The following is a 144,179-nucleotide window of genomic DNA, read 5'->3' as shown; positions in this document are numbered from 1 at the left end:
CTTTGTGTTGGAGGAGGTAAGCATGCACGAAAAAATGCAGACAGAGAACTAAACTAACTTTAAACTCCAGGAAACTCATTAGAATATGCTGGACACATGCAGATGTATTTCATCTTTACCTTTTTCATTTAACAGTTAAAACAAGAAACAAACATGTTTACTAGTCATTTTGCCCAGTGCTGAGTTCTACATCTTGAAAGTAGCTTGCTGCAAGAATTTTCTAGAATGTAGTGCCATTTGTTTTGTGTGTAGTGCATGTGTGCATCAAGGGCGAGGGTTTCATCAATGGGGAGACACATATGAAACGGAAGGTTTGGGGGTCCTTCTGTATTCTAGTGAATTTTTATGCACCAATTTTTACCTTTTCTGCATCCCTTTATGGTGTACTTAGTTTTCATTTTGTCAAAATAAAAGTACTCCTCTACTTCCAAGTTTTATTGGAGAGGACAACTGCACATATTCTAAATATTGATGGGGGATATGATCCCTGCATTCCCCTATATCTTCACCTTCAACTGCCTCATTCTGCTTCATTCCAAAGCACTGACGCAATGTCATCATGAGTTTTGACAAAATAAGATATTTTAGAATTAAGTAACAGACTCAAAGACTTGTTTGAGATTTTATTGCAATGTGACCTCTACAATACTAATAATGTTCTGCTATTCCTCTTCATGCCTTTCTTGGTCTGGTCACTCCCAATCCTTGTACCAGTGTCTTGATACTACAGTGACGCTGGACAGGTTTGGGGGCGGCCGTGCTGAGGACATCAATAAATGATGGCGGGATAGAATATGTGGCCCATACCGAACATTAATGCTCTCTCACTAAGCATTCAATCGTCATTCAAAAAGTTTAAGTACAACAGTCACATTTACAGTTAGGAAAGAAAGGTCTTATAATTAGAGAGTTAAACATCAAACAGTTAATCTGCTTCATCAGGGCTGATCAGATTTGATCAACTGTGGTGGGCAACATCAGCAAATAACGATGTAACTGTCATCAGATTCTGATATAAATGTTTCATACTGTTTGGTACAGGGTCAAATGTGACATCATGGTTTACTAACTGAGCTCCACCACTTTCAAAACAACGACACTATGTTTTTGTATTTAATTCTGATGTTATCCTTTATGTATTTCCTGTGTCGTGATGCCTGCTGCAGATTGTATTTCCCTGGGGATAATAATAAAGTTGAAGTTGAAGCTGAACACAAGTACAGAATTTTCTCTGGTGCAATATACAAAACTGTTCTACCTTTAGCAAAAAAATAGTGTGTTTATGTCAGACATCATTCATCATCATTCATAAATGAAAAGGGGTTTTGCAGCCTTAAAATTTTGAATGATATTCAATATTTATCTCATTAAATTCAACAAATCAACGAAAAGACCCAAACTATTGACAAATTGGTCCTACTATCAGGTACTGTCACTGTATAAACATTGTCTTTTCTTTAAGAGTAAGGCAAATATGAAAATTTTTTATCCCAATTTCTTTTTGTAAACAATTTAGAAATCATTTAATATAAAGTCAATAAACAGATAAGATATCCATTATTTAAAAACTACCTGATTTATATGGATGGATTACTGATTGTGCCTGCTGGACACAGGCCCAGGGGCCCAAAGTGCAACGGGGCCTGCCTACACTTCCAGTGTAACTAAAATAAACACATACTGACCAGGAAGACACTCGAAATGACCACAAAGGGACACAAAAGACTATCAAAAAAGGGATACAGAAACTGCAAAGAGACACACAGCAACTACAGAAACCAGCAAAACAATTACAAACAGACACAAAATGACTACAAAGAGATTTAAAACCACTACAAATCTGTGTGCCTTGCTTCTTATGGGGAGATGGTGGGGTCCTCTGTGCCCCAGTATCCACTGTCTTATTATCTGCCCATGCTGATTTCACAGGGTCACAATGTCAGTCATAACAATTTCAGTCAAAGCTCTAGCTAAGCATACAAAGCTAAGTTTGTATGGTTTATGGTTTATAGTCTTACACATTTTAAGACTTGAGTCACAAAACCTATACTAGATGTACTGCTTCGTTTGAGTCTTGCAAATAAAAACTGTCTGCAGCTTCAGGATATTAACGCTCATTTGTTTCTTTACAGTCCTGATTACGCCCTCCATAAAGAATCTGACCAGCTCCCTTCAGGATGCCGCTAACAGACACTCTCTCATTTGTGCACCAGCTGACAGGCTTTAATCTTATACACAAACATAAGCAAGTGCATTTTGATTTACTCTGTATTACCATTCATCTGGCTTTTTTTTTTTTTTTTTTAATATTTAGTGTGGGTCTATGAAATTGTGTGTTAATGTTGATTGTTAACTTTGTGATCTGGTTGCAAACCTTCATCATCATAAAAAGTTTGAAGTCTTTTGTTTTTCTGGTGCCATTTTTTATGCATCTGTCATCAGAACCCTAATGTATTACACACTAAGTGGGTTTAGGATGCAAAAGCTCTGTATTTGCAATATGGCAGAAACATGCAGTTTTTGAGTCATATAGCAGTTCTTGCACATGCTTGTTTTTAGGATCTCAGTCATAGCCAGTTATACATTAATAAATAGTATATGACAATCCATTTGCATCTGTTCTGGTGGATTATTGTTCTATGATTTAAACAAACACTGAGATGCTTAAGTGTAATTAACCCCAACCAATCCAACCAACAAAGGCAATGAGTACTTCCAATCATAGGGAGTGTAGGGCGGGTCATTCCTTCACTATCATTGCATCCAGCTGGATTTCCCCGTTAAAGGTTTTTTTTGGGGTTGGAGTTTTTCCTTATCCGCTGTGAGGGTCCAAAGGACAGAGGGATGTTGTATGCTGTAAAGCCCTGTGAGGCAAATTGTGATTTGTGATATTGGGCTTTATGAATAAAATTGATTTATTGATTGATTGATTGATTAGGATTACCTCAGTTTTTCACATCAAGGAAAATTTTAACCTATAAACAAAACTCTAAGATCTTTTCAGTTAAAAAAATAAACCTTAATGTGGAATCAGAATCTCATTTCACCATTTCAAGAAAACAAGTCCACAGACTGAATATCTCAGATAAGTTTATATAAACCTCCATAAGAAGAGCCTGTGTATAGCATTATGAAACTGCACCGTGCTTCACGCTTCATTTACCTGGTAATGACAGGAAGCCAACAGAAAAGACAAATGACCCTAGCGGGACATCTAGTGGAAAATACAATAAACTACACCAGAAAATTCACAAATCCCACAGTAGCACTTTCACAGCAGCAATGTGTACAAGTTTGTCTCTAAGAATTTACTGATTTGGTTTGTTGATTATGAATATTATACCATATTCATAAAAAATAGAATCAAAAGCCTTTATTGTCATTGTACAAACAGTATACATTGAGATTAGGAGTGCTACATCTGATCAGGTGCCACCTATAGTCATTAAAACAAGCAAGTAAAACATCATCATCATTGTCATCATCATCGTCAATCATTCATTAAATCATAAATAAAACACAAACAAATAAATAAAATAATGAAAAAATAAATAAATAATGGATTACACTTTATAGAGTGTTGCACTTACGTGGTGGATTGCACTATCTAATGAATAGCACTAAAAAGTTTGGTAAATGTTTCTTTTTCAAATTAAAAGGCGAACACCACCTAAATGAGGAATTCCAACAGATTATGTCCATGGTCCTAGGAAAGTTCAATCAGTATTAGTGAACATTAGCTGCTCTCTGTCAAAGCCAGAAATCAGAGAAGGAAGTCTCAAACTTGTGATTTCATATAGTACGAAGTCTGTAAGAAGAGCTGCTTTATAGACAATGAATGGGAGACTGATTTTATTGACCCACAGAATGTTAGTTTTCTTTTTTATATATAACTAAATGAGCTTTATTTTGTTGTAGTGTTGTACAACAGTGTTGTACTGTCATCTAGAACATCTTTCACCATTCATTGTCAGACTTTGTACCCTATGACATCACATATTTCAGTTTTAGTGCTCTAGTTTCTGGATTTGGGAGAGTTGTTCATGTTTATTAATATTTTTGGACTGTCTTAGACAAAAGGAATAACATGAATGAATTTTGAAAATGGCTGTCTCCTTTAGATTTGCCTGCTTTTATCCGTGTGATGGTTTGCTGCACCCAATAAAGTAATACAATTTGAACTTATCTTGACTGAAAATGTGATAAAACTGAATAATGTAATAATTTGACCAATAATATAAAAAAATGTTCTGACCTACATTGTTGCAACATTTTTATCCATAATGTATTATTAATACCTAATACCTTTTAGGTTGGTCTTTTTTTTAATAAAAAAAAAAACCAAAACTGGTGATGTAATGTAACAAAATATTTTTTTTAAAAAAGTCTGCTTTTTTTCTCAGAACTGTAACGTGCGCAAAAAATCCAAAATGTATATTAATGTTAGTGTCATATTAGCCTACTGAAAACATTAACATTTGACACACATTTCATGTTTTGGAAATGTTAACTCAAGGCTTCCTGTAGTATTTGAAATTTACAACCATTGGCAAGTGGCACGTTGTTATCAGGCAAAAATGTATCAAACTGAAATCCCTATCAAACAGAAATGAACCCAGCCATACCTATGCGGACTGGTCATTGTGGAGCATACATTAGACACAATCAGTTTAAAGGAGGGCCCTAGAACCACTGCTTTAACTCTTTTTAACACTTCAACACTTTTAGTCTGACTACTTTTTACAACCCTGATGATTTATTTCATGATAAGGCAAAGTTTGATTCAGTTTGTGTTGTGTAAATTCCCAAAAATGTAATTGGATATTAGCCTACTGTAAAAATGTCAACATCAGTCAGGACATTTTATGACATTATTGGTAGAGTTATTGTATCACTGGGTTTTGTAACATTTTCAATCAAGTTAAGTGCAAATTTTATTGCAGTTTACATTAAAAAATGATTACATTATTGGGCGCTACCTGGCTGATAACCTTTTTTTTCTTTTTTCATTTTTTTTTTTTAACACAATGCATTCAGTGGTCAGTATGTTGAGTTTGTATATAAAGTGGTAAATGATGACCAAAAATTACAAATTAAAATAATGAGACAAATGAGTACATACAAACTTAGGGTACAGCAATGCAATTGTAAAAAACCAGACAGATATAAATGAATAAAACAGAAGCATGAACACACACATGAACACACACAGAGGTTTACCTAATTAGTTATAAAGATGCAAGATTTATATAGATTAACGATTTTGCTTAGTATTCTTATTTCATAGTTTTAAGTTTGATATTGTTTTAAGATATGTATCTGTATGTGTTGTTTTTTAAACGGGATATGAAGGCAATTTCGTTATTTTATGAATATAAAATCTAGCTAAAATGATGAGCAAATTAATTACATATTGTTCATTCTTGGAGAAATTTAGATTTTTGAATATTAGTAACAAATCAGGTTTGTTGAGTGAAATGTCCTTGCTAAAATGTCCGTGGAGATCCAACTGAAAATCAGTCCTGAAGATAGTCACACAGTGGTGTAAGGTAATTAACAAAAGCCCCACACGTTATTGTGACGGACTTAATGCACACTAGTTACTAGTTACGCACACACACACACACACCACTGGCAACTGTTTATCAAAAAAGTAACCTAATTCATAGAGCTTTTTCTACTTTTCCTCCTGTTTGTTTCTCTCATGTCCTTTCTTACTGCCACTGTAATGTTTAAAAGGCATCTCTGCTTGCTGGACTTGTAGATGTGCTAAATTTGTCAGTCTTGACAGATTTTGGGCCTAAATTAGCCACCATATTGTATTGTCTTGTCACATATCAAATAGCAATTTAACATTATGCAACATCCCTATCACTGACAAACATGTTACCCAACAATCATTGTCCCATACCTGTATATGACAAAAATATCAAACAAAGAACTGATTCAATTAATTGAATAGTTTATTTATATAAAGTTAACATATAGTTATAGTTTACTCATGGTTGCTCTAGTTCAGCTCTGGAATAAGCATATTATTTTGTATGGATTATTACTGAATACTGAAAGAAAAGAAAAGAAAAGAAAAGAAAAGAAAAAATCATGATGGTGATGGGTTTGCATATTTGAGGTCGTATAGCCTATAACAAATGGAAACACTTTTAAGGACCAAGGTGCCTTTTAACCGTTTGTTTTCTGGGAATAACTGACACAATCAGAACCCAGAAACAAGTCGTTTTTTCGTTTTTTGCCAAAAAACAAAAAAATGAAAAAACAAGTCATTTGGGCTGTGCCCTTCAAAATAAGGTTACCTCTTGGCCTTTACGCCAGCAGGATGTCTCTGCAGACCCGGAGGCTGCAGACACACAGACAGGCAATGAAGTAATGCAACAGCGTTTTATTGTATTGCCTGTTAATATGCAGCTGATAGACCATGAAAATGAAAGCTCTATAGTACGTTTTCTTCAGGATGTACCATGAACAGTGAAGTCTGTTCTTGGTAAAACTATCAACATGACAGCAAGCACGCCAAAAGTAGTTATTAAAAATGACCAGCAGGTGTCGCACTGCATCAAAATACAAATATGAATGAATAGGCCTATGTTGACAGCCAGATGGGAAAAACTAATGTACATCTATGGAAAGGCATTTACTATAGGCTACTATCAGTTAGAGTTAAGCTGTCACTGGACTTTCCCCTCAGTTGTGGTCACATGGAGATGCTTGATAATAATAATAATTGTGCAGACAGTTTAGAGATTCACACTACCTGCTATGGTGGAGTAAGAAGAACCATCTAGTTTTTATTTTATTTTATATAGCCTAAGTCTGTGCCTCTGTGCACATGGATCAGACAGCTATCAGTCTGTCAGAGCAGCTCCTGCACTGAAATGTTTATTGCAAATGTGTAATCTCAGTTAAAATTATAAAAATCTGTGTGAAGCTTTAGACACGTAGGATCAATGAATAATGATCTCTATCGATGTGATTGATCGCACTGATGGAACATAATTCATATAGTCTAATATTGGAGATTATTAATATTTGTGAGTGAGCAGGATCATGGTGCAGCTGCAGAATGTAGCTTGAAAGTGAGTTTCTTTAATAGTCTGAACGTGTTTAAACAGCATTGGACAGTTTATCAGATTCCAAGAAACACTGTGTTGTATATAACATGCAGCGTTTTGTACATGTAGCATTGTGCTGCACTGTATATAGCATGTATCATAGGCTACATACTATCCCCTGTTCATTTGTACATACTTTCCATTTTATTAATACTTTTCTCACATCATGTGTATATTTTTACTCAAATTGTTTTGATTGTATTCTTCTCTTATTTTTATATTTGCAATATGTGTCAATGCCTGGGTTCAATAAAGGACATCTTAATCTTACCACTTAGCACAATTTTGTCTGTAGCTGCTATTCACCCATACCCTACCTGATGTGTGTCTGTTAAATTAAGAATGACAGGTTGGCTCAAAAATTAAGACAACAGCAGAGCTCAGTTCAAACGGTTGATTCACAATCAAGTGAGAAATACTTCAACGGCTCACGTTGGATTCGACCCCCGTTCCTTTGATTGAAAGGCGGTGATGCTATTGTTGGACCACATGGGCAGAGAGATGATAAGTAGCAGGTGCAAGTTATAAGGAGGACTGGGGAGAGGAAGCTTGGTCGAGGCAGGGTGGGGGAAATCTAGGAGTGGACATCGGCAGAGGAGCGGAGCAGACAGCGGAGAATAGAAGAAGACTCGAGTTTCCTTGCTGTTTTTATGTTTTAAGCTAAGCAGGGTCAGGCCTGGAGTTTCCTGTCAGCTAGTTCAAAGGTTATGGCAGCAGATTTAACACTTCAACCAAAATCGTGCTGTTATTTGAATTTGGTTTTGTCATATTTCGTTATTTAATTCTGACAACAAAAACGGAAAAACGGCTCCATTTTCTCGTTTTTTCGTTTTAAACCAAAAAAGAAAAAACTGGAAAACCATGGTATTTCCGTTTTTTTGTTTTTGATTTAAAACGAAAAAACGAACTGCCTGAAGGTACCCTGACCTTTTAATTTGATGTTAATTTTTTTTTTCATAAAACGTGTAGTTCCAAGGTGCGAATCTGAATCATTTGCAGGCCCCCAACTCCACGGGCCCCAGTGCAACTACACTGTCTGTACCTACTGTCTATACGAACTTGTTGTCAAATGTACACACTTTCACAATTTCTACCATAATGATACAGAAGTTGCATTTGTAAATTTTTTTTTTTTTTTATCAGGAATGTATCTATAAATAATACAAATGAGTGGCTGAGATTTGTGTGTAATTACATGGCTGATAACATGCAGGCTGGAGTCCAGCAGGGACCTTCCTGCTCCTCCCCCGCTCCTCCGTGCCGACTGCTGTTACCGAGCAGTGAAGTGTAGCTGCGCACACAGACGGGGAGGAGGAGGAGGAGACAACATAAATGTAATTGAAACTCGCCGAAACACAGGGAAAGAGGTACGAAGATAAGTTTATTTGGAGTTTACCTCCGCCTGTCCTTTATTTACATCTCATAAAAGTGAGTGAAATGTTTTTGTGAACTCAGTATTAACTCCCTCCGTGAAGGTTGGAAAGTTTTCTTTTACATAAAACACTCTGGAATTTCACTGTAGCCTTCGATTACATTTTCACGCGGCTACAATTAAACCCAGTATTATTTTGTACAGTGCAGGCCTACAGTTGTGTTTCAGATGCGTTTTGCTGTTACCGGCTGGGGTGTGCTTTGAAAAAAGAGCGTAGTCATGTTAGCATTTCCTGGTGGTTGAGTGGAGTTTCCCTCCCGTCCTGTCCGTCCGGCCGGTGTGGATTCATCCGCTTACGTCCCGGCCAGGTTACTCCTCCTCCCGCCGGATGCTTCCCTATGATATAAAGTGTGTTATTCAGATTAGTGTGTCCTTTCATAGTCACTTTGACCTCCACTCTTTGATTTACTCCCCTATTTCTCACACTCTATCTGGAACTGAATGGAAATACCCTCCCCTTGTGTCCTGATCTCAGAGCTGCTCCCAATCATTTTCTTCCATACTATGTCCCCTCCTTCTGCCTTTCGAAGTTTGAAGTTGTTTATGTTTTCTTTTTAAACAGCTGGTTTGGCAGGTTAGTTCACTCTTTAAGTATCAAGAATACTCATATGAGCAGAAGCTGAAGCCCAAATAAATGTGACGTCAGTGCCTTGGTTATTACTGTTGAGGGTATTGCCATGAGCTCAAATGGGCAATCCTGATGGTTACTGGATGCACTTGACATGTGACTGGACAATTAAACCATATCACAGTTGTAAAACAAAAACAACAACAACAACAACAACAACAAAAAAAAGTTTTTCATGTACTCTCAGATCTCTTGCTGCTGCATCTTGTCTCAAGACATTTATCAGAAAACTGTTGGTATTTCTGCAAACCACAGATATAGTGTTGCTTGAAAGTTTGTGAACCCCTTGAGTAGGTTAGATGTTTCTGTTGTTTTACCATGATTTTCTTATTTTATCATCATCAGTTTTCATATATGAAATGTCAGGTTTATGTGTCATTTTTGGTTTCCGGTGTCACGGCGGCAGCATAGATCGTTTTGGCGTCCACCCTCCTCCAGACTTTTCCAAACCTACGGCCGTGTGGGCAGCCATTCAAGAAAGGCAACCTTCGTTAAATGCCAACTACAAGAAAAACTACTGCCGCTAAACAAATGTGGATGGCTTCTCTACAGAATGAGCTAGGCGAGGATGCGGCTCTCGCAAAAGTAATCGAAGAGACAATGGCGAAACATTTCAAAGACGCCGAGGAGAAGTCCGAGGCTTGGATGAACAGACTGGAAAAACGAATTGAAAGCATGCATTCTATTCTGTCTCGTCACACTGAAGAGATAAAATCTATTCGCTCAGAAACTGTCAATATGAAGGAGCACGTCGCTATGGCAGAAAAATCTACGTCTGAATGCCTGAATAAGTAACAAACTTTTGAAACCAAACTCACTGAAATGGAGGACTGGGCGTGCAGGGAAAATCTCCTCATCTTCAATCTAAAAGAGGGAACAGAAGGCCAAAATGTTCTCACCTATCTTATGAAGAATATTCCATTCTGGTTCCCTGCCTTAGCGTCTGCACCGCTGGAGCTGATGACTGGCCACCGTCTGGGACAGCCACCTGCTAGCGGCAAAACACAGCGCTCACACCCGCTGATAATCAAGTGCCTTCGTTACACCGACAGAGACAGATTGCTAAACAAAGCAAGGAAAAATCCTCCGGAGGTGGACAATATCCAACTGAGGTTCACCGCAGAAGTGATGTTACAGCCAAACGTCAGAAGCCATGCTATAAACTCATGCACGAGGCGAGGGTCAAGGGCTCCCAAGCTTTCCTTCTCTACCCAGCCACCATCAAGCTATCCCGGGGAAATGACGTGCGTATTTTCCAGGAGCCAAGCGAGGCCAAGCGGTTTCTTGCAACACTGGAGGAATAGAGGTGGCAATGAAATTTTCCCCGGAGTTGGTAAGACTGATTCTGGACTGATCTTAAAAGATTCAACTTGAAATAAGACTGAATTCAGTCTCCTCCTCTAACGTCACTTGGTTACTTGAAATTGTATATTCATGGTAAGAATTTTGTGTGTTAAATTGACAACGTGAACTCTTTTTTTTCCCTGCTCTCCTTTTTTTTTCTTATGGCAGCTATTTTTACGTGGGCTACATTAATTAAGCGGCTTTAAATATATATATATATATATATGTGTGTGTGTGTGTGTGTGTGTGTGTGTGTGTATATATATATATATATTTGTTAATAAAGGTAGCTCATGGAAATCTGATTCCCCTCTTCCTATCAGTAGGTGATCTTTGGAGATTAACAATTGCATTCCCCTGGAGAAAATTACATACAGTATAAGAAAACAATGTGACACCTTTTTGAAAGTTTGGCAGCCTTACTTGGATTGCTTGGCTGCATCTCTTGTGCCAAGTCCTTGATGTGATCTTTTGGGTTGACTTTATGCACTGACCTTTTTTTTTCTTTTCTTTTTTGTTTGCTGAAGGTTTTGGGGCTTTTTTGTGGGGTGGGGACTTGGGTTTTGTGTGTGTGTGTGTGTGTGTGTGTGTGTGTGTGTGTGTGCCTTGTTTTGTGTTCTGTTGATATGTTCTTTGTGTAATTACATAAAACTGAATATAAAATATTCCAAAAAAAAAAAAAAAAAAATAAAGGTAGCTCCCAAAAATAGATTATGGGAGAGTAAGCTGCCCACAATAAGCCGCTCACTGCCCTGTGGTTTAAAGGCAATTTATTTTGATTGAAGGGTGGAGGGACTATGTCTGATTTCCTCATGGACACTGGTACACTTTTTATGATAGGGTTGTTGTTTTTTCTTTTTTCGTTTTTTGTTCTTTTTTGTTGTTTTTTGGAGGTGTGCGAGCGTGTGTGTGTGTGTGTGTGTGTGTGTATGGTGGGGGGCGGGATGGGGACTCAGACCAGATCTCACTTGTATTTCAATCTACCAAACTGTGTTTGTTTACCTGTTCATGCCATATATAAATCTTAAAGCTTATGAATAAAATTACTGTCTTATCATGGAATTCACGGGGCCTTAATTCCCCTCAGAAAGGAACAAGTACATTAGAGCAACTGTCCAGAAAAGATATTCACTTCGCATTTATACAGGAGACACATTTTCTGAAGACTGATGTACATAGATTTCAGAATAAATATTATCATGTTATTGCCTCCTCTTGTTTTGATAAAAAAAAAAAAAAGCAAAGGCGTCCTTATAGCTGCCAAACGTAATTTAAATTAAAGTATCCTGGGAACAGGGGGTAGTGACGATGGGCGAATCACTTTCTGTAAAATTATTTATGACGGCGTGAAAATTGCTCTGATTTGTGCCTATGCTCTGTTTTGACCAACATTTTTATGATTCATTAACCTCCATATTATTAGACCTCCCTGAGTTTGAGCTTTTGATAGGAGCCGATTTTAATGCGGTGTGGCTGCATGAAATAGACCGAACAGGGGTAACAGAGAGCAGAGATCAACAGCTGTCCTCTAGAGCATTACAAAAATTGGCTGCTGATTATGGACTAGTGGACATTTGGTGTGTGATGACCCCTCCGTTCGTGACTTCTCCTTTTACTCTGCTTGCCACAAAACTTTCTCAAGAATCGCTTATATTTTTGCCTCAAAAACTCTTTTTAGTAATATTGACAGTACTACTTTGTGTCCAACACCATTATCTGACCATAGAATTGTATTATGTACTTTTTGATAAGAGCTGGCCAACCTAGAGCTCCTCGCTGGCATTTTAATGCTAGTTTGCTTCAAAATGATGTGTTTATAAGAGAACTTGAGGCTGAAATAAAAGACTTTATACATATAAACAGTGCATCTGTCGACGACCCATGAGTGCTATGGGATGCAATCAAAGGTTGCATCAGAAATTAAACCTTGTCATTTGCATCTAATCTTAATAAAAACAGAAAGCGCCGTATTGATTTTCTAGAGACTGAAATTGTAGCAATAGAACAAAGTATGCTGAATAATATGTCACCTGGAAACATTAACAAGCGCCAGAACTTACTGAATGAACTTAGTAGCCTACTGAGACAAAAAACAGAATTTATCATGCATTGCACGAGACAAAATCATTATATGAATAATGCTCGACCTAGCCGTCTTGTTGCTTTTAAGCTAAGAGCAAATAACCAATGAGCAAATATTGCAGCAATTAGAACTGAAGAAGGAATTTTAACCTCTGATCCTGTAAAGATCAGTCACACCTTTAAAGTATTTTTTCAAAAATTATATACATCGGACGTGGGTTATGATAGAAAAACTTGTAATGAATTTTTTAATTCCCTATCTTTATCAAAATTGCCCCTGGACGCTGTACACTCATTAGAGGCACCAATCACTTTAGAGGAGCTAGGCCAAGCTATCAAATCAATGAATAAAGACCGATCACTAGGCATTGATGGCTTACCTCCGGAGTTATATGTGGCTTTTTGGCCCCAGCTCGGCCCTCATTTGTAGTATATGATAAATGCTTCTATCTGTAGAGTATCTTTTTCCACAGGCTCCAATATTGCTATGATTTCTCTTCTGTTAAAGAAGGATAAGTCTCCTGACAATTGCTCATCTTACAGGCCTCTAAGTCTCCTTAACTGTGAAATCAAATTATATGCAAAGGTTTTGGCATTCAGGTTAGAGGGCTATATGCCCCTTCTTGTTCACCATGATCAGACTGGGTTCATTAAATCAAGATTAGCTTCGGATAATGTCTGCCGCCTACTCCATATCATAAACTCAGTCTTCAGGTCCGAAAATAACAGCTCTATTCTCTCATTGGATGCAGAGAAAACTTTTGACCGGTTGGAGTGGTGCTACTTGTGGTCTGTGCTCCGACATAATGGGCTTTAGCGATAATTTTATTCTTGTGATCAGACTGTTGTATGTTAATCCTTCTGCTGTAGTGATAACTGGTAATATCTGTTCTTCTAGGTTCCCAGTTTCTAGATCTTCAAGCCAGGGGTGTCCTTTGTCCCCTCTTTTATTTTTCGCTGTCGTTAGAGCCTGTAGCTCAGGCAATAAGGCAGTCAGAGGTTATAGAGCACACCACATTTCATTTCTCTATTTGCAGATGATAATTTGATCTTCATAAAGAATCTGTCGAAATCACTTCCACATCTGATGAAAATATTTGAGACCTTTAGTAATATTTCTGGATATAAAATCAACTGGAGCAAATCAGCATTAATGCCACTGGGTGAGCAAAGCGGTCAGACTCTCACTTTAAATTTTCCTATACCTGTTGTTACTAATTTTAAATATTTAGGTGTTTCTATTTTTCCTTTTTTGGATGCGCTAACCATAAACAATTATAACAAGGCTTTGAAGGACATAGAGGAAGCTTTAACGAAATGGGGTAAACTCCCGACCTCCTTTCAGTCTAAATTATCGGTTATTAAGATGAAAGTCTTGCCACGTGTAAATTTTGCAAGTTCAATGGTACCTCTCACCCCTCCAAACAGTTATTGGAAAAAGTTGCACTCCGCTATAAACCAATTTATCTGGAACAAGAAAAAACCCAGAATTAAAACCTCTACATTGCAATGGCACAAATCAGCAGGAGGTGTGAATTTGCCCAATTTTGAGTGGTACTCGTGGTGCTTTGTTCTACGTCCACTTGTTGTCTGGCTAAATCCAAATATTCAGGTATCATGGTGCCCCATTAAGGGGAAATTAGCATGTCCATATAACCTACATAATCTGATATACTCTAATATATCACATAAGCTAGTGAAACGTGATTTTGGACCAATCATTTCACATCTTTTCTCTGTGTGGCGTTAAGTCCAACAGTTTGCAAAAATACATTCTAAATTTTTCCGTCAGTCTCCAATTTTCCATAATTATAGCCTTCTAATAGATAGGAAACCAATCTCCTTTCCCCAGTGGAGTGATAAGGGAGTAAACACTCTTCAAGACGTTATAGGGAAACAAGGTCTCCTTGAATTCCGGGAATTATGAAGAAGTTTTGACCTTCCGGGCACTTTCTTTCTCTTTTATTTACAGGTGCGTGCAGCAATGCACGGTCAAGGTGTTCCGTGGGACTCTGAATTAGAAGATCATCCTCTTCATATAAAATTGTGTACTAAGGGTAAAAACAAGGGTGTTGCCTCTGAGCTGTACAAATTGATATCTGAGGCTTCATATAAACATTTGCCTTTAAATAGACTCTGGAAAAGTGACATCGATGCTTCCTCAGAATTCAACTGACAGTCTATTTGGTCAAATATTAATAGTTCATCTAGAAATCCAAATCATCAGGTGATTCACTGTAAATTTGTTCATCGGTCCTATTTTACACCTCAAAGAATTCATCAAATGAAACTCAGAACTAACCCATTTTGTGATTTCTGTCCAGGCAATACCATTGCTACATTTCTCATTTAGTTTGGCAGTGCCCGGAGGTTAATAGATTTTGGAAAAATATTTGAAGTATATTGTCTGGTATAATGGAGAAAGCTGTTCCTTGTTCACAGTCTCTATTATTACTTAACAATACTTCTTTGAACTTAACAATAAATAACAGGCGTCTTCTGTTGGCTGGGCTTACAGCAGCCAAGAGGATGATAGCCTGCCGCTGGAAACCCCCACATATACTGTCGACCAAGGAATGGCTCTCTTCTTACAAAGACGTTGCGCCGTTAGAGCTTACCACAGCACGATTACATTCAGCTAAAACGCAAAATATCAATTGACAGTTTATTGTAACAACTGTATTTCAATTCTCATTTCTGGTTGTACAGTCAATTATATGCTTATTTCTGGTGCACTTTGTTTCCTGTCCATCTGGTTAAAATGTATAAAATGTTGTGCAGATGTGCTTACATGAACTGATATACTGCTATGTACACAGTGGTCATGAGATTTCTGGGCTAGGGTAGAATGAGTGAGTGAATGAATGATGTATGAATGAGTTTTTTGTTGTTGTTGTTGTTTTGTTCTTGTTTTCTTCTTTCTTCTTCTTCTCTTCTCTTCTTTCTTTCTTTCTTTTTCTTTCTTTTTTTTGTCATGTTTGAACAATATTATGATTTCAATATGCTAACCGGGTGGGGGTGGGGGAAAGGGGGTTAATGGGGTGAAAACAAAGATAACAAAGGCAGTAATTTCTTATGCTACCCCAACCAATACCACCAATACTTCCCATTGATCACAAAAAAGTAACCAACTAAGCAGACCAATCATATGAGACAAGACATCCTAAGGAAAGGTTTTGAGCAGCCCTGATTGAAAGAGAGAGGAAACCAACCAAACCAATGTCGTGCCAAGACGTAAAGCACAGATCAACAATGCTGAGAGGAGAGGAGACAGCCGAGGTCAGGAAGAAGGTAGTGACAGCCCATCAGTCTGGGGAAAGCTACAAGACCATCTCCAAAAGATTCCAGCTCCATCCATCCACTGTAAGACAAATCATTTACAAATGGAGAGCACTCAGCATGACTGCAACTCTGTCCAGAAGTGGACAGCCATCAAAACTTTCACCAAGAAGCACCAAAAAAATAATACTTCAGGTAAAGGCCAACCCACACATCGCCTCCAGAGAGTTTCAGACCTCTCTGGCAGCATCTGAGATAAATGTCCATGCATCAACAAACAGGTGAAAGATGAATAGACAGTGGGAGAGTTGCTAGAGGGAAGCCTCTGCTCTCAAGAAAGAATAAGGTTTTAAACTTTGCCAGAGAGCACTTGGACAAACCAGAGGCCTTCTGGAAGTCCATTCTTTGGACAGATGAGTCCAATATTGAATTATTTGGCCACAATCACAGGCGCCATGTTTGGAGAAAAGTCAACACTGCATATCAACAATAGAACTTCCTCCCAGCAGTGAAGCATGGTGGTGGAAATGTGAAGGTCTTGGTCTGCTTTTCTGCCTCCAGACCTGGACGACTCCATATTATCCAGGGAACCATGATTTCCCAGGCCTATTAAGAAATTCTCGACCAGAATCTCCGTCAGTCAGGGAGTTGAAGCTGGGACAGAAATGGATTATGCAACAAGACAATGACCCAAAGCATTCCAGCAAAGCTACCAAAGAATGGCTTAAGAGAAAGAAGATTAGCACTCTGGATAGGCCTAGTCAAAAGTGCAACACACACCGCCGCCATACGCCACGCGTCAAAACGCCACGCGTCAAAACGCCTGCCTCCATTATATTCTATGAACAAACCCACACCGGCGCCGGCCGATGTGCCGCGCCGCTCTGCTTCAGCCCACTGTTCTATTTCCAGCGCGGCCAGCGCTGCGAGAAAAGCCTTATATGTACGTTTCGGCCGCCGTAGTATCAACTTTTTCATATTTTTGATAAGACGATTTTGATAAGAAACTGACCCATGAAAACCAAGTTGTTGTTGCCTCAAAGTTTTTCCTCTTCTTCTTCCGTTACTAGCAGTTGGCAACCATTGGCAACTAGTGTAGGTACAGCCACCTAGCGGGCTGGGGTGGGAAATACACTTTAGTTTTGATGGTGCCGCGATGTGTGTTGGGGGGTGGCACTTGATGGCCACAGCGCCGCGCTGGCGGCAGTGTGTGTTGCACTAAGGTCTGGACCTCAATCCCATAGAAATGTTGTGGCAAGATCTGAAGTAGGGGTGAGTCTGTGTACATGTTTGAGATCATAAACGGTTATGAAAAATTAGTACACAAATTTTTTTTTTTTTAGGGGGGAGGGGGGTGATACTAATTGTTGACTAACTGTGATAGACTGTGAATATGACAAGAAATGGTGTGAGACCGGGTTTGGCAACAGGTCAGTAGCCTACGTGCTCCGTTCTATTAAAACGGCGCGTTCGTTAAGGGCGTTGTTCGCCAGTGGGCTACAATGAGTACTGGGCCATCAAATCACAGTATCTGCGGTGAGAGGACATGGAATTGTTTGCGCTTTTACACACGGGTCAGTGGTGAAGCGGCGCACATGACTTGTACTACGGACGGACGGACGAGCCATGTATCTCAGTGCCGCTTAAAAACAGGTAATACATCTGGCTACATCTTTCCCACATGAAATATCTGTGATCACCTAGACCCACGTGCGTAAAAGCGCACATGAACTCACCCTAATCTGAAGTGGGTGGTACATTCCAGATGTCCCTACAACCTCTCTCAACTGGCTGAGTTCTGTAAATTATGTAATGGACATAAATTACAGAAAGCCTGTTAAGCATTTTAATAAATTATATTCAAATATATATATATTTTTTTAAAGATTATTTTTCTGGGCTTTTTGCCTTTAATTGACAGGACAGTGTGTGAAATGGGGAGACAGAGAGAGAATGGGGACTGACACGCTGCAGCAAAGGGTCACAGGCCGAACTCGAACCCACGACTGCTGCAGCGAGGCAGTGCCTCTGTACGTGGGGCGCTGGCACCATCCACTACGCTACCGACGCCCCATATTCAAATAGTTTTATTGATTTTCATAGCAAATACTCACAGTGGTACTCAATACCCCAAAATAAGATACACCAGAAAAATAAAATAAGACAGAAAAATAAAATAACTGTATACATGAAATAAATATACAAACACATACACGTAGCACACACACATATATATATACCTGCATATACAGAGATTCACATATACACAAAGGGGGTGGGGGGGTTACACTTAGGCTACACTATATTGAGGGAAGGGAATTCTTCCTTGAAATAGGATAGAAATGGTTGCCAGACTTTATAATATTTATGGGTAGTGCCTCGGGCAGTATATTTAAGCTGTTAAAGTTTAAGATGGGACATCACCTCCTCCACCCAATGCCTATGAGAAGGAGGTGTAACCTTCTTCCAACTAAAACCTAGTTCACATTACACAATTTTCACTGCGATTTTGACGTCGCTGAGGATCTTGAGAGCCACCTTGGGTCAGAGGTGAGTCAGCAGATAGTCTGCCACGACAAGTCCTCATGTGTGAACAAGCCTACGAGCAAGTCGCCCCCTCGTCTGAGACTGGGACTGGCTATCTGGCATGCTAGAAAACTGGAGAGGTGTGACGCGACTGACAAAGAGCATCAGCCAATGAGAGGCGGGATACGTCCCACATCAGCGCACAGGAGGATGGAATAAATGTGAGGAGGACAAGCCGGCAAGCAACAACAACAACGATGGCAGCGTCCACAGGAGCAGGTAGAGTGTGTAGTGTTTGGACCCAGGCCCTGGAGACACATCTAATTCAACTCTGGGAGGAATATCCATGCCTTTACAACGTGTCGTCTCCAAGTTACCACGACCGTCTGGAGAAAGAAAAGGCATGGAGGGCGATTGCAGACTGGCTGCAGGTACCAGGTGAGCATAGCGCTTTTGGTTACTACAAGCTTTTGCAACAGTGGATAGGTACTAGCTATGCAAAATAAAAACATGACACTATAAATGCCAACAATTCCGATCAGTTTTAGAAGTTAACAATGAACACACTGTTTTATGGCTTTTGGTGCTTTGACTCGTGGAAATTTTGTGTAATATCACCTGTCTAAACACATCTTTTGATAAATGAGGATACCTTCAGTGATTACAGTTTGTTTTGTTCAACGTTGCTGTTGTATTACATTGCGTCGTCAGGTATGGTATGCATTCACGTTCCTCTCTGAATTTTGGTTCACAGTTGAAGAAGTAAAGACAAGGGTGGCAAGCCCGCGCACACAGTTCTACCGGCTTATCAAGCCAAGACCAACTGGGAGTGGGACCAAGCCCTTAACTTCAAGGCAGAGGTGGCTTCTGGCGGCTCTGGGTTTTATTAAAAAAGCACATTGTCCATTGTGCTTGTGAGACGACTGTGAGTATGCTTTCTTTCCTGATGTTACAGTTCTACTCAGCAAATTGTACTGTGTAGTTGCATCAAGTGTACATAGACCACATGTTTGCATTTTACATTTGGGATGTCTACTGAACTATTTCACTTTTGCATCCAGTTGAATTTACCATGTGATGAGGCGTCTTCGAACCTGGACCTGACAGAAACCCCAAATTCATCTCCACCGGCACTGTCTGCGTGTACTACATTCTCATCCCCATCTCGCCCCGCTACACCAGATGAAGGCGCTCCTCTTGCAGCTCCCTCAAGAGGAAGGAAACGCAGGAGGGTGGATGACATTGAGACTCAAAAACTTGACGTCCTGAAGCAAATGGCGACTCTATACACAGGAAGATCCAGCCACTTTGCATCATTTGGGAACCAAGTGGCTGTGGAACTGGAACTGATCAATGACCCAGCAACAGTTTCCAGGTTAAAAAAGACATAGGCTGTGTCCGAAATCATTCACTACTCCCTAAATAGTGCACTAAATAGTGTGTTCGCCATTTTGTAGTGCTGTCCGAATGTTGAGTGTAAATTAATATACCCTATATGGTGGACTCATAGTATCCCACAATGCAGCGCAAAAAGTAGTGTACAACCAATGGTCACTAACCAAACAATATGTACCATGATGCATTGCGGTGGCGCCAGTAGCAGATGGCAGACATGGCGGACAGTGAGGAGGAGCACCCAGTGCAGCAGGGAAATACATACAAATGTAAGTAAATTTCCACTGACTTTAAATGATATGTTGAATTTTAATTGTTTTTGTTTAATTGTTGTGTCTGAAATCACTCAACACTGTATATGCTGCATCATTATGGCAGAAATCATGGCTACCGATCATGGACGTATTAACGTTACATGTACGTTAACTGTTACATCCATGCTAGTGATCCAGTTTGTTTTCCTTTGTACAGTAATTTTTATTGGCAAGGCTATAACATTAGCTATAACTAGATGATCATCAATTTCTTTTTAAAATGACAAGTAACAAAATTACATTGGAGTTAGGGCTGCAAAGATTAATCGTTTGACTACTGAATTAATCGCAAACTATTTTGATAATTGACGAGTCTTTTTTTTAAAAAAAAAAAAGAAGAAGAAAAAGTCCAAATTCTCTGATTCCAGCTTCTTATATTTTCTGGTTTCTCCAGTCAATGACAGTAAAGTGAAGATCTTTGGGTTGTGGACTGTTGGTTTGAGGACGTCTTCTTGGGCTTTGGGGAACAGTGATCAACATTTTTCACCATTTTAGAGACCAAAAGCCGAACACATTAATTGTTTTTATTTACTTTTTGTAGCAGCCAAATATCAGCAGCAAAGTTGATTTAAAAATGTAATTTTCAATGAATTATCATCTTTCTTGTGTTTATTATTATTGTGCACATAATTAACGCAAACTCGTACTAAATTTAAAAGCTAAAGTAATATAATAATTATGCAATACATAATCAGATTACTCAACTAATCAATTCAATGGTCAGTGAGTAGTTGTATCAAAATAGTCGTTAGTTTAATCAATCAATCAATTTTATTTATAAAGCCCAATATCACAAATCACAATTTGCCTCACAGGGCTTTACAGCATATGACATCCCTCTGTCCTTATGACCCTCGCAGCGGACAAGGAAAAACTCCCCAAAAAAAACCCTTTAATGGGGGAAAAAAAAATGGTAGAAACCTCAGGAAGAGCAACTGAGGAAGGATCCCTCTTCCAGGACGGACAGACGTGCAATAGATGTCGTACAGAACAGATCAGCATAATAAATTAATAGGAATCCGTATGACACAATGAGACAGAGAGAGAGAGAGAGAGAGAGAGAGAGAGAGAGAGAGAGAGAGAGAGAGATGCAGGTAATGACAGTAGCTTACAACAACATTGTTGAAAGTAATAATATTATAGTTATAGTTCTGGCTACTGTGTTACAATATGTTGAAAGTATGTATTAATATCTGGCAGTATACATGTGTGACAATAGTCATATGTGTATAATAACAGTAGAAGTATGACTGATGACTATGATGGCAGCAGCAGCAGGAGGCATCTGGCAGGACCACGGCAGCAGCACAACCACACACGTCACACTGTCCAGGCACCGCTGCGATATGAGATAATCTGAGAGACAGTGGAGCACAAAGGCTCCGGAGAAGAAGCCGAGTTAGTGACATCCAGAATGGCCGAGTTAGCAAGCTGCAGTAACAGAATACGGGAGAGAGAGAGAGAGAGGGAGAGAGAGAAAGAGAGAGGGAGAGAAGGTGCCTGGTGTATTATAGGGGCGTCCTCCGGCAGAGTAGGCCTAAATCAGCCTAACTAGGGGCTGGTACAGGGCAAGCCTGAGCCAGCCCTAACTATAAGCTTTATCAAAGAGGAAAGTCTTAAGTCTAGTCTTAAATGTGGAGACGGTCTCTGCCTCCCGGACCGTAACAGGAAGATGATTCCACAGGAGAGGAGCCTGATAGCTGAAGGCTCTGGCTCCTGATGGAGCTTGACCATTTAGAGCTTTATAAGTTAACAGTGGGATTTTAAATTCAATTCTGGATTTTACAGGGAGCCAGTGCAGAGAAGCTAAAACAGGAGAAATATGATCTTGTTTCTTAGTTCCTGTTAGTACACGTGCTGCTGCATTCTGAATTAGCTGGAGAGTTTTTAAGGACTTACTAGAGCTACCTGATAATAGAGAGTTACAGTAATCCAGCCTAGAGGTAACAAAAGCATGGACCAATTTTTCTGCATCTTTTCCGGTCAGGGTAGGCCTAATTTTACGCAGATGAAAAAATGCAGTCCGTGAGGTTTGTTTTAAATGAGAATTAAAAGACAAATCTTGATCAAATATTACTCCGAGGTTTCTTACGGTAGTGCTAGAGGCCAGAGCAATGCCATCTAGAGAAACTATGTCATCAGATAAAGAGTCTCTGAGTTGTTTGGGGCCAAGAACAATAACTTCAGTTTTGTCTGAATTTAACATCAGGAAATTGGTGCTCATCCAAGTTTTTATGTCTTGAAGGCAGTTATGGAGTTTAGTTAATTGATGAGTTTCTTCTGGCTTCATCGATAAATACAACTGTGTATCATCCGCATAACAATGGAAATTTATAGAGTGATTTCTAATGATGTTACCTAAAGGAAACATATATAAAGTAAATAGGATTGGTCCGAGCACAGAACCTTGCGGAACTCCAAAACAAACTTTAGTACGTAAGGATGATTCATTATGAAAGACAACAAACTGAAAACGATCAGATAAATAAGATTTAAACCAGCTTAGTGCAGAATCTTTTAGGCCAATTAAGTGATCCAGTCTCTGCAGTAGAATTTGATGGTCAAGCGCACTAAAATCTAATAAAACAAGTACAGAGACGAGTCCTTTGTCTGAAGCAATCAGAAGGTCATTTGTAATTTTAACTAGTGCTGTCTCAGTGCTATGATGCACTCTAAATCCTGACTGAAATTCCTCAAATAAATTATTATCATGGAGAAAATCACACAGCTGGTCTGCGATTACTTTCTCAAGGATCTTTGACATAAAGGAAAGATTAGATATTGGTCTATAGTTGGCTAACACCTCTGGATCCAGGGTGGGCTTTTTTAGTAGAGGTTTAATTACAGCTACCTTAAAAGACTGTGGTACATAGCCTGTTAATAAGGATAGATTGATCATATCGAATATATGAGTGTTAACTAAAGGAAAGACCTCCCTAAGTAGCCTAGTTGGGATGGGGTCTAAGAGACACATTGATGATTTAGATGAAGAAATTACTGCGGTCAATTCTTGAAGAGAAATTGGGGAGAAGCAATCTAAATATATATTAGGTCTTACAGCTGTGTTTGAGGTTAGATAGGTACTATCTGAGGACAGGAGGTCATGAATTTTGCCTCTAATAGTTAGAATTTTGTCATTAAAAAAGCTCATAAAATCATTACTGCTAAGGGCTAAAGGAATACAGGGCTCAATAGAGCTTTGACTCTCAGTCAGCCTGGCTACAGTGCTGAAAAGAAACCTGGGGTTGTTCTTATTGTCTTCTATTAATGCTGAGTAATAGTTTGCTCTGGCATTGTGGAGGCCCCTCTTATAAGTTTTGAAACTGTCTGTCCAGATTAAACAAGATTCTTCCAGTTTGGTTAATCGCCAATTCCTTTCAAATTTTCGCGATATTTGTTTTAACTTACGGGTTTGAGAGTTATACCAAGGAGCGAACTTTCTTTGCTTTTTTAACTTCTTTTTAAGAGGAGCTACAGAGTCAAGTGTTGTTCGCAGCGAGCCTACGGCGCTATCGACAAAATGATCAATTCGGGAGAGGTTAAAGTCGGTACAGGAAACCTCTGTTACTGAGGGACTTGGTATTGAATTTAACGATGGAGTAATCTTTTCCTTAAATTTTGCGACAGCACTATCTGATAAACATTTAGTATAGTAACTGTTGCTGAGTGGCGTGTAATCGAGTAAAAAGAAATCAAAAGTAATCAGATAATGATCCGATAGTGAGGGATTCTGTGGAAAGACTTTTAGGTTATCAATTTCAATTCCATACGTCAGAACTAGATCGAGGGTATGGTTAAAACAATGAGTGGGTTCATGTACACCCTGACTGAAGCCAATGGAGTCTAATAATGAGATAAACGCGATAGCCAGGGAGTCAACACCTACAATAATAACTTTATCTGATTTAAGAACTAAACTGGATAAAAACTCTGAGAATTCAGATACAAATTCAGAATACGGGCCAGGAGCACGATACACTATAACAAATAAAAGTGGCTGCGAGGTTTTCCAGGTCGGATGTAAAAGACTAAGAACGAGGCTTTCAAATGAATTATAATCTAGTTTAGGTTTAGGGCTGATTAACAGACTAGAGTTAAAAATGGCTGCAACTCCCTCTCCTCGGCCGCTGCCTCGAGGAATGTGGGTATTATTATGATTGGGAGGAGTGGACTCATTAAGACTAACATATTCATCTTAACACAGCCAGGTTTCAGTGAGACTGAGTAAATCAATATGATTATCTGATATTAATTCGTTTACTAACACTGCTTTAGACGATAGAGACGTGATATTTAACAGTCCGCATTTAATTCTCCTGTTTTGTCTTTCTGTCACAGAAGAGGTTTTAATTTTTATGAGGTTGTTACGCACAACTCCTCTTTGTTTAATTTTAGATTTAAATAATTTAGGTGGTCGGGGGACAGACATCGTTTGTATAAGTCTAAGTCTACGTTTGTATGAGTCCTGATCTCAACTCTGGGTTGTCAGGGATTTAAATTACTAATAAAATTTGCCAGGTTCCTAGAAATGAGAGCAGCTCCATCCAAAGTGAGATGAATGCCGTCTCTCCTAATAAGACCAGATTTTCCCCAGAAAGTTTGCCAATTATTAACGAACCCCACATCGTTTGCTGGACACCACCTGGACAGCCAGCGATTAAATGATGACATGTGGCTAAACATGTCATCACTGGTCAGATTTGGGAGGGGTCCAGAGAAAACTACAGAGTCCGACATCGTTTTTACATATTCACACACCAAGGCAATATTAATTTTAGTGACCTCCGATTGGCGTAACCGGGTGTCATTGCCACCGACGTGAATAACAGTCTTACTGAATCTATGTTTAGCTTTAGCCAGCAGTTTTAAATTTGATTCAGTGTCGCCCGCTCTGGCCCCAGGGATACATTTGACTATGGCCGCTGGTGTTGCTAACTTCACGTTTCTCAGAATAGAGCTGCCAATAACCAGAGTTTTATCGTCAGCGGGTGTGTCGCTGAGTGGGGAAAAGCGGTTGGAAACGTGAACAGGCTGGTGGTGAGCTGTGGGCTTCGGCTTGGAGCTGTGCTTCTGGCGAACTGTAACCCAACCTCCCGGCTGAATGGGAGTTACCGGAGGACAGTTAGCAGAGGCTAAGGCTATGCTATGTGGCTCCGCACCGGCTACAGGGGGCTGGCTAACTACCACAGCTACTGAATGGTTTTCCATGGTGCGGAGCCGCGCTTCTAATTCACTAAGCCTCGCCTCCAGCGCAGCAAATAAGCTACATTTATTACAATTACCACTGTCGCTAAAGGAGGCAGAGTGCGTAACTAAACATTTGGCACACCGAGCAAGAAAGAGCAGAGGGAGAAGCCATCACTAATTGTAAAGCTAATGTAGCTACCAAGGCTAGTAACATGCAAACAACAGCTAAGAGATTAGCGAGAAAGTCGTAGAAAGGAGGAGAGCTGTAAGTGCTTAAACAGAACCAGTGTGGGTTAAGACTTAAAGTAGAAGTTAAAGCAACGTTAAAGCAACTGAAGTGAGAAAACAGGCTACTAGAATCCACCAGAGCAGTACAGAGACGCTGTCACAGAAACACCGGAAATGACACAACTCGCTTACTGCAATACGTCAGCCCTAATTGGAGTGTCACATAAGCACTACAGATAAATTAATTTTCAATAAATGTAATCTCTTCAGGGACTGATGATGTGACCAAATTAATTCGCCTGAGGAGAGAGAGGGACCACCTCTTCTCAGGCAAAAGGTTTGCCGAGGCAGCCGGATCGAAGTGAGTTATGTCAAATTCTTTTGAAGGAGTATCCTATTTTAATGTGAATTCATAACAAAAGTAAAATTACTCTTAATCCTTTCATTATATTCCCATATATCAACATTGTTGATGATACTGATAGATTAATTTCTTGTTTTTCAATTCACTTGTTACGTTTTGTATTGTTGTAGAGCTGTACTGAAAGAGATGGGCTTGGCTGGGATGGTGAGCCCTGCCCGAGCAGCAAAGAAGTGGGAGAATCTCGAGAAGACGTACAAGGTTTGTATTCATTGTTTTTACCAATAGTCCTAAATAGTGAAAGCATAGATGAAAGATCAGGTACTGTTCTCCTTGAGTAATTCCTTTGCTGTTTTAAATTGCAATGTGTCCAGGAGGTCAGGAAGCCACCATCAGGGAGTGGCACTGAATCAGGGGAGGCCATGACTGAGAATTGGAAGTGGTTCTCCCTCATGGATGAGGCAATAGGTGGGAGGCCATCCATCCAGCCTCCATGCCTCATTTCCTCAGCCTGGGGGGAGAACACCTTAATGTTGGCATCAGCCTCCCCCGATTCCAAATCAGTGCCATCAGAGCCAGGGAGTCAGACTCCAGAGCCTGAAGAGCCAGGGCCATCAAAAAGGCAGAAGAGGGACCCGATACTGGAGCTGCTGGAGCGGGAAGAGAAGAGGGCAGAGGATAGGGCTAAGAGAGTGGAGGCAAGGGAGGAAAGACTTGTGAATTTATTCGAAAAAATTGTTGAAAAAATGTAAATGGAAACAAATTCGTAAACAAATTCTGAAATAAAGTATTTTCCAAACGGCACTGGGAGCACTTTGCAGGTTGTCACAGGTATAACAAGGGAGAATTGAGCTATATTGTTAATAACTATTTACACTATTAGCAAAAGCCATGGAAACTATTTACATTATATGAACCTTACACCAAAAAACTTATATATTAATGATTGATCTGATTGAAGATGATTGATGATTGAAGGTTTTTCACTTGCACGTGCCTCAATAGTCATGATCCTGAAGAGCTAGAGGAGGGTTATTTGGTGCTGAGAGAGCAGCAGCAATGCGACCACGCAGCCGTTCCCCACACTGCAAGTCTGGCTGAAGCTGACCGCCTCCATCATCTGGCCCCAGTGCCTCTTCAACAGGGTCAAGAATGTCGCCATTCTTGAGGCAGACATTATGCAAAATGGCACAGCATGCGATGACCTTTGCAGCAAAAACATGGTGCACTTCCAGGGCTTTGAAAAAGACTGAGCGCCACCTCGTCTTCATGATGCCAAACGCCCGTTCAATGACAGAACGGGCCTTTGCGTGGTGCCAGTTAAACCTGGCCTGAACTGCACCTCTCACTGGCTTCCTGTATGGTGTGATGACGGCGATGGGCTCGGACATACAGGGATATCCTCCATCCCCTAAAATACAGTTTTTGAGAACCCTGGCATCATGCACTGAGCCAGGGTAACCTACAAATATATCAATGAACTGACACTGCGGGTCACACACTGCCTGGAGCTGAACAGAATAAAACAATTTACGGTTGAAATAACACTGGGGATCTGCACTTGGTGATTTTATCCTAATGTGGCAGCCATCAGTGCTGCCCACAACCCTCGCAAATGCTGCAGAACCAGCAAGACGGTGAAAGCCTGCACCAACTATCTCAAGCTCCTCAGGTGGTGGAAAGCAGATGACCCTGTTTTTCAGGCTGATGATCTTGTCTGCTACTCTGTGGATGATATCATTGACCGTGGACCAAGGGATGCCAAACGCTCGTGAGACAACATGGTAGGATGTTGCACTGGCCAGCCAAAATAGGAAGACCAGGATTTACAGGTCATGACCCCAGCCATGATCAACTGGAGAGCGGAGGGACTGAATGAGATTGGCGACTGTGGGCCTGGAGAGATGGAAGTCGGGTCTCAGATCACTTTGGCCATCAAAGAATATGGCCAAGACTGGCAGTTGGCAGTTCAGGACAAAATACTGAGATGGTGGGCCATGCTGTAAAAAATAAATATGAGGTGCGTCAGAAAAGAAACAGGACTGGGGTCACAAAAAATTATTTCAAATCTAAACTACAAATTACAAGTTTTCCCCTTCAGAATAATCCCCCTTGAGTCTACACACTTTTCCAAAGGTGATTTTTAGTTTTTTTTTTGGCTCCATGTGATTTTTTTCCGCAAGAGAAAAATCACCTGGAGCCAAAAAAAATCACCTGGAGCCAGGTCATGTGAGTAGGGAGGTGTTTGTTTATTTAATCCTGGGAGAATCCTTCCAGGAGTGCTTGGAGGAGGAGAAGGATGGAAAAGTGCGTTGGACTCGAGGGGGAATATTCTGAAGGGGAAAACCTGTATTTTGTAGTTTAGATTTGAAATAATTTTTTTGTGACCCCAGTCCTGTTTCTTTTCTGACGCACCTCGTAAATACTAATAACAAATAAAGATATTAAAACTGATAACTTGTCAAAAAGGGGAATAATTTATTTTCACTGTAATTCCATCCAAGTAACACAATGACAGATATTCTGGCCATGGGTTTCAATATACTTCTTTATGTAATAATTATAAGATAAAAAATCTTATCAGATGGACATCCTTGGGACAAAAATCTTATCAAATAGGGGTCTGTGGTCTAATTTATATCTTAACGGTAAAAAAAATAAATAAATAAATTAAAAAAAAAATTGAAAAACAAAACAAAATTGTCATGTTTAACTTTCCCCAGGAGGGGGTGTCATTTGACCACTGGTCTGCCACTGAAAATTTACACTGACAATTCAGAAATGATGGTTTGTGTATCTGTTTTAAATATAAATGTACAGGCCTAGCACAATCTTTTCACTTACGATTCTCCGTCTTGCTAGTCTAGCAAGAGCAGCACATCTCAGCCTTCTCTCTCTGGTTATGTGTTTTCTTCTTATCAAAATTATTGGATAACTGTAAGGAAGAACAAAACTATGGTACCATTTGCTGGCATTTCTGCAACGTTTTGCTGTTTGTAAAATGACCGAAAAGGACAGGAAAGAATACCGGTTTTGGCAGTTTGTTTTTTATGGCGAGTGCGAGACATTTATGAAGGTGATAAAATGACAGTTGGGGGTGGATTTACAGAGGAAAAAACGTTATTATAAACGGAGATACAAGTACAATTGAAAAGTTAAATAGAATAAAGCTTCCTCACAGTGCGAGGAATTAATCAAAAGCCTCTAATATGATTTAATAAAAGGCAATGGCAAGGAGAAAAGGTGTTCAGTCTTGATTTAAAAGAACTGAAAGTGTATTTATTTTTGTATTTATTCATGGCTCGTTTTAATTGTGCGACAGTAATGACAGAAATGACGTACTTAACTACGCGACGGAGTAGTGTCCGAAAGTGTTTTAATGAGCTCCCTATATAGTCCTCTATATAGGGAATTCCCTATATAGTGAGTAGGGAGTAGGTAGTAGTGAATGATTTCGGACACAGCCATACTGTGCCTTATTTATGATGCCCAGAAATTGTGCCTGACCTCCCCAGCAACACCATACCGCGCCAGTGCACCAACCACAAGAACATGAACAAGGACAATGGCTTTTATTTTTATTAACCGAAGTCCCTCACACAATAACTGACATTTGCATAGCATAACTTGCATTGGCTGTAAAGCTGTGGATGATGGTCACGGAGATGAACCAGCAGATTTGTAGTGTCGCTACCCTTTGCAGCAACTTTGTTTCTGCATGCTCTGCACACAGGATAGTTGTCCTCCACCAGCTGTCCCTCTGCATTCTCCAGAAACCCAAAGTACGCCCAGACCTCAGATTTTGTGCGCTTAGTTGGGGGGAAAATGTCCTGAGTGCCGCTGTCACCACCTTCCACCATGTTTTCATTCTTTGTGTTTACACAAGCTACGCTTTCACGCAGCGCCTGCGTCGCGAGACTTGGATGAGGCTGTTATTACATATCCTAATAATCCACTGTGATAATGCAATTATTTTAAACATAAACAGTAATTCTTACCATGTAAAAATTAACCGAGATTTACCGTAATATCAGTAATCGTTACATCCCTAACCCCTGCCATAGTCCATCTGTCAGTAAGGGTAGGGCTTCATGAGGTCATTCCGCAAAGGGTATGCCTCGTCACCCATGAACATGTAGGGCATCAGGATGTCAGAGTTGGGCAATGGTTGAGGAGAGGGGTATTCAACAGGCCCTGGTCCATTGCTCTGTGCATTGCCCTGGGTCCCCACACTAGCGTAGATGAATCTGTACCGTGCATCCACAACAGCCATCAGCACCACAGAGAACCTGCCCTTGGAGTTCAGGTATGTGCTGCCACTTTTTGCTGGAGGCTGTATCTGGATAAGCTTACTATCTAAAGCCCCAAGGCAATGTGGAAACTGCCATTGGTGGGAAAAGCTGTGGGTTATTGCCTGACGTTCTGCCTCTGTTGAAGGTGTCTGATGGAAAAGAAGAGATAGTGTACAATTACTTTCTGTTGCTGCAGTAAATTCTGTTTGTATATGATCTCACTTGGTTTTAAACAGCAGAAATTAAAACTAGGCCTAGTTTAGTGTGTAGATGTCTAATACCTTTAAATGTTAACTGCTGTTGAATAACCTTTAAATGCTAGCGATAATAGTAAACTCACCTTCAAGAAATAATTCTTCATGGTATCGTACAAAGCTGCACGTTGCCATGACGATAGCGGATATTGTGCTGGTCCCAATCCTGTACTGGAAGCGGAGGGACGTTTCTCCTGAATCAAAAAACAAACGAAAAGGACTATTACACTATGGGGTGCCGTTTGTAAAGTGGCTCACGATGAAAATAATATTAACATTTTGCAACATTTAGCTTCAAACAATGTCTAAAAAAGTGTTGTGAATTTTTTAACGTCACCTTTTACCACATTTACAGCAATATTTGTTAACTTAGAAATATATTAAATAGTTAAATCTAAATATTAAATGTGGCACCTAAATGTTAAATGTTAAATCTAAATATTAAATCTAAATCTAAATGTTAAATCTAAATGCTAAATCTAAATCTAAATATTAAATTTAAATGCTAAATATAAATATAAATGTTAAATCTAAATATTAAATATAAATATAAATATAAATATTAAATATAAATATAAATGTTAAATCTAAATGCTAAATATAAATCTAAATGTTAAATGTTAAATCTAAATGTTCTGGGTGAAACTAAATATTTAGCTAATATGCAAATTCACACTGCCGGTCACCGGAAGTACCAAAATAAAAGCTTGAGATGGTCAGACTGTGTTTATAGAATCAAATAACGATTAAAACCAACTTATCGGGGGAAATGGACACTTGAACATACATTAGCGTGATAATAACTACCTAAAATAACAAGAAACGTGTTTGGAGAAATTTTATTTGACTTTGAGTTGTTAGTGTCCCTTTGGAGGGAATCACCTTGTTGTTTACAAATACTTCCGGGTAGAAAACCAGCGGAGTTTAACTACATATATATATGCATATGTTACAGGTACCGGGTTGCAGCACCAGTATACAGTTGTATGAATAACTGAAACAAAAGAAAACAGAGGATGACACGGGAGACGTGGCTTGTCTTTGCTGAATCTTCCTCAGTTATATTTATTTACATCACGTCATTCACTGTACTGTTAACACTGTCCATTTTAATATTCACTCAGCATCATACTATATATGTACTGTCTTTCCAGACATATTTCAGTGTTCATAAAACACACATTTTCTGCAAAACACACTATCAAACTAGAAATAACCACCTTTCGTCACAATATCATCTTCATGTCACCTTTCCATGTCCCAGCTCAACACTGGTCATAATTGCACTTTAAATGTACTTTAAAGAGAATACTGTAGTATTTCCTGGACTTACATGTTACACAATAGCATGTAAATAGACATGAGCTTTTAACTTTTTTTTTAACTAACTACTATATCAATCCATACATATTAACTTTTTAACAAACATATTTCTAATGAATCTGTATACTTTTTACTCAATTACTTTTGACATATGGATTTTTAATATTTCCCATCAACCAGTTCTCAAACCACTTCCACACAACATGAACCTTTAAACATAATAAAATAAATCAAGGAGTTTACCATGGTATGTATTAAACCAAAAGAAATAGTTGTGCAGCCCACACTAGCCATCCACATCTAGCTATTTGCTAGCAACGACAGAACATGGCGCCACCACCACCACTTCCTTGGCGGGCGCCGAGTCCGAAAACACTCAAATACTACCTCATGGCTTACAAACAAACCCGTGCCTAATGCAAAATTATCCTCAAACATTTATCCACCAGTTACAGCTACTTTCATTACGTTTTCACATACCACATACCTGAAACAAAAGAAAACAGAGGATGACACGGGAGACGTGGCTTGTCTTTGCTGAATCTTCCTCAGTTATGAGGGAAGACAGCGGGATGCAGGCAAACCACAGGCTCACAGTGCCTCCTACTGGCAGGGATGTGGCAATTATCTATACTGCATCTGGCTTTCCTAATTTGTTACTTGTGGTATAAATAAGCATTTTTTTTTAAAAAAAAACAAACAAAACAAAACAAAACAAAATGAATTTATAATGTACAATTAATAAGTAAGGCTTGTTTTAAACAACTAATATTAAACCAATATACACAAATGTGAACACACATTAGTGGGCTTCACACATATCTCACATTTTTCACGTCACTATATCACCGTTTAGACTAATCTGGTGTTTGTAAAGTCTATAAACACAATGATTGTACAAACATTACTATCACGTTCTGAAATTAATAACATGGTTATCGTAGATTAGCGGGGCTAACCGTTAGCTGTTAGCCCCGTTAGCGGTGTCCGTAATGACTCATTAACTCTTAAACGGTCCGTGAAAAAAATATTTTTTCCAGCGGATGTCTTAGTTTGAACATGATTGAGCTAGCAAAGCAGTTTTGTGTTGCGATGTGTGGTATTTATTCAGTTTTGGGAAATCACGATGTCTAGAAAGCATCAGTGGCTGCAGCAGCAGCAAAGCTATCAGGACGTCATCTGTTAAAAGCCTCCCGTTGTCGGATACAACATGAAACTACTCCAGTTAGCTCAATCATTTTGGGCTAAGAGCTAACGGTTGTTAGCTTAGCTTAGGTTGTTAGTCCCTCCGAAGGGACATTAACAACTCAAAGTCAAATAAAATTTCTCCAAACATGTTTCTTGTTATTTTAGGTAGTTATTATCACACTAATGTATGTTCAAGTGTTCATTTCCCCCGATAAGTTGGTTTTAATTCGTTAGTTGATTCTATAAACACAGTCTGACCATCTCAAGCTTTTATTTTGGTACTTCCAGTGACCGGCAGTGTGAATTTGCACATTAGCTAAATATTTAGTTTCACCCAGAACATTTAGATTTAACATTTAACATTTAGATTTATGTCAGCCCTGCGATAGTCTGGCGACCTGTCCAGGGTGTACCCTGCCTCTTGCCCGATGTCAGCTGGGATAGGCTCCAGCCCCCCCGCGACCCTCAAGAGGATGAAGCGGTTAGAAGATGAAGATTTAACATTTAGATTTAGATTTAGATTTAATATTTAGATTTAACATTTATATTTAGATTTATATTTAGCATTTAGATTTAACATTTATATTTATATTTAGATTTAATATTTAGATTTAACTATTTAATATATTTCTAAGTTAACAAATATTGCTGTAAATGTGGTAAAAGGTGACGTTAAAAAATTCACAATACTTTTTTAAACACTGTTTGAAGCTAAATGTGGCAAAATGTTGATATTTTCAGCGTGAGGTCAGGGTACCTTCAGGCAGTTCGTTTTTTAGTTTTCAACCAAAAACGATTCTGTTTCTTCTCAGCACAGAGCAGAGCACAAACGACCTGCAGAGCTCCAAGCTGTCATACATCCATGTTGACAAGTAAAGTTTACCGCTGGGGAACTTCATCACATCCTGTTTTGTTCTCACGTGACAAAACGTACTTTGGTGATGTCACCGAGTTATCTGGGGCTCTGTCAGCGAGGGCTCGGTAGAGAAACATTCAAAAAACATTAAGTAACGTGTAACTGTAACAATTTTAAACATTACAAACACAAACACAGGAACGCTTGTCTCTCGCATGGAGACTACCTGCTCTTCCAGTCAACCTCTTTTCCTGAACTGCTTACCATGGGAGCTCCAGGAACAGATCTAGAACACAATAAATCTCTTATCTCTTACAACATATCAATTAGAGCTGAATTTGCAGACAACACAATCCACATAGCGTCATTAAATGTTATAACTATAAAGGAATAAAAATAAAAACAAAAATTATTATGGTCAAGAGAAGCAACCCTTCCTTAACATATTATTTAGTATATAAAACAAAACAAAATAAATATGACCCATTCATTCTGACACATATTGTCCATAGTGTAGCACAAGATGGCTCTTTTTCCAGTCCTCAGCAAGAATATCAAACATATTCCAAATAGGAAGTTAAACAGTCCTAACTGTAAAGTACCATGAAATAAAAATGTCCCACATACAGTAATTGCATACCCATAATATAGTCCATGGAGTAACTCTTTCACTCTTCTGTGCATACGTAACCAGCAAGGATATCAAGGTCTTTCCAGTAGGAAATTAAACAGTCCTGAACGTGGAACAATATAATGAAATAGAAGAATCCTATACAGCGCGTTGGTGGTCTAGTGGTAGAGCAGGCGCCCCACGTACAAAGCTGCTGCCGCAGCGGCCCGGGTTCAACTCTAGCCTGTTGCCCTCTGCTGCATGTCACTCCCTCTCTCTCTCCCCCTTCACGCTTGTCTGTCCTATCAATTAAAGACTAAAAATGCCCCAAAAATATCTTTGGGGAAAAAAAAGAAGAATCCCATATACTGGTGTACCCATAAAGTTGTCTTTGGTGTAGCCTTCCTGAACTGTCCTCCACTAGTCTGCGCGCACCCAAATGCTGCCAGCAGAGACACCAAGACTGCTTCAAGTGGGAAAAAACACCCCTGAACCTTTCAAAAGAAAAGAAAACTATCCTTGGTGTGTCTTGCCTCCATCTCCTGGGTTGATAAAACTGGTACCTTTGTCATCAGCTACTCACCAACACACGTCCATTATGAAGCCTTGTGCATCACCTTCTTTAAGATGAACTCCTTAGCCAGCTTTGGATCCTTGAAACTCACCTCTTGACTGTCCGCTGTGGTTATTCTCAATATTGCTGGGTATCTCAGGCCGTAGCGAACCCCCTCACAGCCCCGAAGTAGTCCTCTCACCTCAGTGAAGGCTGCCCATTGTTTACTCACGGTCTGGGTGAAATCCGGCAGGATTCGGATATGGTCGCCATCTGTGGTCGTCACTGACTTACTTCATCTTCATGGCTTTCTTCAGAAGCAACTCTTTTTCGGAGAAATAATGGCACTTCACCACAAATGCCCGAGGTGGGAGGTTGTCTTGGGTCGGTCTACTACGGAGGGTGTGGTGTGCCTGGTCTATGGTCGGAGGCTTCTCGAGACAATTGTAATGCTGCAATCTCGCCTCCAAATCCTTGCAGCGGTCTCTCAGTGTGGCCAGTTCTTTTTTCATGTCGCCGAAATCTGCTTCCATGGAGGCACCTGAGTCCGAGCGGCCGCTAACCTCCGCCTCCAGCTCGGACACCTGGCTCTCGGCTGCCTCCATTCGTTTATTAACTTCCAATGCACATCGTAGTTCTGTCTGGATCTGGCTAATCTGGCTTTGGAGTTCTGCCAACTGGGCTGTGGCCTTTTCTTCCATTTTCGCCATCAAATCTTGCTTTAAAGATTCGATGGCCAGCAGCACTGCATACTGGTTATTGTTATTTGCATCCTCTGCTGCACTAGCGTTAGCATTAGTGTTAGCTTCCGACTCTGACTTGTTGCTTCCTTGGTGACGTTTTTTGGCATTTTCCTCTCAGTAATTGAAAAATTGTCTACTTAACTTGTTTATAAAAATGCGTAGGGTTGTAGAGAGTGGTTTAAAAAGAGTAATAATATGAAATTGGTTGTCCGATGAGGAGCCCAACTAAACTCCGTCTTCACACGGCACTGCCCATCAGCATTTTAGTAAATTAATCTATCGTGATTAAAACAATTGGAGACTGAGAACAAACTGATATATGAGTCAGATAATATTTATGGATAATAATATATTTATTTCTCTCTCTATTTCTCTTTGCCGCCTAGATTTCCCTGACTGCACCCTCTCACTCCTTTTTCTCTCATGCACCCCGAACCTCTCTGCACCATATGAGTAAATTATATCTCCCATCTTTTCTAACCTTTCTATTGCATTTCCTCTAAGCCTACTTAAGATTACTGACAAATCTCTATTAACTATCTCCCATTCTTTACTGTCATTTGCCCTAGGCCATCTAACTCTAACCTTTTGCTCCATGGTTCTCTCTCTGACTGGCATACTGACCTCAGTGTCACCTGCATCCTCTCTTACTACCCCCTCCTCCTCCTCAGTGGCAGTGCATATGCAATGCATAGTTGTGTCTGTTCCAATGTCTGTTACCATGTAATCCACCTGTGAGTCATTTTCCACCCCAGCTCTCGCTGACTCTTGGGGTATTTTCCCTATGTTGGCTGTAGCTAATTTTGGTTGTAGTAAGGCTGTGTACAGTATAAAAATCATTTTTAGCCCTAGTGATGGATGGAAATATATCTCAACCATGTTTAGGAAAGTGCAACTATAACAAAGTTCACTTGCTTGGTTTAGCATGTTAGCATGCTAATATGTGTTAATTAGCACTAAACACAAAGTACAGCTGAGGCTACATGAAAAGTGAAGAGTTTACAGATGTTATTACAACTCATTTTGAGGATGATTAATATGTGGACCATGGCAATTTATTTTATAGTTGTTGAGACATTTCACTCAAAACCACAAATGTGAACCTCATGGTGGCACTAGAGTCTGAAGAATACATCCTTTGAGGATCATGTATTTCACTACTAAATTTCAAATGGCAATTGCAGCCAAAATGTATTCACATACATAGACATTTACATGCCAAACACACTGTTTTATTTATTTCAGTATCCTAAAACCTAAACCTGGGGTCATTCCCCATTTGATACATAAACCTGACTGTTCTGTCAGTTCACAACTGTTAAATATGTGGGCATTTGTGAGCATAAATGCCTGACTGAAGTGCTTTAGAATACCTGTTATCTGTTCTCTAAATTGTAAACGCTCAGAAGACAAATAACTATTAAACCATTTGGAAAAACATTTTTCTGTCTGTTTTGTAAAGTTTAAATGGCAGTGCTGCTGTTTGGTTGGTGTGTTTGGCGCAAGTCTTGTCATTGTCCTTTTTACTGTTGATAAAAAATGGCAAAATACATAGATTTCTTGTATGGTAACTAAAAACTTAGTATAGTAGTAAAAAGGGCATATAGTACATACTGCATAATGTAGTGTTTAATTGGGACACAAAACATGACTTGAACTGTTGTTGATCTTTAAACTGCAGTGAAACTAATGATGTGCAACAGACCCACCATACTTGATGTCTTTTAAGGAGGGTTCTCACTTAAATAACACAGAATACGAAAATTAACCTTTGAAAATTGTTTTTTCTGTTTTACAGTTATGACAGAGTCTATAGGCCGCTCTTCCTCCATCTCCTCCATCTCCTCCATCTCTCTGAGAGAGATCAGAGCTGAGACACATCTAGTCCTTCAAGCTTTCCTCCATCGGACTGTTTCCCTCCCCCTGACAGACAGGCCTGGGACTGTAGGAGGGGCCTACAGAGATCATAACAAGTACAGGTAACGCACCTCTCTGGGCTTCTGCTGTAAGGTTTTTGTTGATTTTTTGTTTTGTTTTGTTTTACCTTTTCTCAAAAACAAACAAATCTCCTTGTACCTCAGACTGGGTACTGGTGTCAACAAATTACCATATATAATGATTTAATTTTATTAATCTCATCTGTCTTGGTCTTACTCCACTACATGTATTTTCTTGAACCTCTAACTTTGAAGCCAGACACAAAAACAGCACATAAAGGCTCAATATTCTTACTGAGTAAGTTCATCACAGTTGTGAACTAGAAAAGTGCACTAAGTAGAGCCCACATCTTTGACAGGCATCCGCTTTCAGCTGCGGCTGCCCAATATGATCTTGGCCACTCCTGACAAATCTTGTGATACCAGCAGACGTAGCACACCGCATTTCTAAAGCATCCCAGAAATTAATACAAATCTGCATTTCTCCTTTGACAAAGCTGCAACATGTTGCACAAAACAGATTGGGGTTTTCTGCTAACAGACACTGTATGTTAAGTATTGATACAATATAATTATGGGGATGAATGTATTTTAAATGACAAAAACACAGCCACAAATCTTTGATCCATGTTGTTCATAACTGGACTTTTAATGGTATTAACTTTGTCTGTAGGCTACAGCACAACTTAGTAGGAATTAACAATAAACAGAATGAAAATAAAATAAGAAAGAAACCATTTAACTTGATAGGTTTCTTACTTGTGCCTCTGCAAAACCACAAATATCCAGGAAAATGACCAAATCAGGGCGGCACAGTGGTGTGGTGGTTAGCACTCTCGCCTCACAGCAAGAGGGTTGCCGGTTCGATCCCGGGCATGGGAGCCCTTCTGTGCGGCGTTTGCATGTTCTCCCTGTGTCAGCGTGGGTTCTCCCCAGGCACTCCGGCTTCCTCCCACAGTCCAAAGACATGCAGATTGGGGACTAGGTTAATTGGTGACTCTAAATTGTCCATAGGTGTGAATGTGAGCGTGAATGGTTGTTTGTCTCTATGTGTCAGCCCTGCGATAGTCTGGCGACCTGTCCAGGGTGTACCCTGCCTCTCGCCCAATGTCAGCTGGGATAGGCTCCAGCCCCCCCGCGACCCTCAAGAGGATGAAGCGGTTAGAAGATGAATGAATGAATGAATGACCAAATCAAAAAAATCTGCAATTCTACAAAATCAGGCAGGCAAAATGCTCTGCTTCTGAAATGCTCCCAGTGTGGTATGACACCATGTGGAGGACAAAACAAAATCTGAATTTCAGCCATGGCAGCAGGTACACAGTACAGCTGAACCCAGTGGGATTGGCCCCCCAGCTCTCTTACAATCAAGACGGTGGAGAAGATAACAAAAATGAGGACTGATCAAGCGGCAATCCCAGGGGCTGAAAAATGACGCTAACGCAGAACTGCCAAAAACTGCAGTTCCTTCATAGGCCACTTGAGGCTGGCTCCAAGAGCGCATACTCCTCTTAGATTTTACAACAAAAATAAATACAAAAAAATAGGTCTCTTTAAGTAATTTCCCCATTCACAGCAACTGTGTGTGTGTGGGTGAGGGGGGGGGGTGTTAATATTTTTCTCACCTGTTTATAAGTATTTAAGGCTGAAAGTTTGGGCTGTTTGAGTGACAGGCTGTCTTCCGATAGTGTCCTCGAGCTCCAAGTCAAATCCATCCCTTGCTCCTTCACAGCTCCACCCTCTCTTCCAAATATGGTCACTCCCCACATAATACACAGTGCAATGGTCTGAGGAGACTCTCAGATTTTACTTAAATCAGTCAGTGCAAAGTGAGGTACTATGGTGAAACTTTAAAGGTTCAGACAATTTTTCATACTTGTTCTATTGTCTGACACCGAAACATACAGTATGTAAATGAAAAAAACTATATGATGATTTGGCTGCATTAAACACAGTATAAAGCCCCTTTCCCACTGCACAAATACCCACTAACACCTGCCAACATCTGGATTTGGAAAAGGTTTTAATTGGCATTCACACCCAGGTCAAATGACTGCAGTAGTCACAGGTGTTAATCGCCTCCGGCTCTGTTATTGATGAGAAGACAACAACCGGATGAACGAGCTAATTTTAGTCCCTTTACGGCGAGATGCAATGACGTGCCACCACAAATTACCATCCCTCTCCATCCAGGCAGTGCTCCAAACATTGATCCAAACACTGAGACTAAATAAATAAGAGATATATAAAAAGAAGTAACCACTGTACATTTTCATTGGCCTCCATGCTCCTCTCTACTGTTTACTGGCCTGGCCTGTCTGTGATGTTGAATGTGACACACCAGAAAAGAACTCCTCACACAGAAAGGCATACTCACCTGCAGTAGAGCCATGAACACAGCTCTGGTCTACTGGCAGTGGGAAAAAAATCTAACGCCTATTTTTAGCAGGTTTACCTGTTTTTTAAATACATCCACTAATTTTGATGGGAAAGGGGTATGAAAGATCACAAAAAGCAGGAGCCGCAGGATGCTGTGCACATTTGACATAATGGTGTTGTTTCTGTTGCAGTATCATTTAAAGTGGCTCTGACTCATTGTTTGGAGATTTTGGCATTAAACTAAATACATTACAATGAGTTTAATCAACTGTGAGTATGATGAGTTAAGTTTGTTGGCTGTGAATGTAGAAAGCCACCATCAATGCAGTGTTGTGTCAATGAGTGCTGACAATACAGTTAGTTAATACAGTTTCATTTCAGTCATGATAGAAATTTTGATACACACGTGGATTATGAACATTTTTCTGACACTATGAAAATAAGTTCATCTGATTTTTTTTGTAATGGATTTTAATGATTGTTACTTTAAGTGTGCTAATATGGTAAGAACAGTAGATGCATGAAGGATCAACCTGAGTTGAAATAGTGCTGAATGGTGTGATACCAGCCCTGTAGTTCACCATACTTTGGTCTTTTCAGTGCTAGCTCCAAGCCACAACCCAAAGCAAAGGATGGGTGGGATTCTCAAGCTGAAGAATGCAATTCAGCAGATGAGAAGAACTCTGGATTCAAGGACTTCATAAAGCAGCTGCCTCGATACAACAGCTCACGCCGCTCACTGGACAGGGACAACAAGACAAAACCGTCACACCTCAGAGACCAAATAGAAGTAAGGTGTTGCATTTTTTAATTTAAAAAAGTACATTTTGCTTGATAAGCAGTTCCTCTTTGTCTATTTTTTTTATTTAATCTTTATTTAACCAGGAGTAAAATACTTCTTGACATTAGAAATGTCTTTTTCAAGAGTGTCCTGACAAAGACAGGCAGCAGCACAAAATCAGACATAATACAAACATATGACAATTTAAAATTAAAGCAAAGAACACAGAATTATAAGATATCAAAAAACATTCAAAACATCTACAGACAGATGAGCCTGTTTTCAAGTCATTTAGAATCACCTTAAACTGGTGTCCAATGTGTCCTCTAGTGGTGGGGCTTAGAGGACAATGACATCATTAGGCTGGTCAGTCTGTCTATCAGTCTCTGTCCAGCACTGAGGTCTATAGTGCAAGACATTTATCAACTAATGACCAGATGTCCTTTATTTCTTGGTATACTGATGGTTTTGTTGAAACACAAACTTTATCTTCAGGACATGAATTTCTACTTTACACAGAACTGCAACTGCAGTGCCACGAAATTTATCAAACACAGTTTCACTTGCCAGAGCTGGACAATCTATTTGCGTTCCTCTTTCACGACCATAAAGACCCAGTGAAGCCAGCATTTATATATTATATATTTACATTTCAGATGACAACCAATTCTTCATTTTAAGCTTCTAGTCTTGTTTGTAAAGAAAGACCACAACCTCTATTTTCTATGGTCAGTTTAGCAAAATATTATCGTTCCCAGTTTAACAGAATGTAACTTAAAACATGTAAGACCGGAGAGAAAGATCCCTCAGTACAAATGAACCACATTTGACTGTTTGGTGTGCTTTTTAGGGGTATGGGCTGTTTGTGTAATTTGTAAATTATGTCTAATTTGTGTTGAGCTGTCTGAGGACGCAAAATAAATTTCAGTGTAAATTGACAATAAATAAATCGTTTCGAAATCCTACCGTATCGAATCGTACCATATCGTATTCTATCGCATCGCATCATATCGTACAGCAATTTTTGAATGGCAATTTATCAGACGAAGTTGGACCCAGCCTGTTTGGTGCTGACAGCAGGAGATTTTCAACATGGATTTGTTGTTCACAATGAAGCATTATCAGTGAAACAATGCGTCCCTTGATGCATCAATAGTGAGTTTCCTGTGTCCTTTTGTCCCAAAGGTGTTCCAGGGAAGATCTCTTTTCATCCCAAAAACTGATTTCTACTGTCCTCGGGACAATGGGGCGCCGTTAGTCTCAAGCCCTGCTTTTTAGCCTGAGCAAAAATGTGTGACACAATGGACAAACATTAGCCACTGCCATTAGTGAATGTCATCGTATTTGCTGACAGGCCGATTGCAGTCAAGTCCAGTATTGGGTGACACAGATGTGTGGCCGATAAATTTTTTGCATCCCTACAAGAAACCTTTTCCTGGAGTGCTTATTCTTTATTATCTCAAGCTCTGTATAATATTCATACAATTTCAACTATACAGACTTTGATAGTGTATGGGTTATGGTGCCTTAACATTCAGTTTAACATACTTTACACTCTAGAACTCTGGAACACTCATGACCTTATCTGTTCAGTATATCTAATATATTATAGCTACTATAAACTGGGAGTAAAGCTATATTTCTCATGTGATAACAGTATGTTAAAAGGACTCCATTTCCAGTTAACTGGGAAGAGATTAGTTTGCCATTAGGTACATGTGGTAGTAATGCAGTAGTCAAAGCATATCAATGAAGGCAAATTATTAACACACTCACAGCAGAATCACCACAGCCTTAATATTGAGCAGAACAATCTTTTCTCATAGGATGATGTCGTATCCCCCTCCTCTACATCAGAAGACGAGGACAGCGAGAAGAAACAGCAGAAGAAGCTGAGCCGAAAGAAGTTTAAGAAAAAGCTCTCCAAGATCTTCAAGTTAAAGTTAGAGAAAGAGAAGGACAAAGAGAGGCCTGGATCTCCTCCTCAGAGACCTACCACACTGTCAATCGCCAAAGAACCAGAACCGACCCCGACCCTTGTCTCTCCCAGTGAGCTCTTTCATTACACTGTAAAACTACCCAAACCAGCTCTAACTCTAACTGTGGTTTATGAACTTGCTGCTAAGCCTGAAGTTAAAATGTGAATTTCTAAACTTTCATTGCTTAGAATCTGCATGCTTTAATATTTTGTGCCACCACCCAGTCTGTCTATCATTGTAGGGAGCATGTTGAAGTTGACTGACAAACAAACACAGAACTCTGTGTTTAGCTTTGATTGCATCTGGTTCTAACCTGTGTTTTATATGTATGTGGACATTACTGACATGACTTCAGAAGAAAGTGGTAAAAGTTTAATGTTTTAAATAAATTTAAGGTGTTGATCTGAGATCTTATGATGTTGTGGTTCATGTTGATGCAGACCATCCTCCAGAGTTCTATGATGAAGTAGCAGAGAAACTGGAAAAGATTGCCCAGAGGTCCACCAGTGTAAAGAAACTGAGCCCCACACTAGGTAATTGCACACACACACACACACACACACACACACCATGACGGTTTGGTATTTTTAAATTTTTCTGTCTGTGGTATTTTGGTGTGCACAGATGAAAGGAGAGGAACAAACAGGTGGGAGGTTCATTCAAATGAAGCAGCACAAAGAGATTTGTTGGTATTTTGGCGAAAAATGAGTCTTAGACACTGAGAATATCATCAGCCAGTCTGATGAGTTTGTCAAACAGCTAGTAGCTCTGTTTCATTAGGCATCAGTCAAGCATTTTTGCATTTGCCTCTAATTGAATATGAGTGATTCACAGTATTTGTTGTCCATAGCTGCTTTATACTGTATGAGGAGTTTCTCCTTCAGTTCATTAAATCATCTGAAGGCAGAGGGACACATATGTTGATAAATCTGCAGCCGGTGATTTGAGAAATGGGCTAAACCAAAATAGCAGGTGAGCTTGGATACGCCCACACTGTCCACTGTTCCCAACATATACAGTGAAAATAATGGACATAGATACCATGACATCACTCGTTACTTCGTGGATTCCTGTTTTGAAGTCTTGACCTCAAAACCATCTTGTTTTTTTTTTGGAGCCAGAAGTGACCATGTTTGGGCAAGACGGTGGAACTGTGAAGGAGGTGGATCTAACTGAGAAGCTGAGGACACTATGGGCAGAGGGCCTGTCACTCAAAGTGGCCCGCCCCTAATTATGCACAACTTTTAGCCTTAATAAAATGTAAATATTTAAGTTATATGAAAAAGCAGCCCCGTACAGTTGTCGTGAATGTTGATATTAGCTATAGAGACCTAAACTGTTTTTTTTCCCCAGGCTGTAAATATTCACATCACGTTACTCACGATATTTCAACTTGTGTACATGTTGACGTAATGCAGTCACGCACGGCAAGAACAAACATGGTTGAAAGTGAAATCATTACAGACTCCGTGGTGGTTCCAAAAAGAGGAGCAGCTTCAGTAGTGTGGAATAAACTGTGGCGTCCTTAATGTTTTATGAACAGTCCTGGACTTCTCAGACTCTTTTAGTGATTTACCGTTCAGAGGGAACTCATTCAGTGGCTCTTCTGGCAGCAGCACAGTGACTCTCCCTCTCCTCTCTCGCCATGCGCATTCAGGAGTCGGTGTTGTCAAGTGATTTTGTCATAAACATTTGGTAATGTAAACCTGGGTGACACTTGTGGCTTGACAAAAAACTACATATACAGTGGTGGAAAAAAGTTTTCGGACACCCCATGCATTTGTGAAATATTGCACTAAGAATCACTCTTAGGTCTTCAAGTGCAATTTCTTTTAGTACAGTCACAGCCAAAATACTAAATAAATCCTAAAAAAGCCATTCAAAACTTAAAATTGATTGGTTCCATAAAAATACATTAGAAATTTTGAGTATTGGGTCATTTTGGTACCAGTGATGAAGGTCGTTCTTTTTATTGAAAGACACAATTTTTGTTGCCAAGCTTCGTGTCTACATAAAGCCAGCACATCTGAAAGTTCTTCAGACACAAAAATGGCTAAAACAAGGAACCTAACGCAGGAAACACGCCTGAAGATAAAGATTCTCAGCCAGGAAGGGTACAGCTGCCGCCAGATAGCCAGGAAGTGCAGATGCAGTCCTTCAGCAGTTGGATACACTCTGCAGAAATACAGATGAACCAACAGCTTGGAAGACAAACCAAGATCTGGGCGTCCAAGGGTTTCTTCAGCAAGAAATGACCGCATCCTGATCCGCATGTGCAGGCAAAACCGCTGAATGACATCACAGGAGCTTCAGCAGCAGTGGTCAAACCAAACTGGTGTCCAGTGTTCCACCTGCACTGTACGTGGCCAACTTTTAGATCATGGCTTAAGGTCCTACAAGGCTATCAAGAAGCCCCTGATCAATGAGAGACAGAGGTTAGCCCGGTGTCGTTGGGCCCAGGCACACAAGAACTGGACAGCCAGGAATTGGAAGAAGATTTTGTGGTCAGATGAGTCCAGTTTCCAGCTTTATCTTCCTCCTACTAATGTGAGGGTACGCAGAAGGCCAGGCGAAGCATTATCTCCAGCATTTTCAGTACCTACTGTCAAGCATGGTGGAGGCAGTATCATGGTTTGGGGATGCATGAGTGCTGCTGGTGTTGGTCATCTCACTGTCTGTGATGACACATTGAACTCTACCAAGTATTGTACCATCCACATGCTCCCTTCTGCGCGTGCACTGTTCGGTCGAGGTAAAAACTGGATGTTTCAACAAGATAATGCCCCTTGCCACACATCCAAGGCCAGTAGAACTTGGCTGCAGGAGCACAGTATCCAGGTCTTAGAGTGGCCAGCTCAATCCCTGGACATGAGCCCCACTGAAAATCTGTGGTGGATTATCAAAAGGTCTGTTTCAAAGCATAAACCAAAGAATTTAGAAGAATTAAAAGCAGTAATTCAAGAAGAATGGGACAAGATTACCCCTCAACAGTGTGAAAGGCTCGTGGGGAACATGCCAGCCAGGATTAGAGCTCTACTACGTGCCAATGGCAGGACTACTAAATATTAATTTGATGATGTGATGGTTTATTTATTTTTTATTTTGAACTGACATATTGAAACTGTCAAGAATTTAGTTTTGTTAGTTTTTCTTGTAAACAATAAACAAAAAATATAATTTGTATTTGTTTGTATCTGTCTAATGCAGCCACACCTTTTGAAACACAAAAAAGATTTTTCCACAAATATTTCATGATAATATTTGAGACTGTGTAAAATTTTAAGGGTGTCCGAAAACTTTTTTCCACCACTGTATTTGAATATAATAGTTAAGATAATATTTTGAATATATCTTAGCTTGATATGGTTCATATTACAGGCTTAAGTGTTGTTTTGTCATACCTTGACAGTTTCGACGACTGCGTCAGTCGTCGTCATCAGAAGCGTCATGTGATGTTGTGGTGACATGTCCTGTAGATGTTTTATCCAGGTTGTCGCCATCAGATACACTACCTAATGGTGGGGGGCCCTGTCCCCTGTTGCCTGATGGACTGTGGTGGACCTGGCACCTGGCGCCAGGGGGCACCGTCATTCCACCACTCAGGTGGAATGACAACCTGGATAAAACATCTACAGGACACGTCACCACAACATCACGTGACGCTTCTGATGATGACAACTTCTGATGATGACGATTGACCCTTGATGTCAAAACTGTCAAGGTATGACAAAACAACACTTAGGCCTGTAATATGAACCATATCAAGCTAAGTGTAAAAAGTAGGCTATATGAATTTGTTTGGACTATTCTGAATATATTTGTGCAATAGTTATGGCAGCATAACAGCCTGTCACAGGTTACAGTGTGATCATTAGAGGAGAAATGGCAGAGCATAAAGGTCCAGGTGGAAAAGAAAAAAACAACTCAGTCATCAAGGATTTTGCTGAAATAGATTTTTTTCCCTATACTAAACTATATTGATTATTTTGTTGCAATTGATGCTCTTAAAGTATTATTACAATTTTTTTTTTTACTAATTTGTCATATCGTCAAGAATGGTGTTATCGCAAAAATACTCAAAGTGGTGTGGCAGTGTCCGCGGGTCTCAGTCTCAAAACAAAATGGTGACGACTGAAAACTGGAGCCTTTAGAACAGGAGTCCTCAAACCTGACGTTATGGTGGTCATGTCCATAATTTTATATATGTCTATGATTTACCTATAGAGCCTAGACAGTGAGCCTAATGCAGTCCCAGTAAGCACTTACAACAGAATCCAAGTTTGAAAGACTTTTTTGGAGACCAAGTTAAACATTACAACACATAAACAACAGTTAAAAATTACAGTATACAAAGTAAATAAAAATGTCAATGAGGAAAGTACATGAAAGCATAATGTGGTATTTGGTAAAACATTATATATATATATTCTTAAAAGCAAAAGTAACTGTCCAAAGAAATACATATTAAATAGCAGGGGTGTTTTTAGAGTTACAGATTATTCTTTGTCAAGGGTAATTACACAGTGTACAGATGTGCATACATGTGCTTCTTGCACATGGGAGAGGTTTTCCTTGTAGGCTTTCTCCAAGAAAGCTCTTTCTGAAGAAATCTCTTCATTTTAACCCAAACCAAGCTATTCATGCAGAATAAGCTTTCCTCACACACGTTCATCTGTGTAAACTGGAACTACCAATATGAAGTCTATTCATTCTTACCCAAACCAAGACTTTTTCCTAACCTTAACCAAGAGATTACTTTGTGGGAGAAAGCCCTCAAAGAAATTTCTCTCAACAGCCGTGCTCCTTGCACTACTGAGGCTTCAAACAAAATGGATACACCACAACATGTGGCGCTCATGGATCTCTTCCCCAAACTGGACTAACTGGTTTGTATTTCATCTTCTCACATCTGTGGGCACAAGCTGACACCAATGAGTGGGTTTTGTTTAGTCTGAAACTAGCCTAAAGTAAAGACACAACCTAAGAGCTGCAAGACCTTCAGTGACTCACTGACTGTAAGGTTGTTGCTTGTGATTTTTTAGCAGCGAGTGAGAAAGACGCAGTGGTGCAACAGCTTGCTCAGGTGCTGTCTTTGGAGGGAGATTCTATCAACACTAAGGTAGGCAGTGTTTCATCATAAGGTATGTAAAGCTGCTTGTCAAATACTGGCAGCTTATTGTGTTGACAGTAGGCTTTGGATCTTTGACTCAAATTCTGTGAAGTAACATCAGCAAACTGCAGTCAATCCATGCTGCCCTTTGATACTTTGTATGAAAAGATGGGACATGTGAGTCCAGCTTTCTGGACATATAGTGGTTGGTTCTGTTGCTCAGGAGCTTTGCTTTGCCAGCTATGACTCTGTAGAAACAGCAACAATAGACACAAACAGATGAATATACAACAAAGTTTTACTTGCAGAGTAAGCCTTACACACTACCTATATTGCAAAATACATGTCTGTTTACAGATCCAGTCAGACCCCTTTCTACGCTCCAGCTTGACTCGTCTTTCCTATGCATCGTTTGCCAAGCTTCTAGACACTTTCAGCAGTATTCAGGTATCTGGGGCTCCAACCCTGCCGCCAACGGCTAGTCCAACACTAAGACGCATGGCTGTCACCATGGAGGTATCACGGAGGATAGTGACAGCCACAGGCACCCAGCGCATGCAAGGCTATGCACAGTGCTACATGGAGACATTTGCTCCCTGGGTCAAGAGCCATGGAGGATGGGTGAGTGATTTAATGAATCATTTTAAAATTCCTCTAGTGCATTTAAGACATCTCTCATATAGAAGCTGGTATTCAAATAATGGCCGAATGTCAAATGCTGTAATTGCCTGCGTGAACTGTGTAAAAAAAACACTGATGGGATGGGGGCTCAGGGCTTACAGTACCTGCACCACTCAGTATAGTGCACATTACCACAGAACTAATTCTGCTGTATTAAAATCCTCTTTTTAACAGGAATACTAGTTTCATTTACTAATCAGATCATTCATTTTATTCCATTGCACCTATTTTTATGCCTCCGTGCTGGTGATAGCCATGGCTAGAGGCTTTATGTTTTCGGGTTGTCCATCCATCTGTATACCGCATCCTTGTGAACACAATATCTCAAGAGATTTTCTTAAAATTGGCACAAATGTCCACACAGACTGAAGAATAAACTGAATTATTATTATTATTATTATTATTATTATTTCTTTTTAATTTTGTGGTCAAAGGTCGAGGTGACCTCACAAATTATGTTTTTGGCCATATTCACATACTATTTATGACAAAACTTCACATAAATGTCTAAGAGGATAAAATAATTAAGTGATGACATTTTATATCCAAAAGGTCAAAGGTCAGCTTCATTGTGACATCATAATGTTTTATATAAAACACTTTTCTGGCCATTATTCAACTTCATACCTCAGGAACGGAAGGGAAAATATATATAAACTGTGCTGATTGTATAGATCTTCTGTGTTGCTGGGGGATGATATGTGTGAAGCATACATGTGTTCACAGACATGGATGTAAACTGTCAGAGAACCTTGACTGGCACGTGGAGTCATACAACCATTCATCTTCTAACCACTTCATCCTCTTGAGGGTCGCGGGGGGGGGCTGGAGCCTATCCCAGCTGACATCGGGCGAGAGGCAGGGTACACCCTAGACAGGTCACCAGACTATCGCAGGGCTGACACATAGAGACAAACAACCATTCACGCTCACATTCACACCTATGGACAATTTAGAGTTATCAATTAACCAGTAGGCAGTAATTCTAGTTTTTTATTTATGTTAAAAGGTAACTTTCAAACCCGGGTCTTATATTCCCATGTTTTTGTGACTAATGGAGACAACAATTTTTGAAAATGGTCCTTTATTGAGAGAGACTGCTGCAGCTGCAGTGGCAAAAGAGGCTGCATCGTAATCCCTACGGGCAACTGTACACTGTCAATTTACATCCACTGAAAGTGTTTGTTTTTGCCACTGATGGGCTCAGATTGTTATTTAAGGAGTCTGACATCATTATGGAAAGGACCCTATATTAAACATTTTTCCTTACCTTTTCCTGATGCTGTCTGCTTCATAGTGTGTATAACCAATTGTCTCTACAGTGTCATTATGAAATCTTGTGGACTTTTCCACATTGCTGAAATCAGCCACGAGGAAGTTTGTGACCCAGCCACCACACTGAACACAGTTAAATGGAGTACTAAGCACCACCCATCAGCCGCACCAACTTCTTTTTACAGCTAAACAGTTCACTAAAATTAGTTTCTGAAAGCATTTGAGGTGAGAAATAGGCAATGCAGTATCAAAATTCTTAATTCATTTTGTGAGCTTGTGAACTGCAGTGAAACTGTTAAACTAGGCAGTTATACTGAAAAAGTCATAAAGTCAAAAATCATAACACTCTCTCTGATGCCTTGTCTGTCAGAGCTAGATCAAATAAATGATTTATAATTGATATGTCATTTGAAGCTTAATTTTTATACAATGTACTGGTTCAAATATGTATATAAAAGAAACTGATTGTGTTTCCCAGTCTTTGCAGAGCAACAGTTTTGTGTAAAAGGAATTAAAGACCTGTCCTGTATAGACGCCTGTCCCTAATATAAAGCTGTTGACTTCAGTGATTTAAGCAAATAACAGCCTGGGACCACCCTGGGACCAGAGTTACAGATCAATTTACTGTATATTCATTTTTGCCTAAAATGCTCAAAGTATCCTGCACAATCTGTTTGGTCATTAGGGCCTCACAGACATGTGCAATTGTCAACATTTACACATGTAGACTGTTGCACCCACACTGATATTTTCCTTTGTTTCTACTTTTCATCTGACCTTTTTTTTCCTCTGTAGGAGAATGTGGTACATTTGGAGGACCCTGCAGAGTACGACTGACTTCTCACAGCTCTCAGGTGTCTTTTTATTCCAAATAATCACTGGCCAACACTGAGCTCTGGATGGTGTCATCAAAGTGAAGAGAGGCAGATGGACAAGATTTCTCACAGAGTCTCATCTGGACTGTGACAAGATTCCAAAAACTTCTTTGATTGATGTTAATCTGGGATTTAGGCATCAGAAAGTTACTGTTTTTACACGGTCAGAAGAAGGAGCTATGTATAGATACTTTTATGAAGGATTTGTCAGTCAGTTTGAAAGTGATAGCAAGCTGTAATGGTGTTTTGACTTGGTTAATGGGTGGTTTACATTTGGATCAAACAATCATTTTATTCTCTGACTTTGCTCAATGAGATAATCCCATTGTTAAAGCTGCAGTTTCCGTTATCTCAGGTCCCTCTAAAAAAACTTTTACTTATACTGTGTTCTTTTTTATTCTTTGCATTTTCATGTCAGTTCTGTTTACACTGCAGTCCTCACTGTTGCTATCTGTCATTCCTGTCCTTGGGAGGGAGCAAACAGTCATGCTCTCCCTAACACACACAGTCACAAGCTGCTTCTTTTTGCTTGCTAACAAGCAACGTTACTCAGAGTGTAACGCTCAACAATGTTTATTAATTTAAAACAGTTTAAACTATGGATTAACTGATTCATAAAATCATAGAGTTGTAAAACTATAAATCATAAAATCAAGTAAGAATTTAAAAGACTTGCAGCAGCATGAAGCGTAAATAGAAAGTAAAAGCATAAAGAGTTTCAGACCTGTATCAGGAAAGTCAAAGCTAGTTAAAAACTAAAGTGAACAGATTGTTTTTAGCTTTCTTTTAAAAATATTTCGCAAGCTAGCGTCCCAAATATCTATAGTAGTTTGTTCCAAGAATTTGGGTTGTAATGCGGCACAGATGATCACAGTGTTCTGTGATCACAGAGACAATTAGTTAACAAGGGAGTTGGCAATGTAGCTTAGTCCCGGCCCATGCAGGGCTTTGTATACAAGGAGGAGGACCTTAAAATCAATTCTAAATGTAACAGGAAGCCAGTGCAGAGCAGCTAAGACTAGCCTGATGTGCTCTCTCCTCTTGGTTGAAGTTAATAGGTGAGCTGCAGAGTTTTGAATGAGCTGAAGTCTCTAGAGCAACACACACCGCCGCCGGCGCGGCACTGTGGCCATCAAGTGCTGCCCCCCAACACACACTGGCAGCGGCGCGCAGCAGCACGCAGCGGCACTGTCGACGTGTATTTCCCACCCCAGCCCGCTAGGTGGCTGTACCTACACTAGTCGCCAACGGTTGCCGACTGCTAGTAACGGAAGCTAGAAAAGGAAAAACTTTGAGGCAACAACAACTTGGATTTCATGGGTGAGGTTCTTATCAAAGTCGTCTTATTAAAATTTTGAAACAACCGGATTTGATACTACGGCGGCCGAGACGTATTTAAAAGGCTTTTCTCGCAGCGCCGCCATGAGCGCTGGCCGCGCTGGAAATAGAGCAGTGGGCTGAAGCAGTGGGCTGAAGCAGTGCGGCGCGGCGCGTCAGCCGGCACCAGTATGGGTTGGTTCATAAAATATAATGGAGGCGGGTGTTTTGATGCGCGTCGTATGGCGGTGGTGTGTGTTGCACTTCTCAGTGGTGTTTTTTGGGAGGCCAATAAAAAATGTGTTACAGTAGTCAAGTCGGCTTTAAATCAAGGCCTGAATCAATTTCTCAGCATCTTTTTCATTTAGAAAAAAATTATGATTTTGTCACCTTGTTAAAGGGCCAGTGTGTAATGTTTGGCATGGTTTATTGTCAAATCTGAATCTGAATCTGAATATTCTACCCATTAATATGTTTATATAAGTGTATAATCGCTATAAAATAAAATTTGTTTGGTTTTCGTAGCCTTATAATTATGCTTATATATATATACAGTACAGGCCAAAAGTTTGGACACACCTTCTCATTCAATGCGTTTTCTTTATTTTCATGACTATTTACATTGTAGATTCTCACTGAAGGTATCAAAACTATGAATGAACACATGTGGAGTTATGTACTTAACAAAAAAAGGTGAAATAACTGAAAACATGTTTTATATTCTAGTTTCTTCAAAATAGCCACCCTGTGCTCTGATTACTGCTTTGCACACTCTTGGCATTCTCTCGATGAGCTTCAAGAGGTAGTCACCTGAAATGGTTTCCACTTCACAGGTGTGCCTTATCAGGGTTAATTAGTGGAATTTCTTGCTTTATCAATGGGGTTGGGACCATCAGTTGTGTTGTGCAGAAGTCAGGTTAATACACAGCCGACAGCCCTATTGGACAACTGTTAAAATTCATATTATGGCAAGAACCAATCAGCTAACTAAAGAAAACGAGTGGCCATCATTACTTTAAGAAATGAAGGTCAGTCAGTCCGGAAAATTGCAAAAACTTTAAATGTGTCCCCAAGTGGAGTCGCAAAACCATCAAGCGCTACAACGTAAACTGGCACACATGAGGACCGACCCAGGAAAGGAAGACCAAGAGTCACCTCTGCTTCTGAGGATAAGTTCATCCGAGTCACCAGCCTCAGAAATCGCAAGTTAACAGCAGCTCAGATCAGAGACCAGATGAATGCCACACAGAGTTCTAGCAGCAGACCCATCTCTAGAACAACTGTTAAGAGGAGAATCAGGCCTTCATGGTCAAATAGCTGCTAGGAAACCACTGCTAAGGAGAGGCAACAAGCAGAAGAGATTTGTTTGGGCCAAGAAACACAAGGAATGGACATTAGACCAGTGGAAATCTGTGCTTTGGTCTGATGAGTCCAAATTTGAGATCTTTGGTTCCAACCGCCGTGTCTTTGTGAGACGCAGAAAAGGTGAACGGATGGATTCCACATGCCTGGTTCCCACTGTGAAGCATGGAGGAGGAGGTGTGATGGTGTGGGGGTGTTTTGCTGGTGACACTGTTTTGGGGATTTATTCAAAATTGAAGGCACACTGAACCAGCATGGCTACCACAGCATCCTGCAGCGACATGCCATCCCATCCGGTTTGCGTTTAGTTGGACGATCATTTATTTTTCAACAGGACAATGACCCCAAACACACCTCCAGGCTGTGTAAGGGTTATTTGACCAAGAAGGGAGAGTGATGGAGTGCTGGCGGCAGAAGACCTGGCCTCCACAGTCACCGGACCTGAACCCAATCGAGATGGTTTGGGGGTGAGCTGGACCGCAGAGTGAAGGCAAAGGGGCCAACAAGTGCTAAACACCTCTGGGAACTCCTTCAAGACTGTTGGAAAACCATTTCAGGTGACTACCTCTTGAAGCTCATTGAGAGAATGCCAAGAGTGTGCAAAGCAGTAATCAGAGCAAAGGGTGGCTATTTTGAAGAAACTAGAATATAAAACATGTTTTCAGTTATTTCACCTTTTTTTGTTAAGTACATAACTCCACATGTGTTCATTCATAGTTTTGATGCCTTCAGTGAGAATCTACAATGTAAACAGTCATGAAAATAAAGAAAATGCATTGAATGAGAAGGTGTGTCCAAACTTTTGGCCTGTACTGTATGTATATATATATATATATATATATATATATATATATATATATATATATATATATAAAATTTCGAAATGACGGAAAATCTATATAACCGGAAGTTATGGGTTCTTGAGGCGGGGCATAAGATATGCCCATTCAAAGTTTGCAATTTCAATCGGTTGCTATAGCGCCCCCCTTTGGCCAATTGATGTAATATTGCTTCATTCGCATCCTCCCATGACCCTCCACCACTGTGCCAAATTTCACATGCATTGACCAAGTCAGTGAGGAGAAAAACGTGGAACAGACACACAGACACACAGACACACACAGATATAGTAAAATAAGAAGATTGCTCATCCATTTATTTATTGCCAAAAGACAGGTAGTAAAGGAGTTTATGGCTTCGGTATTGTTTGGTTCATCACAGATGTACAGTTGCGTGTCTTGCGTGTCTAACTATGGAAACACACATTGTGTTGTCTAATGATGTCACCAAGTGGCAGCATGTACGATGAGATTAAAAATGGACCCAGGTAGCTCCCCTGTGCAACCCCAAAACAGAGGTCATGTTTCTCAGACACACGATCTGCAAGACTGGCATAAACCTTCCTCTCCTAAATGAATGTTTTGAACCAGTTTAACACACAATTAGAAAGACCAACCAGGTGATTCATTAAGATGTCATTAGGTCTAAAGGGACACTCCCACAAAAATAATCCCATCCTGTCCCAATCCCATGAAAAAGAAAAAAAAATCCCGTCCCGTCCCAATCCCACGAGAATGACTCCTGTTCCATCCCGCTCCCGTGTTGTGTTTCAGTTACAGTGAAAAAAAATTTAAAAATACAGTACATGGATCACACAATGCCTACCTTAGTTGAATATAAACCCAAATATGACATCTAATGTTGTGTTTTGATGTTTATTGCCTAATTATTTTTACATTCACTCCACCTTGAAGCTGTTCAGAATGAAAAACACGTCATAAGAACCAGTTCTGAGAGATAAAAATGGCAAAGTATTGCAGTAAAAGTAGTGTTTGGTTCCTCTGACTGATGTTATATGACATCATTAGATTATTAATACTGAAGCATCAGTGTTAGAGCAGCATATTACTGTTGAAGCTGCTGGAGGTGGAGCTAGTTTCAACTACTTTATAAAGACTTGACTATTGTTATTATGATTAGGCCTGTCACGATAACAAATTTTGCTGGGCGATTAATTGCGTCAAAAATGATCACAATAAGCAATGATATTGAGTAATATTGTGCTTTTAATACCATTTTTATTATTGTTTTAATTTTGCTGTTTTTAGACCATTTTTTAAACTTATATAATGATAATAAAGGCATATTGATGCAAGTACACCCTTTTAAAGAGAAATAAACATTTATTTAACAAGAATATTTAGGAATGCAAAAAATAAAATTTAAATACCCGAAATAACATGTAAAAATATCGAAATAAATAGGCTAAATAAAGACCTTATAAATACAAAAAAAAAAAAAAAAAAGACTGTCAGTCTCTCACTCCCAGGTGTGCAGTTAAGTTGGTCATATTCGCTCTTTTTGTTGGGATGGTTTTAGAACAAACCCGGCACACCGGCTCGTCAAATTACTGGGCTCCCCTCTGTCATTTGGTTTAAATCCAGAACACTCCCACACAGGGGCCATTGCATTTGGTTTAGGAACAAGTTCCCTGTCTTTCTCTTACGCTCAACTCTCTGTTTTTTTCTCCGCCTCGTCTCCCACTCCCACTCACCCCCCCCCCCCACACACACACACACAGAGACAAAGACTCTCGATGACAAGAGCTTTCCCTCCATTCATTACGCTAATGACAACTCACCTCGCGGCCGGAAGAGTGCTCCTGCTCCCGTTGACTTTGTTTCCCATCCGGTCCCAATCACGTGATGAATAGTGAAACTGATTCCCATCCACGTGACCCGTGGGACTCCCGAAAAAAATGTCAGCCTCTAATATACACACGTCAAGTTCTGTCCACAAATGTGTGTGGGCGTGGCAAAAGGCGGGACTTTGGGTTACAATTACGAAATTTCGCATACACTGTAATGATGAAACAAGTGTGTTTGGTCCTCTTCTTTAGACAGACTTAAACCAGCTCAAATAACTTTACTGAGCATTGTGAAGCCTGAAACCTGCTCATTGCCGCTTGGACCTGTGATTTTAAGCAGTTGATCTGCCTCCTTCTGTGGATGAAGAAAGGGCTGGAACCTGGAATGGCCACTTTTGGCAAGATATTTTTTTATTGTTATTTTATTTGTTAAAGGTACAGTCTCATTTGATAAAAAGATTCTATCACTGTCATATTAATTGACAGGTCTTTTGATACACAGATGAACAGTTTAAACCAACTCAGTCTGAGGTGCTGTTGCTTTCTATTGTGACATTATTTTTGTTTGAAAATAATTAAAATATTGTGAACAAATACGCATTTTGTTTGGTTCCAAGAAATAGTGACTGTGCTTGTATACCATGTTTACAGTTTTTATATTTGTAAACATATACATGTGACACACACATACACACACACACACACACACACACATTTTGAATTTCTTTGTTTGCTTCCACACCATGCGGAATGCAATGGGTGAATGAAACATTTCCTTTACTACTTAAATATTAGATTTCATGCAGTATCACAGGGATGGAGTGCTGTACTATATATCAGCACGGCTGTGATTCAGGGGAAGGCACAAGGCTGCAGAAGGAGTGCCAAAGGTACAACAGCACTCCCTCTCGTGATATTGCTTTTAGACATAAGTTCTACAAGCTCCATTTATTAACAATAAAAAAGTGGCAACAGGTTATAATTTGTTAGTTTATCTAATGATTTATTTGACTCCACCAGCACAAATAATTTAGCAACTGGAAGGGCAGAAAGTGAAAATCAAGTGCAGGAACTTGATTCAATTTGTAGCCAAGCAGGAGTATCATGAGAAGTGGTATCAAACAGCCAATAAAGCATAGTCTTGATATTTACTGCCCAGTAATACATTTGAAAGCTCGGAAGAGCCATACCACCATGCATCTTTGGTCTTTTGGGGTATTTTTACTGCCTTTACTTCTAAGCTCATATCACAGTCATTATAAAGGCTACATACACATGCTATAAATTGTTTTTTGTTTTTTTTTTTTGTTTTTTTTCAGGACAATCTGAGCTATCCAGATTTGCCATCATTCCATGTCTTTCTATGTGCCTGTATTGTATATTAATCTTTATATCAATGGAAAAAACAAATCTGTGTGACTAAATTCTTACATTTTTACATGTATCTCACCATAGCAAGTTGGAAGTCGATATATTCTGCCATATATGAAGAGGGGAGACTCTCTGGAATCTGGCAATATAAGAACCATGATGCTGGGACATTCTGTCATTTCACAGTTGTCCAAAACATTTGGTTTGTGCCAGGTAGACATGATTGCCAGTATTTTTTCATTATTGCAAGAAATTCCATTGACTCATTCACAAGTCAAAAATGTGTTTTATCTGAAAGGAACATGCAATATTTACATCTAAGATCATAGAAAAATAGTCAACCAAGTGCAATGATGTCCTCCAAGATAATATTTGCCACTTTGTTTGCAGTAAACAAAGTTTGTTGTTGTTTCTCAGTTTCAGTTATATATTGGGGGGGGGGGAGGGGGGGGGGGGAGCATTTTGGGCATTGGGGGGAACACAGGTCCCCCTCAGTGTATATGGTGACTACGGCCCTGTCATGCATACATAATTAGGCTACAGTTGTCTGGGTGCGCAAAGGTGAAGTGGCTGGTCTTGTCATACAAAGTTTGATGGAGTGTCAACTGGACAATATGGAGATATTTGCATCTTGAAAGCCGGACTACAAATGTGGATAGACAGGGAGAAACACACGCAAGCCTAAGACGTGGTAAGATACAATATTCCTCACTATATGAAGTGACTGATAACAAGATCTGTATAATGGATTGTAAAGAAATTCGTCAGGTTTTTGTTTTGTAGACAATTAATCTGGATTCATAGCGTGATGGGATGACAGCACAATAATGTGTGTGTCATCACTGGAAAGCTCTGGTACTGAGCTTTCATGTGAGATGTGTGGCATTTCTGTGCGAGCCTGCATTCACGAGAAATCCATCCAAGAGCAATGTGTGTGCAAAGCTGTATGAAAGCTCTGTTATACATAATTTTAGTGTAACTATCATTTTTTCCTCGCTGTGAAAACACTGGACTACCGACAAGTGCTTGGCCTTGTCGGAAAGCTACAATTCCGCTGTTTCATGTGATATACGTGGCTTCTTGCTATGACGCACGGTCGCGGAGAAAATCAATGGAGAAGAACAGGTGTGAATTTGGACGCACTATGCGTCGTTCGGGCCCATAGGGTTAAAGAAAGACTGAGAAAGAGTGGAATGCATTGAAATAAATATAAAAACTTAGGGAGAATGTTTGTTTTAACTGTGTTAATTCGTCTGATTAATGATAGAGGCATATTAGACCAGCGCAGAGATCCCGCCGGGTATGATTCAGAAGTGGAGTGAAACTGGCTTTTAACAATTGAGAGTATAAGATTTTGTAAGAGATATACCAAGGTAATTTAATTTATTATTTATTATTTTAAATGGTAGGGAATTAAAAGAGATTTGACTGGTGGCAGTATTGAAAATAGGTAGTAGCTCACTTTTGTCAAGGTTGAGTTTATATCCTGAAAACTTACCGAAGTCTTCCAGAGTATTAAGAATATGCGGAATAGATAAAAGAGGATCAGATACATATAAAAGAACATCATCTGCATATAATGAAATTTTATGTTCCCGATTTGACCTAAAAATCCCTTTAATATTTATGCATTGCCAAATCGAGGCTGCCAGAGGTTCCATAACTAGTGCAAAGAGTAGAGGAGATAATGGACAACCTTGTCTTGTCCTGCGCTGCAGAGGAAAAAATGGTGAGTGTGTATTATTTGTTCTAACTGAAGCCAGGGGGGAAGTATATAACAGTCTGATCCAAGAAATAAAAGTATCGCCAAAGCCAAAACGTCGAAGAACATGAAACAGATAACCCCATTCCACACGATCAAAGGCTTTTTCCGCGTCGAGGGACAAAAGTACCTCTGGGTGCTGCGATGAAGATGAAGTGTAAAGGATATTCAATGCACGCCTAATATTAAAGAAAGAATGTCTATTCTTAATAAAGCCAGTCTGGTCTGAGGAGATGATGGTGGGCAAAACAGATTCAAGATGGAAAGCCAGCACTTTAGCTAATATTTTAAAATCAACATTAAGGAGACTTATTGGATGATATGAGGAGCAGTCTAGAGGATCCTTGCCTTTTTTCAAAAGTAGAGAAATCGAAGCTTGATGGAGTGTTGGAGGAAGACTGGATAGGTCTAAATTATGATCAAATACATTTTTCAGTAGAACACTCAATTTTGGAGAAAATGTTGGATAGAATCCGGGCCTGGACTTTTGCCACTTTGCATAGACATAATAGCACTTTTTATTTCATCTAAAGTAATGGGGCTGTCTAAAGACTCTCTAGAATCTCCGTTCATGGTAGGAATTACTAGATTTTCAAAAAATTTATCCATTAAATCCTGATCAGTTGACTATTCGGATGTATATAAATTAGAGTAGAAGTTATGAAATTGTTTGTTTATATCCGAAGGGTCCGTCAATAAACCTGTCTCTGAGTTGATTTGGTCAATAGTATGAGTAGCAAACATATGTCTCAGACTATATGTGCAAGAACTCTACTTGACTTCTCTCCCTGTTCGTAAGATATATGCTTAACCTTAAAAAGAGCACGTTCAGCTTGTCCAGTTGAAAGCATATCAAACTCTGCCTGTTACATCATCCACTCTTTATACAGTTCTGGGGATGGGGCAGTAGCATAGGTCCTGTCCGCATCTAAAATAAGCTTTGATAGTTGTGTTTGTCTGGCTGTCCGTGCTTTATGAGCAGAGGCATTGTAAGAAATAATTTGACCCCTCAGATAAGCCTTAAGGGTTTCCCAAAGTAGGGATGGAGAGGTTTCACTATTTAAATTAGTTTCCAGAAATAAATCTATGTGTCTATTAATAAATATAACAAAGGATTCATCAGATAGGAGAAGTGAATTAAATCGCCACTGAGATCTTTGGGGTCTGCAATGAGGGAGAAACAACTCCATTGTTAACGGTGCATGATCAGAAATGACTATACTATTGTAGTTACATGACTGTACTAAAGGAAGTAAGGTTTTATCCAGGAAAAAATAATCAGTGCGTGAAAAAGTATGATGAACAGGTGAAAAAAATGAACATTCTCTTTGGGTCGGATTCAAAAATCGTCATGGATCACACAATGCATAGGATTCTAGGAAGCTCTTAATACACTCTGATGTTTCTGATTTAGTTGTCATTTTGTTAGAAGATTTATCCAATAACGGATTAATCACACAATTACAATCCCCAGATAAAATCAACCGATGAGTGTCTAAATAAAGTAAAGATGAAAGAAATTTGTTCATAAATTTAGAATCATTCAAATTTGGAGCATAAACACAGGCAAGGATCACAGGTATATTATAGAGCTTTCCGACAACAATAATATAGCATCCATTTGGATCTGAGATAGTTTTAGATGCAACAAATGGTATTGACTTACGAATCAGAATCATGACTCCCCTGGCCTTGCGCTGAAAGCACGAATGGAACAGCTGTCCAACCCAGCCCCGCCTCATACTGACATGGTCTGAACTAAGCATATGTGTCTCAGTAAGGAAAGCTATGTCTGTTTTCAAATGCTTAAGGTGAGTAAGCACCCCAGTGTGTTTAATAGGATGATTTAGTCCTTTTACATTCCAGTTGGTAAAATTAGTTAGCAGCCTGCTATCATTCATATGTGTCCCTAAATCAGCCATATTTGCTTAATATAATATATTAAAGGCAAATGGGTATAACATTTTATATATCCAGTATGTTATTAAATAGACTCTGTGACTCTGGTTGACATAACAAAAAATAAAAAACAACGTAAGAACAGATAAATGAAAAGAAACACTAAACATTAAAAAGCAAAATACAGTATTTAACAAACACAAAATACTTACCCCCCACCCTACAGCACTACCCCAAATGCAGTGCATGAACCCGGGGCAATATGCCAAGCTTCACAAGCTTGGGTCTCTAGCTAAACCTTAACAAACCCAAAGCTCGGCAGACCACAGTAGTTGAAAAGCAAATAAATAAACATTGCAAAATACTCCATAAGGCAGTCAAAGGGAGAAAACCCATTAGAGGAGTGAAAAAAAGAAAAATAAATAAATGAAATTATACTAGTTTTTATGAGTGCAGTTTCAAAATATTTATTCTAGTAGCTTCACTTGCTGTTTGGACAAAATGCTGAAGTAATTTTCTGTGTGTAAAGAAACTTAAAACAAACAAAAACAGGGCAAAAGCAGCAAAAGAGGTGCCATTAATACAAAATACAAATATATGACTTAACATCCAGCTGTCACAAGCATAAACCACATAGTGAAAGTAAGGCCACTGACATGCTCGACAGATGTGAGACAGTAGTCAAATGATACTTATTTTTCGTGTATTCAAATGTCAAGTCTCAGGATTTTCCTGAGAGAGAGAGAAAAAAAAAACTGTCTTCATCATAGTTTATCAGCTATCAGCAAGATCGCAGAGCATAAGCCAGCTGATTAAACAGTTTAATTTACCGTATATCATCATCTTAACTTGAATAGCCATTACCTTAACCTGGTCATGGTGGTGGTACAATGTTCTCACGTATGTAGGACATGGCCAGCTTTGGATCTTCAAATGATTTCTCCTGTCCCTGAAACGTGATCTGAAGTTTGGCTGGGAAGCGGAGGCCAAATTTGACATCAGGAATGTCTTTCAGGAGCTGCTTCACGTCGGTAAAAGCAGCTCGTTTCCTGGCAACCTCCAGTGCATAATCGGGGAAAATATGCACGCGTTTCCCCCTGTATGCAAGTTGTGTCTTCTGGCTCGAGAGGCGAAGAATATGATCCTTGACATCTCCATGGTGCACTCGGATGATGATCAGTCTGGGCCTCGCTCCTTCATGGGGCTTTGGTGCCGATGTACAATGTGCACGATCCAGGCGTGGGATGTCATCAAGGGCCAGTATCTCCTTCAGCGCAGTCGCGCAGAACTGCCAAGGGTTTCCCCCTTCTTGGCCTTCCTCGATTCCCACCAAGCGAATATTTTGGCGGCGGCTCCGGCCCTCCAAGTCCAAGCACTTCTCCTTCAGCATACACATTTCTGACTGTAGGCGGTTCACCGTAGTTTCCAGCGCCCTGACGGATGAGCTCCACACAGTGGCGGAGTGCTCCAGGTCGTCAATCCGCTTAGTATTTTGCAAGCTAGCAGACTGTAGCTCGCTAAGAGTCGTGTGCACTTCTTGGCGGATAGAGGCTATTTCTTGATTAAGAGAGGTAGTTTGAGTCTCCACCTTTGTGCCCAACGCTTCAATTGCGGCCATAAACCTCTCCACAGCACGTGAGGGAAGTTCATTGGTTTCTGAAAGCGTCTCTTTACCGGGCCCATGTCATTGGTCTGACAGCCCATTGGTTCGACATCCCATTAGTCCGACTGTCCGCGGTGCTGAACGGCTCTGAGTCAGCTGGGAAAGGTTTGAGGCAGAGCAGGTTCACAGCTTACGTGTTTGTCCCTTTCTTTTTCATTTTAACCCACACCATGATGTTTTCCTGACCCTAACCAAGTGGTTTTTGTGCCTAAACCTAACCAGACCTTAACCACAGGGCATCATGATGATTTTGGAACGGACTTCGGAACAATGGGTTTAATATGGTCGGAACAATGGGATGTCAAACCAATGGGCTGTCAGACCAGTGGGCAGTTCCCCTCTTTACCACCCGTAGCCGGGATGCTAACGTTAGCTTGGGCGCTCCTCAGGTTACTACGGGTAGTCATTGTTTGTAGATAGACGTCTGCACATTAACTTTCTCCCCGTCCGCACACTAACTTTCTCCCTTCACAAGATCTTGGCAATGTTATGTGAATAAGTTTGAGTACTTCACATGCTAAATTAACTGTAAAATAAGTTTGTCTGTGGAGCTCGGGACACCCTTGTTTCACATGGCATTCTGGAACCGGCTATTCATTTTATTTATGAGTGAAATAATGCAGCCACATTCTTAAAATGAAAAAGCAGTTCTGCAAATGCATTTTAATTTTCAAATTTTACATTTCAAATTGAATTTCGGTATCTATTTGCTGGGGCATATTTTGAAAATTAGTGATGGACCAGATGAGTATGAACGCAAGTTTCCAGCATGTGTAGTGACGCATGCTGGCACACGTGCTGGTGGTGTTCCTGACAAATTGAGTGTGGTGGAGGAACCATGTGTGAACTTGTCTTACTTTCCGTTGTCTGTTTCACGTGCAGAGTTGGTGGCAGAGCAGCAGTCAGATCCTTCCATTAAGGAGCTGCGAGAGGTCGTAAGTAATGTGGCAGAAGTGAGGGACAGGGCTCATGGCTATTTCTTGGACAATGGTGTGCTGGTGAGGAAATGGGTGCCTTGTAATGAGGTTGGTGTGGGAAACCTAGTGTTTCTGGTTGATCAGGTGGTCTCTAATGTTGCAATCTTACTGTTTGGTCATACATCACATTAAGGGGTCTGATAACCTGGGGGCGGACGCGCTGTCAATCAATTCAATCAATTTTATTTATAAAGCCCAATATCACAAATCACAATTTGCCTCACAGGGCTTTACAGCATACAACATCCCTCTTTCCTTTGGACCCTCACAGTGGATAAGGAAAAACTCCCCCAAAAAAACCCTTTAACGGGGAAAAAAAACGGTAGAAACCTCAGGAGGGATCCCTCTTCCAGGACGGACAGACGTGCAATAGATGTCGTACAGAACAGATCAGCATAATAAATTAACAGTAATCCGTATGACACAATGAGACAGAAAGAGAGAGAGAGAGAGACAGAGAGAGAGATGCAGGACAGACGGTAATGACAGTAGCTTACAACAACATTAATGAAAGTAATAATATTATAATCATATGTATATAATAACGGTAAAAGTATGACTAATGATGACAGCAGTAGCAGGAGGCATCTGGCGGGACCATGGCAGCAGCACAACCACACACGTCATGCTATCCAGGCACCGCTGCAATATGAGTTAACCTGAGAGACAGTGGAGCACAAAGGCTCCATAGAAGAAGCCGAGTTAGTGACATCCAGAATGGCCGAATTAGCAAGATGCAGTAATAGGATACGAGAGAGAGAGAGAGAGAGAGAGAGAGAGAGAGAGAGAGAGAGGGAGAGAAGGTGCCCGGTGTATTATAGGGGGGTCCTCCGGCAGACTAAGCCTAAGTCAGCCTAACTAGGGGCTGCTACAAGGCAAGCCTGAACCAGCCCTAACTATAAGCTTTATCAAAGAGGAAAGTCTTAAGTCTAGTCTTAAATGTGGAGACGGCGTCTGCCTCCCGGACTGTAACAGGAAGATGATTCCACAGGAGAGGAGCCTGATAGCTGAAGGCTCTGGCTGCTGATCTACTTTTGGAGACTTTAGGGACCACGAGTAACCCTGCGTTCTCAGAGCGCAGTGTCCTGATGGGATAATATGGCACTATGAGCTCTCTAAGATATGATGGAGCTTGACCATTTAGAGCTTTATAATTTAACAGTAGGATTTTAAATTCAATTCTGGATTTTACAGGGAGCCAGTGCAGAGAAACTAAAACAGGAGAAATATGATCTTGTTTCTTAGTACACGTGCTGCTGCATTCTGAATTAGCTGGAGAGTTTTTAAGGACTTACAAGAGCTACCTGATAATAGCGAGTTACAGTAATCCAGCCTAGAGGTAACAAAAGCGTGAACCAATTTTTCTGCATCTTTTCCGGTCAGGATAGGCCAAATTTTCACAATATTACTCACATGAAAAAATGCAGCCCGTGAGGTTGTTTTAAATGAGAATTAAAAGACAAATCTTGATCAAATATTACTCCGAGGTTTCTTACGGTAGTGCTAGAGGCCAGAGCAATGCCATCTAGAGAAACTATGTCATCAGATAAAGAGTCTCTGAGTTGTTTGGGGCCAAGAACAATAACTTCAGTTTTGTCTGAATTTAACATCAGGAAATTGGTGCTCATCCAGGTTTTTAGGTCTTTAAGGCAATTATGAAGTTTAGTTAATTGATTACTTTCTTCTGGCTTCATAGATAAATACAACTGTGTATCATCTGCATAACAATGGAAATTTAGTGATTTTAGTGATTTCTAATGATGTTACCTAAAGGAAGCATATATAGAGTAAATAGGATTGGTCCGAGCACAGAACCTTGCGGAACTCCACAACAAACTTTAGTATGTAAGGATGATTCATTATGAACGTGAACAAACTGAAAACGATCAGATAAATAGGACTTAAACCAGCTTAGTGCAGAACCTTTTAGGCCAATTAAGTGTTCCAGTCTCTGTAGCAGAATTTGACGGTCAATAGTGTCAAACGCCGCACTAAGATCTAATAAAACAAGTACAGAGACGAGTCCTTTGTCTGAAGCAATCAGAAGGTCATTTGTAATTTTAACTAGTGCTGTCTCAGTGCAATGATGCACACTAATTCCTGACTGAAATTCCTCAAATAAATCACATGCCCCTGTGATGTAAAGCAGCCTGTTTTGTATTAACCTCTCTTCTTCCTTATGCAGTGTGCTAACAGGATCCTGGTGCTGAGGTTGATGGAGTGTTGGATGCAGGTTGTATATATATTTTGTAGTGACCCTTCGCCTATCCAAAAAAAGGCCACCACCACGGTTGCCATTTGAGGTAATTTATGACGCATGCAATGCAATCACAGACCATATTTCCAATGTTCCAATGTTGATTTATTACTTACTTTCATTCAGTTCAGGTACAGCCATTTGTCACTCATAAACCAAAAATAAGCAAACAAAATAACTCGACTGTCATCTCCACAGCGCCTGGTGCATACAGCACGGTCAAAAAACTTGTCGTCTCCACACAGCAACACCTGTTTGTGGTTACACCTTGATTATATAAACTCTGGTGCTGCCCAATTGCCAGTACCACTACTCCCCCAAGTGGCGGGAGTGTAACAAAAAATACAAATAAACACATTTAATACAAATGGCTCTCACACACCAGCCCCTAATTGTTGCTGACAGAAGACAAAACAATTCTTAAATTTACATGAGGAGCCATTACCTTTGAAACAAAAAATCTGACTGAAATAGTCAATTTATAAGAACCATATAAACCATAAACCAATATTTCTTTTTTTTTCTTTTTTCTTAACCATGGGTATGGTTTCCATTATCCATTATTAGTCATTTGTTTCACACAGAAGACAAATCTTTGTCACAGGTCTTTTCATCAACATAATGTGATTTGGTGTTAATGGCTCAAGGTCATTAGGATCTTCAGACAACCTTGTAATAGGACGATCATTTAGTATGGCCTCACATTCATACAACACAGTGTGGAATCCTTCATCGTCCAAACATTGCTGACAAAGAACAGTGTTCAGAATCTTCCTGACCATACCATGATTCGTTCCCATATGCCACCATGATGGGATCCGGCAGGAGGGCTGAAATTCCATTTAATTCCGTCACATGCCGTGGTTCTTTGAATCTTGTCCTGATCCAATGAAACTAGAGCTTCTCCGAGTTCTCTTTCCGCTCCCACAAAATTAGTTCCATTGTCTGATAGCATTATAGAAACTTGTCCTCTACGGCAGATGAATCTTCTCAAGGCATTAATACAGGAGTCTGTATCAAGTGAGTAAGCGACTTCCAGATGGACTGCTCTACTTGCCATGCAAGTGAAAAGTACTCCGTAGCTCTTTAAGATTCTGCAACCTCTTTTCACATCAATTGGTCCGAAATAATCCACACCGACATTTGTCAACGGTGGGAGATCAGGAACAATTCTTTCGGTGGGTAGATCTGCCATTTTTTGTTCACCCACCTTGCCTCTGCAACGCCTACAGAAGCAACATTCAGCAATTACCTTTCTCACTGCTGAGTTGGCGCTTGTAATCCAGTATCTTTTTCTTAGATTAGAGAGTACATGATTCCTGCCACCATGGCCCAGTTGCTCATGAATGTGACGGAGTATAAGAATTGAGATATGTTGGTCCTTGGCTAGAATGAGTGGATGTTTCGCATTTTCAGACATGGAAGCCTTATTCAGCCGTCCTCCAACTCTTAACAGATCTTCATAAACTGGGTCCAGTTTATAGATATTGCTCTCTCTCTTCACCTTGGATATTCCAGATGTTAATGCAGCAATCTCGTTGTGAAATCTTTCCCATTGGCTGAAGCAAACAATAGATGTTTCAGCTTTAATGAGATCATCTGCAGACAATCTTTGTCCTCTCAATGTGGCTTTAAATTTCTGTGTTTCCGCAGTGATGGTCTGTTGACTTCCGTTGTCACTGGTATTTATAGAAATTAGCCGTTTCCTTTCCTTGCTGAAAGCCATCAAGATCATCTTCAGTTTGAGAATCCATCCCACTGCAATCTTCAACCTTTTCCAGCTGGAAAAGTGAGTGATCAGTTTGTGTGTGGCATTTGAAACATCTTGAGTGACAACTGCATTCACTGTGAAGCTCCATTTAACTTCTGGGTCATCAGTGATGTCCATATCCAATAAGTGGGCTGGCCACTCATTTTCTGATTTCCAATGAAATTTTGGACTGTCAATCCATCTTCTTTGAACCAAATGTTCGATTTTCAGTCCTCTTGATGCGTTGTCTGCTGGGTTTTGTGCTGACGGAATATATCTCCACTGTGAGATGTCTGTGGCTTCTCTGATAGTTGCTATTCTGTTTGCAACAAATGTTTGGAACCTTTTGTCCTTGTTTTTTATATATTTCAGTACTGATGTACTGTCAGTCCAGAACTGTGACTTTTCCAAAGGAAGTTGTAGCTCTGCTCTTAGCATCTTGTCCACTTTAACAGCAAGAACGGCAGCTGTCAGTTCTAAGCGAGGAATAGTCACTGGTTTTAACGGAGACACTCTTGCTTTGCCAAGTACGAAAGCAGTATGGATCTTGTTCTTGTTGTTTTGCAGCCTGAGGTATGCAACGGTACCATATGCATTCTCACTGGCGTCAGAGAAGTGATGTAATTGACCAGATGTTACCTGTCCAAAGTCTTGCGGTTTGAAACATCTGTTGATCTTGAAACTTCCAACTCTTTCAAGATCTTCCAACCATTTGTTCCACTTCTGCTGAAAGCATTGGGGTATTGGATCATCCCAACCACATTTCAACTGACACAGGTTTTGCAAGATCATCTTAGCCGGGATTGTGAATGGAGCTAAGAAACCCAAAGGATCATAGACAGAACTGATCATGGATAACATTCCACGTCTTGATTGTGGTTGATCTCTGATGTTAAATTTGAATTTGAAAGTATCCGTTTCAATGCACCATTGCAGTCCCAGAGCTCTTTCAGCCTAAGGTTTTGGATCTGTATTCCTCTGGAATTTCCAACAGAACTTCGCAACTGTTACTGATCCATTTTGTCAGATTGAAACCTCCTAGCTTGCAGATAGCTGTGAGGTTCCTGACCATGAGCTTAGCATCTTCTTCAGAAGGCAAACTTTTCAAAAGGTCATCCACATAGAAGTTTCTTGTGATCGTGTCCACAACCTCTGCTGGGAAACTGGTCTGGTTGTCATCTGCAGTTTTTCGCAGAGCATAACATACACAGCTAGGAGAGGACACCGCTCCAAACAAATGAACAGTCATACGGTACTGTACAAGTTCATGCTCCAGGTTCCCTTGCGGCCACCACAAAAACCTCAAAAAGTCCAGATGTTCTTCTGTCACTTTGGCTTGGTGAAACATTGCCTGCACATCGGCCATGACTGCAACGGGTTCTTCCCTGAATCGTGTCAGGACTCCTAGCAAAGAGCTTGTGAGGTTTGGGCCTTGCAGAAGCTGATTATTCAGTGACACTTTGAATTCTGCGCCACAGTCAAACACAACACACAGGTTTCTTTTCTGTGGGTGGTACACTCCATGGTGTGGGAGATACCAAACTTTTCCATCAGAGCATTCCAATTGACTCTCTGGAACTTTCTCAGCATGTCCTTTGTCAATGACATCGGTAAGAAAGTCAATGAATTCTTTGTGAAATACTTCATCCCTCTGAAGTCTCCTCTTCAGTGCATTTACACGCTGGTTGGCAACAGAAATGTTATTTGGCATTTTCACATGTGGTGTCTTGAAAGGCAGTTTAATCTCGTTATGACCATCGACAAGTTGCACTGATTTTTCCACTGTTTCCATGAACTTTCTTTCCTCTATTGACATCTCCTCCTTTTTGTCAAAGAATTTCTCGTTGAAATCAAGATTGTACTGATTTATCAGCAGCTCTTCCAACTTGTCAACACTGATCCTATTAACAGTGATAGCAGGGTAGCCACTCTCACACTGCTTTGCACTGTTCCTATGTAGAGGTCCATTAATCACCCAGCCCAGTAGAGTTCTCACTGCATATGGTCCCTCTCCGCGACTGTTGATCACCTCCCATGGTTCCATTAACTTTGAGGAGTTTGTGCCGATGAGCAAATCAACATTATCTCAGGTATGATCACTTGGACAACTCTTTTTCAGTGATGATGTTATTTGTCGTCACTAGCATTTCCTTTGGTGTGAACATACTTGGAAGCTCAAAAAACTGCGTGCCAATAAAGTCAGATATTTCCAAACCTTTTACAATGTAACTTGGAACAGTGGTGTATCTTTGTCTTTTTTCCTTTGATGTTCAGCCTTTCCATTAGACTTTCACGTATGTAATGCGTAAGTTTGGATGATCTTGTTTCCTTTTGTACACTTAACATTGACAGGTAGGATCGAAAGAATGCCGTTACTACCCCCGGCCCCTGTATGACCACAAGTGGAGACAGCCGTGCCACTCACCAACAGTTCCTTTTTTTTTTTTTTTTTTTTTCAAAATTTCTTTATTCATTTTCTGCAGACAGTACAGAAATGTACATCCATTTCAAATAACACCAGAGTGTCTGCTTTACAGTGAAAGAAAACCCTATATATATCCACATATAGACGAAGAGTGGATCAGTTTTAAAATGTTCTCCCATTGGCCACCAGTAATGTCCATCCTCAATTCCTGTTCCCATGCGTTTTTAAGTGATACGATAAGGACTGGACTCAGAAGTGCAATCTTATTGTAGATAACAGATATCAGTCGCTTTTGTTGTAGATTAAGAGAGAGGAATTGGTCTATTTCAGCTTCTGGGGGGCGGTTTGGGAAATGTGGGAACTGCTTTTGAATAGTGTCTCATTTGAAGGTACCGGAAAAAGTGGTTATTGGGAAAGCTATATTTAACTGACAGACATGCAAAGGATGAGAAAACACCTTCATCATACAGGTCTTTAAGTGCTCTGAGGCCCTTATCTGACCATATGCGGAAAGTAGGGTCAGAGCAGGAGGGGAGGAATACATGGTTGTTCAGAACTGATGCAAGAATTGAAGCCCTATGCAGGCCATGGTGCTTCCTGAATTGAATCCAAATTTTAATTGTATTGGTGACAACTGGGTTAAGTGAGACCTTATTGGCACTTATAGGCAATTGTGAGCAAATCAAAGAATGCAAAGAACAGGAAGAGGATGATATCTCAGTGTGAGACCAGGGTGGACAAGAGCCTGTATCTTCACTGAGTAGCCAGTATAGAAGTTTATTGATATTGCAGGCCCAAAAGTAGTGACGAAAATTTGGCAGTGCTAGCCCCCCTTCAGGTTTAGAAAGTTGAAGAATATGTTTCCTAATATGAGCTGGTTTATTATGCCAAATGAAAGCGTTCATTTGTTGGTCAAGATTAACAAAAAATGATGCTTTAAGACAAATTGGGATGTGCTGGAAAAGATACAGAAATTTTGGAAGGATCACCATCTTAATAAGATTGACTCGGCCTGCAAGGGATAAGGGAAGGGCAGCCCATCTGGACAAGTCTGACTTACATTTATCTAGTAACGGCTGGAAGTTCTTCAGAAAAAGGTCCCTGAAGGAACTGGTGATAAACACCCCCAAATATCGGAATCCCTCCTCTGCTATTTTAAAGGGGAATATGGATTGTGGAAGTGATCTTGCCAAATTGTTAACAAAAAATAGCTCGCTTTTCTGAATGTTCAGTTTGTACCCTGATAGGCGCCCAAACTGATCCAGAATTGACAAAACTGGGGGGGAGTGAGGAGGTGGGGTTCGAGATAAACAACAGAAGGTCGTCAGCATATAAGGAGAGTTTATGGACTAGGCCAGCGAGTGATGCCCTCAAAGTCATCCTGGCTTCTAAGCCAGATTGCTAGCGGCTCGATGGCTAAGTTAAACAGCAGGGGAGAGAGCGGACAACCCTGCCGGGTCCCACGTTTGAGAGTAAAGTATGCTGAGTGGATGCCATTAGTATTTACAGATGCAGATGGAGCAGCGTACAGAAGTTTAACCCAAGAAATGAAATTAGAATCAAAGCCAAATTTTTCCAGAATAAAAAATAGAAAGTCCCACTCCACACTGTCGAACGCTTTCTCCGCGTCAAGCGCCACTATGACTTCAGGAATGTTGGCCGCAGGTGAGAATATAATGTTCAGTAGCCTTCTGGTATTAAAGAATGAGTGTCTCCCTAATGTGAACCCTGTCTGGTCCAACGAGATTATTGATGACATCACATTTTGGAGGCGAGTGGCGAGAACCTTAGCCAGAATTTTACAATCCACGTTTAACAGTGAGACTGGTCGATAGCTAGCACAGGATGTAGGGTCCCTGTCTTTCTTCAGAAGCAATGAAATAGATGCCTCATACAAGGTCGCTGGCAGTCTGCCTTCACTAAAGGAGTCGTTGAACATTCTCACTAATATGGGGGCTAATAACATGGAATATGTTTTAAAGAACTCAACTGTAAACCCGTCGAGACCCAGCGATTTCCCGTTTTGTAAAGCTTTGATTGCTTCCTGTACCTCCAGTAGTGAGATGGGTCTACCCAGTCCACTGGCAACATTTATATCAATTTGGGGGTATGTTAAGCGGTCTAAAGAGTTAGGGGTCGTCATAGTGATTGGGGTGCATTCGGAGGTGTACGAAGTGGTATAGAAATCAGAAAAAGACTTATTGATAATTACTGGATCAGAGGTATGTCTGCCATCAGGTAGTTTAATTTGAGGGATCAGCTGCACGGGCCTGCTGTGCCAGGAGTCTCCCTGCCTTATCTCCTTGTTCGAAAAAGCTTTGTTTTGATTGTCGCAACTGTCTCTCTACTACGCGTGTCATTAACAGGTCATGTTCTGAATGTAGTAGTAGCCGTTTCTTATAGAGGGTGGGGGATGGGGAGATGGAGTATAATCCATCAAGTTTCAGAAGTTCATCTGTAATTTCCACCAGCCTAGCCCGTTCAGCCCTTCTCATTTGGGAGATGTAAGATATCACCTGTCCCCGGATGGTAGCTTTAAGCGCTTCCCACAGAATGTTACTGCTGACATCAGGGGTGTCGTTAAACTCAATATAAGAATGGATTTGAGTCGCAACAAAATCTTTAAACTTATTGTCTGACAGCAACTGCAAACTGAACCGCCATAGTGTAGGTGGGGTTGTATCACGTGGAAAACTAATGTCAACTGTGGTTGGAGCATGGTCCGAAGTGGTTATTGAGTGATACTTACACGCGCTTACACTATCTAGGAGGTCGTTGTCAAGTAAGAAAAATCCGACAGTTCCTTTGACTGACCTTCATCTTTGCCTTGTGCCATCTTCTCAATGTTAAGAATACTGGGATGACTTTGGTTACAAACTTTGCAAGATATGCGCTTATTACAATTCTTGCTCATGTGTCCTATGTGCAGACAAACAAAGCATACTCCTTTCTCCTTTAGAAAGTCCAGCTTTTCACGATGCATCTTCTTTTTCAGTTGTGGACATTGATCCAATTCATGTCCATGTGTACAGTGCAAGCAGGAGACAAAGCTTGATGTTGTTGATGACACACTTTGTGTTTGAGTATGAATGCTTTTCTTGGTTGCATTCATAACTGATTCCTTAGGCATAAATACAGCAGTTGCGAAACTCTTTTGTTGGAACTGTGATTTTTGCTGTACCTTTGTCTTGATACCTCCTTTATTTACCACTCGAGTGTCTTGGATGTCACCAAAAATTGGATTGGAAATGATTTTGACTTGGTACTCGATGAACTTGACAATATCCTTAAAGCCAGATCTGCGCCTTTGGCTTTCAGAAATTTCACATACAGTTACTCTCCATTTCTCTCTGAGCTTGTAAGGAAGTTTCTGAATGATTGTCTTCATGTTAGCTGGCATATTGAGTTCATCCAAATATGTCAAATCCTCCATTGCGTTGCAACACTCATGTAGAAACAATGAGTAAGCCTGCAGCCCTTTAACATCTTCTGCCTTAACAGCAGACCATGCAATGATTTTGTCCATGTAGGCAGCTGTGATTTTTAATTCATGACCAAAGTGTTCTTGGAGAAGGTCTTTGGCCACAGCATAACCTCTGTCTGGTGTCATGTGCTGGCAGCTGCGCACTAGGTCTTTAGGCTGCCCTCTAGTGAATTGCTCCAGGTAATACAAGCAGTCCCCTTTGTTGGTTGTTTTAGCTTCAACACACTGTTCAAAGGCTCTGATGAATGTCCTATATTGCATTGGATTTCCATCAAAAACAGGTAATTCTCTGTGTGGCAGAAAATGAGAGTTCTGCGACTTTACCAACAGTGCTGTTATTTCATTCTGTCTTTGTAACAGACTGTAGAGATCTCCAGATGCTTGAGGATTGTCTTGAACATGTGTTGCTTGCTGACCAGCAGGATTTAAATCTGATTGATGTGATGCTGCTTGACCAGATTTTTTCCACTTGAAGCTTGCTTGATGATGTGCATTTTTATTCTTGTCCATTTCCATTGATTTTTCCTGTGTTGCATGGGTGTTGGCAGATAATGAGTATCTCTGCTGAGATGTGTCCTTTTGCTGTGGGTTGTATGTTTCAGCATGAGGATTGAGTGTTCCTCTTTTGAAATAGGAACTCATTCCATCCGAATGTGCATTTGAAACACTGCTGTGGCATGAGGTGTTTAGCACTGCTGATTTTGCTGCAGATGCTGCTAGTTCAGTTTGAATTTCAAGTTGCTCCTTTTTCCTCCTCAGTTGCTCTGTTTGTTCCCTCAGTTGCTCTGCTTGCTCCTCCAAAACATGTTTTTCTTGTAGTGCTGCAGCACGTGCCATGAGTGCAGCCTTTTCTGCCTCTGCTTGAAGCCATGCAGATGATGTTGAAGATTTGTTGCTTTTTGAGACATTGCTTTTTCGACCAGAGCTTTTGCTGGAGGTATTGGTGCTGGAAGCATTGGATTGAACATTTCAAATGCTGTCCTGAGGCTCCACATTAACCTCATCATTGTTGATGGCAACACTTTCAGCTTGAATGCAACTTTCATTGTGAACCAACCATTTGTTTGCATCAGCAGTAAAGTTGGCGACACTGAGCATTTTTACCTTGAACCACATTTCATGTTTTTCCACCTCATATTTCGATAATAAACCCATCAAAGTGTCATGTTTTTCTTTTGCTTCATCACACAGAGCATTAAACTTTGCAAATGAACATTTCACCTCTTTTGCAAACCCTTTGTCATTCATCAAACCAACAATTGTTTCTTCTCCCATGCCTTTTTTAATTTCACCGTTCTTTCTTTTTCCAGGTGAGCAATTTTTCCCAAAAGTGCTTTTTCAGTCAGTTTAATGTCATGCTTTTTAACAGTTCACTATTAGACATTTTATTGTATTTTTGCGGTAACTTACTGGCAACACTGTTGCCAGTAAGTTACTGTAATTACTGGTCTACAGTACCTTTACTGTTATGATGTTTCACGGTAAAACCAATTTACTGTAAATATGTTTTACAGTAAAGCAGCTTTACTGTAAGTGAGGTTTACAGTTAGAAAGTCTTACCGTGAGTAAGTTTTACAGTATAACTATTCTACTGTAAATGTGGTTTATAGTATAATACTGTAATTGTGTTGTACAGTATAACTTGTCTATGCTGTAATTGTGTTTTACAGCATAACACATTATTACCGTACAGTATTACCGTAAGTTTAGGTTTACCATATTCAATATAAGAACATTTTACTATAAACAATATAATTTAATAAAATAAGAATTAGTCAAAGAATAGTGAATAAAACAGGCATTTATTGTCAACGGATTTTTAACAATTAAATTCATTTTCAATGGCATAAAAACAATGTCACAAATCAAAATAAATGGAACACACCACAGGACATGACAAATTTTGTAAAATTGCACACATGCACCAATATGAGCACATGAGCATCATTTAAGTGCTAACAATAAGGTAGCAAAAGGCTATAAAAAACTAAATAAAGACAGAGTGAGTCCTTGAAGGGGTTTCAGGGGTCCCCAGCAAATTATTTTCACTAGAAATTCATGCATTTCATTTAATTTCAAATAACACAATGACAGGATGTGACTGTTTCTGTCATGGGTTTCATACACTTTCTATAAACATTTGAAAGCTTAAAAGCAACTTTTTTTTTTTTTTTTTTTTACATTTTTACAACCTTTAAACATTTAACTTTATTCTCAAAACAGAACATATCCACCAACATGTCTGTCACCTGTCTGTCTGTCTGTCTGTCTGTCTGTCTGTCTGTCTGTCTGTCACCTGTCTGTCTGTCAGTCCCCTGTCTGTCTGTCTGTCTGTCTGTCAGTCCCCTGTCTTTCTGTCACCTGTCTGTCTGTCCCCTGTCTGTCTGTCACCTGTCTGTCTGTGTCAGTCCCCTTTCTTTCTGTCACCTGTCTATCTGTCTGTCAGTCCCGTCTGTCTGTCAGTCCCCTGTCTGTCTGTCTGTCTGTCTGTCAGTCCCCTGTCTTTCTGTCACCTGTCTGTCTGTCAGTCCCGTCTGTCTGTCTGTCAGTCCCCTGTCTTTCTGTCACCTGTCTGTCTGTCTGTCAGTCCCCTGTCTGTCTGTCACCTGTCTGTCTGTCTGTCAGTCCCCTGTCTGTCTGTCTGTCTGTCAGTCCCCTGTCTTTCTGTCACCTGTCTGTCTGCTAGTCCCCTGTCTGTCTGTCTGTCTGTCTGTCTGCCTGTCAGTCCCCTGTCTGTCTGTCTGTCTGTCAGTCCCCTGTCTGTCTGTCTGTCTGTCTGTCTGTCATCTGTCTGTCAGTCAAAAAAAGAAATTCATAAAAAATAATAATAATAATAATCACGGGGTCCCCAGTAAATTTTCCCTAGAATTAGAATTGATAAGTTACACAGAATATGACTGTTTCTGTCATGGGTTTCGTACACTTTTAATCATAAACACTTGAAAGCTTAAAAGCAACTTTATTTTCCTTTAAAAAAAAAACATTTTTACAACATTTTTGCAACATTTAACTTTGATCTCAAAACAGAACATATCCACCAACATGAACATTGAATGAATAAATGAATTATTCTGTCTGTCACCTGTCTGTCAGTCCCCTGTCTGTCTGTTAGTCACCTGTCTGTCTGTCATCTGTTTGTCAGTCAAAAAAAAACATAAAAAATAATAATAATAATTATGAGGGGGTCCCCAGTAAATTTTCACTAGAATTTCATTGATAAGTAACACAGAATGTGACTGTTTCTTTTTTTCCACATTTTTACAACCTTTTTGCAACATTTAACTTTGTTCTCAAAACAGCACATATCCACCAACATGTACATAAATTAAATGCCAAACAGCAAAGACCACATTATCAGAAAACATTAACATTAACACGTTTGCTCTGTAAGAAACTCAGTTAATTAACTATAATATCATGTTTGTTTCTCTGTCTTTAAAGCCAGTGTTTCCTGGCTGTTACTGGACAGCAGTTAATATGAAAGCAGTCACTCAGTGCTGCTGGAAAACCAAACTAATCAATGATCTGAACAGCTGAGTTGTTGAGTTTCTCACCTTCTGCAGGATGGTCGGGTTCAGCTGAGTCTTATCAATGATCTTTATCGCCACCTGTCAGAGACACATGATCAGTATTCATGTTCCTAAGGTTATACACCTGTTTGTCTCTCGTCTGTCTGTCTTGAGATTATTTATGGTGTTGTATGGATGTGTGTACAGTAATATATAAGTGTTGGACAGAGTTACGTATATATTCATCGGTTATGTGTAAGATATTATCATCTCTGTATTCTTACCTAGTTGCAAGTCCTCCATTCAAATTCAGTGAGTCGCTGGAGGAAGGTGGTGACCTGAGAGCTGATGCTTGCCACTTTTCTCTTGACAACACTTCCTGTCTTGCGGCTCGTACCGAGTTTGGCAGGGCATTTTGTACCCATGTCTGGGTTGATCCTCACAAAGAATCTTTTAACAGAAAAAAGGGTGCTTTAATTTTAAAATGAAGACACACAGTACAGCAATCACCTATATGTTTCTTCATCTTCATCACGCATTAGTTTTCATTTTTTTAAATGGTTTATGGTGTCAAGTACTTACCTCTGTATCATCTCCAGCGTGGTCAACGCTGACTCCTGATACTCCAGGTTGAAGACGTAGTATGACGCAAAGAAGACAGCAAGGGCGCTGACAAAGTCATGCAGCTGCTCAGGCTCGTAAAATACCTTGCCCTCCATACTGACCATCCACCGGGTTGCAGACACCAAACTATTCCCTAAAACAGACAGAGTTCAATAGGACAATGTGCTCACCCTTACAAATAATTGTTTCCACACGGGTGCTGGATCAGTCCACAGATAGCAGGCCTCACACTGTTCAAATATAGGATCCACACACAGTTTGCTGCTGTTTCTCTTATTATTTATTATATGATGAAAATGATGACAGATGACAGGAAAAAACAGCCTAACATTTCGGCCTTTAGGCCTGTGCTGAAACGTTAGGCTGTTTTTTCCTGTTGGTCATCATGTATAATAAATTATAAGAGAAACAGCAGCAAACTGTGTGTGGATCCTATTTTTGTACAATCTAAAATAGACAACCCCCTGTCAGGTTAACTGTCGTGGGTAAAAATATAGAATACCACAATAATTACATAGATTTCTACAAAAAAATATTACAATATGATAGAAAATATTTACTTACCAAGCACGATTATCCTTGATGTGGTGGCTAAGGTCATCTCCCTCTAAACAGACATCTTGGTGGAAGATGCTTTTAAAACACAAAAGGAAGTGATATGAATGATGATACCCTAAATAATTTAAACATTTGTCCTTTAAGATGTGTGTTTTATGTTGAGAGTGAATGTGTAAAATTTAAAAGATAATTACATCAGCCAAGATGAAGACTGAGTCCTCTTTTTCTTGGAAGTACTTCATCAGTAGAAGGATGGCTGTTGTGGCGATCTGGTGGTGGCTCAACTCTGCGCTGTCACACTCACGTAGCAGATGTTCAGTCTCCTTGTTCCACTTAAGTCTCTGGCTTTGAAAGAAGTTCCAAATTCTCCTTCCCTTCGTAAGAAGAGCTTCACTGAGGCGTGTGTCTACCTCAATATCTGTGTGTGTGTGTGTGTGTGTGGAAGTGCAGTGTTTCCCATAGGATTTTGGGAAACTACTAAATTTTGAACATTGTAAATTGAAATGAATTTGTATACAAAATCTACAGAAAGGTAAAAAGTATTGCAATTTAATTTTGTCTTTAATGTTATTATCTTATATTAACTTTGCAATATGATTATCTTATATAATGTTATTACTATCCTAAAACATTCTCCAGGTCCTCTGTAACTCTGCAGGACTTATTTCCACCCTGCCCAGCAGCAGTACCGTGGCGAACGGTCCCTAACTGTGGTGAGAATGGAGCAGGCTTCCCCGGAGGTCCGCCGCGTTTCCCGGTCCCTCTTCTCCACACTTTGGGCTCTAGTTTCGCAGACTGGGCGAGGCGGGGGCGCAGCACACCTGCGCTTCGCCAACTGGGTGTGGCCAGGCGGATTTTGCAAGTTTGGCACACCATGCGCGCTGGCGCAGCTACTCCTCTTTCCCACCTCCGTCCCTCCTACCTGTGCAAGTCGGAAAGAGGGAGGAGAGAAGGAGTGGAGTGGGTTTTACACACATCACACCAATCAAATGAGCCCCTCTCCTCGCCCTTAAATGCGCCGTGCGAAGGCGTAATGAGAGTTTACTCAATTCGCCATGGCAGAAGAGAGCAGCAGCGTCAGACGGCCAAACTTCTCCCAGGAGGAAATTGATGTTTTGGTCCGGGAGGTCTGCTCGCAGTGTCCGAATATACGGAACAGCGAGCAGACCTCCACGGGCTGATGATGCAAAGCTAGCCTGGGAGGAGGTCACCGCAATTGTAAATCAATGTTGCGTTTCTCTCGTGCGCGCGCTCTCTCTCTTTCTCTCTCACAGTCTCACTCTGTTTCTTTTCTTTTGACTTTTCTAAGATGACAGATGCTGAATATATATACTCCCTATCTGATGCAGTGGCTGTTTGTGGTTGGCTGAGAGGGATGTGAACTCATTAGTTTGCAGCTGTTTAATCAAATCAGGTTGGGTTTCCATTACGCATGCCAAACGGTGCCAATCCCCTTTGATCTGACATCAGATGTGACGGGACAGTCGATATAGAGATACATTTATGTGCTGATTGCAGATAGTTGCAATGCATAGTGGTTTTGTGGCTATTTATTGCATTGTTAATGTGCCTGACATTCTGGAAACCTGCCTGTGAGGTTTTGTTGACGTGTGCGCACTGTCCGCCGGTCAGCCAAACTTCGGCTTACACTGGCTGCGCTCCGCCTGCGCTGACAGTAGACGTGGTTTCAGATGGCGAGCTTTTTGCACACCTTTGGTGAAGCCTTTTGGCACGAAACTGTCACTGCGCCACCACACCCATCTCAGCGCACCTCGGTCTGTCAAACTACCAAACTGAGCGCGCCTCGGGTTGCGCTGCTCGAAACTAGCTCTGTGCGGGGTTCGCCACCCTGCGCCACCCTGCACTGCACCAGGAAACTAGAGCCCTTTAGCTTATTTCCACGCTGCCGACAGTGGTACTTATATTCATTGTGCCGACAGTGGCTTGGAAAACCGCCCATAACCGTGTCACACAGGGAAGAGGGAAGGCGGCTGGAGTTCCTCCAACATTTGCGGTTAGATTATCATTTATTTTTATTGACAAAAATATAGACTGCTTCGGCTGATTTTTTTTATTTAAATATTTTTTACGGTTCACGCACACGTATTTTTAGTCAAGTGAAACGCTCGCACTGTCAAGCGCTGGATCTGACAGCCCGAGCACATCAGCACAAAACGCTACGGCGTTCGAGATATTATTCATATCATGAGAAGTCAATACTTGCGGCAGCCTAAATCTTTTATTTAGAAACTATGGTGGGTCAAATTAAACAATGGGAAACACTGGAAGTGAGTGCAGAGGCCTCTTTTAGTAAAAAGAAATGGCCAATGCTCTTGAATCTCACATAAGGTGGGGGCAGGCCAAGAATTTAGCATGTGCCTCTGATAAGTATAAGTAAATGACATAAATTCATTTACATCTGTCGTCTCAATAGTTTGAGGTCCTGCTGATCTGAAGACAGTTGACATAGTCTGTCTTTTTGTCTCCAAGGTTTCTGCTGTTTCTCCTTCTGGTAGAGTTGTGGGTTGCCAGTTGATGCAACCATAGCTATCAAGTTCAGATCTCCCCCTTTTGATGGCAGCATCACCACCATTGTTTTCACTGGTAGGCCTTTTCCTTGGCTGTCGGATTCTGCTGCTGCCATTGTCTCTGTTTCCATGTTCAACTCTCGTTTTAAGCTGTTTGAGTAGGGAATAATAACTGCAGCCTAACTGCTCACCGTCTGCAGTCTTATCCGCAAAGGTAGCGGGATACTTAGATACAATAGCTCTGGCTACCTCCGCACAAGCAGCTCTGTTAGGGTTGGGGCAGTGTACTCGCATTGCTTCCACAACAGTCCTAATCATTATTCTCCTGTGTTCTGGGGGAGCCATTCCACCTCTTGCCATGGCCTGTGAGAGTCTTGTCGGCATCTTCTCCCATGGAACTGAAAAACTGCTGATCCAGGAGGCGTTGCTTGCATTTGGTTGTGTGGAAGGGAGTTGACCTGATGCTTGTGCAGAATGGAGTGAATAACCGTGTAGTGACACGAGCACAGTTGGTGGGCAGTTGGTTTCAGGTTCTTTTGGGTGGTTTTAAGAATCTGACTCCACTTGGTCATCTGAATACACACACACACACACACACACACACACAAACACAACAGATTAATTCCACATTAACTATGTACAGATGGAATATTTATTGAGTAATAAGTGTAAGCTCTGAGGTTTTTATGAGAAACAAAATCAAGAGTGTTTGGAGAAATAATACCCATGGCAATGAAAGCTAGTTTCATTTTTTTTCTTTTATGAACTATGAATTGATATATCAAGTGCAATTTTAAAATACCTCTCAAAATAACTCATGTCCAACTATTTTCAAGACAGGTCTTCTACCATTTATGACAACAATATATTCTCACCTTTTCTGAATACTTGAATGAGTCTTTGACTTTGTATTGGCGTCAGGAAAGACTTAATGTCATCATGCTCAACAAACAGGAGATCTTCTCTGTTTCTGACACCAATAATGTCTCTTAGGTGCTCAGTAAGTGTCCTTGCTGTCTCTTCATGCAGTTCAGGTAATGTCAGGTTAATTTCATGCTGTAGGCTGCCATCATCCATATCTGCAATGATTTAAGAGGTGAATATTGAATGATGCAAAGATACAACGGTCAAGCCTGAAGCGTTATACACTGGCAGAGGGTAGTAATCACACAAACTGTCTGCTTGGACACATATGAATCTTTTTTCAGAATTCTGTAGGCAGTGAAGTCCAAGATCGATCAGTAACACAGACTGAAGCATGTCTAAAACAAAGTGTACTTGTTTGTGACTGATGAAGATCACTGAGATTTTTCCAAAGATGTGGCCATGTTCATTATGACCCATCGCAACAACAAGCCCTTTACTATACTTTGTTCCTTTGTAAACTACTGCTGATACCTCTGACGTGGTTTCTTTTGTCAAGCCAGCTGTCCTGACAGACTCCTGAATAAGAGCATTGTACAACTGCTCATCATATTCACTAGTTTCACCAATTGCTTGAACTGCTGGGGCAAACAATGATCCACTGCTGAGGTACGCCTGAAGCAACTTGTGCCTTTCTGCCAGTGTTTTACAAAGGTGAACAAAGTTGTGCAGTTTTCGGGCGCATTCCTTAAAATATGAATGCTTATTCTCAAACCTGAGAGTCCACAAACGAATAAGTGGCCCAAGTGCAAAAAGAGGTCACTATAGTGAAGCAAATAGTGATGCTTGGGCTTGAGTGAGTGATTAGGGAAGATTGTGTGTCTTAAATGCACATACTCCTCAGTTATTATCTTAAGGTATGCAACCTGGTCATGATGGATTTTGGGAGCACACATGAGCTCAACCATTTCCTTGAGCTGTAGACACAGTTGCCACACCTGACTGTCCATGGGATTTTTGATCCTGTCACCAACCAACAATGGCAACCATCGCAACAGACACCAGTTCTGTGCTGCAGAACCAGCAAGTTTTTTGCCACACTCCTTAACCTCACATGGTTTACTGAGACTATCATTTCCTGAGTATTTAAACTGTGCGATCGACCTGTTTAGTTGAGCATAAGTGAAATGCTTTTCCTGTTTCACTAAATGACTAATATACAATGCCAAATCATTAGAGACTACACTTTCAAATAAATCATGACCCAAACATGGGGGAAGCCCAGTGCAGACATGAAAATATTTCAGCGAATTGAAGGGTGAGTCAAACTTTACCCCCTGTACCATGTCCTGACCAGTGGTGGATAGCTGTTGTACACTCTCTTTGTGATCACTGATTGTTCTTTTTGGGCCAAGCTTTAGTGGTGTCTTTTCAAAGTCACTTCTTTCAATCAAGCAGTATCTACAAAAATGTGTACTGCAACTGAAGTTTTCCGTGAAGCCACCTAAACAGTGTGAGCCAAGATTATCTCCACAAATGGAAATTAAGGCTGCTTTAAGGGTATTTTCATCATCTGTCTCAATCCCTGTATCTTCTAGATCTTTAAGGTCTGTGATAATGCTTGAGAAGACTTTCTCCTGACCAAAAGTCTTGAAGTCATTTTCTCTGCACAGCAACACCAACTGCATGGGATCAACCGAAGAGCGATTGTGTGGCTGGACCTCACCAAGACTCATGTAAACTCCCAAAACTTTATGTTTTTTCTTCCCTGAGCCAAGAGGATTCACAACCTCAAACGCATCCTGGTAAAGGATGATGGACAATGAAGAACGGTTGTCTTTTAACAGAGCATTTTCTTTGACATTTCTTCCATCTGCCACATCCTCTACAACCATGTTAGTAGAGGTATGATTTTTGGATTGGTGATACTGCTCTCTAACACTTGACTGTCTGAGGAGGGATTTTAATGTCTCCTTGATGGAAATGTACTGACAAAAGCGTTCCTTTCCAGCAGCATCAGTTCCCAGATAAATCTGGGTGGGTTCAACATAGTCAAAATACTGCTTGTATAATGTTTTCCTTGTTTTGTCAGATCTGAGTATTCCTTCGTTGTATATTGTGAGGAGATCCTCTTTAGAGAGATCGTGAATAATAATTTCTATCTCAGTTTGTGGTACGTTTAGCTCAGAAAGCTTGACCTTCAACTTTTCAAAAAAGTCTGACATAGAAGAGCTATGAACATGCTGAAATCCATCAATAATGCACTGTATGGTGCTAGCTGGCAACAGCATTTTGGCCTGCATTTTTAGGTAAAAAAGAGCCAGGCTATGCAAAAATGTCTCTTGATGACCACACTCCTCCTCTACATGATCACATGGAGTTGGAGTTAGATTGACACCTGAGTTGTTACTGCCTGCTTATGTTTCCAGGATAAATGTGTGGCAAAGGATGAGCGCACTCTGAAATATTTGTGGCAGTCATCATAGGGACAGACAATTTTCTTGCCATCTTTAATATGAAATCTCAAGTGAGTGCATAATGCTGAAAAATTCTCTGCCACATAGGAACATGCCTCAACTCCACAAGCAAGATTTCCCTTAAACTGAGTGTGTTTAGTCTGAGGCCTGCAATGGTGGTGGTTCCTGTGCATGTGGGACCTGAATGCAGAAAATGTTCGATAGGAAGCAGGACATTGCTCTATTCCACATGTAAACCGATAATTAGCTGTGTGCTGATGTTTCTTCACATGACAACAAAATTGTCTTAATTCTGAAGTACAAACACTGCAAAATTTACACCTGTACATAGCTGCATGTGTCTGAATTTGTCTTAACTTTTAATTTGCAAAGAGCATGGCATAAACACATCAACAGTGTTTGACAAAAAATGTCTCAATTTATCATCAGTTATATTATTCAATAAGGGATCTACACAGCTGAAGTTGTGTCAAAAAAAAAGAAAAAGAAAAACTACCTTTAGATAACTGTTACTGACTTAAACACAAACCATAACAGACCCTCAAACACTGGAGGTAAAATCTTGGGAGGGCCTATCAAGCTAACGTTAAACCCTTAAACAATGGCACCGTAGCTAACATTGTATAAACGTTAGCATAAACTCAGTATAAACTTTATACTGAGCTAACTCAAAAAAATAATACCAGTAAAGCCCTTCCTCGTGTCCACCTTTCACCTCATTTACAGACCACTACACTGTTATGTCAGAGATATTGCTTTTGAAACGTAACTTATATAAAATAATACACCACAGTTGGTATTTAAGCAGGCTAACCTACACAAGCAAGCTCAAAGCTAGGTTAGATTACCTTAGCTGTGTTTCTAAATTTCCAGACTATTTTTTGTCTTCCTTTATTCTGATTAAATACGATGTCTTTTTACCTGCTGCTTTGTCTTGTCTTGCAAAGAGCTGAAGCTAACATAACGTTAGCACTCTGAGGGACAGAAGGGCAGGACAGCAGAACAGCACTGCACCACACTTGGCGGGAAAAAGACAAAGGGGCAAAGATAACAATAGATTAATGTTACATTAATTTAGCCCTTGAAATACCTATTTAAAAGAGTAAAGAAAAGTAAAACAACAGCACAACCTATTTTTGCCTGAGTAATTTAGCTAATTTGCTCTTTTGACCAAGCTAACACCGACATTACATGGTTTTCCAATGAAACAGAGTTTGACAGACTTTAGTATATTGAGAAAAAAAATACATGCTCCCTTTCCCAGTTAAAAATTAATAAATGAGTAACGTTAAGTGGGAGTGTCTCAGGACACCTGCTTAACGTTACATTCTTTACCTTATAACGTTGTGTGTTGCAGTTCACACAAACTGAAACAAATCTCAGCAGTCCCAAAAAAAATTACATGCCCCCTTTCCCTCTTAAAAGGCGGTAGAGTTTCGGGTGTCGGGACACCTGCTTAATGTTACATTATCTCATGACGTCATGTGTCACAGTTCCCACAAACTGAAACAAATCTCAGCAGTCCAAGTGGTTATGAAAGTGGTCCAACAATAAAGCGCTGCAAAATGGTAGCGAACTGGTCAAATGAGGCTTCGTAATATCCAGGCTTGACAGTAAAACTACTAACAAAGTCCTTCTAGGCGAACGTCTGCTACTAACTTAACTGCCAGTGGTTATCACTTGTGCATTACTTCCTGTGCTTACTTCAGAATAAAAGCCAAGCAGCGTCATGGAGCTATAAAAAAATCACAGTCATGTTGGTGGAAAACATTTACTTTGAAAGCCATAACTTTACACATTTTAGCTAACAACAGAAAACTTTCCTCATTTTCTCAGCGGCTCACTGTGCTTTATGTTACAGCAGATCAACACACATTCCTTGCTTACCTTAAACTCCTGGAATAAAGTGCTGATTTTGCTTCAGTCTGGAAGTCTTCTTTAAAATTCATCTCACACAGAACCGAGTTTTTGTCAACCAGTGAGATTCTGATTTGTATATTTAACCCTCCGCGTCAAGTTAGTGGAGTGGGCGCTGGGGCGCCCCTATTATCACCAGAGATATCTCTGTTATCACGTTTCAACCAGCAGCAGAAAGGAAAGGCGAATCCTGGCGGTTGTGGGTTGAACGGGGGTCACAGACAGGAATACGGCGGAGGCTCATAGTGCTCTGCGGCGCAAGATAACGGCTTACCGGCGACAGAGAAGTCCGGCTCCAGGTCCAGTAATTTCCTCTTTTGTTGGTGTCATGACTGCCCAGTAGTACCTGGACAACCGAGCCGTGGCGGCACACAGGTATGTGGCGTGTCAGAGGAGAAACGAGCCGTTCACATTTCTCTCTTTGTGTCAGGTAACGGTCCACAAACCTCACTGCACTTTAGGGACTGTTCTTTACTTATGAAGGGACTGTTCTTTACTTGTCAGGGGAGGAGGGTGGCTGGTTGATTTTTATTTTATTTTGATTAATCACTTATTGATGCTGTTTTTGAAGTAGGCCTATGAATAAGTCAATAAGTAATTTATTCCATTGAAATATACTGATGTATTATAGAAAAGTGATTCATCTTTTTTATAAATGACAAAAGGCACATCTGCCTCATTTTTGCCGTGGTATCGTGATACTACTCAAAAGGACCGCCCCCGCGATCGTGAGAGGAAACGGTGGAGAAACCGTGGAAAGGGCAAAATAGACAGCAGAACAGAACCATCGGCATAACTATCGGCTCCCATTTGCCAACCTGGAAACCGCCTGCGGAGAGCGGACAGTCTCTCTGCAGCAGCCCGTGGCTCGCCCCTCCTCCACCTCTGCCCAGCTGTGAGACAGCTCCAGGTCAGAAAAATATATATTTCAATAATTTACAAGTTGTGTTATAGAAGCAAACCACTGTACAGATGTTTGAACAAATATAATGGAGCCAAATGTACTGGAACACTTGAAAATGACTCCTAAGACAAAAACCTCATTTTCTCAGTAATTTATTGGCTAAACTTACAGCCGATTACTCAAGAACGGAACAAGCTGGAAACACACGTTGTTGTTTTTTGCTGGAAACTAGAGACAGAATATATGGTGGGTCTTCAAATATCAGTAAAAAAGCTGTCAAATGCCTGGCAGTGGGGTGGATAAAAATCTGGAAATGGCTGGCAGTGAAAGAGTTAAAATGTAATGCATTATTGCAACCAACCACTGAAAGAGTAAAAATACACAAACAGCCTATGATGAACCATTCAAATCAAATCATATAATTACAGTAGCACTACTGCTAATGTGTTAACAGTATAGTACCGCAATTTCAAAAAATACAGTAAGTTACTGTAAATAAGAGCACTATACCCATAATGCAAAGCAAATTATGGTAACTAACTGTAAAAATGTTTTAAGGTAGGTTTATTGGGCATTTTGTGGTATTTTACTGTAAAAAATACAGCAAAGGCTAACAGTGTTGAGTCCAGACTTTTTACAGCGGAGACTGTATCACCCGAGCCAACCGGTGGCCCTGCCTCGGTTAAGAGTTCATCATCGGACTTGCGGTCTTCAGTCATAGCTAATTTACGCACAGTCTTCAAACACGCTCATTTCGCTTAAACAGTCACAACCAATGCATTGGATTTTTACGAGCAAAGTCTGTGTGCACACATTTACCCCAATGGCCATTCAGTGTTGGTAGAGCAACACATACCTTGCGTTGGCCGGCATAAAGCTGCTGATGTCCCGCTGGCCCCGATGGCGATGGCTGCAGCTCCAATAGCTCCGGCCGCGCCAGGTGAGGATGAGCGCTGCAGCGAAAATCCAGCGCTGTCCTCACAGGCGCAGCAGCGGCACAGCAGCGGCAATCCAATGCTGTCCTCAACAGTGCAGCAAGAAAGTGACAGCGAAATCCAACATTGTCCTCAATGGAGCCAGTTTTTTGACTTAATGTAGTGACCCTTCGCCTATCCAAAAAAAGGCCACCACCACGGTTGCCATTTGAGGTAATTTATGACGCGTGCAATGCAATCACAGACTATATTTCCAGTGTTCCAATGTTGATTTATTACTTACTTTCATTCAGTTCAGGTAAATCCATTTGTCACTCATAAACCAAAAATAAGTAAAAAAATAACTCGACTGTCATCTCCACAGCGCCTGGTGCATGCAGCACGGTCAAAAAACTTGTCGTCTCCACACAGCAACCTGCGTGGTTACGCCTTGATTATATAAACTCTGGTGCTGCCCAATTGCCAGTACCACTACTCCCCCAAGTGGCGGGAGTGTAACAAAAAAATACAAATAAACGCATTTAATACAAATGGCTCTCACATATTTTTTTATTTTGAGTTGACTGTTGTGGTCCCGGATGGCACCCCGTCTTTATGTCGGGGCCACGCCTCTGGTGGCTGTTGGGCCGGTGCTTACCAGCAGGGGGCGTTGGGTCCGTCATTAGTTGCTGGGAACACCTGGGCCCAGTGTTCCGCACACTATAAGAGCACATCTCATTTGCTCTGCGAAGAGGGAGAGAGAGGACAAAGGGGGAACTCTGCTCTCTTCTCTCCACGCTCCTTATTTTGCTTATTTGCTTTTTCACCTTACAACACACCACTCAATAATTTGACAAGCATGCATACACACTAATGTTACTGATTTACTGACTGCCACACCTCATACCATTCTTTGATATATTGGATTTGGGTTAGTTAAAATAAATTATGATCTTCTTGCTTTCATTTCTCGTGTCATCTTCCATTATTTTGTTGTGGCTTTGAGCCGGCCGTGACAATGAATTATGTCTTTTTTTTTATTTATTTATTTATTTTATATAAAGTTAGAAATTATTTTATTATTATTTACATGATTGCCCATGTCTTAATGTGCATGTTAATCAACCATTGTGGAGGGAGCCTAAGACGTACCAATGGCTGCTTCTGTATTACTGTACAAACGTCAATGCAGCAGGCAGGTGGAGGTAAGAGGGTACTGCAATAGATGCCGCCAGACTTATCCTTTGGGTATTTTATTTGTATTTATTTTTAATTATTATTATTATTATTTTTTAATTTTACTCATCAGAATCTGTCTTGGGATGTTAAGGCAGATTTATTAATAGCACATCTCAAACCCAAGGGCAACCCGAAGTGCTTTACAGATTAGTCAGACAAGTTCACTGTAGCCCAATCACAGAGCAATCCTGGAGGGGCTGAACAATTAGTGAAACTGATTCAATTAGAAGTTGGTCTGTCATTATCTCAATAACCTTAGAGGGCTTCCAGCACACAGCATCCTCCTGTCCTTGACTCATTTGAATGTGTACACTGTTCATTCTGCTTTAACTAGCCTATACACATAGGCCTAATAGCAATTATGCCCATGCTGTATTTTTTATTTATATGTCTAATAATTTTTATTTTCAATTTATTTTTAAAAAATATATATTTATCAATTTAAAACATTAATTTAACTGTTTATTCATAGAGGCTAGCTGAACGCTAACTCATCGAAAGCAATCTATCAAATATTAGCAGATTTAAAGAACTGCCACCTGATGAACAGATGAGAGAGCACGTGCATAGACACGCATGCAAACTACTGTTGAAAAGTAATACTGAAAGTAAAGGAATGCGAGTAAATACGAGTACTATAATGAGTGCATTTTTAATCGATTGTGCTAGAAGTATATTCTTGGTCACCTGTAAAACCACACCAGAGAAATCGCTGAGGGGCTTTTGATTTGAAATGATACGAGAAGTGTGGTAAGATGACGGCATGATATGCGCGTGAATTTATTTATTTTTAAGAATGAGAAGGAAAACTTCCTTTATTAAAATGAGCGAATACCATTGTAAAGGAGAGGGCATAATGGGCCTGCTTAATATGCTTACTTTGATGAAACTCAACGAACCGAAATCGAGGCCTGCCGCTATTGTTTTCCCATTTCAAGGAAGGGCGACAGGAGAATGAAATAAATCATTTCATTTTAATGATACAGTGATAATATTTGTCTGCAGCACTGAATGGAGTATTAAGCTGATCATATGAGGCACACTTAACTTAAACAGTGAGGGCAGCTGCTGATCGTATGGCTTGAACCGCCGGCTCTCTTGCCATGAGAGATCCGGGAGCCCCGGGGCTGGAGAGGCTGGAGTGAGAATGAAGCGCTGGTTCGGGTTGGACACCGGCTGCGAGTGGAGACCGGCCGGCTGCATGTGGCGGCCGGCTGCATGTGGAGGCCTGCGGTGATGAGGACGATGACAAGGCGGAGGCTGAAGCATATCCAGGGACTGAAGAAGGTGTGCGTGGAAAGCTTGGCCGGAGTAACCGGCGACTGGATGGAATTTTTTCAAATTTGGCACAACCATTCATTTGGACTCAATGATGAACTTATTAGATTTTGGTGGTCAAAGGTCAAGGTTAGTGTGACTCTGCATCTCTCTCATTTTCATGAACATGATATCTCAAGAACACCTTAAAAGGAAATTTCGTTTTATTTCAACCCGTCTCCTATCGTCCTAAATTTGTTTCAAGTGACTAGTGACATAGAAATAATAGTTAGCATGTTAGCCGTTAGCCTACATACAGCCGGGGCGCACCTAGTAGCGTCAGACCTGTTAAAACGTAAGTGAACGAGCATACCTTCAAGTGCAAAGTTAGTCCACTAAACAAGCTTTTTTTTCCACAAAGACCGCCTCATATCGTTAGGATAAATGTCAGAGAACATATAGAAAATGACATGTAAACGTGTTGTCTTACCTTACCGGTGTGGTGCCATGTTAGCTCTGCTTTCCAAAGCTCGGCCGAAATATATCTCGCAAGCTCTAGATAAAGCCCAGCTGGCTACTACTCCAGGTGGAGGTGTCTTGTCTTCGGTCACATCCAGACCTTGAAAATAAGGCTGCAACTGGTCCCATTCCTTGCAACAGAAGCATTCCTCTTCTGTGGGGAAGCTCTTCTGTTTACTATCTAGCTCTGCTTTCCAAAGCGCGGCCGAAATATCGCGAGAGCGAGCAGTGATCTTGCCAGAGCCAGAATACACTGACAAAGAGCTTCCCCACAGAAGAGAAATGCCTCTGTTGCAGCCTTATTTTCAAGGTCTGGATGTGACCGAGGACAAGACACCTCCACCTGGAGCTCGCGAGATATATTTCGTCCGAGCTTTGGAAAGCAGCGCTAACATGGCACCACACCGGTAAGGTAAGACAACACGTTTACATGTCATTTTCTATATGTTCTCTGACATTTATCCTAACGATATGAGGCGGTCTTTGTGGAAAAAAAAGCTTGTTTAGTGGACTAACTTTGCACTTGAAGGTTGCCCGTTCACTTACGTTTTAACAGGTCTGACACTACTAGGTGCACCCTGGCTGTATCTAGGCTATCGGCTAACATGCTATTATTATTATTATTTCTATGTCACTAGTCACTTGAAACAAATTTAGGACGATAGGAGACGGGTTGAAATAAACCGAAATTTCCCTTTAAGGAAATTTATTTAAATTTGACACAAACGTCCACTTGGACTGAAGAATAAACATATTTTAATATTATGGACAAAGGTCAAGGTCAGTGTGACCTTGACTCAGAACTCATATGCTAATTATGACAAAACTTTACACAAATGTCCAATAGGATAAAACAATGAAGTGATGACATTTTATATGCAAAAGGTCAAAAGTCAACATCACTGTGACATCATAATGTTCTTCATAAAACACATTTCCTTCCATTATTCAATGTCATATCTCAGGAACAGAAGGGGAAATATTTGGTCAGATACTGAATTGGTGACATTCATCTTGGGTGTCCACCTTGAAACTGTGCAGATGGTAAAGATCTTTTGTGCTGCCGGGGGGACAATGGGTATGAAGCATCCATGTGTTCACAGACATGGATGTAAACTGTAAGAGAAACTTAACTGGTGCACAAAGGCATACAGTCACAGGGTAGTAATTCTTATTCATTTGTACGTATAAAACTTATAAAAATAGGGTGCCATAGTGCACAAAAAAGCATGAAAAAAGAGCCCGTTTATCAAGAAGTGCCAGGAGAGGATCACCCAGAGCCCCCGACAAAGGTCCAATCTGAGCCACAAATGTCCTCAATTCCTAGAAATGTCCTGTGTACATATGACCTGTGTGGGGCTGCTGCATCTGGCCCCTGGTCTCCTGTCATTTTGCAAAAGTGGCCCCTGGGCAAAGCAAGTTGAGTATCCCTGATTTATAGTCAGCAGTACAGTTTTTGCTGGTGGCACAGAGAAATAAGCTCTTCAGACTGTAGACACAGTTCTTGTTCATGGGGTCAATTCATTGCTGGCTTTGGCCTTTTCACGTAAACTGATGTTAACGTCATGATCACTTGTTATTTTAATTGGCTGCCAAACAACCAACCTCAACAGAGCAGATTGCATCTAATTTGAGCTGCATCCTCTCCTTGTTGTTTCAACAGATGTTGTGGCCTGTTAGCAGCTGTTACCACTGTGAAGCTCAGAGATAATAAAGCCAGAAGGAGCTGACTTAGTGAGCTGTAACTTACTGAATGTTGAGTGTGGCAGTGTCACTCTTACACTGCCACCTTTGACTCGTTCTCTTTTTTCTTCTTTGTTGAATGTCTTGACTCTGAAAACAATCTTTGGTTTCATTATAAGTCACACTGAGTTGCCAGCAATAAACTGCAGTAAAAATCAGTATGGACCATTACATATGATTCTAACATTCTCAACAGTACTGTAATACTACTGGCATATGATCTTACTGTTTTTGCTATAACACAAAATATTGCAGTATATGCTCCAATAAAAAAAGGTAAAGTCAAATAAACTCATGTAAATACAAACACTAAAGAATGACAGAGAATCACCAAGGGAGTATTTTAAATATTGCTGTGATAATAAGATAAAAAAAAGATTCAAATAAGAGCACTGTAAAGCTGTGAAGTCACTGAAATGCATATACAAAGTGCTGATATAGTAAAGGAATAATATACAAGGCTGGAAATTATTAACAAAGTGAACTAAGTGCTGTGTAAAAAACAAAAACAAAAAAAACATTTCTATTTCTCCATCTTCTTCCTCCTTTTTTGACAGTGGTTCTTCTTGTCAAAAGCAAAATGCCCATTATAGTGCTTGACCTAACACACAAATAAAACCAGTGAGCTATAGGTGGTTACAGTATCCCTTTTAGAGTCCTCTCTTCTCTCCTTGGCATCCTGGATGGTCCTGGAGCCAATCCCAGCTGAAATTGACCATGAGGCAGGGTACAGTACATCCTGAACAGGTCACCAGACTATCACAGGGCTGACACTTAAGGCCAAACTGACTTCAGAGAACTAGCGGCAATGAAGCCCAAAAAGTTGCACATGATCACACAGCAAAGAGTAAAGCCAATGTCCAACCAGCACGTACGCTCTGCACCTGCATGAGAGGAAATAACTCTCCACACCAGCCGACAGTGGTCTGAAATTGTCATTCAAAAAGGGAAACAGGAAGACACTAGTTAACAAAATCCAATGTTGAAAGAACATAAAGTATTTACCATGCGCCGGTGAACAATTACACAAACCATCAGGAAACGTTTCTGCTTAAGAGCTCAGTGGCTTAAAAAATAATCTTACCTTATATAACAAGTTTGTTTTGGTCTCACTCCCTCTGGACTTTAGCTCTTTGTTTACTGAACTCACTTCTGTTTCTCTTCTCATGTGCTGAGCTGAACTGCCAATCAGAGTGATTTCATTCACCAACAGGTTCTGCTGTCACTGACACTGATTCAACATGCTGAATCAGCTGAAAATAAACCAACAAGGGGCAACAGTGCAGGACACACTGCAAAGACTAGGGCGACAGATGCTCACCAATTGCCCAACATTCAGTGTGTTTACATGACATTAAAGAAAAATAACTTATTGTGTTAGTGTGACTAAAACCAGACATTTAGCATACCTGTAAACAGGTATCTTGCTAAATCTAATTTTTCAAAGTTGGATTAACACACTCAGATAATGCGACCGGGCGTTGAATTACTCCTGCATATACAGTCAATCGGATCCAAACTGGCCTACTCTGTAAATGCTCCGCAGGTTCCACCACGGACTTTGACCTAGGAGTCAAATAGCATTAAATGCTTAACAGAGAAAGAAGCTGGTGACAAAATAGTGAAATCTACATCCAGAGTTGTGTAATTTTTGGATGGACAAAATGCACAGAGCTGTAAACTTGACCATCACAGTACCAGTTTGCTGCTAGCTAAACGTAGTTAACTTGTTTGTCGATTGTTTGGTCTGTGACGTAATAGGTCAACTGGAATTAGGTCCAATACTAACAAGGTGAAAGGGGGCATATCCCTACCTATCGTAGTGGTTTCAGACATCCTCCGGTCAATAAATCAATTCCCCTCTCGTGCTTGTATACTGGAACAAGGATAGTAGTCCAATTTAATTGCATAGTCGAGCTGTAACTAATAATAAGTCCAAATAACGAATGCACCTCTTGTTGTTTCACATAACATTACAAATTTCACAACTCCACATTAAAAACAATCTAAAATGAGCAACTGTGGAGACAAAATACTATAAAATATGGAGAGAGCAAAATGTGTCTTTTAAAAATAGAATTTAAAAATAACATTGGACTCATGTTTCCCCTCAGGTTACTCTGCAGGAGCAATGCATCAAGATTATTTTAATTTGTTTTGTCTGGAGGCCAATGGATTCTAAAATGAAAACTTGATGATCTGACATTTCTATGGCTGGTACAAAGACAACCAACCTCTTCAGTCTGTTACTACTGGCTTTCTGTACCACCAGTGTCAGTGCACCCACTGATCTTTGTTAGTGTTACAGGAGTTTTTTGGGGGAATCTTAAGGGATTTATAAGGCACCTATTTCAGGACTGAAACCAAAATAAACACTGGATCATTACAGTCTTTTGAACGTTCGGATCATATTGAAGGGGTGTATGGCAGAGATTTCAGAGGAGTTTGTGATGAGCCTTCACATCAGGGGCCAGTGAGCTGCTGGTCTGCAGTCAGTCCAAGTGTTTCTCAGCGCACAGAATCTGACAGTACATCAGCATGGAGAACACCAGGGCCAAGATCTGACAAGAGAAGAGATCAAATCAAATTAGAACCTGCTGAAGAATAAAAACTTTTGATTCTGTTTGTAGCAGCCATTTCCCCAGAGACTGATTTTACCCGACTTTAAATTCGTAAATTAAATGAATTGTGATTGCTTCAATCAAAGTGTCTGAGATAGCTGACAGACAAAGTGTATTATCAGCAGCAATCAAGCAGGGTTTATTGTGCAGACTATTGCTTGACCGCATTATCTATGATGATCATTTAAAGTGTCTTTAAGGAGAATGATCTGTAAATAAACATGGTTATTAAGTAGGATAAGAAAAAGTGCAGGTTTGCTGAGTGATTTTAACAAAAAACTATATATATATATATATACATATATATATATATATATATATGTTTGTGTGTGTGTGTGTGTGTGTGTGTGTGTGTGTGCACGCGTGCTGGCAGGCGTGCAGGCAGCGGGCGGGCGTGTGTGTACTCAATACCACTCTGTCATACAGAATACTGGTGTTACTGGAGTTTTCTCCATTTTACTTTAACTAGACTGATATAGATAATGTAAATAGATCGAGAGTAAAAATTTGCACCTTTGAATTGATGTTTTTTGCACAAATGAACATTAAAGGCATGCATTTACATTTAGGGTATGTCAAAGGTAGCATTATGTTGTGTTTACGAGACTCAAGCACATCCACATTACTGCATGTCAATGTACATGATTTTTTGAAATCAGAAATTTAAGTGCATCTCTGCTGTCCTCCTGCTAACACTGCATGTGTACATGCGAGGTGAAAATCTGTGAAGAGCGTTACTCCTAAATAAAATATTTTGCACACACCACACACAACATGTCAGTTTTTAAGAAAGTAAGAGTGTAAGTCAGCATGTTAAGCTTAATAACACTGGTTTATTTTTCATGATCTGCCGCGTTTGAGGCTGTATGAGCTTAAGATATGGGGAAATAATTCAACTTCAGAGAGGGTTTCAATTGACAGCATGAAATAAATGACAGATAAGCACTTGAGATAACTACCTGCACAACACCGATACACACTCCAAACACCAGGACTGAGGGGATGTTATCCAGCAGCCACTGCCTGGCTTTCTGATAACATGGCTGCAGAGGACAAACAGAGACAGAGTGAGGGAGGGGGGCACAGGGCCAGGAAGCTCACATGGAAAACAATACATACATCACAAGTAGGAGAATAACTTGTGAAGATGAACTGTTGAGACAAGTGAATGGAGAAATGAATACAACTTTTCTTGGGCATCAATAGAGGGAATCGCCTTGTTGTTTACAAATACTTCCAGGTAGAAAACCAGCAGAGTATAGCAATATATATATATATATACAGTACAGGCCAAAAGTTTGGACACACCTTCTCATTCAATGCGTTTTCTTTATTTTCATGACTATTTACATTGTAGATTCTCACTGAAGGCATCAAAACTACGAATGAACACATGTGGAGTTATGTACTTAACAAAAAAAGGTGAAATAACTGAAAACATGTTTTATATTCTAGTTTCTTCAAAATAGCCACCCTTTGCTCTGATTACTGCTTTGCACACTCTTGGCATTCTCTCCATGAGCTTCAAGAGGTAGTCACCTGAAATGGTTTTCCAACAGTCTTGAAGGAGTTCCCAGAGGTGTTTAGCACTTGTTGGCCCCTTTGCCTTCACTCTGCGGTCCAGCTCACCCCAAACCATCTCGATTGGGTTCAGGTCCGGTGACTGTGGAGGCCAGGTCATCTGCCGCAGCACTCCATCACTCTCCTTCTTGGTCAAATAGCCCTTACACAGCCTGGAGGTGTGTTTGGGGTCATTGTCCTGTTGAAAAATAAATGATGGTCCAACTAAATGCAAACCGGATGGGATGGCATGTCGCTGCAGGATGCTGTGGTAGCCATGCTGGTTCAGTGTGCCTTCAATTTTGAATAAATCCCCAAAACAGTGTCACCAGCAAAACACCCCCACACCATCACACCTCCTCCTCCATGCTTCACAGTGGGAACCAGGCATGTGGAATCCATCCGTTCACCTTTTCTGCGTCTCACAAAGACACGGCGGTTGGAACCAAAGATCTCAAATTTGGACTCATCAGACCAAAGCACAGATTTCCACTGGTCTAATGTCCATTCCTTGTGTTTCTTGGCCCAAACAAATCTCTTCTGCTTGTTGCCTCTCCTTAGCAGTGGTTTCCTAGCAGCTATTTGACCATGAAGGCCTGATTTGCGCAGTCTCCTCTTGACAGTTGTTCTAGAGATGGGTCTGCTGCTAGAACTCTGTGTGGCATTCATCTGGTCTCTGATCTGGGCTGCTGTTAACTTGCGATTTCTGAGGCTGGTGACTCGGATGAACTTATCCTCAGAAGCAGAGGTGACTCTTGGTCTTCCTTTCCTGGGTCGGTCCTCATGTGTGCCAGTTTCGTTGTAGCGCTTGATGGTTTTTGCGACTCCACTTGGGGATACATTTAAAGTTTTTGCAATTTTCCGGACTGACTGACCTTCATTTCTTAAAGTAATGATGGCCACTCGTTTTTCTTTAGTTAGCTGATTGGTTCTTGCCATAATATGAATTTTAACAGTTGTCCAATAGGGCTGTCGGCTGTGTATTAACCTGACTTCTGCACAACACAACTGATGGTCCCAACCCTATTGATAAAGCAAGAAATTCCACTAATTAACCCTGATAAGGCACACCTGTGAAGTGGAAACCATTTCAGGTGACTACCTCTTGAAGCTCATGGAGAGAATGCCAAGAGTGTGCAAAGCAGTAATCAGAGCAAAGGGTGGCTATTTTGAAGAAACTAGAATATAAAACATGTTTTCAGTTATTTCACCTTTTTTTGTTAAGTACATAACTCCACATGTGTTCATTCATAGTTTTGATGCCTTCAGTGAGAATCTACAATGTAAATAGTCATGAAAATAAAGAAAACGCATTGAATGAGAAGGTGTGTCCAAACTTTTGGCCTGTACTGTATATCTCACATTTTTCACGTCACTATACCGTTTAGACGGATCTGATGTTTGTAAAGTCTATAAACACAATGATTGAACAAACATTGCTATTTCTGTGTGCACGTTTTGTAATTAATAACATGGTTATTGTAGATTAGCTGGGCTAACCGTTAGCTGTTAGCCGTTAGCGGTGTCTGTAATAACTCAGTAACTCAATAAACGGTCCGTGAAAAAAATATTTTTCCAGCAGATGTCTTAGTTACAACATGATTGACTGGAGTAGTTTCATGTCGTATCTGACAATGGGAGGCTTTTAGATGTCGTGATGTTAGATTTGCCGCTGTTAGCTGTCCCTGTCAGCTGCAGCCACTGATGCTTTGTAGACATTGTGATTTCCCAAAACTGAATAAATACCACACATAGCAACACAGAACTGTTTTGCTAGCTCAATCATGTAGTAACTAAGATATCCGCTGGAAAAAATATTTTTTTCACGGACCGTTTATTGAGTTACTGAGTTATTACAAACACCGCTAACGGCTAACAGCTAACAGTTAGCCCAGCTAATCTATGATAACCATGTTATTAATTACAAAACGTGCGCACAGAAATAGTAATGTTTGTTCAATCATTGTGTTTATAGACTTTACAAACATCAGATTAGTCTAAACAGTGATATAGTGATGTGATGGTGATGCCATATTGTAGGGTGACCATATTTTGATTTCCAAAAAAGAGGACACTCGGCCGGCCACGACATAGCCTACTTAAATGATACTCGCAGTTTACTCAAAGATGCCTTATCATTTTAATATATTTAAAATTTATATGTATGGATAGAAAATTCACCTATATTACAAAATAATATCTCTCAAAGACAGAAATTCAAATAGGACCCAATAGGGCATAGACCGCGGAACCGGGGGGGCCAGAGGGGCCATGGCCCGGGTAACTTTTGTACTCTGACATAGAGGGCTGCACTGGGACCCGGCGGGACCCAACGCAAATAGTAATAGTCATTTTGAGCCACACTCCACCAGTTGGTGGCGGTAATGGGCCAATTCGCTGTTTGCCAACTGCCATTAAACAGTAGTAGAAGAAGAAGAAGAAGAAGAAGAAGAAGAAGATGTAGCCTAGCGACAGGATGTCAACACAGGAACTTGGTGCACATGCATGAGCGTTTCCACTCCATATTTATTCATAAATGGACGAATATGCCCTGAACCATCTTTCATACCAATTTGCCGCTTGCTCCACCTGTCTGTCTGTCAGCTCCATCTGTCATGAGACAAACATGAAAGAAGACGTGCAGTTTATTGTGTTTCACCGGTGACGAGCTGTCATTACGAGCGACTATTACGCACGTCTGCGCGCTCTTTATGACTCACTGTGTGAACCTATGTTGCATAATAAAGATTTGCCCCCTCGTAATTTTTAACCGCCCCCTCAGTAACTTCATCCTGGCGCCGGGCTTGCCTTAACCTCAATCACTGCGTGATTATACAAAGGTAGAAAAATAGCCTAAATAAATACAGAGGAGGAGAATAGAATATGAAACAGCCTTTATTTCATTAAAAACTAAATGAAAACAACGAAATAGGAGCGCTATTCCTGACCAGTGCGTCAAAAGACATGCAGGCCAGGGGAACGAAACAAACAACCCCACGAATCTCTTTATTAATAGCCTATAATATGACATATTTTCTCCTGCGGGACGGGAGAAGACACAAAATCAATGCATCTCTATTATTGTGCGGGCATAAATTCTCAGAGTTTTGCGGGAGCGGGCGGGAGTGGACATACACATTGCGGGAGCGGACATAGCCTACACATTGCGGTAGTGGGCGGGAGTGTAACACACACGTTGCGATTGCGGGCGGTAATGGTCAGAAATTCAGCGGAGCGGGCAGGAGTGTGATGAAGAACACAGTCCCGCGCAGGGCTCTACTCTGACAAACTATTTTACATGAATAAAAGCCTAAGTTGTAGCCTATCTGTGTTTTTACGAGTCAAGTCACCACACACCTCTCACTCTCACCAACTGCTGCCGATAAAAAAAACTCCCACTGACTGCTGCATATTGATTTGATATTAGTGTGCCTATCAAGTGCATTGTTTATCAATACGTCAAGTAAACAGAAAAAACAAAATGATCAAATTACTCCAGCTTCCACTGTGGCCTCATCTGTGCATTATGTATAAATAGGCTTGGCCTGTTATGTGTGAATGTTAGAGTGGGATCAGAGGGGTTAATCTGAGCAAGCATGTGTTCGTGTTCATGCGTGTACTGTAGATGTGACTGTGTGGCGTCGGAAGAAAAAAAAGTGCTCCGCTACTTTATTTAATACATCAGTAATATTGTCTGTTTCAATGCATATGCCCCCCCACCCCCCACCCCCTCCGCGTGACTTGAAATTATGGCCCCCCCTTGTTCAGATGCGTTCCGCGGTCCATGCAATAGGGACACATACACACACTCCAGTGTGGCGATCCGAGCCCGACGGTACCCGACAGGTCGGGCCGGGTTTCGTCAAAAATGTAGTTATAAATTGTATTCGGGCTTGGGTCGGATTCGGTCAGCTTTCAGTGAAAATGTAGTGTAAAAATACTTAAAATCCTATTGTCTGTCCTGTTTATTGCTTGGGCTCTGTTATTTAGGTGACAACACCTGAACATCCTATCCTTTCTGGAAGTCTCGGACCTCCAGCCGCCCGCCTCCACCTTGGTTAAACGCTGAAAATAAAATAAAAGAGGGAGACATGTTTTTCCTATTTTATCTTATTTTGTTTTATTTCTCCCTCTCCTCTCGCTGGAAGCATCGGACCTCCCGCCTCCCGCTCCCGTCTCAGACACGGAGGTCTCCCTCTCAGCTGAGCACGCCCGGCCTGTTAAATAGCCTGTAACCGTAACAACTGTGTGACACAAACTCAGTGCTTTGGTCATTAAATAATGTCGGGCTCGGTTCGGGTTCGGACAGAAATATGCGGCCGTGCCAAGGCGATTCCCTCTATAAAGTCTGACTGTGGGACTCTGAACGGTACAGTGGCAGAAATTGAATGTCATATAAAAGTATGTTTCCTTTAGTGTATAAACACCTGGAAATAAGAAACAACTAGTCCATACCCATTGAGTGCACAGTTGCCCACGCACAGTTTCACATGGTGTGTGTTTGGGATACAGGTCATAGGAAATTACAGATTAAATACTCAACTGAACCCAATAAATTTTTTTGCCAATATACAGCACACTGTACACACCATACCACACACACACATGCGTGACTGTTTACATGCCACACCCCCTCCTCAGTGCCTTCCTCTTCTTCTACGGAGCCCTCCGTGGACATTGCCTCCCGTAGCTACTCCCCCTACAGGCTCCAGCTGTCACTAACCTCAATAGACAACGACCTCTCCCAGCCTGTCCAAACTGGTCTTGTCCCTACTGTCAGAATTACCAACAACAGACCAAAAAAAACACACCCTGCCCTCTGCTGGTCGAAACCCGAATAACTTGATTTCCATTCAGACACAATCAGGCCCTTCTGTTCCATCAAGCATACCTGTAAAGATTAGCCTTTTAAATGTAAGGTCCTTAAATAATAAATCTTTTATTTGCAGTGATTTTATTACCTCCAATGACACTGATATTTTTGTATGACCGAAACATGGTCAAAACCAGATGAATACAACACCCTGAATGAAGCTACACCTCCAGCATTCTTATATATGCAGAAGCCCCAGCTATCTGGCTGCAGCAGAGGGGTCGCTGTCATCTACAAAGACAATTTCTTTTATAAGCCTGTTCCCTGTGGGGAATTCTCCTCCTTCGAGAACGTAACATTTTGTGTTAATAAGCACCAGCCGATTTTATTCCTTTTAATTTACCGCCCTCCGAAGCCCAATGGCACTTTTGTCTCTGAATTCTCTGACCTGCTCTCTCTGCTTTTACCTAATTATGACCGGGTCTGTATAATCGGTGACTTCAACATTCATGCTTGTTGTCCTGGTGATGCTCCTGCGGGGGAATTTCTTAATGTTTTAGAATCGTTTAATTTTGTTTTACATTCCACAGGGCCCACCCATGAGAAGGGCCATATCTTAGATCTTGTTATTTCATATGGTCTGAAGATTGATAATGTGGAACTTATTAACACCTGTATATCCGATCATTTTAGTATTGTTTTAAACTTGTACTCCTCTCCTTCACCTAAAGTCTCACCTGCCCCCATCCGCTCTCGCATCAATAACTCAACAGCAGCAGCTAAATTTTCACATGCTTTTGAACCACCTCTCTCCCTCTCTCCGTAACGTAACCTGCGACCTGACATCACAAAAGCGCCAAGCAGCAGCCACAACAAATCAGAATCAATGAAGCGGTGAAGATGGAAGAAGTGAGGGACAGATTACGGTTGGGAGAGTACGGAGTTAAAAGAAAAGAAGGCCAAGCTGCTAAATCTCATGTTTGGGACAATTTCTGTGAGGTAGTTAGTGTTAGACGACAGCAGCATTGGCTGTGCAATTCCTGTGATAAGCTATACAAGCATGAAAGCCACAAGACGGTACGTTAATAGTGGCGGGGGCGGGGTGGGGTGGGTTGTGAAAGTAGATGCAGTTGTGCAGGCAGGATGGAGCGGGTCAAATTATTTCATAAATGCGGGACCCGCGGGTTGGAAAAAAACCCGACCCGCGCATCTCTAGACCCCACAATTCACTTGTCCCAGAACCGCCAACTCACCAATCCTACTCTATGTCAGTCCTCTGCTCGTTTAGTTCAGTGTCACTAACTGATCTCAACACAACGGTGATGCGCATGAAATCCTCCTCTTGCACTTTGGATGTGGTCCCTACCAGACTACTGAAGGAGATTATGCCCACTGTTGGTCCCTTCATTTTATCTATTGTCAATCACTCTCTGACCTCAGGTTTGTTTCCTGCTTTTTTTAAATCCACTCTAATTGAACCTCTTCTCAAAAAACCCAATCTAGACCCATCCATTCTGAACAACTACAGACCTGTCTCAAAGCTCCCTTTTTTATTAAAGTTCCTAGAAAAAACTGTATTCAAACAATTAATAACTCATCTATCAATCAATAACTTACTCGAAAAATTCTTCATAGCACAGAATCAGATCTCCTTAAAGTTTGCAATGATCTCCTGTTGGCTGAAGATGCCGGTGAGTGTTCCATTTTAGTTCTCTTGGACCTTAGCGCCGCATTCGACACGTTAGGGCCTGATATTTTAATTGAAAGGTTAGAGAAGTGGGCAGGAATCACTGACGTGGCCCTGAATTGGTTCAGGTCTTACCTTTTTAACAGATACTCTTCCGTATCTATAGCTGGCTCTGTTTCTTCCCCCACTAACGTCTCTATGGTGTCCAACAGGGGTTGATCCTGGGCCCTATTCTCTTTTCCATTTACTTGTCAGACAATTTTCTCCAACTCAATCAGTCAAAATCCAATGTCACTGTTATAGGTCCATCCACAAAAAGAAAACTAATTTTGGAAAGCCTTGGTGATTTAACACTTCTTGTAAAACCCTCAGCCAGAAACCTTGGCGTCATTTTTGACCAGGACTTGAGCTTTGAACTTCATGTAAAATAAAGTGGTCCAGACATGTTTTTATCATTTGAGAAACATAGCCAAAGTCAGGTCTTTTATCTCAGCCACAGATTTGGAGAAACTCATCCATGCTTTTATTTCTCCATGCCTCGACTATTTTAATAGTTTATATACCTGTCTCAGCCAGAAATCATTTCACCATCTACAGTTAGTACAAAATGCTGCAGCTCGGCTTTTAACTAGGTCTAAAAAATGTGACCACATCACCCCTGTATTAACATCCCTGCAATGGCCGCCTGTTCATTTTAGGATTGATTTTAAAATTCTTTTATTTGTTTTTAAGGCCAGACTTGGGCTAGCCCCTGCCTATATTTCAGACCTTTTATCCTCACACAAACCAGCTCACAGTCTGAGATCTGCTGGTAAGGCCCTGCTAGCTGTTCCAAGGTCTAGGCTGAAAACAAAAGGCAACAGGGCCTTTGCAATCAGGGCCCCTGGACTCGGAACTGGAAGTGGAACGATTTGCCAGAGGAAATCAGGTTTTCAGAGTCTGTTCCTCGTTTTACCTCGCTCCTCAAGACACACTTTTACAAGAAGGCTTTTATGATGTAATGTTGAAGTTGATGTAATGTTTAATTTGTATGTATTTTGTGTTGATATTGACTGTGTGCTGATATTTTATGCTGTAAAGCACTTTGTTATTTATATTGAAATGTGCTATACAAATAAAGTTATTATTATTATTATTGTTATTAAGAAGAGCAATGTATTCAGACAGTTTTTGTGAATTTGATAGTACGATTGCTCGGCTACAGCGGATGTCCATTTGAGGTGGATGCATATATCAGTACACGTGTGCAGTAACTTGTGGGGTGAATGCATACAATTCAATTAAAAGCGACTTTGTAAAAGAATATACTAATAGTGTAATTTTTGGAAAAAGTAGCTTTGTCACCTTCTACCTATGCCAATCCTCAATGCCTATGTGCAGTTTCACATAGATTGACCACGTCAGTGAGTAGAAAAAACATGGGACAGACAGAATGAATGACTGACAGAATGACACGCTTGACAGTTTCCATGATTATGTACAGCATACCATACCATGACTGACAGAATGACACACTGACAGTTTCCGTGATTATGTACAGCATACCATAACATGACTTAGTCATACCAAAAACAATAATAATAAAAAAAACCCAGTATTCAGCCACAGGGGGAGCCACAGCAATTGGTTGCATTCTAGCCATTTTTAAGCATTTTTCTGTTGTTATAGCGCCACCCAGTTACTAATTAGAGTTACATTTCTCCAGTCACCTTGGGGTGTCCTGTCCTACATATCTACCAAGTTTAGTAAAAATTTCATGTCTGTACGACATACGGGGCATGAGATATGCCCATTCAAAGTTTGCAATTTCAATCGGTTGCCCAGTTGATGTAATATTGCTTCATTCATCGGTTGGCCAGTTGATGTAATATTGCTTCATTCACATCCTCCCATGAACCTCTACCACTGTGCCAAATTTCACATGGATTGACCAAGTCAGTCAGGAGAAAAACGTGGAACAGAGACACAGGCAGAGTTTTTGTCATTATATAGAAAGATGTGTTTTTGTTACCTTAGAATAAGCCGTTTATATCTAAATAGGTAGTGAATCCTTGTTTATGGAGATCATCATGTTGCACCACCATGTTTCAACAGTAGCCTAGAACAGACAAACCAAACACTGGCTCTATGTAGGGACATTTGTGTTTTTGTGTCGACCACCGTAGTTTGCAGCCCCTCTGCGAGGAGAATGTGGAAAAACACTGATTTTTATTTTTTTAATATATATATATATATATATATTGTTTGTTTTTCGATCTGAAACTTCTTTATTCAGATTTTTTTTATGTAGGTTCAAATTACCTGGTCTGTTTGTTTTGGAGAGGAGGAGATAATTCAACTTAAAGTAAGAACCTCCTGAACAATAAACGCTTAAGGAATTTTGACCGGGAGAAGTTTCAGCTGGTTGCAATTTGCAATTTACTGTTAGATGCCACTAAAGCCCTCTAAATCTTACACACTGAACCTTTAACTGCCGAGCATAGATATCTGAATGATGAGTTAACAGACAAATAAAAACACCAAAACAGAAGCTCTTTAAAACATAATTACAGTTTGGTATTACAACTTTCGTCATTTATGTTCTGGGCATAATTTCTATCAGAAATACGGACAGAGTTAACAGCTGAGATCTGGCAAAACAGCAACAATAACCCTCAGGTCAGCCCAACTCATTTGGAGGAGAAAACAAAGAACATTTAACAGTAAAATGATTCCCTGAAACTATGAAAAAAGAGCCATTCCATAATAAATTTGATTCATCCTTAAAGCTGTGGTGACAATGTATGAATATAAAGTAATGAAAATAGTTTAAAAACACACACACATTGCTGCCAGTTGGCCTAAATAGTTCCTAAGAAATCTGACCTAAATGCTGCACACAAGATCTTTTAAACTGCCTGACTCTCTCAGACTGTATCTGAATTTATTCCAGATGGGTATCAGATTCTTTCACACATGAAGAATGTGATGAATGCTTTATTCTACTCATTTTCCACAGAGCTATGTGTGTACAGTACTAAGATTTTTCAATTTCATTTCCAAAATCTTCCCTTTCCAGACACATTGTAGACTGAAATGGCCACGTTTCTGTATTTTTAAGCACATTTACTACACATCCCATGGTTTACAGTCCCATCTCTTTCTCTTTCTCTCTCTCTCTCTCTCTCTCTCTCTCTCTCTCTCTCTCTGTATCATGTATGCCATATGGATTGTCTGTACTGTCATTTCATTATGTTGCTCTGTTCTGTACACATGACATCTATTGCAAGTCTGGATGTCATATGCTGTAAAGCCCTGTGAGGCAAATTGTGATTTGTGATATTGGGCTTTATAAATGAAATTGATTGGTTGGTTGATTGATTGATTGAAGTCTGTCCGTCCTGGAAAAGGGACCCCTCCTCAGCTGATTGTCCTGAGGTTTCTACCATTTTATTAGGGAGTTTTTTTCTTTCTGCTGTGAGGATGTAAGGACAGAGGGTGTCACATGCTGCACCGATTATAAAGATCCCTGAGGTAAATTGTGATTTGTGATATTGGTCTATACGAAATCGAACTGAAACTGAACTGTCATTTTTCTGCATGGTGTAGTGTAGTCTAGATTTTTTAACTCCAATTGCTTTGTCAAAGGCATCGGGACTTGTTTGAGTTTCTTAAAGACGTTTCACCTCTTATCCAAGAGGCTTCTTCAGTTCTAACTGACTAGCAATTAGAGGATCATGAGCCTAGTGAGCTCAGGGCTTCTGCCCTTTTCTATCCATCGTTGGTGGTCTTGGTTGATGGCAGAGGCGGAAAGGGCAAAATGACTCTAAAGGTTGGACACGTGGACCATGACACGAAACGAGGAAGACAGAAGTAAAGAGAGTGAAATAAAGGAAGAGAGAAAGAGAGCTAGGGAGAGAGAGAGAGAGAGAGAGAGAGAGAGAGAGAGAGCTGACACACCTGTCTATATGTACAGTCCTTGTAACTCACCATCTACATTTTTCTTTATTCATTTTTTCCCCTATATTATATATTGGTGTATTGTATTGTAGATTGGTGTATTTTGTATTATATAACATATATTTAATCTTTTTTTTATAGTTTTCTGACTTACTTTTATTATTGTACTTTATTTGTAAATTTTTAATGTCTTTGGCAATATTGTTAATCTACAGTCATGCCAATAAAGATTATTGAATTGAATTGAATTGAGAGAGAGAGAGAGAGAGAGAGAGAGAGAGAGAGAGAGAGAAGGCTTTTATGTGCGGTGTGTGTTGGTTTCATTGATGTATATGTGTGCATGTACAGTAGGTGACATTAGGCAGCAGTGGTGGAATAGCGTTCTATGTGTGTAGGGTTGAATACTTGGTTATGGTGGATTGGGAGGTTGGGGAGCTTTGGCCAGCTGTAAAATTAATGACAAGGGGGTGACAGCTGTTGGATCTGTTTGCTGTTTGGTTTTCGGGAGGGCAGGATTGTTGGATGCAGTCTTCAAATGTCTCTGTGCTATTGTTTGGTGTCTTTGTCTTACAGTCTTGCTGCCTGTCATGGTGTGTATGTTATTGTTGCTGATGAGAGAACAATCTGTGTGCCAGTTTCAGTGCTTTGTTTTGGATTGTTTGCAGGCATTTGAGTTGGTTGTCTGATGCTGAGTATTTGAAGAGCGGTCAGATGTATGACAGGTACAGGCTGTTGAGGTCACATGTGAGCTCTGAGTTTCAGAATTGTTAAGGTCATATGTGAGTCATTCACCCACCCAGCCATCATGTGGATTGGTTAGATGAGCCCAGGTGTGGATGGGTGTTAAACTGTCTGGGGAGGAAACTCGGGACTCCATTGTAGGTGGGTGATAAGTGGTGTCGTAGGCCACCTCCTCTGTTTGAAGATGGTCATTCCAGTTTGATGTAGATGGCTTCTTTCACTCCTCTTTGAAATCATCAGTCTTCTCTGGCCAAGATGTGTACATTGCTGTCCTCAAAAGAAATGTCTCATCTCCTTTAGAAGTAAATGGACAGCTGAGTCTTGACCTGAGGAGCTGGCTGTCCTGTCCTGTGCTGTGCCATGCACTTGTGAGTGTTTTTTGTTTCCCCAATATACAAATCCATGCTCTCCTGGCTGCATTGAACTGCATACACTAGATTACTTTGCTTTTGCCTGGACAAGCCTCTGCCCCAGTAGAACTATTAAGCCATGTTTTATGTGTGTTTTATGTGTTTCAGGTGTGTTTGAATTAATCCCTCCATAGAAATCCCACCGCCAATGTTTGGACGTGTAACTACAGTGCAACAGACACACCACCACATAAGTATAAATGCTCACAACAGTATAGGCCACTTGCGTAGGCCACAGTGTAGGCTCTGTGTCAAGCCAATGCACAAATCAGCCTTAGGTGTGTTGCTGTGTACCAGCCAGGTTTCACTGTGTTAGTGGTCAATGCACACACATGCTCATCTGTGACTTTTCAGAAACCTGTGCAATGAGATCCATGTTGTGTCCGTCTTATGGCCCTTCTGCTTATTCTGTGTTTTACTGAACCTCCAACATGTAGCTGCTGGTTGAAGAGTTAATACAGAAAAAACAGCTCCATACTGACTGAGTGAAAACAAGCTCATGTTGTGATCCAAGCGTGTTCACATATTGATACAAATAGGAGCTTGACTGAGAATTGAGGCAACTTCCAGATGTGTCTATAAGGAGTTAAACTGTCCTGCTGTTGCTGGTGTGACAGCATACCTGAGGTCCTCTGAGTCCAGGGCAGACACAGCCTCCTATCCCAGATCAGCAGCCATGAGGTCTGTATTTGAATAATTACATCACCCTTGCTCTGAAGAAGACCCACTGGTAACTGAAAGATACTCCTCAATGGAATCAGAGGAGCAACTTAGCCATAAATGCATGTGTTTCAGTTGCTGCTACAAGTGTCTGTGGCTTAATTTTATTCACTTAATTGCTTGAACTCATCAAAGCATTCAGAGTCTCTTGTGCATCTGGAACACATAGAGATTTCATCTGAGAGAATCAGGCAAAATAAAAACATGTTGGATGAAATTTCACGCCCCTGGATTCTTTGTGCAACAAAAGCCCAAAAGCCCAAAAGCCCAGCTTCTGGCTGAGCAGCAAACCAACCTCACTCCATCCTTCAACACACTGGTCTGTCCCCACAGAGCAACAGGATGAGGGCAGTGTTCCATTCAGCACATCATACCAGTCTGTTTTGTTTGTTACTCCACAGCATTTGAACTGGGAAAGGAGACAAAAAGATTAGAATGATACTGCATATATACATCGTGGACTGGTCAGTGTTAAAAACCGAGCTCACAGACATATTGACATCACTTTTTCACAGTTCCAATACTGTAACTATCATTGGGAGGTCAAACAATCCAGTAGCTATTCTACAAATAGTCAGAGTTGTGATAAAAGCTATCTAAAGCCAGTGGATGTTAAAATGTATCCAAAAAGTGAGTTTTCTGACACATACATCGTGCAAATAGGGGCGACTGGGTATGGTTGTAACATGGGTTGATTGTAACACTTTAAATTTCTCCAACCAGCTACAAATCACTTGATTCACGCTGCACATGCTTAGTTTCAGTGCCTTCTAGTCCCAATAGTCAAATATCGCCACTTTGTCGATGAACTTTTCACATCTAAATATGACATGCTTTCTAGTTTGTACCACATTTTGTACGCCCTGGCATAAAACAGCTTCAAGATACAAACAGAAATGTCAAAAATGTTACACTGATCCTTGGTCACGCATGCATAATTAGGCTACAGTTGTCTGGTTGCGCAAAGGTGAAGTGCGCTGGTCTTCTTATGAATGCTTCAATCATTGGAACAAAAAGCAAAGCAAAAAAAGCAAAGCAAAAAGCTTCTCGCTATGACGCACGGTTGCTGAGAAAATCCATAGAGAAGAACAGGTGTGAATTTGGTCACACTTTGCGTTGTTCGGGCCCATAGGGTTAATGTGTTCTGTGAAGGTTTCCACTTCCTTAGTTTTGAGTTTGACCCAGGTGTCATCCACATATCTGTACCAGTGGCTAGGAGCAGTGCCTGTGAAGGTGGCAGTGCTGATCAAAAATGCATCAAGATTCTGTTACTGCATTGTTTACATCTCACCTCGGTTGTTTTCAGAAACATATTTTAGTGTACTGTTTAGCTGTAACATGAGAAAGAGAAACTCCTCAGCGCTGATTGGTTGTTTTCATTCTTGGGCCATAAGGCCATTAGAAGTGCTACAAGGCAACAAAGTAAGCAGAGGAGTATGATTTTTCCACAGATTATCTCTGCCAATTAGTTCTGTGATAATATAGTGACAGTTTCAGCAAATATGAAAAAAGTTACTTTTGATAAAAGTTACCTTGAAGGTATCATCCTTAGGAGTAGAGTGAGTGTGACAACTTCCATCTTCAGTTTATAGAAAACAAGTGTCACATACTCTGCACATTTGTTTTCTATAATTAAGTCTACTGCCAGGGATCAGCACCTCATTATAATTTGGTGTGTGTACCGCTTACTGTAAAACTTCAATCAGTAGCCCTGGCAATTATTTGCTGAACTCAACACGCACAGGTTTGGGACAGGCGTCTATATGGGACATGCCTTTTATTTGTCTTACATAAACCTGTTTGCAAATATGGTCAAAATTGTTTATTTGAACTGGTATGAATATCATTTGGATAAAAAATAGGCTTTGAATATCACATCAATTATGTGTTATGTTATGACACTTGTTTCACGGTACCCAAGGATGATGGTGCCTGGCATACTGTCACAACACCACTTTAACTATACTGTTAAAACAATATTCATAACTTGGATTAATTTTTATGAAAAACCCCTTTGATTCCTCTCATCTGAGGACCCTTATGGACTAAAGTAATATGAATAACTTATGGAGTAATCGAGGAATGACATCGTGTCCTATATTGCATATGTTCTGTCCTATGTTCATGCATACCTAATAGCCACAAGAAAATGTTAGCATTGGAGATTTCTAAAGTGATGCCGTATATGAGCTGACTTTGTCATCCTCAGCAGGACGCCTGCCAAGCTGCAGACCAAAACAAAATTGGCTGTGTTTAAGCGCCTTGTGTGTGTGTGTTTCCAGTGACTTTTTAAGTGCCAGATGTGGGTGTTTTTTGGTGACCCATTGCTGTATTTCCACCAGGGATAGGGCCAAGAAAAGCTTCTTTTTTTTTTTTTGCAGGGATGTGCCCTCAAAATTAGGCATTTTGGTTTTATTTAAGATTTTTCTTGGCTTTTGCCTTTATTAAATAGGAAAGATAAATATGAAAGGGGGGAGAGAGGGGTCGACATGCAGCAAAGGGCTGTGAACTCGAAGCCCGGCCTCTGCGAAGGAGTCAGACTAGCTAGCGGGGTGCACCCAAAGTCAGGCATTTTAAGCCAAAACATGATCTGACCATAGCCAGGTGGTTTTTGTGCCTAATGATGTTGACATGGAATCAGGCAGATGGTAGAAGGTAGACAGAAAACGGCTTCTGAACGGCACAGGGAAACAAACAAACAGTCCAAAGGAATTGTGGTAAAACAAAACATACATGACGATACTTTGTGATGGTGATGCCATATTGTAGGGTGACCATATTTTGATTTCCAAAAAAGAGGACACTCAGCCAGCCACGACATAGCCTACTTAAATGATACTCGCAGTTTACTCAAAGATGCCTTATCATTTTAATATATTTAAAATTTATATGTATGGATAGAAAATTCACCTATATTACAAAATAATATCTCTCAAAGACAGAAATTCAGATAGGACCCAACAGGGACACATACACACACTAGAGTGTGGCGATCCGAGCCCGACGGTACCCGACAGGTTGGGCCGGGTTTCGTCAAAAATGTAGCTATAAATTGTATTCGGGCTTGGGTTGGATTCGGTCAGCTTTCAGTGAAAATGTAGTGTAAAAATACATAAAATCCTATTGTCTGTCCTGTTTATTGCTTGGGCTCTGTTATTTACGTGACAACACCTGAACATAGCACACACAGACACACATTGGCTGTTTGTTTCTACCTCTCTCCTCGCTGGAAGTCTCGGACCTCCAGCCGCCCGCCTCCACCTTGATTAAACGCTGAAAATAAAATAAAAGAGGGAGACATATTTTTCCTATTTTATCTTATTTTGTTTCATTTCTCCCTCTCCTCTCGCTGGAAGCGTCGGACCTCCGCCTCCCGCTCCCCTCTCAAACACGGAGGTCTCCCTCTTTGCTGGGAGGTCTCCCTCTTTGCTGAGCACCCACAGCGCATGCCCAGCCTGTTAAATACCCTGTAGCCGTAGCAACTGTGTGACACAAAGTCAGTGCTTTGGTCATTAAATAATGTCGGGCTCGGTTCGGGTTCGGACAGAAATATGCGGCCCGTGCTGCACTCTAACACACACACACACAAACACACGGAAAACCGGACAGTATCATCAGTTTATAAAAAACCCCCGGACACCTTGGACGGGACATGAAAAGTGGACATGTCCGGGCAAAAGAGGACGTTTGGTCAGCCAACCATATTGTTTACAAAGAATGGAATAAAATATATCAAAGTAAATTATTTCATATTGGTTATTCTATGTATTTTGTCTGGTAATGTCCCAGGTGTGAGGAAGCTACATAAAATCTGGTTGTAAAATCCATGGCAGAGGACATTAAAAAGTTAAAATATTTTAACTCTAAAGGGCAATGCCATCTCAAAGTTATTATTGTAGGCGATTTTAACATTCATGTCGACGTTGATAATGACTCCCTGGCTACCGCGTTTATCTCATTATTAGACTCCATTGGCTTCAGTCAGGGTGTACATGAACCCACTCACTGTTTTAACCATACCCTCGATCTAGTTCTGACGTATGGAATTGAAATTGATAATCTAAAAGTCTTTCCACAGAATCCCTCGCTATTGGATCATTATCTGATTACTTTTGATTTCTTTTTACTCGATTACACGCCACTCAGCAACAGTTACTATACTAGATGTTTATCAGATAGTGCTGTCGCAAAATTTAAGGAAAAGATTACTCTGTCATTAAATTCAATACCAAGTCCCTCAGTAACAGAGGTTTCCTGTACCGACTTTGATCATTTTGTCGATAGCGCTGTAGGCTCTTGACTCTGTAGCTCCTCTTAAAAAGAAGTTAAAAAAGCAAAGAAAGTTCGCTCCTTGGTATAACTCTCAAACCCGTAAGTTAAAACAAACATCACGAAAATTTGAAAGGAATTGGCGATTAACCAAACTGGAAGAATCTCGTTTAATCTGGACAGAGAGTCTCAAAACTTATAAGAGGGGCCTCCGCAATGCCAGAGCAAACTATTACTCAGCATTAATAGAAGACAATAAGAACAACCCCAGGTTTCTTTTCAGCACTGTAGCCAGGCTGACTGAGAGTCAGAGCTCTATTGAGCCTTGTATTCCTTTAGCCCTTAGCAGTAATGATTTTATGAGCTTTTTTAATGACAAAATTCTAACTATTAGAGGCAAAATTCATGACCTCCTGTCCTCAGATAGTACCTATCTAACCTCAAACACAGCTGTAAAACCTAATATATATTTAGATTGCTTCTCCCCAATTTCTCTTCAAGAATTGACTGTAGTGATTTCTTCATCCAAATCATCAACGTGTCTCTTAGACCCCATCCCAACTAGGCTACTTAAGGAGGTCTTTCCTTTAGTTAACACTCATATATTAGATATGATCAATATATCCTTATTAACAGGCTATGTACCACAGTCTTTTAAGGTAGCTGTAATTAAACCTCTACTAAAAAAGCCCACCCTGGATCCAGAGGTGTTAGCCAACTATAGACCAATATCTAATCTTTCCTTTATGTCAAAGATCCTTGAGAAAGTAGTCGCAGACCAGCTGTGTGATTTTCTCCATGATAATAATCTATTTGAGGAATTTCAGTCAGGATTTAGAGTGCATCATAGCACTGAGACAGCACTAGTTAAAATTACAAATGACCTTCTGATTGCTTCAGACAAAGGACTTGTCTCTGTACTTGTTTTATTAGATCTTAGTGCAGCGTTTGACACAATTGACCATCAAATTCTACTGCAGAGACTGGATCACTTAATTGGCCTAAAAGGTTCTGCACTGAGCTGGTTTAAATCTTATTTATCTGATTGTTTTCAGTTTGTTCACGTTCATAATGAATCGTCCCTTACGTCAAAGTTTGTTTTGGAGTTCCGCAAGGTTCTGTGCTCGGACCAATCCTATTTACTCTATATATGCTTCCTTTAGGTAACATCATTAGAAATCACTCTATAAATTTCCATTGTTATACGGATGATACTCAGTTGTATTTATCGATGAAGCCAGAAGAAAGTAATCAATTAACTAAACTCCATAACTGCCTTAAAGACATAAAAACCTGGATGAGCACCAATTTCCTGATGTTAAATTCAGACAAAACTGAAGTTATTGTTCTTGGCCCCAAACAACTCAGAGACTCTTTATCTGATGACATAGTTTCTCTAGATGGCATTGCTCTGGCCTCTAGCACTACCGTAAGAAACCTCGGAGTAATATTTGATCAAAATTTGTCTTTTAATTCTCATTTAAAACAAACCTCACGGACTGCATATTTTCATCTGAGTAATATTGCAAAAATTAGGCCTATCCTGACCCGAAAAGATGCAGAAAAATTGGTCCACGCTTTTGTTACCTCAAGGCTGGATTACTGTAACTCTCTATTATCAGGTAGCTCTAGTAAGTCCTTAAAACTCTCCAGCTAATTCAGAATGCAGCAGCACGTGTACTAACAGGAACTAAGAAACGAGATCATATTTCTCCTGTTTTAGCTTCTCTGCACTGGCTCCCTGTAAAATCCAGAATTGAATTTAAAATCCTACTGTTAACTTATAAAGCTCTAAATGGTCAAGCTCCGTCATATCTTAGAGAGCTCATAGTGCCTTATTATCCCACCAGAACACTGCGCTCTGAGAACGCAGGGTTACTCGTGGTCCCTAAAGTCTCCAAAGTAGATCAGGAGCCAGAGCCTTCAGCTATCAGGCTCCTCTCCTGTGGAATCATCTTCCTGTTACGGTCCGGGAGGCAGACACCGTCTTCACATTTAAGACTAGACTTAAGACTTTCCTCTTTGATAAAGCTTATAGTTAGGGCTGGCGCAGGCTTGCCCTGTACCAGCCCCTAGTTAGGCTGACTTAGGCCTAGTCTGCCAGAGGACCCCCCTATAATACACCGGGCACCTTCTCTCCTTCTCTCTCTCTCTCTCTCTCTCTCTCTCTCTCTCTCTCTCTCTCTCTCTCTCTCGTATTCTATTACTGCATCTTGCTAACTCGGCCATTCTGGATGTCACTAACTCGGCTTCTTCTCCGGAGCCTTTGTGCTCCACTGTCTCTCAGATTAACTCATATCACAGCGGTGCCTGGACAGCGTGACGTGTGTGGTTGTGCTGCTGCCGTGGTCCTGCCAGATGCCTCCTGCTGCTGCTGCCATCATTAGTCATTAGTCATACTTCTACTGTTATTATACACATATGACTATTGTCACACTTGTATACTGCCAGATATGAATACATACTTTCAACATATTGTACCGCAGTAGCCAGAACTATAACTATAATATTATTACTTTCAATAATGTTGTTGTAAGCTACTGTCATTACCTGCATCTCTCTCTCTCTCTCTCTCTCTCTCTCTCTCTCTCTCTCTCTCTTTCTCTCTCTCTCTCTTTCTCTGTCTCATTGTGTCATGTGGATTACTGTTAATTTATTATGCTGATCTGTTCTGTACGACATCTATTGCACGTCTGTCCGTCCTGGAAGAGGGATCCCTCCTCAGTTGCTCTTCCTGAGGTTTCTACCGTTTTCTTCCCCCGTTAAAGGGGTTTTTTTGGGGAGTTTTTCCTTATCTGCTGTGAGGGTCATAAGGACAGAGGGATGTCGTATGCTGTAAAGCCCTGTGAGGCAAATTGTGATTTGTGATATTGGGCTTTATAAATAAAATTGAATTGAATTGAATTGAATACTGTCACTGCTGCCTTTATTCTTTGCCAGTCTCACCTAATTTTACCGTCTGCTCTTTTCTTTTAACACAATCTCCGGATTATGTCTCCCTGATTCCATGTAAATGTAGCATAAACCTGACTATAAATTAACCACAGTGTTGTAAAACATTATTTCTTGCTATTGGGTTGTCATGCAACACTAGGCCCTGATGACACAGAAAGTGGTTTGTAAGTTGCAAAATGCGAGGCGCATTGCACTGCCTTCTTTTTAAACTGAATGCCACATGAGGCATGTAGCAGAGCAAAAACAGTGAGCAAAAAGCTTAATTCCCATTAAAAACACAGAAAAAGCCGTGTCCAGCTGCTAAAATGTTTTCTATGTGGTCAGGGCCCTAAGAAATCAAACATTGTTTGCTAGGAGCGCTTACCATTTTCTGGACATTGTCCCAGGATTTTTTCAGTCCAGGTTCTGAATTATAAATCTTCATACCTTCCTTTAATTCACCTTGTGCTTTGGAATCCAGCTAAAAAAAAGAGAAAGATAGCAAGACACATGGTTAATAATTCAAATGATCCATCCATCCATTAGCTGCACCAGCTTATCTTACAATAATCCATAGTTTCATCTCGTGCAGTGTGTCATAGTTAACGACAACAGACGTCACGTCTGGGACACCTCATGACGTTCCAACAGAAAGGGCCTGTCCCATTTCTACCCCTTAAATCTTCCACTTGGTATTGAGTGCTCTCGTTTGTGAGATAACCCTTGATGAGGGAAGTGAGAAATATTAGGGTAGAGATCTTTCCCTGAGAAATGGGACACCACTTGATGCAAATTGGTGTGGCCGATGTGCAGGCATACATCACGCATAGTAACGACGCAATGAAAATGCTGGCTCCAGCGCTTGTGTTGTGGCATGTGTTATGTTTATTCTTTGCCGTCTGATAAATCAACGGAGAAGAAATGCTGAAAACAGGAGGCGCCTACGATGTCTTCTAGTTCTGATTGATTTTGTTCGGGTAAGTCGATTTGTTTAAATATTTTGACACTGTGTACATGAACGCGCACAACCAAGTGCAAGCGGGTATTTCTAAGGGAAGTGTGGGTATTGGGACAGGCCCAATGGCTAGCATGTTGCATTCTCTTTTTGTCGTTCACGACTGCTCGTGTCACAGCCGTCACTACCAATGGAAACACAGAGCTATCTGCTGCTGTGGACAGCTGTACGGCAACAACACCCCAGCCTTTTTTAAAGTTCCTCTAGGGATGTGACTATACAGGGTGAAAAGGGAAAATGATGGGGTGAAACAGCAGAGCCACTTTAGCAATCCAGTGAGTACTGCCATTAGCATCAAGCTAGCAAACAACTGTTACTTCTTTATAATGGAGAGGGACATAAGGTAAGAAAATTAAAAAATAGGGGCGGGGCTTTTACTCACCACAACTGTAGAGGGTACCAGCTTCATTTGAAACCGACTACATTATAAACAGCCAGTTATTATTACCTCTGTATTTTTTATACTTTTACTTTTTAATCGCTGATACAGTCCTGATGTGGTTTTGCTGGTTTTTCTGTTTTTTTTGCTGCTGTAGTTTTTTAAATTCTATTTTGTAGTTTCTTTAAAATGGCTAATGTAACCTTGGAATAAAGGTCCATTTTAAAATCGAATCAATCCTTAAAATTTAAGAGAACACCGAACTTCAGAAATTGCCAAAGGGGGCCAGCGTTGTTATTACACGCTGAGGGGCTTTGACAAAGAATCAGTATTTAACAACCTGTGAATGAGAACAGCTGTTTCTTCCTCTCTTCATTTTTAAGTCCTTTATATTTTTCTAATTTTCATTTTTAATTTTTTTCCTTTGTCTTAATCATTTATCATACAGTAGTGAGGTTGTAAAATGGAATTTTATTGCTCATTTTATTCTCATTCTAATCTTATGATCTTCATTGTGTTTTTTTTTATTTGACTGTTACAAATGGGAGTGTGTCTCTTTGTTGTGTACATTGCAATAGTAGATGGTGAGCTCACCTTGTCATGGAAGATGTGTATAACCAACATTAGAGTCACCTCTGTCAAGACCAGGAGCAAGAGGATCACAAAGAACTGCAGAACAGAGGAGAGCAGTTAGAGACTGACATTATGTATACAAGTGCAAGCTACATAGATGATCTCTAGTGAGATGTTATTGTATCCAGATCAGAATACTTCAACATGAACCAATTCATGTATGAGCATGAGCATCTTTGATACCCGTCATGCCCCATCTCTCTCTCCCCTCAGTCCCTGCCCTCTCTCTATGATTGGCTATCAAATAAAGTGAATATCTGCACCCTCTCTGTCATGTGGACCTTTTCAGGCAAGTGCACAAAGACCCCAGGTGGTGCTCAAGTACCTGCCCTTTTGCCCTCTGAGTAGATAAGAGCCCTTTTTGCAAGACATTTCTTTTTCTAATTTGATATTCTCGCTAATCTCTTAGCTGTTGTTTGCACGTTACCAGCCTTGGTAGCTACATTAGCTTTACAGTTAGCGATGGCTTCTCCCTCTGCTCTCTGTTGCTTGGTGTGCCAAATGTTCAGTTATGCCTCTGCCTCCTTTAGCGACAGTGGTAATTGTAATAAGTGTAGCTTATTTGCTGCGTTGGAGGCGAGGCTTAGTGAATTAGAAGCGCGGCTCCGCACCATGGAAAACCATTCAGTAGCTGCGGTAGTTAGCCAGCCCCCTGTAGCCGGTGCGGAGCCACATAGCATAGCCTTAGCCTCTGCTAACTGTCCTCCGGTAACTCCTGTTCAGCCAGGAGGTTGGGTTATGGTTCGCCAGAAGCACAGCTCCAAGCCGAAGCCCACGGCTCACCACCAGCCTGTTCATGTTTCCAACCGCTTTTCCCCACTCAGCGACACACCCGCTGAGGATAAAACTCTGGTTATTGGCAGCTCTATTCTGAGAAACGTGAAGTTAGCAACACCAGCGACCATAGTCAAATGTATCCCTGGGGCCAGAGCGGGCGACATAGAATCAAATTTAAAACTGCTGGCTAAAGCTAAACGTAGATTCAGTAAGATTGTTATTCACGCCGTGCAATGACACCCGTTACGCCAATCGGAGGTCACTAAAATTAATATTGCCTCGGTGTGTGAATATGCAAAAACGATGTCGGACTCGTAGTTTTCTCTGGACCCTCCAAATCTGACCACTGATGACATGTTTAGCCGCATGTCATCATTTAATCGCTGGCTGTCCAGGTGGTGTCCAGCAAACGATGTGGGTTTCAAGTAAACTTTCTGGGGAAAACCTGGTCTTATGAGGAGAGATGGCATTCATCCCACTTTGGATGGAGCTGCTCTCATTTCTAGAAACCTGGCAAACTTTATTAGTAATTTAAATCCCTGACAACCCAGGGTTGAGACCAGGACTCAGAGTCGCGGTCCTATACGCCTCTCTGAGCTTCTAGTTCAGTTACCCAGCCATAGTTTTCATAGTTTTATACAAACGGTGTCTGTCCCCCGACCACCTAAATTATTTAAATCTAAAATTAAACAAAGAGGAGTTGTGCATAACAACCTCATAAAAATTAAAACCTCTTCTGTGACAGAAAGACAAAACAGGAGAATTAAATGCGGACTGTTAAATATCAGGTCTCTATCGTCTAAAGCAGTGTTAGTAAACGAATTAATATCAGATAATCATATTGATTTACTCAGTCTCACTGAAACCTGGCTGTGTCCAGATGAATATGTCAGTCTAAATGAGTCCACTCCTCCCAGTCATAATAATACCCACATTCCGAGGCAGCGGCCGAGGAGGGGGAGTTGCAGCCATTTTTAACTCTAGTCTGTTAATCAGCCCTAAACCTAAACTAGATTATAATTCATTTGAAAGCCTCGTTCTTAGTCTTTTACATCCGACCTGGAAAACCTCGCAGCCACTTTTATTTGTTATAGTGTACCGTGCTCCTGGCCTGTATTCTGAATTTGTATCTGAATTCTCAGAGTTTTTATCCAGTTTAGTTCTTAAATCAGATAAAGTTATTATTGTAGGCGATTTTAACATTCATGTTGACGTTGATAATGACTCCCTGGCTACCGCATTTATCTCATTATTAGACTCCATTGGCTTCAGTCAGGGTGTACATGAACCCACTCACTGTTTTAACCATACCCTTGATCTAGTTCTGACGTATGGAATTGAAATTGATAACCTAAAAGTCTTTCCACAGAATCCCTCGCTATTGGATCATTATCTGATTACTTTTGATTTCTTTTTACTCGATCAAACGCCACTCAGCAACAGTTACTATACTAGATGTTTATCAGATAGTGCTGTCGCAAAATTTAAGGAAAAGATTACTCCGTCATTAAATTCAATACCAAGTCCCTCAGTAACAGAGGTTTTCCGTACCGACTTTGATCATTTTGTCGATAGCGCCGTAGGCTCGCTGCGAACAACACTTGACTCTGTAGCTCCTCTTAAAAAGAAGTTAAAAAAGCAAAGAAAATTCGCTCCTTGGTATAACTCTCAAACCCGTAAGTTAAAACAAATATCGCGAAGGTTTGAAAGGAATTGGCGATTAACCAAACTGGAAGAATCTCGTTTAATCTGGACAGACAGTCTCAAAACTTATAAGAGGGGCCTCCGCAATGCCAGAGCAAACTATTACTCAGCATTAATAGAAGACAATAAGAACAACCCCAGGTTTCTTTTCAGCACTGTAGCCAGGCTGACTGAGAGTCAAAGCTCTATTGAGCCTTGTATTCCTTTAGCCCTTAGCAGTAATGATTTTATGAGCTTTTTTAATGACAAAATTCTAACTATTAGAGGCAAAATTCATGACCTCCTGTCCTCAGATAGTACCTATCTAACCTCAAACACAGCTGTAAAACCTAATATATATTTAGATTGCTTCTCCCCAAATTTCTCTTCAAGAATTGACTGTAGTGATTTCTTCATCCAAATCATCAACGTGTCTCTTAGACCCCATCCCAACTAGGCTACTTAAGGAGGTCTTTCCTTTAGTTAACACTCATATATTAGATATGATCAATATATCCTTATTAACAGGCTATGTACCACAGTCTTTTAAGGTAGCTGTAATTAAACCTCTACTAAAAAAGCCCACCCTGGATCCAGAGGTGTTAGCCAACTATAGGCCAATATCTAATCTTCCCTTTATGTCAAAGATCCTTGAGAAAGTAGTCGCAGCTGTGTGATTTTCTCCATGATAATAATCTATTTGAGGAATTTCAGTCAGGATTTAGAGTGCATCATAGCACTGAGACAGCACTAGTTAAAATTACAAATGACCTTCTGATTGCTTCGACAAAGGACTTGTCTCTGTACTTGTTTTATTAGATCTTAGTGCGGCGTTTGACACAATTGACCATCAAATTCTACTGCAGAGACTGGATCACTTAATTGGCCTAAAAGGTTCTGCACTAAGCTGGTTTAAATCTTATTTATCTGATCGTTTTCAGTTTGTTCACGTTCATAATGAATCGTCCTTACGTACTAAAGTTTGTTTTGGAGTTCCGCAAGGTTCTGTGCTCGGACCAATCCTATTTACTCTATATATGCTTCCTTTAGGTAACATCATTAGAAATCACTCTATAAATTTCCATTGTTATGCGGATGATACTCAGTTGTATTTATCGATGAAGCCAGAAGAAAGTAATCAATTAACTAAACTCCATAATTGCCTTAAGGACATAAAAACTTGGATGAGCACCAATTTCCTGATGTTAAATTCAGACAAAACTGAAGTTATTGTTCTTGGCCCCAAACAACTCAGAGACTCTTTATCTGATGACATAGTTTCTCTTGATGGCATTGCTCTGGCCTCTAGCACTACCGTAAGAAACCTCGGAGTAATATTTGATCAAGATTTGTCTTTTAATTCTCATTTAAAACAAACCTCACGGACTGCATTTTTTCATCTGCGTAATATTGCGAAAATTAGGCCTATCCTGACCCGAAAAGATGCAGAAAAATTGGTCCACGCTTTTGTTACCTCTAGGCTGGATTACTGTAACTCTCTGTTATCAGGTAGCTCTAGTAAGTCCTTAAAAATTCAGAATGCAGCAGCATGTGTACTAACAGGAACTAAGAAACGAGATCATATTTCTCCTGTTTTAGCTTCTCTGCACTGGCTCCCTGTAAAATCCAGAATTGAATTTAAAATCCTACTGTTAACTTATAAAGCTCTAAATGGTCAAGCTCCGTCATTTCTTAGAGAGCTCATAGTGCCTTATTATCCCACCAGAACACTGCGCTCTGAGAACGCAGGGTTACTCGTGGTCCCTAAAGTCCCCAAAAGTAGATCAGGAGCCAGAGCCTTCAGCTATCAGGCTCCTCTCCTGTGGAATCATCTTCCTGTTACGGTCCGGGAGGCAGACACCGTCTTCACATTTAAGACTAGACTTAAGACTTTCCTCTTTGATAAAGCTTATAGTTAGGGCTGGCTCAGGCTTGCCCTGTACCAGCCCCTAGTTAGGCTGACTTAGGCCTAGTCTGCCGGAGGACCCCCCTATAATACACCGGGCATCTTCTCTCCTTCTCTCTCTCTCTCTCTCTCTCTCTCTCTCTCTCTCGTATTCTATTACTGCATCTCGCTAACTTGGCCATTCTGGATGTCACTAACTCAGCTTCTTCTCCGGAGCCTTTGTGCTCCACTGTCTCTCAGATTAACTCATATCGCAGCGGTGCCTGGACAGCATGACGTGTGTGGTTGTGCTGCTGCCGTGGTCCTGCCAGATGCCTCCTGCTGCTGCTGCTGCCATCATTAGTCATTAGTCATACTTCTACTGTTATTTTCACGACTATTGTCACACATGTATACTGCCAGATATTAATACATACTTTCAACATATTGTACCACAGTAGCCAGAACTATAACTATAATATTATTACTTTCAATAATGTTGTTGTAAGCTACTGTCATTACCTGCATCTCTCTCTCTCTTGCTCTCTCTCTCTCTCTCTGTCTCATTGTGTCATATGGATTACTGTTAATTTGTTATGCTGATCTGTTCTGTACGACATCTATTGCACGTCTGTCCGTCCTGGAAGAGGGATCCCTCCTCAGTTGCTCTTCCTGAGGTTTCTATCGTTTTTTTTCCCCCGTTAAAGGGGTTTTTTTGGGGAGTTTTTCCTTATCCGCTGCGAGGGTCATAAGGACAGAGGGATGTCGTATGCTGTAAAGCCCTGTGAGGCAAATTGTGATTTGTGATATTGGGCTGTATAAATAAAATTGATTGATTGATTGATATTTTAGTTTTTTAATTTTTGCCCATGGCATCAGTTCTCCATTAAAAAGCATGTTGCAACACCTGACAACCGCATTTGAGTTTTAATTCTACCATACCGCAAGAGCGCCTGACTGCCCCTCTCTCATCAACATCCCTTGTCACAGTCACCACAGTTAATGCACTTAAATTGAGCGCCCTGTAGAGCAGCATCACATCTCCCTGTGACCTGCCTTCTGGAGAACGAGGTAACAACAGTGTTTGTCCTAAGTCTCAGTATTGTTTGTAGCTGTTGTGACTATTATTAATACTATTAAAACATCTCAGTACACACAGCCTAATTTAGGTGATAACCCACCATTAACAACAAGTAAGCTCATCTGGTGTAAAATCGCACTGTCTCCCTCAACTCTGGCTGATTCCGGTTCGCCAGCTGTCCACTGTGAGCGGACACAGATGCTGAATTACTTTCCCACTTCCACATGTCTTTATCAACCAAAACTGCAAACGTGCAAAGCTTCAGCTGCTGCAGGCGTCTGTTCTCTGGGAATGTTTAAAACTTATTTAGAGGTTAATTTTAAGTATGAGTATGTGACTATTTAATGAAATCACAACAGTTTTCTCGTATACACAAACTTTATTGTCTACAAATTCTTGGGCGGTGGATTTAATTTTAAAAAACATGAATTTAATTTAATTTCTGAACGAAAAGGAAATAAAGCATTTAGCTGGATCACAGGTTAAATGAAAGGGTTCTGATAGGAAAGTAACAACAAAAGAAAATATAAAATAAGCCTTGCATTTAAGACCTGAAGAAAAGGCCCATGTTTGTAGGAAACTGAATTTGATGTAAATGAACCAAACTTCCCCAAAAGACTCTTTTTTTCTTGAGCACTCATATCTAACTGAAGAACTTTGAGGCAGAAATCATCCTCAGTGTGTCCATGTGTCACACAGCTTCTACTCTGTACATCCAGAACCACTTAAACCTCACTGCAGAATATGACAACTCATTTAAACACAGTAAAAACACTTGTGTGTTGACTCAACAGGCAACATGAGAGAAGGCAAGCTGATCTACAGGAGAATAACATCTGAAAGCAGTAGGCTACAGAATGCCTGAGTGTTACAGCATTACATTCTATTTATATTTTTATTTGTCTCCTGCCACCTGAATTTTGTTTTCCTTTACATAAATAAATACATTAACACCATAAACTGATGCAGAAAAATTCACCAGAATGCAGGAAATTAAGTGTTTGAAGCTCAAAATTTCCTGGAGGTGGAGCTCCAGACCCTTCAATTAATATGCATCCCCCCAAATGTTAAAACAAAAATAACTAAATAATGTATTGTCTATATTACTGTATGGGTATTAAAATAAATATGTAAGTAAGCAAAATGTGTTACTGTTTATTAATATATTTTTTAGATAAATAATTAGGAGAATGTTCTCACCATGAACAACAGGCAGCGCTGCTCTTTAAGGGCTCCAAGACAACCCAGGAAGCCGGTCACCATGGTAATGCCACCGGCGACCAGCAGCAGATTGGCAGCTGAGAGGGACGGAAAGGACAGGGGAAGAGAGGAAAACTCTGCCTGCGTGAAGGACAACCAGACTCCAACACCGAACAAGCCACATCCTCCTAGCTTTACAGGAAATGTAATGTCAAGTCAGAGTCAAAATGCGGCATTAGTACCAAAGCAACTAAAATCGTCTCTAGTAAAGATTGGAAATTTCCAAATTGTGTTGTGTTAAATAATTTTAAAAGCATGCAGTGAACTGCAAAGGGCTACAGAGACATCTCACATAGGCTACTTTCTTAGGGAAACTGTAAATGAATAAAGAAACATGACAGCAACTTGGACTGAGCAAATACTAACCCAGAAGATGAGGTTAAAGACAAACATCAAATATTTGACACAGCACAGACACCTCCGAGACACTGACATCCTGCAAAGAAGAGAAAAGAGCAAGAGAATGACTTTTCAACAATGCGTCTGAAATTAGGCTTATGTCAACGCATCATAAATTAGTCCCTTCAATTGCGTCTACTGCTGAATCAACTTCCAGCAACTCTGCTGTGTTTGGTCTTATTAATGTGAGGTCCCTTGCAAACAAGTCGTTTCTATGTCAGGATTTTATTTCGAAAAACAGTATTGATTTCCTCTTCATCACTGAGTCCTGGTTAAGCCCTGGGTATTCTGTCCCATTAACAGAAGCCTGTCCCCCCAACTACTAATGTTTGAATCAGCCTAGGCTATCTGGCCGTGGTGGTGGTGTAGCTATCATTTTTAATAGCAACTATAAATGTTCCCCTGTCTTTCTCAAAAGTTCTTCTTTTGAGTCTCTGTGTTTTCTTTTAAATGGTCAGTATCCTATACTCTTTGTTTTAATTTATAGGCCACCCAAGGCTAACACTGGTTTTATACAAGAATTTTCTGAGTTGCTTTCATTTATCATGGCCAGTTATGATAGAGTTCTTATCCTTGGAGATTTTAACATACATGTCTGTTGCCCCTCTATGTCCGGTTTTACTGCCGATTTTATTAATCTCTTTGAATCTTTTAATCTGGTACAGTCTGTTAATAATCCAACTCATAATAAGGGACATACTCTCGACCTTGTGCTCTCCTTTGGAGTTTCACCAAACAATATGGAACTGCTGGATTTTAATGTCTCTAATCACAAAACTGTGATTTTCCATACGTTGCTCCCGCTTCTTGCTCACAGGCCATCTACTTGCATCTGCTCACAGTCTTTTAATGGTAATTCAGCTAGTAGTTTCTGCAATATGTTTTTAGCTGCCTCTGCCCATAATAACCTTACACAGACAGGCATCTCTGTTGATGTTTTACTTGCTGATTTTAATAGAACTTGTCTGAATATCCTTGATGTCATCGCCCCTGTCAAGACAAAACAAACTAAACAAAATGCCCTCCCCTGGCTTAATGACCATGAGGCAGTGTAGAAGAGCCGAACGTAAATGGAAAAAAGACAAATGTACAGCATCTTATGATCTCCTCAAAAGTCGGATGCTGGCCTACCAGCAGGCAGTAAAACAGGCTAGGTTTTCCTATTTCTCAAATCTGTTTGCCAGCATCAGTCACAACACAAGAGTTTTATTTCAAGTGATAAACTCAGTGGTTGGCCCTCCCCCCAGCCAGCATTTGGAAGCTTCCACAGAGATCTGTGAACAATTTCTTCATCACTTCATTAATGAAATAGATGCCATCAGACTTACATATTACACCTGTGACTGGCTCTCTCTCCATTTTTTTTCTGAACCCTCTGCCATTATGTCATACTTTAAGGAAATCTGATTGTCTGAATTAGAAGAATTAATCTCCTTTTTAAACTCATCCACCTCCCAACTAGACATTATCCCAACTAGATTTCTGAATCAAGTATTTCAGACTGTCGGCCCATATATTCTCTCCATTATAAACCGCTCTTTGTCCACTGGCTCTGTTCCATCTTATTTTAAACATGCAATAGTTCGACCTCTCCTTAAAAAAACCTGCTCTCGACCCTCTTGTTTTAGATAATTTTAGACCAATTTCAAACTTACCATTTTTATCTAAAATTTTAGAAAAGTCTGTTGCATCTCAACTAATATCCCACAAGAATCACAATAATATTTTTGAGCAATGTCAATCAGGTCTCCGTACCCAGCACAGCACAGAAACAGCTCTGCTTAAGGTCACTAACGATCTACTGCTTGCCGCTGATTCTGGGGCCTGTTTGATTTTAATTCTGCTTGATCTGAGTTCTGCATTTGACACAGTCGACCACAATATTCAATAACAGGAGAGCGTGTACCCGGCCCGGAGGGTTACCGGGGCTCCGCCCTGGAGCCAGGCCTGGGGTTAGGGCCTGTGGGCGAACGCCTGGTAGCCGGGCCTTCGCCCATGGGGTCTGGCCAGACTCAGCCTGAACCGGCTACATGGGCTTGTCCCCCTGCAGGCCCACCACCCACAGAGGGATCCAGAAGGGAGTGGTGCATTTGGGATCGGGCAGCAGACCAAGGTGGGGGCCTTGGCGGTCCGATCCTCGGCTACGGAAGTTGGTTCTTGGGATGTGGAATGTCACCTCTCTGGCGGGGAAGGAGCCGGAGCTTGTGGAAGAGGTTGAGCATTACCAGCTAGATATAGTCGGCCTCACCTCGACACATAGTTCCGGCTCTGGAACCCAAGTCCTTGAGAGGGGTTGGACTCTCTCCTTTGCTGGAGTTGCTCCGGGTGAGAGGCGGAGGGCCGGGGTGGGCTTTCTGATAGCCCCCAGACTTTCTGCCTGTATGCTGGGGTTCTCCCTGGTAGACAAAAGGGTTGCTTCCCTGTGCCTTCGGGTCGGGGAATGGGTCCTGACTGTTGTCTGCGGTTACGCGCCGAACAGCAATTCAGAGTACCCGCCCTTTTTAGAGTCCCTGGGGCGAGTGCTGGATAGTGCCCCGATCGGGGACTCCATTGTTCTGCTGGGGGACTTCAACGCTCACGTGGGCAATGACAGCAGGACCTGGAGGGGCGTGATTGGAGGAATGGCCTGCCCGATCTGAACCCGAGTGGTGTTCAGTTATTGGACTTAAGGATGTCCATTGGTGCACGTGGCACCAGGACAGCCTAGGTCGCAGGTCAATGATTGACTTTGTAGTTGTATCATTTGACCTGCGGCCATATGTTCTGGACACTTGGGTGAAGAGAGGAGCAGAGTTGTCAACTGATCCCCACCTGGTGGTGAGTTGGATCAGATGGCAGGGGAGGAAGCTGCGCAGACCTGGCAGGCCCAAACGAGCATTGAGGGTCTGCTTGGAACGCCTGGCGGAAGAACCGGTCAAGATTATCTTCAACTCCCACCTACGGGAGAGCTGCGACCGCGTCCCGAGGGCAGAGGGGGACATTGAGTCTGAATGGGCCTTGTTCCACTCTGCTATTGTCGAGGCGGTGGTTGCGAGCTGTGGCCGCAAGGCCGCTGGGGCCAGTCGCAGCGGTAATCCCTGAACCCGCTGGTGGACACCAGAGGTGAGGGGAGCCGTCAGGCTGAAGAAGGAGGCCTACAGGGCATGGTTGGTCTGTGGGTCTCTAGAAGCAGCTGGCAGGTACTGGTGGGCCAAGTGGAGGCAAAAACTCGGGCGAGTTCGGTGAGGCCATGGAGAAAGACTATCGATCGGCTCCAAAGAAGTTCTGGCAAACCATCCGGCACCTCAGGGGGGGAAGGCGGCAACTTGCTCACACTGTTTACAGTGGGGGCGGGGAGCTGCTGACGTCAACTGGGGACATTGTCGGGCGGTGGAAGGAATACTTTGAGGAGCTCCTCAATCCCACCAACACGTATTCCAGTGAGGAAACAGAGCTGGGGGTCTCGGGGGCTGGTCATTCCAATTTCTGGGGCAGAAGTTGCCGAGGTAGTGAAACAACTCCGTGGCGGTGGAGCCCCGGGTGTGGATGAGATTCGCCCTGGATATCTCAAGACTCTGGATGTTGTCGGGCTGTCTTGGCTGACATGCCTCTGCAACATTGCATGGACACTGGGGGCAGTGCCTCTGGAGTGGCACACCGGGGTGGTGGTCCCCATCTTCAAGAAAGGGGACCAGAGGGTGTGTTCCAATTACAGGGCATCACACTCCTCAGCCTACCCGGTAAGGTCTACTCCAGGGTGCTGGAGAAGAGGGTCCGGTCGGTAGTTGAACCTCAGATTGAGGAGGAGCAATGTGGTTTTCGTCCTGGACACGGAACCGTGGACCAGCTCTTTACCCTTGCCAGGGTGCTGGAGGGGGCATGGGAGTTGGCCCAACCAGTCCACATGTGTTTTGTGGATTTGGAGATGGCTTATGACCGTGTCCCCAGGGGCATCCTGTAGAGGGTGCTCCAGGAGTATGGGGTTGGTGGCCCCTTGCTAAGGGCCATCCAGTCCCTGTACCAAAGAAGCGAGAGTCTGATTCGCGTGGCCGGCAGTAAGTTGGACCTGTTCCCGGTGAGGGTTGGACTCCGCCAGAGCTGCCCTTTGTCACCGGTTCTGTTCAACTTTCATGGACAGAATTTCTAGGTGCAGCCGAGCGGTGGAGGGTGTCAGGTTAGGTGACAGGAGGATCTCGTCTCTGCTTTTTGCGGATGACGTGGTTCTCCTAGCCCCATCGAACAGTGACGTCCGGCTCTTGCTGGGACGGTTCGCAGCCGAGTGTGAAGCGGCTGGGATGAGAATCAGCACCTCCAAGTCTGAGGCCATAGTCCTCAGCCGGAAAAGGGTGGATTGCCCTCTCAATCCTGCCTCAGGTGGAGGAGTTTAAGGATCTAGGGATCTTGTTCACGAGTGAGGGTAGGAGGGAGCGGGAGGTCGACAGGCGGATTGTGGCAGTGTCAGCAGTGATGCAGGGGCTTAACTGGTCTGTTGTGGTGAAGAGGGAGCTTAGCCAGAAAACGAAGCTCTCGATTTACCGGTCGATCTACATTCCAACCCTCACCTATGGTCACAAACTCTGGGTAGTGACTGAAAGAATGAGATCGCGAGTACAAGCGGCTGAAATGAGTTTCCTCCGCAGGGTGGCTGGGCTCAGCCTTAGAGATACGGTGAGGAGCTCGGACATCCGAGAGGGACTCGGAGTAGAGCCGCTGCTCCTCCACATCGAGAGGAGCCAGTTGAGGTGGTTCGGGTATCTAGTAAGGATGCCTTCCGGACGCCTCCCTTGGGAGGTGTTTCGGACATGTCCAACCGGAAAGAGACCTCGGGGCCACCCCAGGACACGCTGGAGGGATTACATCGCCTGGCTGGCCTGGGAACGCCTTGGGGTTCCCTCGGAAGTGCTGACGGAAGTGGCTGCAGAGAGGACTGTTTGGGCTTCTTTGCTGAGGCTTTCATGTACTATGGTTAAATAACAGTCTCTTTGATGGCTTTGTTGTGGTCTGTTTTGGGTCTCCTTGGTGAGAGGGCTGGTGTGTGAGGGGAAAGATGGAAAACGTTTGTTGTGAAGAAGAATGATAAAGATTTGTGAGGGGTTGGTGGCTTAAGTTGTTAGTGCCGGCACCCCATATATAGAGGTGATGCCTCGCTGCAGCAGTCGCAAGTTCGACTCTAGCTTGCAACCCTTTGCTGCATGTTGTCCGCCCCACTCTCTCTCTCTCCCCATTTCACACTATCCTGTCCATTAAAGGCAAAAAGTCCCAAACAAATAATATTTTAAAAAAAAACAAAAAAAACCCCATATTTGTCTCTTTACAGCTTTACAGTTTGAACAAATAAATTTTCTGTTCTCTGTGTTCAGGGGTATGTCCAGGGAGTGGCCACCCCTGAAATCTGACTGGCCACCCTTTTATCCTAAACTATGATTGGCTCTCCGGACCCCCAAGGAAGGGCATGGCCCCCCTGTTTACACAGAGATTGTGCAATAGCTGCTATAGGGACCCTTCATCACTCCACCATTGCTTTTTTAAGCAGAGCCAAGCAGTGCAGGCATAATGCTGCCCCAGTAGTGATGCACAGGTCAACCTACAGCCCTATCTGGCCTCCCTTATAAAGAATTCTGGGAGCGCCACTGCTGGACCTTAGTTTGAACCAAAGTTTGACATTATCTTAGTGAGCACTTTACATTGTAAATGTATTTTTTGATTTTGTTTAGGATGGTTGTAATTAAGAAATGTATCTTGTGCTAGAAGCTTTTGTGGTATTTTACTGTAGCACATTTGTACTGAGCATTGTACTGTAGATTTAAAGTTTTGGACGTTTTTTTTTTCTATTACAATATATATTGTCCATACATTTATTTCAATTTTGTTGTTTGTTTGAGAGACAAAAAGGGCAAATTAATGCCATGCCAATGTGTGTGTGTGTGTGTGTGTGTGTGTGTGTGTGTGTGTGTGCATACTTCATGCCATCCCTGTATTACTCAGTATCCCACTTGGGTGACCCCAGTTAAGATAGTCTGGACACACCACTGTTTGTATTTCCACTGACCATGTTTCCATGCTGTTCCGTGACAGATTGATACGTTCTGGTAGTCACATGTTGTACTTTGTTGCCATGACACAACATTCTTAATTTGACTGACTGCTTTAACTTCCTGCTCTCTTTGCACAGGATGAAGACTGGATTTTATAACCAGTCCTTCCGCTGGAATCATGTTTGGAAGTGGTCACTTCAGAGCCCTTATAAAAGGAGGAATAATTATAGCGACTAACTCCGTCAGTGTGTGTGTGTTGATGTAGCTGTTGTAAAAACCTATAATTTATGCAGAGCTGCTTTCTGATGTTTTCAGTGGCCATTAATACTTAGCTGTGAAACAGCACTTTACAGTCATTGTTCTAAAAAAAAACTATGATGTCCATGTGTGTGAGCAGGTTCACAGTGGAAGTGGGATTTGCCTATAAGTGGTCCTCATACTGACCACACAGTTTGACACAGGAAGTTGAACTGCTGACAGGAAGGAAGCTCCCTCCTCTTCTCAGTAGACTTAATTATACTGCTGAAGGCATTTTCCATGACCACAACAAACCTGTGACTCAGAGCTCCGAGCACAGATCTTACAAAGCATGTTTCAAATCATTGAGGAGTACACACAAAATACAATCAAACAAGAAAACATGCAATCAATAAAAACAAAGGCAATACAAAACTAAAAACAAAGCAACAAAATGAAAATAAAGTAAAATACCATAAAACATAGAGCATAAACAGGCTACTGCGGAGCATCTTCTGTTGTTCTTTAAAAGTTTCTAAAGAGACTGCAGGCCATATACCTACACAAAAAGGGAGTTCCATAGTGTTGAAGCCACTACTTCAAGGCACCATCACCTTTTGTTGTTAGCCTGGAGCAGGGGACAGCCAGTAGGTCCTGGTCAGAAGACCTAAGAGACTTACTGCCAATATATGGATGGAGAGGGTCACAGATGTATTCAGGTGCCTGACCTTGGAGGGCTCTATACATGAGAACTTGTACCTTGAAATTAATCCTAAACTTGATGGGAAGCCAGTCTAAAGAAATTAAAATGGGTGTGATGTGTGTTGTCCTGCTGGACCTAGTTAGCAGCAGCATCCTGGATTATTTGTAGATGGCTCATGATTTGTCAAGCAAAAAGAAAATTACAGTAGTCCATTTGGGAGGACACAAAAGCATGAATAATCATCTCTAGCTCAAGTTGAGAAACCACAGACCTGAGCTTTGCAATATTTCTTAGTTGTAGAAAACAGGTATGGGTCAGTGATTTAAATCTGGTGATCTAAATGCATGGCCTGATGAAAATAAACACCAAAATTCCTAAAATTTGACCGTGTAGCTGAAGAAAGGGACCCAATACTCTGGGCAACCTTTGAAGCTTATACTGTCTGAAGCAATTATTAGAACCTCTGTCTTATTTGTGTTTAATTATAAGTGGTTGTTTGACATCCAATCCTTGATGGCTATCAAACAGTTGTGCAGAACAGCAAGTTTGTCAGTGCTAACAGGCTTAAACAAGAAATTGAGTTGAATGTTGTCAGCAGTGTCAACAGTGATATGATATACCTGTGAACTGGCTATTTAGTCCTTCAATGCCCATACCAAACAAATGTAAGTACAATGAATGATCGTTTAGCTTGGTTAAGTGTAAAATGCAGGGTGCAATATTCACTAATATGTCTTATCAAAAACATAATAACAAAAACACCAGAAATATTGTACAGGGGTCCGTTTCACAAAGCAGGTTTAGTGAAAACTCAGAGTCTGTTAACCCTGAAATGAGGGAAACTCTGAGTTTTCCGTTTCAAAAAGGGAGGTAACTCAAACCATAGAAAGAGGGGTAACTCTAGCCTGTTTCAGAGAGAGGGGTAACGTAAGCTCTCGGTCAGTTACCGTAGTAACAGACTATGAACCTAACCTGGTCGGGACCAGGTTTTTCTCAATGAACCTCCAGTTTCTCTCTGTCTCCGCCCTCTTTCAGAGCCACACACTCCATTTGATTTCCTCATTCATTCAGTCAGCAGGCGAGTTTTGGCGAAGCCTAGTTCTGCTGTCTCTCATTTAAAAAAAAAATCAGAGTCAGTATATTAGAAGTCCATTAGGCACAGTAGGTGGCGACTTTTTTCACTAACATGGCATGTCCTTTTGATAACGATCCCGTGGATGAAGGTGCAGCATTACTGCACAGAGAATTAAATATTCGTCGGGAGATGGTTATCAGACCGCGCATAGATGTTTTAGCATTTCCACACAATTATCTTTTTGAGCTGTACCGTTTCACATCACAGTCCATCATCTACATACACAACCTAATCCGTCCTTACATTTGCAACATTACCAGTCATAGTCATGCTCTCACATCCCAGGAGATATTGTGTGTTGCGCTGCGTTTCTTTGCAAATGGAAGTTTTTTGTACAATGTCGGAGATGCTGAGCACTTGAGTAAGACAGCTGTATGCAGGGTGGTCAGAAAAGTGTGCTCGTTTTACGGGCATCTGCCTTCTTTCTGTTGGCTGAGTAGAAGTCTGTGTTAGTTTAAATAGGCTTAATTATTTAACAGAACTGATATAGATGAGAAGACATTTATGTGTGTGAAAACAGCATTATGTTGGGGATAAAACAACTGCACAGTCAAACAGCCACTTAATATTTACTTTACAATGTAAAACATGATCAAAATGAGGTACCCCCATGAGATTATGCCGAGGTCTTACCTGTTTGAACAGTGTTTTTATATTTCATCCTAAACTGCTGCCAAGTGCGCTTCTCCCCCGCGGGATTGCACCTAAATGAAATAAATTAATAGGCTACCATTCAAGCAGTTTTCCCCAGTAATATTATTGTGATTGCAAAGGACTACATTTAAACTTATGCATTGACCCGAGCAGCAATGTTCTCCCACGCCGTCTCCCTCTCTTTTGCAGCTGCAGCGGTGTTGCACTTCTTTTTGAAAACATGTGCAAACTCGCCGTATGAGCGCATTAAGATTTCTAATTCTAGTGGGGTGAAAAACGCAGCCCTCCTCTTCCCCGTTGCCATGGTGAATCGTCGAATCGGGGCTCCATTGATGCTGGCGTTTTATAGTCGTGGTGCAGGCGCTTAACTCCAGGTGAAACTACTCTGAGTTGATTAAACTGATTCAAATCAGCTGTTCTGGAACCGGAAACTCAGAGTTTCCTATCTCAGAGTAGATCAACTCAGAGTTCAGGATTAGACTCAGAGTTTGTTGAACCTGCTTTGTGAAACGGACCCCAGGACTTTAGCATTTTTTTCAGACACACACTATCATTTTACTCGACAGTCGTCTGAGGGTCGGTTTTTGTTACCCTTATGTAGAACTAATTAAAACAGAAAACAATGCATTACAGAGCAATGGTGGCATGGAATGAATTACCATTTTTTCTGGTCTCAGAAAGTAATGTTATGACTTTTAAGAAAAAACTTAAACTATTTTTATTTACCCAGCAGGTATGACAGAATATTTTTACTGTTTATATGTTGGACTTTATATATCTGGTTGGAAGGTGTAAAACTGAGCTATTTGCTTCCTTTTTATTATTATGGTAACTCAGAAAAGGCAATGTCAAGTGATCCTTGAAAATGAATTTAAAATGAACTGTCAGCATGTAGAGCTACAGTATTATTGGATTAGGTTTGAGCAGATGTCTTGTGTCATGTTTGTTTGTGAGTATGAATGTAAATGTATCTTATGTTCGCTGCATTTTTGGTTGATGAACTTGGTGAGACCCCAGGAAGAGTAGCTGCTGTTAAGTTCCAGCAGTTAATGGGGATCTAATAAATAAATCAAATCAAACTGGCTATTAATGTGACCCAGTGAAAGCATGTATAATGCAAATAATATACGACCTAAGCAGACCTTGCGCTAGACTTTTTCGTCGCCGGTCATTTTGACCGACAGGGTCATAAAAATCCGGTCATAATCTATTTTTACCGGTCATTTTAATTTTCGTTTTTAAATGATAATAAAGATATTCAAAGACATTTAGTTTTCATTCGTTCGTTTTTAATAAATCCAACAAGCAAGTTATAAAGTGTGCATTAATAAGGACATGAAAGAAAAGATGAACAGACATCCACACACCCGTGCCAGCTTCGCCCTGGAAATACCGGACGGCACTAACATGTCCGGTGTGTCCAGGGCGTTATGTAGTTATGCCTGTAGGCTCGGTGACACAAAATTAAAATTGTAATGAAGTGATTATGGTATTGAAAAATGTGTTCGGTTATGCACTGTTGTGTTAGGCTATTTTAAATTATAAACACGGTATTTTCTCCTCACGTTCCTCAGTGCATGCTGTTGTTATTGTATTTTGAAAATTGGCCGGATTCTCTCGTCTTTTCTGTGTCCGAATTCCTGTTTGGTACAATCCGCTTGATCCAGCTTGACAGAAGCGCTCGCGGCTCCCGTGAAAAATAGACCAGACGCCGAACTGAAGCGCTGCCTCCGCGGGCGCTCCGCTCTGCTCAGCGGCCTGTATGGACAGTCAGATAGGTTAACATGGGCGCTGACTGAAAACTGCCTCCGCTGGGCGCCGTGCTTCGGTTCCGCGTCCGGTGTGTCCAGGGCGTTACGCCAACAACGCTACATGAAGCAGATGAATGACTTTTTCTCTATACTAGCATGCGCAGAAGAGGCTTGACTACAGGAGAGGCCAAGATGGCTGCTACCACAGGTGTTTGGCGCGCTCGTGCGTAAAAATGCTCTTTATTGCACGGAACTCGTAAGTCATTCGACCACATTGTGCCATAACTGAATCTGGAAATTCACCGAAGATTTGGACTGCACAACAAACTGGAGAACTCTTTCAAATTTTTGTTATTGAACTCACAACGGTGGACTCGACAGCGTCTGCAGGAATATCACAGCACCATGGCTGATAAGAGGGAGCGAGAGAGGAAGAACCGGCACAGCACCGCTCAAACCAGCAGAGTGTCCCCTGAAGTAGTGGCTGAATTCCACTCCTATGCGGCCGCTGCAGGTGCTCACCACGCGGCCTCTGAGTCTGCTGCTGACCGCATCCCGCTCCCGTCATCCACCGACTCTACTCCTGAGTCCAAAAGAACCAAGACAGACCCGATGGAACCATCTTTAGCAGAAATGCAAGAAAATATTGTAAAACTCATCACGCAGCATTTGGATCAGAAAATCAACGGTGTGAATGAGAGAATCGATAACGTGTTAAAAGTCGCGTCTGAAAACAAAAACAGCATTGAAGAACTGGCAAAACACAGTGAGTTCATTTTCCAACAGCTGCAAGACACGACTGAGAAAGTGGAGAAAATAGAGAAGAAAACCACAGAACACGAAACGAGAATTGAAACTCTCGAGGACAAAGTGAATGACCAGGAAAGACAACAACGCAGACAGAACCTGCGGCTCTACCGACTGCGAGAGGAGGAGGGAGAGAACATCCTGAAGATAGTCACAGACATCTGCGGAGGACGGACGGCTGGTTGACGTCTGCCACAGAGTCGGCCCCAAGAAGGCCGGCAAGACGCGGCCGGTCATCATCAAATTCCTGTCTAGAGCCGAGAGGGACGCTGTCTGGAGGAACGGCAAAGACTCAGAGTTCCTCAAAGACAGAGGTCTGAACTTTGGTGAGGACCTGACCTCCAAGGACAGAGAGACTCGCATCGCGCTCTGGCCCCGGATTGACGAGGCAAGTAAGAGAGGACAGAAAGCGTTCTTTGTGGGAGCCAGGGCATTCATTAACGGTAACGAAGTCAGACTGAAAAGATGAGAATAATATTAAAAAAGATGTAAAAAAAAAAAAAAAAAAAAAAAACTTTCAATGGAATGTATAATTTAACCAGGTTCCGGGCACTTTGAGTTTAAGAGATAGGTACTGGATTATTTTCTTTGCTCTAGCCTTTGAAGTATCAGTACCTATAGTTAAAGACTATTAAATGGCCTTGAGTGCATATAAGGAGCACAACTTGTTGGTTTACTCTTAAACACTTTACCTGTTAATTTTTCTTTCGAGAATTATTTATTTTGGTCAGAATTATATTTACGTGTACAGGTCACTTTTTGTTGGACATCAATTACTTACCATGTCAAAGTTTAATGCATTAAACCTTTGCTCTATGAATGTAAGAGGAATACGGGACAATCTTAAAAGAAAAGCAATTTTTCTGTATATTAGACGGCAAAATGCAAATATATTATTTTACAAGAAACTCATTCATCGAGGGAAGATGAAAAATTCTGGAAAAGTCAATGGGGAGAAACAATTTACTTTTCACATGGTACTAATCATTCAGCTGGTGTTGCAATCCTGTTTAATAAATTTAATGGCAATGTTTTAGACTCTGAGCACTCAAATGATGGCAGGTGGATTATCCTTGCTTTAGAAGCTGACAATGTCAAATTTATCATTTGTAACGTTTATGGCCCGAATAGATGTAATCAGGCAAAAGAAATGTTCCAAAATCTCAACGTTAAAATATCAGAACTTAGAAATAAGTACAACGATGCTGTAGTGGTTATAGGTGGTGATTATAATGATGTTTCAGATGAAAATATGGATAGGTGTCCCCCGAGATTAACGGTGTCTCATTCATTCAAACCCACATCTTACCTCTGTCAGAGCCTAACCCTCACTGATGCCTGGCGGTTCATGAACGCAGATAAGACTGATTTCACATGGTCCAACACAAATCAAACCCTACAGTCTAGAATCGATCTCTGGTTTATGTCGTCACAAGATATTCAATACGTTGATGAAATCAGTCATCAGTTTGCTCCTCTATCTGATCATAAATTAATCACTCTGAAACTTAAAGGAAATAGAGAAAAACCTGGCTCTATAGGCTACTGGAAACTCAACAACTCATTATTACAGGATACACTGTTTAAGGAGAAGGTCAACTATATAGCAAAAAAAAAAATTGACAATCAGGAAATGGATGGTATTCAAAAATGGGAGTTTTTTAAATATAAAGTTAGAGAAGCAGCTATTAAACGCAGCAAAACGCTAAAAAGAGGGAAGGAAGAAAAGGAAAACAAACTAATGAATCAGATACAGGATTTATTATCCAAACAAAACCTCACAGAAGAAGAAAGAGAAAACCTGAGAATCTGCAGTGAACAGTTAGATAGTATGTACATTGACTTAGCAAAAGGGGCCTTTATACGATCCAGAGCCAAATGGCTAGAACAGGGCGAAAAGAATACAAGCTACTTCTTTAGTTTAGAAAAAAGAAACAGGAAAAGAAATAATATTATATCTTTGAACATTGAAGGTAATAGAACTTCAAACACAAAGGAAATCTCCAACTACGTTACGCCTTTTACACAATCTATATGAATCAAAATTTAATTCTATAAAATGTCAGCAATTCATGGATAATATCGAACCATTAACAAACAAAATCTCAGAAGAGTATAAAGAACTCTGTGATAAGGAACTACAACAAATAGAATTAGATGAGGTTATAAAATCAATGAAGCTAGGAAAATCACCTGGGAATGATGGTTTAACTGTTGACTTTTATGTTTGTTTTTGGGACATAATTAAAAAACAGCCATTTCATGTCCTGAAAGAATGCATCTATAGAAACGAAATGACAACAACAATGAAACAAGGCCTTATAACATTAATTCCAAAACCAGGGAAAGATCACTTCAGTATTGAAAACTGGAGACCTGTTTCCTTATTGAATACAGATTATAAAATTTTAGCCAAGATACTTTCAAATCGGGTTAAAAAATATTTGGATGAAATCATCTCTGAAAACCAAAATGGATTCATGTCCAATAGACACATTAGCTCCAACATTAGATTGGTTCTTGACCTAATTGATTATTATGAATACATAGAATCTGATGCTCTACTCCTGTTTTTGGACTTTTATAAGGCCTTCGATTCTGTTGAACATCCCTTTGTACTTGAGGCTCTGAAAATTTTTGGGTTTGGAGAGAAATTTATCCAATATGTGAGTACACTTTACAAAGGAATAACAAGTTCTATTTTATTATTTCCAATTGTTTCCAAAAGCTTTCCTGTCTCGAGAGGTGTCAGACAAGGGTGTCCATTGAGTGCGTTCCTTTTTTTGATCGCTGCTCAACTGTTGTTTCTCAATGTTTCCAATAATCACAATCTAAAAGGGTTAATCATATTTAATAGAGAAATTAAAATCACCCAACTGGCGGACGACACGGTATTATTTCTGAAAGATAAAACTCAAGTGCACAAAGCTCTCCAAGTAACTCAGGAGTTTTCAGATGCCTCCGGTCTAACATTAAATATATCCAAGAGTGAAATTTTGTGTTTATACGAAACGAATGACTCTTCTTACAGCAATGTTCCAATTAAGGATGGCGTGAAGTATTTAGGTATCCATATTACTAAGAACACAACTCATAGACAACTTTTAAATATTATACCCAAGGTACAGAAAACTAAATCAATTCTTAACATGTGGTTGCAAAGAGATTTGTCTGTCTATGGTCGCGTATTACTCATGAAAGCTGAAGGAATATCAAGATTTGTGTACCCTACCATTTCTCTGTGTGTCGATGATTTGTATTGTAAAGAGATCAACAATATGTTTGTTAAATTCATTTGGAAAACGGACACCATCAACTCAAAAAAGAAGTTATTCAAGCAAAAAAATCAGAAGGAGGACTGGATTTAATTAATTTTCATGACTTAAATTACACTTTTAAGGTCAAGTGGCTGAAAAAATATTTAGAAAATCCTACATCACTATGGAACTTTATTTCACACAACATATTTTCACAAATCGGAGGGTTAAAATTGCTAATGAGTTGCACCTATAATGTTACTAAATTACCTATCAAACTATCTAAGTTCCACCAGCAAGCACTACTGGCATGGAGGTTATGCTATGTGCACAATTTCTCTCCACATAAAGAAATTTTATGGAATAACGAAAACATAACAATCAAACGGAAAAGCCTGTACAAGAAAAATTGGTTCGAAAGAGGGATAGTTTTTGTGTCCAATCTGTTTGATAGCCATGGTAACCTGTATAACTATGAAGCTTTCTTAAAAGAGACATATATTCCAATTAAAAATAAAGAATACTGTGAGGTTATCCAGGCAATCCCATCAGGAATGAAATCATTAATGGAATCTCATCTGAAATATCAGACATGTGCAAGAATAATACCGTCGTTAACTATCGTTACTTTCTGCCAAGTTAACCGATGCCAAGTGCACCAACAAACTAATAAGAAATTCATTAACTAACCAATTTAAAATAACCCCAAGAGGAAAGGCATTTTGGAACTCGCAAATACAACCAATCAACTGGAAAAAAGTTTGGTCTACACCATTTCAATTCTGTATATCCAACAAAATCAGAGAAATACACTTTAAAATACTGCATAACATCTATCCCTGCAATAGCATCATCTCAAAATTTGCCAGTATTGATAACACCTGTGCTTTCTGTGGAACTGAAAATGAAACCACTATTCATCTTTTTTACTTTTGCCAATACTCACTAGAATTATGGGAAAACATTGCTGCTGTAATTTCTGCCAAGAGTAGGTATCCTGTCAATTTCACTGCTAAAGACATCATAGCATCTGCCGAGACAAAGAACGACATAGTCAACCATATCACTAATCTGTTTATGTTAATAGGAAAATATCACATCCATAAAGCCAAATTCGCTAAAACACTCCCCAAAATAAATGTTTTCCTAGCTGAAGTAAACCTGTATATAGAATCGCTAAGAAATATGGAAAACAAAAAAAGCAACAGAACCTTACAATACTACGATGACATGTTTCTTAACTCCGAAAGGTAATGTGATAAATGCAGGAGTTCTTTATTAGTTAATGTTTTCCAGAGTCTATCGATATGTTTGAGCGTATTTTATGTTTAAACTTTTGTGCACTGTCGTTTTGTTTTGTTTTTTCTCCTGCACGAAAGTTTGGGTTTAAAATTGAATATATATTTAAGGTTCACATGGAGGTACTATTGTACTATGGTTATAGGTATGAAATGGAACTGAAAACATAACATGAATGCTTTGTAACTGTCCTTAAATCAATTTAAAAAAAAAAAATGACTTTTTCTCTGCAGTGTGAAAACGGCAGCCACTTAAACCACTGACTGTGCACTCCGCTGCCAAGTGGGCAGGGGTGGTAATTGCAACCGGTCAAAATGACCGACGGCCTTCAGATTTTCCGGTCATTGTTGTAAAAAACAGGTCAATGACCGAGAATATCCGGTTAACGTGACCCCTGGACCTAAGACAGTGCCCTGAGGTACATCATGGGAAAGAGACTTTGAGAAACCCCTTTCTGAAAGGTAGGAGCAAAACCAGTCAAGGGCGCTCCCAGAGATAGAGTGAGAAGATTAGGCCTACCTACAGTAATTTACAACAGCAACCCCAACACATTACAGTTTTTCATCAGCCATTGCCATGGTAAATGTTTGGGTAGTTGTAGACATAATAGCCTAAGTATGGAGGTCCTCTTCTGCAACATGTAAGCAGGGTTTGAGGATTCATGGGGACAGCATCCAGGAAAACTTCCTGTTTCCAGTGCCTACGTTAGAAACATACTTCCCCTCCCTGACTTTTTGTAAATCTCACCAGCATAAATCTTGACTTATTTTCGGGTCTTGCTTTTGACAGCCTAGTGTCTAATGAGATACACAGATGCTTTGCACAATGGAAATACTGTTCCATTTTGATGCATGTAGACTAAACACCAACATTTCCAGTGATAATCAGGATGAAATATGCAGCGTATTCATTTAAGACATGGTTTTGAACATGGCACTTAATTAAAGTGGAGTTTCTGGTGTCCAGATTTATTATCTTTGTATTTGGAACTGTGATTGAAGACCTTACCTGAAGATGAGTTTCAGCCCTTTCAGATCCTGTCTTTGTCACCCTTCTCTTGGTAACTCCCCGCTCCTTCACTTCTTGGTTTTGATCTTTACTCAGTTTTCCTTTTAGATCTCCTTCGGACTGATCCCTGAACCAGCCAGGCTTTTCAATCAGCTTTCCTGTCTTCTCTTCCTCTATATTGTTCTTCACTGGTAGATTGTGCTTGCCCGCTTTCTCCAGTTAAGTTGTTCTCTTCCCCGATTCTGAACTCTGTATTGAATGCATATAATTTTCCGAATGGAAAGATTCCCCCTATCTGTGTTTTCTTTTGTTAACAAATATTCGCCTCTCTCCGTCTTTGACGGTCTTTCTTCCTCTCCCTCCTCAATTGTTTCCAGATGTGTGTGTTGTTGCCTGTCCCCTTCTGTGTTCCTCCCCTTCCCATTTTTTTCCTGCTGCTGCAGTCAGCCTCTAAACCTCAGCCTGCCTCTTTGTTCCAGAAGTCTGGGGTCACTCTCCTGTTTCCTCTGTCTCAGTGATATTCTCTTACATTGCTGCACATGCACATACTCACACTGCTGCACACACATAAGCATGCACGCTTTCTTCTCTGACCAAATTATAGACTGACATTATTTCTGACCATTTCCTGAACATACTGGTGTTTTTTAGTGTTTAACATGTTTCAAGCTAGCCACTGCTTTCTGTTCCTTTTCCTCCAACATGAACATCAGTTTGTAGAGATTAAAATCTTCATAGTAAACACACCATCTGCTTTGTTGTTTTTAAAGTTATGTTACCATTCCATAGCAATGCACAAGTACAGAATGATTTTTAAAAACCTGCAGATTATTACCCTTGTTGGAATCTAAGCCTCGTAATAGATCTCCATAATAGATGTCCAATTAGAGTATCAAAATGGCTATCGGAAACACTTAATTATTATTAATCACAATTATGTTAAATAATGTGACTTAATTTACATTAAATCGCCTCATGGTGCACCATTCCCGAAAAGGGAAAAATGATAGCCAGTCAATGATATCAGTCTCAAAAATTCACTAAACTATCAATTTGGAATTTTGATTAAAAGCTAAATTTATAACTATGACCAAAATTACCATATTAATAGTAAAGGCTGAAGGATTTTAGGGTTCTTGACATAGCAGAGGTTGACTATTCATTCACTCTTGTGCAATATTAAACAGACAGTAGGTACAATTGCAAATATATTTATTTTCAAAGACAGCAAAGCAACAAAACACAAATTCTAACTAACTAACTAACTAACTTACTAACTATCCATATACAGACATGGGTGTATAAATGTGTTTAGGTTGTGTGTGTGTGTGTGTGTGTGTGTGTGTGTGCGCGTGCTTGCACGCACGCACACGAGACACAGAGAGATACAGAAGGATGGGTGTGTGATACAAAGGGCTGTCTGGCCTTCAAAAGAAAATGGCTGACAACAGAGGACTACAAGATGGCCGAATCAGTAGCCATTTCTCAATACACAAGTTCAGCAGTTCGGACTTGACAAGTCCGCGCGAGAGTCCGGACTTCCCAAGAACGGGAGGACGGGAGTACACTCATTTCTCCTTTTGGAACAGCAGCAAACTTGATGATGTCACCACCTCCGCTCGCCTTGGCTGTTACTGTGTTGTATCCATGCATTTAGAATAAAACAATATAAACACAGCCCAGCCATGCGTCTTTTCATAGACATTGTAAGAAATTAATGTGTATATGTTTTTAAAGTTTCAACATATATATAACTGACACACAAAAACATATAAATAGCCAAAATAGTTTCATACACCTGG

At 40.7% G+C, this 144,179-nt stretch overlaps 4 protein-coding genes and 1 long non-coding RNA gene across 7 annotated transcripts in view; 3 read left to right on the top strand and 2 right to left on the bottom strand.

Annotated features, from left to right (window-relative positions):
• LOC125878886 (uncharacterized) overlaps positions 1-2,609 on the top strand; it is a 2,772-nt gene extending 163 nt beyond the window's left edge. Inside the window, exons 1-2 of the long non-coding RNA XR_007447810.1 lie at positions 1-16; positions 2,133-2,609. The exon at positions 1-16 is cut by the window's left edge and continues 163 nt beyond it. This is a non-coding gene — a long non-coding RNA (uncharacterized LOC125878886). The remainder of the gene's footprint in view (positions 17-2,132) is intronic.
• Positions 2,610-8,407: 5,798 nt separating this feature from the next.
• Positions 8,408-51,119, top strand: bcl2l12 (BCL2 like 12). 3 transcript variants are annotated; one of them, XM_049560306.1, is made up of 12 exons: positions 15,655-18,856; positions 19,173-19,343; positions 19,480-20,082; positions 25,813-25,903; positions 26,077-26,164; positions 37,521-37,701; positions 40,639-40,828; positions 42,646-42,868; positions 43,239-43,331; positions 47,841-47,917; positions 48,266-48,529; positions 50,660-51,119. In XM_049560306.1, exons 6-12 carry the CDS (start codon positions 37,523-37,525, stop codon positions 50,699-50,701), a joined length of 1,068 nt encoding a protein of 355 aa, XP_049416263.1. In that variant the 5' UTR covers positions 15,655-18,856; positions 19,173-19,343; positions 19,480-20,082; positions 25,813-25,903; positions 26,077-26,164; positions 37,521-37,522; the 3' UTR covers positions 50,702-51,119. The 3 variants fall into 3 exon arrangements, with proteins under 3 accessions (XP_049416264.1, XP_049416263.1, XP_049416265.1); XM_049560308.1 differs by having other exon boundaries at positions 15,655-19,343; positions 47,844-47,917; XM_049560307.1 differs by lacking the exons at positions 15,655-18,856; positions 19,173-19,343; positions 19,480-20,082; positions 25,813-25,903; positions 26,077-26,164 and adding an exon at positions 8,408-8,494.
• Positions 51,120-80,364: 29,245 nt separating this feature from the next.
• LOC125879486 (uncharacterized) lies at positions 80,365-90,456 on the bottom strand. The gene is made up of 3 exons (XM_049561400.1): positions 90,290-90,456; positions 87,891-88,051; positions 80,365-81,405 (listed from the first exon to the last, which is right to left on the bottom strand). The coding sequence occupies exons 1-3, from the start codon at positions 90,454-90,456 to the stop codon at positions 80,588-80,590; spliced, it is 1,146 nt and encodes a 381-aa protein (XP_049417357.1). The 3' UTR covers positions 80,365-80,587.
• A 1,246-nt stretch (positions 90,457-91,702) lies between these two features.
• Positions 91,703-142,811, bottom strand: tspan4b (tetraspanin 4b). The gene is made up of 8 exons (XM_049560337.1): positions 142,378-142,811; positions 125,480-125,549; positions 125,054-125,245; positions 118,389-118,463; positions 116,786-116,881; positions 109,493-109,606; positions 96,287-96,370; positions 91,703-95,267 (listed from the first exon to the last, which is right to left on the bottom strand). Exons 2-8 carry the CDS (start codon positions 125,546-125,548, stop codon positions 95,199-95,201), a joined length of 699 nt encoding a protein of 232 aa, XP_049416294.1. The 5' UTR covers position 125,549; positions 142,378-142,811; the 3' UTR covers positions 91,703-95,198.
• Positions 112,044-121,519, top strand: LOC125878856 (uncharacterized). Its single transcript, XM_049560314.1, has 2 exons — positions 112,044-113,446; positions 120,745-121,519. The coding sequence occupies exons 1-2, from the start codon at positions 113,024-113,026 to the stop codon at positions 121,342-121,344; spliced, it is 1,023 nt and encodes a 340-aa protein (XP_049416271.1). The 5' UTR covers positions 112,044-113,023; the 3' UTR covers positions 121,345-121,519.
• Positions 142,812-144,179: the final 1,368 nt, after the last annotated feature.

Source organism: Epinephelus fuscoguttatus, linkage group LG19, assembly GCF_011397635.1.
Source record: "Epinephelus fuscoguttatus linkage group LG19, E.fuscoguttatus.final_Chr_v1".
NCBI classification, from domain to species: Eukaryota; Metazoa; Chordata; class Actinopteri; order Perciformes; family Serranidae; genus Epinephelus; species Epinephelus fuscoguttatus.
Note: the sequence above shows the minus strand (reverse complement) of the source record. Positions and strands in the feature narration are given on the sequence as shown.

Bases quoted from the DNA above. Each gene is read 5' to 3' on its own strand.
- bcl2l12 (XM_049560307.1), top strand. From the start codon at position 37,523: ATGACAGAGTCTATAGGCCGCTCTTCCTCCATCTCCTCCATCTCCTCC. The intron at 37,702-40,638 runs GTAACGCACCTC...TGGTCTTTTCAG, and splicing joins AGAGATCATAACAAGTACAG to TGCTAGCTCCAAGCCACAAC. The intron at 48,530-50,659 runs GTGAGTGATTTA...TTTCCTCTGTAG, and splicing joins TCAAGAGCCATGGAGGATGG to GAGAATGTGGTACATTTGGA.
- LOC125879486 (XM_049561400.1), bottom strand. From the start codon at position 90,456: ATGCTTCAGCCTCCGCCTTGTCATCGTCCTCATCACCGCAGGCCTCCA. The intron at 88,052-90,289 runs GCAAGAGAGCCG...TGTTGAGGACAG, and splicing joins GGGCTCCCGGATCTCTCATG to CATTGGATTGCCGCTGCTGT. The intron at 81,406-87,890 runs GTATGTGTTGCT...ACCACCCAAAAG, and splicing joins TTTATGCCGGCCAACGCAAG to AACCTGAAACCAACTGCCCA.
- LOC125878856 (XM_049560314.1), top strand. From the start codon at position 113,024: ATGGCAGAGGACATTAAAAAGTTAAAATATTTTAACTCTAAAGGGCAA. The intron at 113,447-120,744 runs GTTTCCTGTACC...TCAGTAACAGAG, and splicing joins CAAGTCCCTCAGTAACAGAG to GTTTTCCGTACCGACTTTGA.
- tspan4b (XM_049560337.1), bottom strand. From the start codon at position 125,548: ATGTCAGTGTCTCGGAGGTGTCTGTGCTGTGTCAAATATTTGATGTTT. The intron at 118,464-125,053 runs GTGAGAACATTC...TCTGTTCTGCAG, and splicing joins AGCGCTGCCTGTTGTTCATG to TTCTTTGTGATCCTCTTGCT. The intron at 95,268-96,286 runs GTAGTTATCTCA...TTCTCTTGTCAG, and splicing joins TGTGTATCGGTGTTGTGCAG to ATCTTGGCCCTGGTGTTCTC.